At 32.4% G+C, this 142,509-nt stretch overlaps 14 protein-coding genes and 6 long non-coding RNA genes across 82 annotated transcripts in view; 8 read left to right on the top strand and 12 right to left on the bottom strand.

Annotated features, from left to right (window-relative positions):
- Positions 1 to 381: 381 nt before the first annotated feature.
- LOC146958101 (uncharacterized) lies at positions 382 to 5,523 on the bottom strand. The gene is made up of 2 exons (XR_015024996.1): positions 5,299 to 5,523; positions 382 to 4,031 (listed from the first exon to the last, which is right to left on the bottom strand). It is a non-coding gene; the product is annotated as an uncharacterized LOC146958101 (long non-coding RNA).
- Positions 5,524 to 6,459: 936 nt separating this feature from the next.
- On the top strand, positions 6,460 to 11,460 carry LOC146958100 (putative alkaline/neutral invertase D). Its single transcript, XM_085741288.1, has 5 exons — positions 6,460 to 6,766; positions 7,231 to 7,658; positions 8,872 to 9,303; positions 9,937 to 10,498; positions 10,850 to 11,460. The coding sequence occupies exons 2-5, from the start codon at positions 7,281 to 7,283 to the stop codon at positions 11,143 to 11,145; spliced, it is 1,668 nt and encodes a 555-aa protein (XP_085597414.1). The 5' UTR covers positions 6,460 to 6,766; positions 7,231 to 7,280; the 3' UTR covers positions 11,146 to 11,460.
- A 6,600-nt stretch (positions 11,461 to 18,060) lies between these two features.
- On the top strand, positions 18,061 to 20,685 carry LOC146958099 (putative alkaline/neutral invertase F). The gene is made up of 4 exons (XM_085741287.1): positions 18,061 to 18,524; positions 18,645 to 19,076; positions 19,392 to 19,953; positions 20,304 to 20,685. The coding sequence occupies exons 1-4, from the start codon at positions 18,153 to 18,155 to the stop codon at positions 20,597 to 20,599; spliced, it is 1,662 nt and encodes a 553-aa protein (XP_085597413.1). The 5' UTR covers positions 18,061 to 18,152; the 3' UTR covers positions 20,600 to 20,685.
- A 10,406-nt stretch (positions 20,686 to 31,091) lies between these two features.
- Positions 31,092 to 32,102, top strand: LOC146958098 (uncharacterized). Its single transcript, XM_085741285.1, has one exon. The coding sequence runs from the start codon at positions 31,335 to 31,337 to the stop codon at positions 31,746 to 31,748; it is 414 nt and encodes a 137-aa protein (XP_085597411.1). The 5' UTR covers positions 31,092 to 31,334; the 3' UTR covers positions 31,749 to 32,102.
- A 3,383-nt stretch (positions 32,103 to 35,485) lies between these two features.
- Positions 35,486 to 36,652, bottom strand: LOC146958097 (uncharacterized). Its single transcript, XR_015024995.1, has 2 exons — positions 35,835 to 36,652; positions 35,486 to 35,750 (listed from the first exon to the last, which is right to left on the bottom strand). It is a non-coding gene; the product is annotated as an uncharacterized LOC146958097 (long non-coding RNA).
- Positions 36,653 to 39,776: 3,124 nt separating this feature from the next.
- On the bottom strand, positions 39,777 to 46,051 carry LOC146958096 (protein ADP-ribosyltransferase PARP3-like). 50 transcript variants are annotated; one of them, XM_085741268.1, is made up of 15 exons: positions 45,944 to 46,051; positions 45,801 to 45,849; positions 45,410 to 45,442; positions 45,194 to 45,317; positions 44,832 to 44,952; positions 44,632 to 44,755; positions 44,417 to 44,485; positions 44,121 to 44,164; positions 43,763 to 43,865; positions 43,242 to 43,418; positions 41,570 to 42,595; positions 40,836 to 40,999; positions 40,298 to 40,611; positions 40,062 to 40,222; positions 39,777 to 39,983 (listed from the first exon to the last, which is right to left on the bottom strand). In XM_085741268.1, exons 13-15 carry the CDS (start codon positions 40,362 to 40,364, stop codon positions 39,954 to 39,956), a joined length of 258 nt encoding a protein of 85 aa, XP_085597394.1. In that variant the 5' UTR covers positions 40,365 to 40,611; positions 40,836 to 40,999; positions 41,570 to 42,595; positions 43,242 to 43,418; positions 43,763 to 43,865; positions 44,121 to 44,164; positions 44,417 to 44,485; positions 44,632 to 44,755; positions 44,832 to 44,952; positions 45,194 to 45,317; positions 45,410 to 45,442; positions 45,801 to 45,849; positions 45,944 to 46,051; the 3' UTR covers positions 39,777 to 39,953. The 50 variants fall into 50 exon arrangements, with proteins under 50 accessions (XP_085597394.1, XP_085597395.1, XP_085597392.1 ...); XM_085741269.1 differs by having other exon boundaries at positions 44,832 to 44,899; XM_085741266.1 differs by having other exon boundaries at positions 41,570 to 42,451; positions 43,242 to 43,409; positions 44,121 to 44,485.
- A 2,759-nt stretch (positions 46,052 to 48,810) lies between these two features.
- LOC146958095 (uncharacterized) lies at positions 48,811 to 49,456 on the bottom strand. The gene is made up of 2 exons (XR_015024994.1): positions 49,412 to 49,456; positions 48,811 to 49,206 (listed from the first exon to the last, which is right to left on the bottom strand). It is a non-coding gene; the product is annotated as an uncharacterized LOC146958095 (long non-coding RNA).
- Positions 49,457 to 52,913: 3,457 nt separating this feature from the next.
- Positions 52,914 to 55,851, bottom strand: LOC146958094 (uncharacterized). The gene is made up of 2 exons (XR_015024993.1): positions 54,705 to 55,851; positions 52,914 to 54,401 (listed from the first exon to the last, which is right to left on the bottom strand). It is a non-coding gene; the product is annotated as an uncharacterized LOC146958094 (long non-coding RNA).
- Positions 55,852 to 58,215: 2,364 nt separating this feature from the next.
- Positions 58,216 to 59,365, top strand: LOC146958093 (uncharacterized). The gene is made up of 2 exons (XR_015024992.1): positions 58,216 to 58,998; positions 59,106 to 59,365. It is a non-coding gene; the product is annotated as an uncharacterized LOC146958093 (long non-coding RNA).
- Positions 59,366 to 63,178: 3,813 nt separating this feature from the next.
- Positions 63,179 to 65,935, bottom strand: LOC146958092 (glutamyl-tRNA(Gln) amidotransferase subunit C, chloroplastic/mitochondrial-like). Its single transcript, XM_085741234.1, has 5 exons — positions 65,714 to 65,935; positions 65,583 to 65,623; positions 65,179 to 65,234; positions 63,609 to 63,657; positions 63,179 to 63,526 (listed from the first exon to the last, which is right to left on the bottom strand). The coding sequence occupies exons 1-5, from the start codon at positions 65,903 to 65,905 to the stop codon at positions 63,451 to 63,453; spliced, it is 414 nt and encodes a 137-aa protein (XP_085597360.1). The 5' UTR covers positions 65,906 to 65,935; the 3' UTR covers positions 63,179 to 63,450.
- Positions 65,936 to 66,085: 150 nt separating this feature from the next.
- Positions 66,086 to 72,784, top strand: LOC146958091 (golgi-to-ER traffic-like protein). The gene is made up of 12 exons (XM_085741233.1): positions 66,086 to 66,172; positions 66,418 to 66,497; positions 69,017 to 69,095; positions 69,473 to 69,554; positions 69,857 to 70,007; positions 70,448 to 70,538; positions 70,687 to 70,770; positions 71,006 to 71,052; positions 71,642 to 71,770; positions 72,041 to 72,125; positions 72,342 to 72,419; positions 72,559 to 72,784. Exons 1-12 carry the CDS (start codon positions 66,125 to 66,127, stop codon positions 72,574 to 72,576), a joined length of 972 nt encoding a protein of 323 aa, XP_085597359.1. The 5' UTR covers positions 66,086 to 66,124; the 3' UTR covers positions 72,577 to 72,784.
- A 632-nt stretch (positions 72,785 to 73,416) lies between these two features.
- LOC146958090 (uncharacterized) lies at positions 73,417 to 75,519 on the bottom strand. The gene is made up of 3 exons (XM_085741232.1): positions 75,088 to 75,519; positions 73,758 to 74,100; positions 73,417 to 73,598 (listed from the first exon to the last, which is right to left on the bottom strand). Exons 1-3 carry the CDS (start codon positions 75,234 to 75,236, stop codon positions 73,533 to 73,535), a joined length of 558 nt encoding a protein of 185 aa, XP_085597358.1. The 5' UTR covers positions 75,237 to 75,519; the 3' UTR covers positions 73,417 to 73,532.
- A 1,848-nt stretch (positions 75,520 to 77,367) lies between these two features.
- Positions 77,368 to 79,718, bottom strand: LOC146958089 (uncharacterized). Its single transcript, XM_085741231.1, has 4 exons — positions 79,627 to 79,718; positions 79,260 to 79,410; positions 77,784 to 78,126; positions 77,368 to 77,630 (listed from the first exon to the last, which is right to left on the bottom strand). The coding sequence occupies exons 2-4, from the start codon at positions 79,406 to 79,408 to the stop codon at positions 77,565 to 77,567; spliced, it is 558 nt and encodes a 185-aa protein (XP_085597357.1). The 5' UTR covers positions 79,409 to 79,410; positions 79,627 to 79,718; the 3' UTR covers positions 77,368 to 77,564.
- A 2,911-nt stretch (positions 79,719 to 82,629) lies between these two features.
- On the bottom strand, positions 82,630 to 84,517 carry LOC146958088 (uncharacterized). The gene is made up of 3 exons (XM_085741230.1): positions 84,342 to 84,517; positions 82,983 to 83,325; positions 82,630 to 82,816 (listed from the first exon to the last, which is right to left on the bottom strand). The coding sequence occupies exons 1-3, from the start codon at positions 84,479 to 84,481 to the stop codon at positions 82,751 to 82,753; spliced, it is 549 nt and encodes a 182-aa protein (XP_085597356.1). The 5' UTR covers positions 84,482 to 84,517; the 3' UTR covers positions 82,630 to 82,750.
- A 137-nt stretch (positions 84,518 to 84,654) lies between these two features.
- Positions 84,655 to 91,749, top strand: LOC146958087 (uncharacterized). 13 transcript variants are annotated; one of them, XM_085741224.1, is made up of 6 exons: positions 84,655 to 87,052; positions 87,388 to 87,549; positions 88,915 to 89,028; positions 89,350 to 89,422; positions 90,352 to 90,507; positions 91,245 to 91,749. In XM_085741224.1, the coding sequence occupies exon 1, from the start codon at positions 84,714 to 84,716 to the stop codon at positions 87,027 to 87,029; it is 2,316 nt and encodes a 771-aa protein (XP_085597350.1). In that variant the 5' UTR covers positions 84,655 to 84,713; the 3' UTR covers positions 87,030 to 87,052; positions 87,388 to 87,549; positions 88,915 to 89,028; positions 89,350 to 89,422; positions 90,352 to 90,507; positions 91,245 to 91,749. The 13 variants fall into 13 exon arrangements, with proteins under 13 accessions (XP_085597350.1, XP_085597345.1, XP_085597346.1 ...); XM_085741219.1 differs by having other exon boundaries at positions 88,915 to 89,137; XM_085741220.1 differs by having other exon boundaries at positions 87,653 to 89,137.
- A 25,939-nt stretch (positions 91,750 to 117,688) lies between these two features.
- LOC146958086 (LOB domain-containing protein 1-like) lies at positions 117,689 to 119,524 on the top strand. Its single transcript, XM_085741216.1, has 2 exons — positions 117,689 to 118,131; positions 118,999 to 119,524. The coding sequence occupies exons 1-2, from the start codon at positions 117,775 to 117,777 to the stop codon at positions 119,332 to 119,334; spliced, it is 693 nt and encodes a 230-aa protein (XP_085597342.1). The 5' UTR covers positions 117,689 to 117,774; the 3' UTR covers positions 119,335 to 119,524.
- Positions 119,525 to 126,133: 6,609 nt separating this feature from the next.
- ATPQ (ATP synthase D chain) lies at positions 126,134 to 129,707 on the top strand. Its single transcript, XM_085741215.1, has 5 exons — positions 126,134 to 126,382; positions 127,107 to 127,188; positions 129,034 to 129,098; positions 129,188 to 129,274; positions 129,354 to 129,707. The coding sequence occupies exons 1-5, from the start codon at positions 126,212 to 126,214 to the stop codon at positions 129,480 to 129,482; spliced, it is 534 nt and encodes a 177-aa protein (XP_085597341.1). The 5' UTR covers positions 126,134 to 126,211; the 3' UTR covers positions 129,483 to 129,707.
- A 2,140-nt stretch (positions 129,708 to 131,847) lies between these two features.
- On the bottom strand, positions 131,848 to 132,414 carry LOC146958084 (uncharacterized). Its single transcript, XR_015024990.1, has 2 exons — positions 132,283 to 132,414; positions 131,848 to 132,044 (listed from the first exon to the last, which is right to left on the bottom strand). It is a non-coding gene; the product is annotated as an uncharacterized LOC146958084 (long non-coding RNA).
- Positions 132,415 to 132,686: 272 nt separating this feature from the next.
- Positions 132,687 to 134,973, bottom strand: LOC146958083 (DEAD-box ATP-dependent RNA helicase 35). 2 transcript variants are annotated; one of them, XM_085741214.1, is made up of 2 exons: positions 134,872 to 134,973; positions 132,687 to 134,727 (listed from the first exon to the last, which is right to left on the bottom strand). In XM_085741214.1, the coding sequence occupies exon 2, from the start codon at positions 134,698 to 134,700 to the stop codon at positions 132,931 to 132,933; it is 1,770 nt and encodes a 589-aa protein (XP_085597340.1). In that variant the 5' UTR covers positions 134,701 to 134,727; positions 134,872 to 134,973; the 3' UTR covers positions 132,687 to 132,930. The 2 variants fall into 2 exon arrangements, with proteins under 2 accessions (XP_085597340.1, XP_085597339.1); XM_085741213.1 differs by having other exon boundaries at positions 132,687 to 134,711.
- Positions 134,974 to 137,283: 2,310 nt separating this feature from the next.
- Positions 137,284 to 142,509, bottom strand: part of SAMTL (mitochondrial substrate carrier family protein) — a 7,751-nt gene continuing 2,525 nt past the window's right edge. The window contains exons 2-7 of the mRNA XM_085741212.1: positions 141,102 to 141,519; positions 140,778 to 140,922; positions 140,549 to 140,664; positions 140,332 to 140,410; positions 138,554 to 138,787; positions 137,284 to 137,827 (exon numbers count right to left, since the gene is read on the bottom strand). Of these exons, the coding sequence (XP_085597338.1) occupies positions 137,504 to 137,827; positions 138,554 to 138,787; positions 140,332 to 140,410; positions 140,549 to 140,664; positions 140,778 to 140,922; positions 141,102 to 141,519 (1,316 nt within the window). The 3' untranslated portion in view covers positions 137,284 to 137,503. The remainder of the gene's footprint in view (positions 137,828 to 138,553; positions 138,788 to 140,331; positions 140,411 to 140,548; positions 140,665 to 140,777; positions 140,923 to 141,101; positions 141,520 to 142,509) is intronic.

Here is a 142,509-nt window from a genome sequence, read left to right as displayed (position 1 = left end):
TCATTGGGCATTTGGAGAGGGCTAACCCCTTGAGCGGGTTCGATACGACGGCTTCCCAAGTACTTGTTGCTTTTTCTATTTTTTTGGATAAAACTGGAGTGAATGATTTCTCAGCTGAACATCGATCATACTCCCGAATTCAATTCCAAAGATCCATATATTCCTGAATAACCGGATTAATGACTTAAAAACAATATATTAGAATTAATAAATTAACTATAATGAGAGTGAAATCTGACATCATTATATTTTTTTTAGGGAGTATCATTATAATTTTTTAAAAAACAATCACACCCATGTTTTTCAAAAAATAAAATAAAATAAAAATTTCATCTATTTTTATTTTAAAATCTTCACTCGCTATCCTGCAATGTAAATATGTATACTATTTTTATTTTTATTTCATTTTCAACATTGGCAAAAGTCATAATTGTGTTTTTTTTTTGAAGAAACAAAAATGGAATTTATATTCACAGAAACAGAGACTCCTCCTTGGCACAAGGCATACCAAAAAGGGCTCACAAAGTTACACAATATCTGTTACAATAAGAAGAAGAATAGTTAGCCGATACCCAGACATCATGTCAAGGGGTTCGACCACCACTGCTGACACCCAAAAACAAAAGAGGCATTATTAGCCCTCAACCATCAGTAGGAATGAAATTTAACCTTCTCCAATAGTACTAAAGAGGAACTATGAGAATTATTAAATAACCTATTATTACACTCATTCCAAACTAGCCAAATACAAAGAAACCAAATTAACTGCATAAAAGATCGACGCTCCCTCAAACCACCAAAGTAATTTGTAAAATGGACAAAATGATCAGGAATACTCTAATGGTCTACACCAGAAACGCCTATCCAAAATCGAACTTGCTGCCAAAGAGAACTAGATATACCACACTGTAAAAACAAATGTTGAGCTGTTTCAACCTGTCCACAACCCGCCAAGCAAGATGAGCTTGGGCCTGTAATGATTCCGCGGCCAAGAAGGTTGTCTTCTGTAGGCAACCTGTTACGAAGTAACCGCCACACTAAAATGGAGACCTTGATCGGGACCTTAGAGAGATAATTGTATAATTTTTGTTTTGAAAAAGTCGTAATTGTATAATTGTAGATATTTTTTTTAGATTTATTTATGATTCTTCGGTCATTAATGTATAATTTTGAACCTAATATTATTATATTTCCAAACAGTAAAAGGTTAAATAAACAAAAGTTTCTCATACCAAAATTTAAAACTTTTTAAATAAAATATAAATTTTGAAGCGCTTATAACTTAAAAATTCATGTTTAATTCAACTCTTGTAAAATAATTAAACTTTTGCAAGAGAGATTTCCATGATGTATTAACCATGAATTCAAAAAAAATATTTCAAAATTTAAAAGGATACACATCATCGTTTTACTTTAAAATATGCACCAAAAGTGGTACCATAAAATATTTGGGAGGACTAACACTTGATGCAATTTTTTAAAAGGACTAAAAATCGAAATTTTAAAATTGTTATGGACCACAAACTTATTTAACCCAACGATAAATAAATATTTTGGGTAAAGTTAAATAAATCGAGGGAGTCATTGATATTAGAGAATTCGTTAATGCATTAAATAATATACACATTCATAAAAAAAAAACATAACTTTTTTTTTGATAAAATAACTTTTGAAACATTATGTGTTTCATTGATTTATTTATTTTTGATTGAGTGTTTATTCATTTATATATGTTTTCTAACGATTAATATATTTCATACATACGACTAATTGAAAAGCCAACAAAAAAATTTTATTCCCCTTTTGGGTGATGTTTAGAGTGTTTTATTGTACAAAACTTTGTATATTAGTTTTAGAGACAATTTATGCATTGATATTTCAGTAATTTATTGGTAGCAAATACTTAAATGCACAACATGTGATACCTTAACTTAACCAGAAGCCAGCAAAGATTGTTTAACATTTTTCTTCTCTTGGGAGTATAGTTTATGGGAAAATATATGTTATAGTATATGTCTAAGCGACACATTCTGCGATCACCATCTTCATGCAATTTTTTTTTAGAAAAAAAAAATAGAATATATTACTAACAATAAAAACATTTCTTATAGTATAAGTTGTATTAAAAAAGAACACAAGAGTCGTGCAAAATATTGTATAAAGTTTTTACAACATATGTGAGGCTATACAATTAATCGAGCATGAATCCTTTGTTGAAGTTGGGTAACATCCACATCAATAAATATGTGAGTTGGAGCAGAGAAATATAATGAGGAATGAAAAAGTGAGATGATGAAAAGAGAGAAATAGAAGTGATGTAGTGCAACGAGAGATTGGCAGCAAGGATATAAATCCTAAAAAAGAGGATGACAAACTAAAAAACTGAAGTATATGTATTAAAGATAGGTCAATGTTAACTTGTGCTCTCAAAGGCACATGTTAAGGAACTTGTTATAGAAATATACATATCAAAAGTCATGCAGTCAACTTCTTAAAAGTTAAAATACTATATTTTCCAATGCAAAGTTGCTATTTTTGAATTCCTTAACATGTGTCCTTAGGGCACAAGTTAACATAACCCTCAAAGATATTAGACATATTAGGTTTGTAGTGTAGTGTAGCTTCTCTTCACATGTAGAGGTTGAGGTTCCATTATAAACTTAATCAATATTATTTAGGTTAAATAAGTTTTTACTTCTTATAAATATTTTGATTTTTGCTATTAATCTCTCTAAATAGTTTTAACAACTTTTGGTCTCCTAGTGTTTTCAACCATGATTTTTTTATACTTATTTTTAAGAGTTTAGTGGCTGAGACTCACATATTTTAAATACGAAAAAGTGAGGAGTTTAGGATTCGAACTCCGACCCCCTGCATATTATTATATTTTTGTCATTTAAACTACCAACTGAACTGTATAAATATCACTATACAACATTTTTTTTACTGGCAAGTTCTGGTTGTCAGACCTTTCAGAAGCAATGACAATTTTAAGTTTGAATTGTTTAGGCTTTAATAATCTGCATAGAGTTCCTATTTTGAAGACCAATTATTAGAGCTAGAAACTAGGAGTATAATTTTTTTTTTGGGACTTTAATTCATTTTGAGAAATGATGCGGTTAGAAGGACATTGAGTTTTTACCATAATTTTGTGGTGCATAGAGAAAGGAGAAGGGGTCCCCGTAAGCTTAACTTAGTTGGTAAGGACAATGCATAATATATGCAAAGGTCTGGAGGGTTCGAACCCCGGACACTAACAAAAAAGATTATTAAGTTTCGTCTTTAAAAATCAAAAAGAGAAAGGAGAAGGGGTGGAATGATCGAAGTTCTTGCAAAAAGAATAAAAACTGTCCTTGATAAATGCACCTCAGTGGATTATCGAAGTATATGTTGTCGATGGACGTTTGAATTTGGATAATGCAATGACCCCCAAAAAAATTATTCATTACATGAAGTTGAAAACATTAGGAAAATTAAGTGACATGAATATTGACTTGAGTACGACCTATGATCAAATTGATTGATGGTGAAGATTGGTTTTGATGCCACTTATATTGGTTGGATCATGCAATGTGTTGAACCAGTTAAGTATGATGTCTTGGTCAATAAGGAAGCAATTGGTTCTATCATACTTAGTAGACGACTTATACAAAGAGATATGATCTCCACTTACCCTTAGTTTCTACAACATTATCAAATACAAGCTCTTTATGTTGAAAGACCAAAGCATTTGAAGCTTTCCAGGGCCGGTCCTACAGATCAAGAGGCCTAAAGCAAAAAATTTAATGTGGCCTTCAAAAATATATTTTTAACAGAATATTTATATAAAATCAATTTTGTGGAGACCAAATTTTTAATTCCTAACCAAGAGTAATTGAGGCATTTTTGGTAACCAGTTAAGTTACGCAAATGTCTGTCTTTTATCTGTCATATAATATACTTAGAACCAAATTAATTTTTTAGAGGCTTTTTTTTCACCCAAAATTTTGAGGCCTAAAACCCTTGCTTGGCCCTGGAGCTTTCCAAACAACCTAAAAAATAAATCATATGATTGCATGCAACAAGTCACAAATTTAACTGATTTAATTCACAAATTAAGTTCAACGAAATAATTATCGAATTAAATATGAAACTTAGTTTGAACTAGCTCGATTCATTGCCAATTTGCCGGCTCTAAGTAAGATGTCAAATATTTTCAAATTACCTAAAAGAAAAACGTGTTTTTGAAAAAGAATAAACATCATTCGTTCATTTCCATCTCTTCATAAATTGAATCGATGTCATTTATGTTATTTTGAATGATGTGTCCATATAGACAAAAATGTGTTGATTGGCCCGTGGGATAGAAGTATGGAAGTCAATGAGGGAAAATGCTAGAGTGCTAGAAGGTAAATTTATTTGGTTTGTTTTTGTTTTGTTGACAGCAAATTTATTTGTTTTGTAATTCTACTTGATTTTTTTTTTTTTTTTTGAGGGTTTGTAATTCTACTTGAATATTAACCTATTCTTAATTCCCTCCTATAGTTCTGGATGTCAATGAAATAACGTGACTAATATCCTTGTGGCATGGGATATTATATTCTTGTTCATAAATCATACCACAAGATATTTAATGGAAAGCTTCACAATTTTATTTTTGATGATATTCTTCTCATCTTTTTTTTTTTTTGAGCAAGATATTCTTCTCATCTAACTCATATCCTCGTCAGCAATTTATTTCAGAAGATATCAACAAAAAAAATGTCTCATTAAAAATATTAGTAGATTAAACCATCAATTTGGTCTCTAAATTTCACTTTATCATCAATTTGATCACTAAACTAAAGAAATATGCTAACTAGTTCTTAAACAGGTGAAGAGAGTGATACATACGGATACGAAGTTTGGTTGAGTATACTCATTATTTAAATCAATGACATGTCATATTTTTGTATTAATTTATTTAATGATAAAATCAAATTCTAAATAACTTTTATCTACTACCTATTTTAATCAATCAAGATAGTACTTGAGGGAGACTGAGAAAATTGTGGTTCAACATCAGTTTTTTATTTTAATTATTTTTTTAAACCATTTTTATTTTTACTTTTGAAATAAATCTATGAATAGAAAACATTTGTTAAATATTGAATTTTATATCCTATAGGGGAGCATAAATCAACAAGTACTTTTTTTGACGTTAATCAACAAAAACTATTATCACCCTTCTCCAAAAAAAAAAAGAGACTATTATCACCAATTTGATAAAAACAACTATAACTATCAAATTCCTTTTAAAAAGAATATCAAATTCCATACCTCTTCTGACCCAATCCATTCCTAAGTTAATCTGAAATGGCAGCAGCACAATATTCCTATACCAATTCCCTTTTGAGTCAAAAAGATAAAATCCCTATTCCATTTTTTTTGACCAATATACATACCGATTCCTTATTTAAGCATTGCTTATCATGTTCAAATTTAGAAATACTATAAATAAATACGATTAATACGCAATAACCTTTCCCCCCATTAAAACACACCTTCAAAATAAATAAAATAAAATAAAATAAAAAGAAATAATAAAAAGGACAATGACATGCACCATTGTCATGATGCACACCCTAACACCTTATTAACAATTCTTCCTCAAAAGTCAATTTCTATCCTCAAATATTTATTCTAAAAGGTTCTTTCCTCGTTTCTTTTTATTTTTGCAAACACGATATTTGATTTAAAGATCAACCGATCCGGAGTACAAACCTTTCCTCATTTTGATCGGGTTTGAGTATGAGTTTAAGTTTTTTTCGATTTCAAAATACGGGTATGGAACGTGTAATGGAGATATAGATACCCACCTCGTACCCATACTTAAACCCGTCTCAAATGTAGAAAATCAATTTATTATCCCTTTTATATAAAGAGAACCTCAAACCCTAAATCATTTCACTCAAACAATTAAAGTTTACTTACCATAGTTCTCTTTTTTCTCCTTTCATATCTCACATTTTCGACTTCTCCCTTCTAACTACAGTCATCGATCTCCATCATCTCATTGATGGATAATGCATTACAGGATTGTGTTCGAGGCTGAAAATACTTTCTTTTTATTAAAAAAATCCAATGCGGTGATAGAGATGGTGCGAGTCCCGATAGGGATGAGAATGATATTCAATTTTTCATCCATGCTGAATATGGATATAGGGTAACAAGTCACCGAATATGGATAGAGTAACAAATAAATATAAGAGAGTATGATATAGAAATAAAGAAGGTAAAACACGTCCCCACACCGTCTGAGTGCGAACGGTTAGAGTTTTATATGTAGATGAAAAATACAAGTTGAAATGTAGCTATCAAGCGAGGCACATAGAAAAAGAATTGATTCGAAATCCACCCCCACCTACCCAATAAATTAATAGCCATTGAATATCCCATAAATAAATATAAATACACACGCTACCTGCACTCCTATTTCCTATATCCAATCCTATTTCGAATATCTCGGAGTAGTAGATAGAAACATTTATATACACCCAGACCAAAACGGCGTCGTATTGCCTACGTGGACTCCGCCGGTAACCATAACCGGCTATATCAAGTAAAAAAATTCTACCTTCGTCTTCGCCTATAAATATAACCTTCCCACCTCATTCTCATTTTTTCCCTTCCCCGACTATTTTCTCCCCCATTCTCTCTCCTTTTCCGGCGAATTCGCCGGCCAACCACCGTCGTTTTAGCCGGAGAGATCTCACTTCGCCGACGAACCGTTCCATTCCTCCTTCAGGTTCTCTCTCTCTCTCTCTCTCTCTCTCCTCCGCATCATTTACCTTCCCTCGTATTCTTAGATCTGTATATTATTCTTGATGAATTAGCGTTTATTCTTACATTGCAGATTCATATTTTCATTTTGTATGCATTTTTTTTTGTGATCTATTAGGATATTGTTTTGTATGGATCTTGATCTGTTTACTTATTTTCCTTTAATGCGCCATTTCGTTATTTTTGTTCGTTTTAAAAAGTTTGGTGATGAAATTGACATGAGTTAAAGATGATGATATTTGAGAGAAATTTTTGTTTCTATTTGTAGAGCTTAATCAATTATAAGGATTACATAATTGAGATGATTGCGACTCGTTATGATTTTGTTTTATTATATATTTGTTTTTTTTGCTATTTTGGATGTTTATATAATGTTTGTTTCAGATTTGGATTTGACGCTGGATTGAATTTTTTTTTTTTTGGATGTAGATAATATCTCTTTCTGATAAAGTAAATTGATTATCGGAGAATTGGAGAGAATGGATGGGCATATGGGAATTAGGAAAGTCGGCTCTCAGTGTTCGATGGCTGAGATGGATGATTTCGATCTCACTCGTTTGCTTGACAGGCCGAGGCTAAACATAGAGAGACAGAGATCATTTGATGAGAGGTCCCTTAGTGAATTGTCTGTTGGTTTTGCAAGGGCTGGGTTAGATAACTATGACAATTACTCGCCTGGAGGAAGATCTGGTTTTAACACCCCTGCTTCATCTGCTCGCAACTCGTTTGAGCCGCATCCAATGGTTGCCGATGCCTGGGAATCTCTCAGAAAATCTCTAGTCCATTTTAGAGGTGCACCTGTTGGCACAATTGCAGCTGTTGATCATCAAGCAGAGGAAGTTCTAAACTACGATCAGGTGAATTTCTTAATCAGTACTAAAATTCAATATTCTGATTTGGATATAATTTTACTCCATATACTTGGATATGAGTTATGATGTGTGTATGATGTACATTTATCTCTGCAAGTTTTCACTGGCCACATGAACCTGCAATATCACATATATCAAAGGTCTTGTGAAATTCTACAAGACATACAATCTGTGGTAACATGATTGAAATATGATAAGTACGCTCTGACATTCAACATAATCAGTTTAAAAATTTCAGGATCCGTTGACACCAGATGTCAAAGTTAACTTTGACACCAAATCTCATCTATTTATTTGTTTAATCAAAAGGCCTCTTTTTGTTCACTTAACCATTAATGTTGTTCTTTTTAGGAAAAGCATATAATTTACTGGCTTAACAGATTTCTTCCCGAAAATTGCTATCTATCTCTCTCTTTGCTCACTGACCACCTCCCCAGAATGATAGCTAAATATTTTTTTTTTTTTTTTTTTAATTTAAAGCCCAATGTGAAACCTATGTGTTACTCAAGTATCTATTTGTGTGCGTTACCAGATTGCTAGGAAAACAATACGAAACCTGGTGTCAATATAAAGGGTTAGTTCATATATTTATATGCCTGTTACCAGATTGATAGGTAAAAATAATAATAATTTAACTAACAAAAGAAAGAGACCATTTTTCTTGGAATATGTGAGTTGAGAGCACGTGCTGGATGAGAAACATGCTTAAATCCCCTTCATTCTTATGGATTGATAGAATTGAAGATTGTAGCTGGATGTTTAATCAGGAAAGTCTTTCCTTTAACAAACAACTTGGCCTCTTGACATTTATGGATTGATAGAAATGAAGATTGTAGCTGGATGTTTAATCAGGAAAGTCTTTCCTTTAACAAACAACTTGGCCTCTTGACATTTTAGAGATAACAATAAGAATTTTATTTTAATGCTAGTGAAAATTCTACCCTGCAAAGAACAAAACAGGCAATTGAAAACTCAAATATGATAAATAAACTCATCCATAACTGTTATAATGATTCATTAAAACATAAAATTATGATAGATTTTTTTTGCTTGTGAATAATTATTTGTTAATAGAAGAAACTCTGCAGTTGTTAGTTGTTGCCTCCACAAAGTACAGTGGACCAATTTTTTTACCTTTACACAGTCGTGGACATCGGAGAATGAGTATAACATTTGATGATAAATTTTTCTCTTTTAGGTTTTTGTTCGAGATTTTGTCCCAAGTGCTCTAGCCTTTTTGATGAATGGTGAACCGGAAATAGTAAAAAATTTCTTGTTAAAGACACTACATCTTCAGGGGTGGGAGAAAAGAGTAGATAGGTTTAAACTTGGGGAAGGTGTGATGCCAGCTAGTTTCAAAGTCCTTCATGATGCCGTTAGGAAAACAGATACTCTTATTGCAGATTTTGGCGAAAGTGCAATCGGAAGAGTTGCTCCTGTTGACTCTGGATTCTGGTGGATCATTTTGCTTCGTGCTTACACAAAATCTACAGGGGACTTAACTCTGTCTGAATCTGATAGTTGTCAAAAAGGAATGAAACTTATATTGACTTTATGCTTGTCAGAGGGGTTTGACACATTTCCAACTCTGCTTTGTGCTGATGGATGCTGCATGATTGATAGAAGAATGGTAAGGCATAATTTTCAATTGTTTCACAGTATGTAATATGTTCTTATTGCCAACATTATCTAGTTATTTGGATGGTGCTTGTTGCATTCTATTGTTTTTGAAAACATTTTCCAATTTATTGTTCAAGGTTATGCAAATGCAATTACTTTTGTAACTTGTTACTATTCTTACTCTTATTCAACTATGGGCCTGTTTGGATAAACAAATTGTTTGGAGCTTATAGCACAAGTGCTTATCATGTTTGGATAAGCTTGCTTAAGCTATTTTTATAGATTACAAATTCTATTTTATGCTATAAGTTGTTCTTATAGGCTATATTGGAGAAATAATGAAAATAAGTTGAAAAAAGCTTATGAAAACTGTCATAAGCTGTTTTTATAAATTCTCCTAAACAATCTCGTAAAGCTTATGCCAGTAGAGAAGCTCAAATAAGCCAATCCAAACAGGCCATATGTCAAATTCATCTAATGATGTGGCAACACATTATTGAGTGATACAAGAAATTTTTTCTATGCACATATAGTTTTAATCTCTTTAATATGTGGTTTCAATTCGAGGAACCGAAGTTCAACTCGTATTTCGGTGATTTTGAAGAACTTGAATACTATATTGATTGTTTCCTTCTCCTTGCAGGGTGTTTATGGATATCCTATTGAGATTCAAGCACTTTTCTTCATGGCATTGAGAAGTGCTTTGTCCATGCTCAAGCAAGATACTGCTGACGGAAAGGAGTGTGTAGAGCGTGTTGTGAAGCGTTTGCATGCACTAAGTTTTCACATGAGAAGCTACTTTTGGCTTGACTTCCAGCAACTAAATGACATTTATCGGTACAAGACTGAGGAGTACTCACATACTGCAGTAAATAAGTTTAATGTTATTCCGGATTCAATTCCAGAATGGGTGTTTGACTTTATGCCAACACGTGGTGGCTACTTCATTGGAAATGTCAGTCCGGCTCGAATGGATTTTCGATGGTTTGCTTTAGGAAACTGTGTTGCAATTCTTTCTTCTTTAGCAACTCCAGAGCAGTCAATGGCAATCATGGATCTTATTGAAGCTCGTTGGGATGAGTTGGTTGGAGAAATGCCGCTAAAAATTAGTTACCCTGCAATAGAAAGTCACGAGTGGCGAATTGTTACTGGTTGTGATCCTAAAAATACCAGATGGAGTTACCATAATGGAGGATCTTGGCCAGGTTTTCCCTTTCTCTCATCATGCTTAGTTATTCAAAGTTCATTTAACTTGGGGATTTCTCTGTATAGCTTTTTCGTCGCAGAACTTTAATATAGTTTATTGTGGGATATTATACTAAATACAGAGTCATTTTTGGTACAGCCAAACAGATTGATAATACTTACCATACCTCTGATTTTGATCCGAGTTCATGCCTTAACTTTTTCTTTTCCCCCTCATCCTTTCTATGGATAATCTGATTTATACAGTGGTTATTGGTTTATGTTTGATAGAAAAGATTTGCAACATATTTGGTACATAGTTTTGATGTCCTTCTCTAACTTTTCATTTTGTTTCATGCTCTCGGGTGCAGTGCTCCTATGGCTTGTAACAGCTGCTTGCATCAAGACAGGGCGACCACAAATAGCAAGACGTGCAATTGAACTTGCCGAGAGTCGTTTACTGAAGGATGGATGGCCTGAATATTACGATGGTAAACTTGGAAGATATGTTGGGAAACAGGCAAGAAAATACCAAACATGGTCTATTGCGGGTTATTTGGTGGCCAAGATGATGCTGGAGGACCCCTCACACTTGGGGATGATTTCCCTTGAAGAAGACAAGCAGATGAAACCAGTGATTAAAAGATCATCTTCTTGGACTTGCTGAAATATTGGTGATAGATAAATAGTACAAAAAAGAAAGAGAATAGAGAAAACTTAGAAGGTGAGATATTGTTGTTTCTCTCAATACACGGCACTATTCTTTGTGATTTCCTTCTTCGTAGGCCTGATTTGATTGGAAGTTTGGCTTGTGTAAAATAGCTGCTGCTGGCATCATGCTTTTTCCTAATAATCAAAGACATTTCAATTCAGTTCTTGTTTCATTAATTGCATGTTACTCTCCCATTTGTTGCTTGGGATTATAAGAAACTCTCCCATTTGTTGCTTGGGATTACAAGAAAAATAATGATTCTTCATTAAATTTAAAGTGTTTTCTGACAATTATCAATAAGGTTTCATGAAATAAAACTTTGGTTTTCTTTATATACATAATTTTGGTCTAACTTTCACATTGCAAGAAAAAAAAGGTAAAGTATGAAATTTGTTCGCAGTGTGTTACATTTGCTTCGAAAACAACTGTCCTTACATATTATCACCTATTTGTTAATCAAGACATTTAAACGTGATTTTGCTTATCTTCTGCAACTGAACATTCTTGCCGCTTATTCTAACCAAGAATTATGCACATTCACTCCCATAATTAAACTCGTGTAAACTTTCAAATGAACGTGGATAATGAATTTATCATGAAATTTAATCCTTCTGTTTCCATTAGAAATAGAAAGGATTGTTCAAAGATAAAATAAAATAGAAAAGGCAACAAATGATCACCCTTAGTCCCCTGCCGAAATAGAACTATTCAGTTGAACCCCATTAACGAACAGATTAACCGAACTGAAATGCCAATATCCACCTTCTCTACCTTTTCTGAAACAAGACAGGCTATACTTCTCTCCAAAACATCAAATGAAGGCACAACTTCAGGGGGTCAGAATAATCCTAGAGAAAATATTAGCATTACCAAAATTGGTAATGACAACAGCACTAGTGTTGGTTTCTCTGTAAAAGTGTGCAAGAGAGACATTTCAATCAGGAGCGCAAAGCAAGTGAAGCACATCACACAAGGATAGGCTGAAGGGAGACACTATCACAAAATACGGAGCTGACGAGCAAGTTTTAAGTCGTGATAAAGATCCCACAACTCAGCATGAACAACATAAAAGGTTTCAATATTGCAATGGAAACCTTTAATGAAATGATGTGATGATCTCTATTCTCTAATAAGACCACCACAAGCTGAAGAACAATCAAGAGAATTATGAGATCCATCAACATTCAACTTAAAATATGAAGTTCAATATGTTGCTTTCCAAAATAATTAGGCATAAACTTAAGGAGGTCATGACAAACAGAATTAACCATACCATTGACAAGAAATGCAAGATTTTAATGAAGCTCAACTTTACCTTAAAAAATTAAGCGAATTACGGTCCTTTCAAAGTCTCCAAATGGTTACTGCAAAATAAGTTGACCCGTGAATATTAGGAGGGCCAATATCATCAAAAGTGAGATTCCATTTAAGTCAATCATAAAGGCTCAAGCCAAAAAACAATTGTTCCCTATATCATGGTTGATAAAGCGGTCTCAATATTCACAAACATCTTTTCAATCATGAATGACATGCATAATCGATTCATCAAGGGTGTTGCAACGCATGCAAGTACCATCAAGGATCATGTGTTGACGCTTCCTCTCTTCAGTAGTAAGGAACCTTCCATGACACACTTTTTTTTTTTTTTATAAAGAATACAAAAATTTCTGAGGTCCATGCTAATTCCAAGCCAAAGAAAAATTAGAACCCTACATATTAGAAACATGAGACTCAATGGAGAGATGTAAGCTGATTTGACTGAAAAATCACCATTTTCATCAGCGACAACTCGTCGTCAGCGCCCATGCAGGATGAAGGCTTAATGCTGGCAATTGAACCACAAACATGTGAATGGATACATGATACAAGCTTGTGCCAATTTTAATTATCGATAAAGAAATAAGAAGAAACACAAAAGTTAAATTCCACCAATAGAGATAGTTGAGGTAACTATCCTTAAGGTGGCCATGACCATGCACCCACGGGTCAAGCCAAAATCTAGTAGTTTGACCACTATTGATAATACAGTAGCTATCGACCTCCATACGATGCTAAACTTTGGTTATACTTCTCCAAACACGAATGACACAATGGTGGTGCTCTACTAGAGGGAGTGTTTGTTCCTTTTAAGAGTACTTGACGCGGAAAAAATTCACCCCAAGTTTATCGCGATGGATAATCATAAACCATGCTAACTTCATCATATATGCTTGGTAAAGGGTATGAAGACAATGAAAACCAAGACCACCCTCATTCTTTGGCTTACTAATGTTTTCCCAGGAGATTAAGTGACATTTTCTCTTGTCATGAGCAGGGGCGGTGACACCCCCCAGCTAGCCTGGGCACTAGCCCAGGCTCAGCTGCTACTCTCTTTGTACCAAGTCCAGCCCAATAGCCCTTTTCCTACTTAAAAAAAAATAAAATTGGGCTAAATCTGAAAATTCTCACACGCAAAGAGATCTCGGAAAGGACATTTATTTATCTCCTAATTTTATTTAGCGCATTATTGACAGGTTCATCTCTCTTATTTTGAATGGTTAATTGTTCAAATTGATCATGCAAAATAAAAAACATATATTCTAGTATTGTAATTCGAGTTTTTTCTTATTTTTTATCCTATAATACACGCGTAGTATAAAAATGTGACATAGATGTTGAATTTTTTCATGATTTTTTCCATACATGTTTAGCACGTTAAAATATAGCTTTACACAAAAAATTAAATTTTTCGACCAGGGACAAATAAAATATGAATTTTTATTCCCCATAATTATGAATTTCTTAAACAATTTATAATTAATTTGTATCTCGTTTAAAAACTACAAAATTTCATCGTGAAGGTTCTTATCATCTTCTAGTCATGCCTGCAAAATTAGAAAACTAAATTTGACCTGTGAGTATACGCTTACTCGGAACAAAATTTCAATTTTGCACGTTTTGGTTGAAAAATCAAAATAAATTGAAACGACTTCGAAATGCTATGAAACTTTACAGATCCTTTTTATGTATTTTTATAGATGTCTCTGCAAATAATGAGCTCAAAATTTGATTTATAGGTCGAGATTTCCGTTGTTTTATTTTTTGAGTTTTTGACACTTTAAAAATTCATAATCAATTTGTCGTTTGTCGAAAATTTATAATATTTTGTGTAAAGTCATATTTTAACGTTCTTAACACGCCATATTTTACGATAAAAATTTTGCCCAGGCTCTATAATTTTCTTGGCTCCGCCACTGGTCATGAGTACCCATATAAAGTTTCTAAAAATGTGTTCTGCCTCATCACTAACTGAAACGTGAAATGCAAGTAGTTTGGACAATACAACCAGGGATACTTGTAAGAGAAGATTGAGCAAGAGTGACTCTTCCAACGAAGGAAAGAGAACTAGACTTCCAACTAGACAAATTAAAATACGCTATGTGAAGAAAATTGTATTAATAATTAAAATATTCTTGAAAAATTATATTCTTAGATTAATAACCGGTTTTGAATCCATGATCTCCAACTTCTTTTTCCTTAACTCAAATCACCTGAGCTTCCCTTCCCCATTATATATCTATTTGTGTGTGTGCAAAAAATGAAATAACAATGATTTTGCATTTGAAAAATATATTTTTTAAATATTTCAAACATATTTTGATTAACTTTAAAATTATATGTAAACATGAAAAAAAAATTTAATCATAACATATATATTTTTTTTTTGAAGGACTTAAACATAACATATCGTAGTTTTTTTTTGGGTTAATTATGTTTTTGATCCCTGCAAAATTGCGACCTTGTAAGTTTAGTCCTTACTTAATTTTAATAGCATTTTTAATCCCTACAAAAAATTTTCGCACTCAATATTAGTCCTTACTCAATCCAAATTTGTTTAATTTATGCTTAAACTCTTAAGTTTTTCAACAATTTTTTACAGGCGTGTTAAGAACGTTATTAAAAGGTCCTCCGAAAAAAATATCGCAAAAATTTGATTTCTACGTCCATATTTTTGTTACTTATATCTTAAACTTTTGTCGTTTTAAAAAATTTATATTTAATTTATTTCATGTTAAAAAAATTATAGATTTTAGTAAATGAATCTTTCATAGTGTTCAAAACTTGTATAAAAAGAATCGTTAAAAAATTTAAGAGTTTAAGGATAATTAAACAAAATTTATTTTAGCAGGGACTAAAATTATAAGTAAATTTTTTTTTGTAGGGATTAAAAAAGCTATTAAAATTAAGTAAGGACCAAACTTAGAAGGTCGCAATTTTATAGGGACCAAAAACATATTTAACCCTTTTTTTTTTGAAGAACATATCGTAGTATATTGAAATTATATTATATCCTTAAAAAAAATATATTAGATTAATAATTGAGTTATATTTCCCCTAAAAAATGAGTTATATTTATACATGATCTCTCCCTAAAAAAAATTAATTATAAATGATCTCTATTTCACGGCGTAAAATTGATTTGTAGAATGACGAAATTAATTGATGATATTTGACTATAGTGAATAATTTGTCATTTATAGATTTGGCCCAAATCCTACAATTTTGAAGACGAAATCAACGATGATTCACTCAAATAATATTGATTTGCTATATGTTTTTGATAGGATGGTTTGATTTTATTTTTTGACAAAATAGAAACTTTAGATCATGATATATAAATAATACGTGAGTAACAAGAAATAAGATAATTAAGGAGATGACCTTATCTGTTTCGATATATTAAAATACATTATATTATATAATTAAAAGACTATATTTTATGCTTAGGTATCTATTAGAAAAATTATATTGTCATTTTTACAAACTAAAATAAATTATAAAAAAGAGTAACGTACAAATACAAAAATTAAAAGAAAAAACATAAGAACAAGGGAAAAGGGGCAGAAAGATGCTGCTATCTTTTGCTAAAGAAAAAAAAACTAAACCTATTGTTGCTAAAATAATAATAAATCAACAAAAAAGAAAGATATTATATTTTTTTGGTAGTGATAAAAAAAAATTTGGTAGTGAAGGAAAGAGATTATATGGTAATGCCATTAAATTTTTTTGTCTTTCTTTTATTTCTTTTATTGTCTTCGATCTATATTCACTGCATTACGAAAACTCTATAAATATACCCCCACATTAACACAGAAAAATTGGTGAGAATTATACTATTTTCAAAGGATTAGTAACTCTCTACACTAGTAGAGTCCTAAGTCTTAGGTAAGTTTTTCTAATCTCTATATTGTTGCTTACACCTTTCATTACGTTTTTTTTTTTCTTGCTCTGATTTGCCTTCCATTTCCCTTATCTAGGACTATAGTGGTGTGTGTTAGATGCAATGTTTGTGTTTGTAGCCTTTTTACTGAATAACTCACGTTTCGATTATTCCTAATGTTCCCCTTCACTATTTTTAACTAGTTTCAATTATTTTGAGAGATATAAAGATGGCTTAGCGGCTAGGGTGAGAAAGTTAGAGAGTAGAGTAATAAGGGGTTCAAGGTTCAACCCCAACCCTAAGCAAAAACTAAACAATACATATTGAATTAGGTTCAATTTTTCTATTCACGTAAGAGCACTCTAATTTTAGGATTAATCGATCCTTGAACCAGATGTGAGTTTCTTAAAAAAAAAAATCACCACACCTTTTTTTTTCTCCATAAAATATGATACATTTTTTTACCAAACAAGATTAAATAATTAAAATAAAATTTTATTTTGGTCAAATGTCCATTATTTTTTTTAAAAAAAAATGTAGTTTTTAATAATAGCAATATGACGCATATAGTAATATCTAAAATTTATTTTAAAAAAATAATATCTGAAATGGCAAAAGCACAATATTCTTGATACCACTTCCTTGTTTGAGCATCGTATATCACGTTCAAATTTATAATTACTTTAAATATGATTAGAATCCTCTCAATAAACTTTTTTTTTCCTTTTTTTCCTTTCTTGTCAATTATATTATTTCCATATCCAATTTCGAATATCTCGGAGTACAAAGATATAGAGAGAGACACAAAATAAAACGGTTTCGTGTTGCCCACGTTACCGTGTCTTAACTGGTTTTGTCAAGTAAACCTATTTTCACTTTCTACTGTCCGGTTTCCTCTATAAATATAAGCTTTCTATCACTTGCTCACTTTTTCCCTTCCCCTACTCTCTTTGCATACTATTTTCCGTCGAAGCCGCCAACCAACCACCATTGTTTAAGTGGAGAGATCTCACTAGGCCTCACCGTTCACGTCGTCCTCCTTCAGGCTCTCTCTCTCTCTCTCTCTCTCTCTCTCTCTCTCTCTCTCTCTCTCTCTCTCTCTCTCTCTCTCTCTCTCTTATTGAAGCTGATAAAGTATCACACACAAATATACACATTTGTTTACACTTAATTTTAGAGAAGGTTTTTATAATATATTGAATGAATACACTTTATCTTATCGCCATAGGTTATTTATTTGTATACACATTGTTAGTTTCAATTTGAATCAACTAAAAAACTCACTAACCAATACCAACTAAAAGCGAAATTGATCTTTCTTTTGCTTACTTGATTACCAAGAAAGTGAAATTTGGTGTTTGCTTCTCTAGGGCCGGCCCAAGGGTTACGACTACTAAAGCTAGGTTCTACCAAGAAAAAATTATTTTTCATTAGGTTTAATAAGCAAAAAGACATTATATGTAGACAAGAAAGACAACATAGATTAAAACTTATTTTAGGTCTCACTTACTATTGACAATTATTGGGACGACATTGTGCTATTCCCTGAGCTATGAGATCATGATCTATTGTTACTTTCAGATAACTAAGTACTTTTTTTAGATGCTAGCATGGGAGAATGATCATGTATATGTTTTACGTTTCCAATGCCATCAATGTTTTTATTTTTTTTCATTGTGTTTTATTATAGATTTAGGTTTTTTGCTATTTTGGTTGTTTGTAAAATGTTTGTTTTTGATAAAGGAATTCGATTATTGGAGAAATGAACGGGCTTGTGGGAATGAGGAAAATCAAGTCTCAGTGTTCGATCTCTGGAATGAACGGGCACGTGGGAATTAGGAAAATCAGGTCTCAGTGTTTGCTCTCTGAGATGGATGCTTTTGATCTCTCTGGCTTGCTTGACAATCCAAGGCTAAACATAGAGAGACAGCGATCAGTTGATGACAGTTTACTTGGTGAACTGTCCATTGGAGCAAGATCATTTTCATCTGCTCAGAATTCATTTGAGCCTCAGCCAATGCTTGCCGATGCCTGGGAATCCCTCCGAAAGTCTCTAGTCTATTTCAATGGCAAACCTGTAGGCACACTTGCAGCCGTTGATCATCAATCAGAAGAAGTTCTAAATTATGATCAGGTGAGTGAATTCCTTAATCCGTACTAAAATTGTTTGCGATGGCTTCCACGCAGTGAATAATTGTTTCTGCGCACATCCAAGAATGAGTATGACATTTGATGATAAATTTTTGCTTTTTAGGTTTTTGTTCGCGATTTTGTCCCAAGTGCTCTAGCCTTTTTGATGAATGGTGAACCGGAAATAGTTAAGAACTTCTTACTGAAGACGCTGCGTCTTCAAGGGTGGGAAAAAAGAGTTGATCAATTTAAGCTTGGTGAAGGTGTTATGCCGGCTAGTTTCAAAGTCCTTCATGATGCTGTTAGGGAAACAGATACTCTTATCGCGGATTTTGGTGAAAGTGCAATTGGAAGAGTTGCTCCTGTTGACTCTGGATTTTGGTGGATCATTTTGCTTCGTGCTTACACAAAATCTACCGGGGATTTAACTCTGTCTGAATCTGATGATTGTCAAAAAGGAATGAAACTTATATTGACTCTATGTTTGTCAGAGGGGTTTGATACATTCCCAACTCTCCTTTGTGCTGATGGATGCTGCATGATTGATCGAAGAATGGTAAGGCATAATTTGCAGTTGTTTCTCAGTATGTAATATAATTCATACTGCTAACATTACCTTGCTATCTATTGTGTATAACAACATTTTCAAATTTAAGGTTCATGTTTATGTAAATGCAATTAATTTTGTTGTTACAAGTCTTGCTCTTATTCAACTATGTCAAATTCATGAAATCATAAGTCAACGCATTATTGAATGATACCCGAAATTTTTTCTATGCACATGATTTTAAACTCTTGAATATGTATTTGGGTGATTTTCAAGAACTTGCATTCTTAATTAATTGTTTCCTTTTTTTTCCTTTTCATGCAGGGTGTTTATGGATATCCTATAGAAATTCAAGCACTTTTCTTCATGGCATTGAGATGTGCTTTGTCAATGCTCAAACAAGATACTGCTGATGATAAGGAATATGTAGAGCTTGTTGTGAAGCGTTTGCATGCACTAAGTTTTCACATGAGAAGCTACTTTTGGCTTGACTTCCATCAACTAAATAACATTTATCGGTACAAGACTGAGGAGTACTCACATACTGCAGTAAATAAGTTTAATGTTAATCCGGATTCAATTCCAGATTGGCTGTTTGACTTTATGCCAAAATGCGGTGGCTACTTTATCGGAAATGTCAGTCCAGCTCGAATGGATTTTCGATGGTTTGCTTTAGGAAACTGTGTTGCAATTTTATCTTCTTTAGCAACTCCAGAGCAGTCAACAGCAATTATGGATCTTATTGAAGCTCGTTGGGATGAGTTGGTCGGAGAAATGCCGCTAAAAATTAGTTACCCTGCATACGAAGGTAAAGACTGGGAAATTAATACCGGGTTTGATAACAAAAATGTCACTTGGAGTTACCATAATGGAGGATCTTGGCCAGGTTTTCCCTTTCTCTCATCATGCTTAGTTATTCTTACTTTAAAGAAGTTCATTTAACTTGGGACATTGTCTGGATAGCTTCATCGTTGCAAAATTAAAACCAGCGATATTCGGTTCAGATTGATAATGCATGCCATACCTTTGATTTTGACCTGAGTTTAGGTCTTGTATTATCTTTATTTTGATGTTCGAAGAACGCAACTATTTTCTTCCAATGAATATTGATGTCAACTATGTTACCGGAGTCTTTTTTAACGCTTCCTTCGATATAGTATGATATAGAATAGAATTGTAAACATACATAGTTTTGATGTCAACTATTCTCATTTTGTTTCTTGCTCTTGAGTGCAGTGCTCATGTGGCTAGTAACAGCCGCTTGCATCAAGACAGGGCGTCCGCAAATAGCAAGACATGCAATTGAACTTGCTGAGAATCGTTTGATGGAGGATGGATGGCCTGAATATTATGATGGTAAGCATGGAAGATATGTTGGTAGAAAAGCAAGAAAATACCAAACATGGTCTATTGCAGGTTATCTGGTTTCCAAGATGATGCTGGAGGACCCCTCACACTTGGGGATGATTTCCCTTGAAGAAGACAAGCAGATGAAACCAGTGCATAAAAGATCATCTTCCTGGACTTGCTAAATTATTCTGGTGATAGGTGCAAGAAAGAAAGAGAATAGAGAAAAACTTAGAAGTTTGAAATTTTTACTAGTATTTCGCAATAAGTTTTTTTTTTTTTTTTATTAATAAGCGGTACTAATGGTCATTTTACTATTGCACAATGCGTTTCATTTTTACTATTACGCAATGTGTTTCACTTGCTTCCATATACGACGAAGTAACCTTTTTTGGCAGTAACTATTTCAAAAGATTTTAGTCATACTCTTGTGTTTAAAGTTTATTAAATTATCCTTTTACTCTTTCTAGGGCCTTTTATAAGGATGTCATGTCATTTTATCAAGTGCAACTAGGGTAACTTTTGTTCTACACAAGTAGCCAACCGTTCTTTACAGCTTTTGATAAAAAGAGTTAAGGTTTTTATAATTATAATGTATGGAATATTATGTTTTTCAAAAACTTTTTTATTTTAAAATATTTTAAGCAATGCTCTTTAACAACACCCTTGTTTTTATTGATTAGAAACATGATCAAAGTGGTAATAATTGCTCTGTATTTTTGCAAATGTATCTGTAATTTCATAACAAGTGTTTTTTTCTTGATATATTTGTTTCTTCTTCTATTAAGGTCCTCATGTTTCACGCCTTTTGAATGATATTGACTTGTGGATCACATGACCTATCTGCTCATATTTGACTAGTTCATCATTTGTTTATGTCTTCATTTTTGTATTGAATTTAATTGTATTTTATTTTGTAATTCTTACCATCATTTGTTGATTGTAAACCACTTAATTCGTCACAGACTCTGTAAGATGCTCTCAAATACATCATAAAATCATGAATATTTTAAAATTATCCATGACTCTGTAAAACATCGCTCATTTTCATCCTTTTGTATTGGCATTAAGTTGTACATTGTAGAGACCAAATTGACATTGACGGAAGGATGGACGACTTTAATCAATGGAGTTGACAGAAAGATGAGAGTGAGTAACATTTGACATAGTCTCGGACAAATTCAAAATATTCATAAATTTAGAGACACATTTGAGAACGTCTTAAAGAGTCAGACATGAATTTGGTGGTTTACTCTTCATTCATTCGCTAAAGTAGCATTGAAGGAGATTGTTTTGATTTAAATTTTAAATAAAGTTGTATTTATTAATTAATTTTCTCCCCTTATTAATGTTTCTTATGTCACTTGGGGAATGGATCCTCTGTAGTGACTGCAGAGTCCAGTGAAATCTCAACCTTTAAAAAAAAATTAATGCTTAAAAATATAAATGTTGAAAATTTAAAATTAGGAGAGATAAGACATTTAATGATATAGATTCTACATCGCAGAAAACTGGAGAAAAACACTGGAGAGAATCCTTTCCCGTCACTTGGCAAAGGATTAAAGTTAAAATGTTTTGTGAAAAGTGTTTAACTACCATGTTGGTGTGTTCGATAGTGTTTAACAACTCGTTTATAATATCAAGTTGTCTTAATTTTTTAGTCCCTACAAAAAAAAGTAGCATACTGTTGAAATTTTTTATAAGGACTAAAAAATGTGATTTTTTTTGGCTTAATAGCAGTTTTAGCCCCATAACTTTCCCAAAGTTGCGATTTTGGCCCCGTAAGGAAAAAAACTACAAAACAGCCCCTTAAGTTTTGCACTTGTGGCAGTTTTGGCCCCCAAGGCTAATTTTGACTCGGTCTACGCTGACGTGGCACCCTAAGTAAGATGCCATGTGTTATTTTTTTATTTTTTTTTACAAAAATTGGCCTTGGGGGCCAAAAATGCTACAGTTGCAAAACTTAGGGGGCAGTTTTGTAGTTTTTTTCTTCTTAGGGGGCAAAAATCGCAACTTCGTGAAAGTTAGGGGGCGAACACTACTATTAAGCCTTTTTTTTTTAGGAATTAAAAATGAAATTCTAGATATTTATAGCGACCATTTAGTTAATTAATCCTAAAATAATTCCACTTATGATTTATAATCAGTCATTAGAAATTAGTAGGGCTGACAATGAACTGAACCAACTCGATAATAGTTTGGAACTCGATTCGACAATTAACTCGTTGAACATGGTTCATGAACCAAATTAAGTTCGTTAAATAAATGAGCTGAACTTGATCTGTATAAAGTTCGACTCGGTTGGTTCATGAGTTGACTCGATTATATATATATATATATATATATATATATATGTGTGTGTGTGTGTGTGTGTGTGTGTGTGTGTGTGTATATATATATATGGGGAAGTAGTCACTTTAGTCCCTGAATGGGGAACGATTCGTCAATTTAGTCCCTGAATGCAGATAAATTGCAAAATAGTCCCTGAATGTAGACTTTGTTAGTCAATTTAGTCCCTGAATGCAGACTCCGTTAGTCAATTTAGTCCCTGAATGTAGACTTCGTTAGTCACTTTAGTCCCTGAAATTGACCATGCAGGGACTGTTTTGCATATTATCTGCATTCAGGGACTAAATTGACGAATCGTTCCCCATTCAGGGACTAAAGTGACTAATTTCCCATATATATATATATATATTGAAATTTTGTATATATTGAGTGGGTTATTATTCTGAATGAATGCTAAAATGTTGTAACATAGTACTCCCTTAGTTTAAGCTTATAAACTAACATCTTAGTCCCGCATCGGTTATTTCAAAACAATAGAGAGGAAAGTTAGCTATAAAATCGGTTCCTGTGTATGCTTAACAAAAGCAGTGAAGCAAAGCAAACAGTATAATGAATTTTTTGCGGCTTCCAACGTTTGAAAGTTCAAGATTTTGAGGCACATGGGTCATGTTAACTTGTGCCCTAAGGGCACAAGTTAAGGATCTAAAAAATGAATTAAAACATGTGTGTTGTATTGAAAAAATAAGTTTTTAACTTTCCAAAACATTGAATGCACAATCTTCAAAAATAAGTTTCTACATTTGGCTTCTAAACTTGTGCCTTAAGGGCACAAGTTAACATTTTCCATTAATATTTAATATTTGTCTTTTAAAAAGTTATAAAGGTCAAAAAAAATATTATAAAAGATTTGTCTTTTTAAAGAAGTTATTCGAGCTAACGAACCTAACGAGTCGAACCGAGTTGTTCATGAATTTTAAACGAGCCGAACTCGAGCCATAAAAAAGGTTCGTATCAAACTCGAGTCGAGTTTCGAGCCGAACCAATTCTTATCGAGTCGAGTCGAGCTCAGATGGGTTCGACTCGACTCGACTCATTTCCAGCCCTAGAAATTAGAATGTCATAAACGCCAACACTTATTGAAAAATCTTACAATAGCTTGACAATACATAAAAATCTTAAGGAGTAATTGTTTACAAACATCAAAATATACGAAACGGTAATTAACCGTCGTTCAATTTTTTTTAAGATGCCTAAAAGCAATTGCCAACATCTTATACTTGTGCACATTGTTTGGGCCATACCAACCTTGCACTTGTAATCTAGTCCACTTCTAAAGTGGATTGGAGAATCTTACAAATTTCTATGATAAATTGGTGTATGACAATTGCTGTTTAAGGTCCTAAAAGCGACCGAATGATAATTAATTACCATTTAGCATTGAACGGTAGTTAATTACCGTTGAGACACTTCTTAAACCGATAGAATAACCTTTTAACTTGATTTAATCAAATTAAAATATATGCAAACAACAATTAACTATCGTTTGACGTGTTTTAGATGTATGTGAGCAATTGCTCGATACCGCATTCTCCTTGGTGCATTGTGGCATGGAAAAGGGCCCGAACAGGCTCAAAAGTCAAAACATGAACCAACTTGCTATAGCCCAAACGTTTGTCGCCCACATGCTTCCATGTGATCAACTGGGAGTTACACACATTGATGCGCTTAAGATATCCGACAAATAAAAATCTCTAGTCATCGGACATAGAATAAATGAAACACTACTTTGTGAAAAAGTAAAAAAATCTTCAGTAAATAAGCTTCCATGTGTTGAGGTATTTTTTATCCACATTTTGAGAGTCAAATACATGTTATTGTTACACACAGAAGTTTCAAAAGTCAAAAGGATATTAACAAACTAAAATCTCAAAGTTTTGAAAATTTATTTTTTGGAAAAAACTTAGGTGCATTGCTTTAGATGTTTTTTGTATGATTCATAACTAAATTTCCATGATTTCATCATATTCATAATTTTCTTAAAGTTTGTTATAGAAAAAAAAAAGGTGTATTTTTAATTAAGAATATCATAGACTCATAGTCATAGTACCTATGGAAATGCACCTAAGAGTACCCACATCCATGCCACTCTACATGGTGGTATAAATGGGTCCCACATAATACTTTATATTATTTTACACTTCTCAATTATTTAAACCACTCAATTATATTTTTTAAATATCCATATCACTCATCTAAAACTCAAAATTGGGTTTCACTTAATCACACAATACACCTCAAATTTATAGTATAAAATCACTTTCTAATTTTATATTAATTTTTGCATCAAAAAACAAGAAAAGAAACTGTGGTAATACATTACCACCCAACTTGTTGGAAAACGTAATATTCTGGCACACTGTCTGACAAATTTTGCAAGACACGCTAAAAAGAGCACCGATGTTTATGCTCTAATCTACTAATTTTCTTATATTGACAATGTACGTATCATTTTCTCATATGATAACTAACTCTAAAGCATACTTCTAAGTTCTAACAAAATATTTGACTTCAACATCACATATAGTAGTTTTTTTTGTTGAAAAAATCACACACAGTAGACTAGTAGTTTTTGAAGGAATACAGTAGACTAGTAGTTAATATTTGATTTTAGAATGTGTCTTGGCTATAATGGGGTGAATGGTGCACCCTACACATGCAGTTTCAGAAACAGTTGCAAATATGAAAGTGGGAGCTTTAATTGAAGATGATGATGTTAGTGTGGGGCTAGAGGAACCACAATGTTGAATGATATGATATGCAAATGCTCTAATTATCCTACACCAAACTATTTGGAGTGGTGGACGAGGACAATAGAGTATGGAAGGCCTCTAAAAATGCTTAGTTCAGTCAAAATCACTTATTTGATGTGCATTGACAATGTGATAGATAATATTGTCAACTTGCATGTTGAAGGAAATTCTAATCTCAAATGAGGAAGGTTCCTCCACGTTTGAAACATTTTTTACGGAGGCTTTGTGTGGCAATGTTCTCCTAACTAGAATCGAATGAACGTAAAAAGGGTGGATTGTTCATCTAGATGTGTAGCTAATTTGTAACCAAAGTTATGAAAATAGATACACTACAAGAAACACACGCATTTTTTAGGGCAAAACCACTAGAAACACCAAAAAACTTAGGGAAACGCATGATTTTCGCAGGATTATTCAGGGGGTTCAAATTTCAAACTCTTTGAAAACAACTTATCGGAACTCATTTTTAAGGGATCCTGCTTCTTGAAATTTTTTCAGGACTTATCTTTGGGTAACTACGTGGGGGCAATATTAGGAAAATTATGTTAGCTCATATGTCGGTGTGTCAGTAGATTTGATAGTGTTAGCACATTTTTGAGAGAAATTTTCACAAGCAAACCCCTGGAAAACGTTAGTTGTAGAAAAGGCAGCATGTAACAAGAATAGTGTCAATGCGTTTTCGAGTGAACTTTCCAAGGAAATCCCTCAATTTTTTTTTTATTTATAAGAAAATTAAAATATATATTTTTTATTTCAAATAATTTTTTATTACAAAATATTTTTTCAAAAACATTAAATTGACGTTTAAACTATCCCTAAATTGATAAGTTCACCAAAATCTAGTGAGTTTACAAAAGTATTTCAAAAAAAAGACATTCTCCGTACTGAAAAAAATTCACCAAAAATACTAAAGAAAAAATCATTTAATATATATTCAACGAGACTAGAGATGTTGTAGTGAAAAAAACTCAAACTTGGATGAATATCAATTTTACACTACATGGGCAATCTTATTTCTTGTTTAAATCCCTCTCAAGTCATAATTTCACTTTATCGGATTAGAGTATCCCTAGTACTCTCATAAAAGAGGATACAAATTACATACCTTAGCATGCTACATGTATCAATTATTATTAGATGTTCCTCATTTGGCAGATAGCCTTTTCATAGATATGAGCTAGGGTAGTTAAATACTTTTTTTGGACAAGGGGGTAGTTAAATACTTGTATCATAAGTGTGTATGGAAAGACCCACTTATATAATTTCATTTAACAAAAACAATAATTTCATTTATCCTTAGCTAAAAAGAATAATCATAATATATACATTTATCTTATCTTTAAAACTTAAAGAGACACAAACTTGCTTTAAGGACAACCCTTTCCAAGTGCATTTGATATTTTTCCGACCCTTCACTTTGAAACTAAACAGGGAACTTCAATTAATTCTTCCTCTATTATTATTTTTTTATCCATTTTCTTCTTAGGTTGGGACAGGAGGGATCTTATCTGTTGTAAATAGGGCCGGTAAGATAGAGACATGAATATTTTTGAACCATGTGATATTATTTGGAGAATGCAAGTGACAAATATTTTGGTTAATGCATATGTTTGGGTGGAGGTATAGGGACATCCAATGAGATGTTGAGACATTACACTTACATACATACGTGTTCAGTCCACTAATGCTACCCAGGTAAATATCTAAACCCTAAAGAGTAACGATGGTGTCCCAACCTGAACGGTTATTAGTCACTTATTTTCTTACTCCCTCCGTTTTAAAATGAGTGTGTTTTGGGTGTTTACACACATATTAAAAAATGCAATGATTAAAAGAAAGAGAATGATTATTTTACCAAATTATCCTTATTAACTATTGGTTAGTTTTAAAAGTAATACTTTGGAAGTAGTGTGCAGAGTATTAATTGGAGGGTACAATTGAAAAGAAAAAGTTATTATTGCATTGGAAACTGAAAGTGACATTCATTTTGAAATTTTTTTTTTGACTAAAGCGACACTCATTTTAAAACGGAGGGAGTATTATATTAAGTTCTCTCAGAGAGAAATAATCATATTCGAGGGACATTAAATATAGGAACAATATCTTTTAACCAAAACTAGCTTGAATATTGTTCCAAGAATATTAACCAATTTCACTTTTCAATTCAATATTAATTACATTTTTTCAATTATAACTCCAATTAATACAACTTTCACCACTTCTAATTCAATATATTCTATTCCCTCCATCCCAGTATGGGAGCCCCCTTTGCATTTTTCACATTTCTTAAGAAAAGTTCTCAATGTAATTAATATGAAATGTCAGTATTGGTAGCATATATTTAAAGTCTTTTCAACCCATCACTCAGCTATATTTCCTCGTATGTCCGAAATTTTTTGAGGTTTGTTTCTGACCTAACCCTAATCCCGCCCTTTTTGGCGGGTCTGAATATTTTTTATATGAAAAAAAGGGTTTTTCAAGGATTCGAACCGGGTACCTCTTGGCTACACTTTACAACTCTCCCCACTAAGTCACTTCCTTTTTGATTGAAATATTGTTGCTTCCAAAATTGATATACCACAGTACTAAAACATTTTTTTAAAGACGCAAACGCCCTAGCGGTTCCTTTTGTGATAACAATTTCTTTTCATTTTTAATGGTTCCTTTATTGATGGCAGTATTTATTATTATTATTATTATTATTATTATTATTATTATTATTATTATTATTATTATTATTATTATTATTATTATTTTTGTTGTTGTTATTATTTTCTGTCGTTTACCATATAAAAGTTCCTTTTCATATTTCTTCTTATTTCAGTTACCACATAAAAGTTCATTTTCCTTTTCATTTTTATAGAATTAACGGCCCTTGCGGTTAGGATCAGTTTCTTGGTGTATGCTTACTACGTGTTACGATATTAAAGTTGCATTTTTAAAATTGTTGATAATTTGACTGATTCCGATGATAATTTTGTCAGCCTCTTTGTTTCTCATATATTATTACTTGAAGTTATTTATTCTGACTTTTTATTTGCAAAAATCACTACACTAGATTATAACATTACTTTGATTTCTCCCTCTGACTTTTCAAAAATGTTTACTATTTTCAATTTGTTTATTTTAGTTTTCTTTTAACATGAATGTAATCGAATATGAAGATTGAGAATAAATAAATTCAAGAACACAACCTGGTAATATTATTTGGTAAGAAAAGAAATTTAATAATTTAAATTAGTGTAATTTTTGCATTTTTTGTTGTTGTTTTTTGCAGTCGTTTCATAGGATAGTATTGAATGTACAATCAATATAATATTTATATACAAAACCCGTGCATCGCACGGGTTAGAGTCTAGTGTATATTAACGGGAGTACAAATGTATCAGCTCTAGTTCGATCTATTTTTGAGATCGTGCTCATATAAAATAACAATTATTTAAAATGCAAATTAATTAAATGAGAGATTAGTCACTTTAGTCACTGAATAGGAAAGGAGTCATACCTTTAGTCCTTGAATGCAGATAAATTGCAAAATAGTTCCTGAATGTAGAGTCTGTTAGTTAATTTAGTCCCTGAATGCAGGCTCTGTTAGTCAATTTAGTCCCTGATTGTAGACTCCGTTAGTCACTTTAGTCTTTGAAATTGACTACATAGTCTACATTTAAGGATTGTTTTGCAATTTCTCTGCATTCAGGGACTAAAGTGACTACTCATTTCCCATTGAGGGACTAAAGTGACTAATTTTCCTTAATTAAATTATGGAAAATGTTAACTAGTGCGTCAGGTCACTAATTAAGGACCTTAAATGACAAACTTTTATGAAAGTTATTGTAATCAATGCATTCAAAATTGAAAAGTTTGACAATAATTATTTAGTTGTTTTTTGGTGGTGTCTGGGGATCGAACCCCAGACCTTGCATATAATTATTTAGTTTAGAATGCTTAAAGAGTGCTCCGGAGGAGCTCGTTAACAAGACCCATAAATTAATAGTAGATATCGTAGATACATCATAACAAAAACATAAAAGAGTGTTTGGGAGACATTCGTTAACAAGACCCATAAATTAATAGTAGATATCATATATACATCATAACAAAAACATAAATTAGTTAAAATGACATCTCTATAATTTTCTCATTTTATACTTTAGATTCATTCATTTTTTATTTTGTCGACATACCATGCCAATTTTGGTCTTTGTTAATCACGGTCAGGGTTCGTTACTGGTGTGATCATGGATGTCTTTATCTGTTGTTCTATATCCTTTGGTCATGGATACGATAATTTGCCCAGAAAACTAGTCAAGACAAAGAACAATGATGATTTATTGGAGATTATTTATTGCCGACTTATCTACATTAAGCAACTGTCAATCGTTTCATTTTATTGAAATTAAAAAATGCAAAAGTTAACAGCATTTTCAATCAAAACCAATGAGAAACACAATGGTGGCGATCCAAAATCTACAGCTAAAAAATTAAGCTGAAATATCTGGCTGCTTTTTTTTCCCAAACATGACAACTTGTTTAGGCTTATCAACATCAATAGTACTAAACTAGAATGAAGTCGGTATGGTGGAATGGTCACGCTAGCAACTATCTTCCCATTTTCAACTGATATTTTCTCTCTCCCCTATCATTATGTAAGCACACTAATAATTCCAACAGAAGTTGTTCAAGTTTATAAAGAGTTAGTTTATCATGAGTTCAAATTTCACTGTCGATGTAAAATTTTGTTGCCGAAGGGTCTATCAATACTTATATTGATGCTCGGAGGTCTTCTATAATTTATAGATAATTTCTGATACTCAATTCACCCAAACTTTTACCAAAAAATAAAATGAAAAGCAGTACTCACGAGTGTAAGCTAGTAAAAAAAAATCTATTCAAACTTATATCTTTTACACTTAATTTCTAAATTAAAGATTAGTCAAGATAGAGATAAAAATAAGAGCTTTAATAGAAAATGAATAAATAACCAAAATAGAAGGTTAACTAAATTTTTTTCCGGCAAAAATTCACGATTTTTTTAAATTTAGCGTTTAATTGTGTAATATTTTGTTCATTTTAGCCTCATTTTTTCATAAAAATTGGATGTTTAAAGTCCTTATAGAGAGACTACAAACAAGTAGGTCTTTTTAAATGGAGAAAGCTAAACAAGAATAATTTTTTTTCCTCAAAAAAAAAATAATAATTTTTTTAGAGATAGTAAACTCTAAAATAAATAAATAATCTATAAAGAAAAACATTTAGATTTAACGTGTCACTACTTTTTCTCAAAAGCAAAAAGACACTGAATGTTATGAGGTGAAAAATTACATATTCGAATTCACTTCCCTATATTAAATATCTACGCAGCAATCAAGCAATTAGACTTGATTAATGAGCTACACTAAAAAATAAATTGCTTAGGATAATCTAAATTCGATTTATGTAAAGAATAATTTTTGACCATATTTTCTTTTTATTTCTTGATCGAACTCCAAATTATCACGGTCTCTTTCCTTTCTTTCTTTTGAGAACACGATGTTATAAAAAAAAAATAATAATAATCTATGCAAGGTTTTGCCATTCAAGATGATTTGAGCAGTTTACGTGTCACTTTATGACTTATATATATCTTGCTCGTTTATACCATCATGAGCATTCATTCATCCCATTATATTAGGCCTTTCATGCACTAGCTACCCAAACCTCACGAGAATCATAAATCCTCACTTTTTCTCTCCACAAACTATAATATCATTCTCAACAAAAAAAAAAAAAAAAACTAACTATCAAAATAATAGCAACAAAAACATATTTCACACAACACAAAATGCTACCTTACACTACTATCTTTCTTATCTTTCTCATCACATCCATGGCCGCAGCCAGCAGTGGCGGAAGAAAGCTAGACACGGCAAGCGGTGGTTCTCCGACAGGTGCAAGTGGTTCGGGCCACGGTCCAAATTGGGACTATAGCTGGGGATGGGGGTCTGCACCAGGAAGTGGATGGGGTTACGGTTCAGGTTCAGGACATTCTCCTTCTGGCTTTGGTAGAGGTTATGGCTATGGTTTTGGAACCGGGTCTGGGTCTGGATCCGGGTCTGGTTATGGATATGGTAGTGGTGGTGCTCATGGTGGTGGTTATGGAAGTGGTTCTGGCAATTCAGGCGGTGGTGGGCATGGTGGTGGTAGAACCAATAATCGGTCACCTTCGGAGTCTAAGGGTAAAACCAACCAACCATGAGTAATTAAATTAACTAGAACTATAGTTAGTTATGTGTTCTTCCACTTTATATATATAGTATGATATTAAAATAAATAAATGGTTGTACGCTTATTATTAAAAAACAGAAAGAATATATGATTGTATGATTTATATATATAAATGGTTTGGTCTGCATGTATGATGGGTAACAAAAACTATATAAATGGTTTGGTGTGTATGTATGGTGGCTAACAAAGAGCTAAGATAGCTAGCTATATATAAGCTTTGAAGTTTTTTTTTTTTTTTTACATAAATGGTTTAATTTGGTGTGCATGTATAAGCTTTGAAGTTGCTTGCTATATGATAATGAAGATCTTAAAATATTGACGTATAGTATGTATATTGCAAATTAAATGCCAAATACTCTCTCCTGGAGCTTCTGTCATTATTTTGCAAGTTTTGTGATAAGATTTTACTTTCTACACTAGTTGATAATGGGAATTAAATCATCATATTTTAAGCCTGGTATAATGACAACCGTGTTAAAACATGAATGTGGGGTCATTTTTGTAATTAAATGTAATATTTCAAAACAACGAACAATCATCTTAGTCCAATTTTACAAAAAAACCAGCTTAATACGGTGCGAAAAAGGGATTAAGAACCTCTTTAAGCCGGTTGTCACTACGACAACTTGCTTAAAACGTGTATGCAGTAGCAATTTTAAAATAGAGTAGTGCTATTTTTCGCGAGGTATATATCACGAACTTATCACAAAGAGTGTTTGTCCTTAGATTCTCATTTGACGGCATAAACAAGTGGTGGGATAGAGAATATGTATTCCGCTACAGTAACTCGTATATGGATATAACAACTTGTCATGACTCCGTGAGTAAAACGTTAGTGATAAGAAGCATTGCTCTTTAAAATAAGTTGAAAACATTATAGGTTTGGGACCTTTTGGCTAGATAACCTACTTAAAACATGGAGAATGATGAATGGTACGAACGGTGGCATACGAAAACTGACGAAAAGCATTGTTACGGAATCGCAATTACTCATATGTTCAACACTTTATATTATAATACCATTTTTACCCATGTTTTGTTTTTTTTTAATGGGTCGTTGAATTTCGTTGTTGACGTTGTCGTACTCTTTGGCATAGCTCTTAAAACATATCAAATCACGTAACTTGCGTTTCTATAATAAATTTCTCAACTCTCTATTGCGAAATAAATTCATTATGTTCGTCGTCCTCTTCTTCGTCTCTCGTCGTCGTCGTCTTCTTCTTTTCTCAAAGCACTCGTTCAAAACCTCTTCACAAACCATGGTTCATGCCAAAATAATGTGGTACTACTACTCTCTACCGTTTTAGTAACGTTACCAACAAACCATCTTCCTCCACTCACCTCGTCACCTCTGACAATACAAAAGAAATAGAATAAAGATTGGTAGACACCCTTAATGTGTACACCCCTTTGTATCACTCTTGAAAATTTTAGTTAACCAAATATGGGAGGAGATTGTCTCCTGTGAGATTTCCATCCAATGGAATCTCCTCCACTCATGTTATGTTTATTAAATGCAGGTCCAATTATCAGAAAAAGGTGAACGGTGTGGATCAGCACTGGACAGCCTGCAGTGGATTTCTCACTGGAGAGGATCCCTGCCCAACCAAATATATGGTCTGTCACATTTTTCAGTTGCATGACCACTATTTAGAAGCTGAAAAATATGGTCACGCAACTAAAATGCACGTAACCACTATTTTTCCACTTAGTTAACTGGAAAAATAGTGGTCACGCAATTAAAAAAATGTGGTCAAACAGACCATATATTTAGTTAACTAAAATTTTTCAGAGTGGTACAAAGCGGTGTACACATTAGGGTGTCTCCCTATCATTGCTTAAGGAAATATAACCACACCACCATTTACATGATCATATTTATTAGACAAAACTTGATGCCAAAATGCATCCTTCTCCCTCCTTAACCTCCAAAACCATAGTTGTCTTTGTTATGCCTTTCACATCTTGGTTTTTGTTGGTTATGACAAAGATTTATATATTTTGTCTTTTTCCATAAATTTTTTATTTTAGTTGTATTCCCTTGTGAGAAATTTTGCCTAGATGTTGTCTATTTTTGGTTTATCTATGAGCTTTTAAGAAAAAAAGAAGCAACGTTAGCTATCTTGGACGGTCATGCGTAAATAAAGCACCTTGACATTTTCCTATAATGTAGAAGACAAATTGATATGGCTCAAAATCAAAGCATCATTATTTTTCCAAAAAATCTTCTCATATAATGTTCGTGACTATCTTTTCAAAGACAATTAAGTTAGGTATTATATTGACAGTTATAAATATTATAATGCTATGGATAAATTTTAGCCATATAACTTTCCACTTACACGTTTCGTCAAAAAAGAAAAAAGAACTTTCCACTTAATCCCCCACTAAGTTATTGCCAACCAAATATATTACATTCACTAGATTGAGTAGATTCATGGTTCTCAGCATTATTATTACTATTGTTTTTGGAGAGGTTATGGTTCTCAGCATATACACGTGCATTTGCACACCGCCATCGAATTGATTATAGTTGTAAATATATAGAGCTAATTCTTACCCTATTTATTTTAATGATTTTTTTTTAATTTTATTTAAAGGATTTTTACCATGTAGTTGGTCAAGCTGAAGATGCATCATCATGTATATGCAATTATGCATGAGATTGTGGGAACTTATAAGCTACTTGTCATCTTTTGTTGGAGTGACGGTGAATCGCACCATTAGCTAGTGATGGTCCAAACCAAAACACTATAGCTTACACATGGCTAGCTTGAATTAATATCTAAATAATGGTACTAAATTACCTCTTATCCATGTTATCTACGAACAGCCATTTATGTTTCTTTGAAACTAAAGACTATAAGTTGTAGCATAGCTGGAAGTAGGGGTGGCAAAAAGGCAGCCCACCATGACAAATGTGTAGAGGGACTTGACTTAATTTAGATGAGCTAATCAGGACATGAAGTAAAATAAAGAGTAAGTGTGTGTATATTTTTGCTATGGTATAAAACAAAAATATATGGTAAAATAAGCTCCACCCAACACTTTCTTAACCTCTATCCCGATATATGTTTGAAGCAAACAATTACCAATGTTTTTGGGAGGGTTGGCGAGTGGCAACATGGTTCTTCTATAGTAGAAAAAGAATATGAGTTCGATTCATGGAGTTGCTTAGTAAGAGTCAGTCCAACTCCTTTCAAAATAATCGGATGCCGCACCGCACTACCGACTTAAGGATTAGTCCGAGTGTTGACTCAAAGTCAAAGGGCTATGTTGTGGGATACCTTGAAACATCTATTAGGAGGTCAATGGTACCAATCACGGTCGATTAGAAAGAGAAAAAAACGACAACGAATATTATTGAAACACAGCAAAATGCCCAAAAACAAGGAAAGCAAACACAAACAGAACAAAACACACAGACATATTACAAAGCAGAATTCAAATGACTGGCAAATAAAGAGCAAGATTGATGAGTGCCAAATGCTATGCGTAACTGATTAGAATTTAGAAGTCACCCATCCCAAAACTTGTGGGCATCAGAAAGGTTGAATTCGAGCAATGACACTGTCCATGAACATAATAAAAGGTATATTAAGAGACAAATCCTATCCTCTACAACCTGCATATGATATTTTCATGTCCTAATCCACATAAACAGCTTCAATACCGGGCATCTCCAATATCGACAAAACAAGCATAAAATTACCTTGAAGAAAGTCTCAGCAGAACTATTGAATTTTCGTGATAAATCTCGTATCCATATACACAGATACATTATCAAGCACGTTAAATAATTGTCAAATTATGATGATGAAAATTTCAAAATTTGTCCAAGTACAGAGTCCATGACCTGATTTCCATCTTGAAAATTCAAAATAAGAGATGGTTTCATTATTTCATATAAAGAACCAAGAAATTCAAGGTACAAGACAATAGTCCACATTTACGACTTCTTGGTTTGACATCCCTGTCAAGGATATACCAATATATCAGGCACCATTCGTCGGTTATTCAATATACCTGATTATCAAATAATGAATAAACAACTCACTGTTGATCAAATGTTTCTGGAGTATTGTCGCGCAAATTGTTTTCGTATCTGCAGATAACATGAAAAAGTTGGAAACAAAAAACATAAAGCAAAGCCAAACCAAGAAGCAACAATGTTTTCTACCATTCATTTAAAAAAATGTTTCATTGAATAAAAATAAGGTGCAGAGGCATATCAATTGAGAATCACTTAATTAGTATATTAAATGGTGGAATTGTTTTGTAAATGCATGATACTTTTAACCATGCATTTTCAGTTCACGAATGAAGGCTACACAATCAGACTAGGGCTATTAAAAAAAAACCAAAAATCTGAACTAAACTGCTAAACTGAACCGAATCAGCACTATAAAGAACTGAACCTTTTTGTACAGTTCTTGAACTAATCTGGAATTTTAAACAAAGTTCGCTAAACGAACTGCACTGGAAAGAACTATTTGCACCTAATAGTTCATGGACCGTATGGTGTTTGACAATTTGTGAACGAAACTCTCGGTTATCTCACAGGACAGAAATTAATTCATGGACCGTATGGTGTCTTGAACCACCTAAAGCTTATATCAATAAATAAAAACCCAAACCCAAAATATAATTTTCAGATTTTTTACTGCACTGCTCTTTATTTTTAGTTAGTGCAGTTTGTTTAGAATGAACGGTGCATGCAAGTTAATTATTTATAGTTTCATTTTTTAATAATGTAATAAGCTATACTTATGAGTACCTGTATATTGCATCTCTTAAAGCTTGGTTTTTTGTTTTCATCTCTAATGTGACGAGAAGAATCAAATCATAAGGTTGAAAGTCCCTGTCTACTTCTATTTTTGCTTAGAAATAGGAAGGAGGTAGTAAATGTTAGCAACATTGGTACTTATATTAGTTTTCAGGGATCAAACTCAGGACTTCCTCCTTTAAACTTCTTCAACGTCCCTCTATGTGAGACTCTAAAAATCAATTAATAAGCGAACTATCAATATATACAAATAGATACTAAACATTCCACTGCGAATGATTATCAATAGTTTGTAACATCTTCGTTGCAAAATATAGTATCTATCTTTTTTTGGCACAATCATTGCAAAATGGTATATGTATCTTGTAGAGGTGCATGGAATCAATCCGACTTATAACTTTTTAAGAAACTTGTTCTGGGTTCTCTACACTATTATCAAGTGGTTTCATCAACATCATGTCATAATTAAACAAAAACGGAAACTTCCAAACTGAATAGAGTTATCACTCGAATATTTCGGTTTGTAACTCGCGAACGCTTTGTTCATGAAAAAAAAAACATATATTTAGGGGTCTGTGAGCAACTAGGGTGTCACTATTTTTGTGTTAAAAAATGTAATAATCGAAAAACTTTTGGGTTACACTGTTGTTTAAAGGTGATTAATCTCCATCGAAAAACCTCTTTTTTAAATGCATAAAATGAGTTCTCTGCTCGCAATTGAATTTTCATCGAAAAAATCTGTTGGACACACAATGTGAGTTGTCCTCCTTCAATTAAATTTTTCTTCCACAAGAGAAAGGGATTGAACCCGGACACTTGGTTAAAGGATGCAAGATTACCTACCTCGGGGACCAACCCCATTATTGGCAAATATTTAACAATTTAATCTTTTAAATTTGCGAAATGGTAATTTATCCCTTAAATTAAAGAAAATCACTTCGTTTAGTTCTTTTTTTAAAATTTAACTAGTTGTCAACCCGTGCTTCGCACGGGGTGGATTGCTTTTTTTCGAATAATTTTGTTCGCAAACACATATTTGTTAATACGCTTAAAGGTGAACTGATTCCGAACATAGATATTACATGCAAATAATTATAAAATAACATGATCCATAACATATCAAATCATAGATAGGTCTATCATAAACGAAACCAAAACAGAAGTTATACAACATATATTCTAAAGTAGTTGTGTTTGATGGATTACAAAGTTAAATTTTCAAAACGGCCCCATCATCTTCAATTCCAAAAGTAACCAACCTTTCGTTCTTTACTGGTTACGGATGTGTCTGACATACATTTTGGTTGGTGGATCTTCCAATTCAAAGATCAACCTGTCACTCTCTTGTAAGTCGCGGTCTCTGACAAAGTTAGACCAATCACCACCCAAAGATTTCTCAGCATTCCCCCTGCCAGCAGTTGTTACCTTGCAATTATATGTCTTGTGTGTCTCTACATCCTCTAAAGTCACCCTTAGATACTTCCTCTTCAAGATTCTCTTGGATATTTGATTAGGAAAATGCTATATGAAATCAAAAATGAAACTGTAAACTGACATAGATCGCTTGAGCAGAAACTACTTCTTTAAGGCTGATGCTATGAGACGTTAATATATTACAGTTATAACACCATCTAAATCTAATGTAACAGAGGATATGTGGTATGTTATCTCTTTTCAATTGCTTTATTCATTTGCTACATTTGTCTGCATTTTTTGATAGTCAGCAAGTTTGCATAGCTTTATTTTTTGTAGTACTGGTTTCGAATACGGACCCACTCCATGATGAAAAAGAGCAATGAGGATGTGCCATGGAAATCTCATATTTATAGCAAGAATGATTTATTTCTATAATCAATATATTGTTGATTTCCAATATTATTCAAGAAAATTAGATTCCTTTTTATAGAAAATTGTTTTGCATAGTAGGAATTTTGGATTCTTCCATTGCATGTATATTGGTGAATAGTCTTTTTTAACAATAAAAATGCATGCATTGGATTGCCATGTCCTGCCACATTGAAAGAAAAGAAAGAATACTGAATTATGGAAAGAGACATGTGATTGTTAATCCAGCCACAACTCCTATGACTATTCACGTGATTTTTCTGCATAAAAAACCATTACACCATGTATCTTAATGATACATATATAGCCATTCATGTGAGTTTTTTTTTAACAAAGAAACCATCATATTGCCAACAACATAAATTTTGTGACCTTTTTTTTGCGTTCTTTCCTCTAGCACTTTTTACTTGCGTTAAAAAAAGGCAAAAAAGATATCAATGTTAAAACTTGGTTGTTTTGCAGAAATCAATTATACCCTTGCAAATTGGTAGCCATTTTCTTAGTTGTTGGTCGCTAAGAAAAACGTCAATAGTTGTAGAGAAGAAGCGACTCCCGTGCTGTTGAAATGGAGAATGGAATAGAAATTGGATCTTTTATTCCGTTTGTTTTTCTGTATAGTTAATGGATCAGATTATTGGGCTTTGAACAAATTCAGAACAGTTGGAACAAACTGTCTCAAACGTGACATGCTAGCATTTGTATTGGTGTAAATAACAAAACTATATATTAGGCATGAGTAGTTAATTTAAATTTTGCTTAAATGTCATTTTTGATTTTAAATATCAATATTAACTACTTTTTTTTTTTTTTTGACAAGAGGATCATCAGCTTGTAAAGCCTAAATAATAACCAGATTGATTCTTTAAAAAAATCTTAAATAATATACTCCATACCCCCACATCTACTGACTCTTCCAACCAAACCCCAATATATACTAAATAAAACAGTTGAACTAATCAAAAAGGAAGGTAGAAGCATGAATGAAGAGAGAGATTATTGTCGAACCTGAAACACATATAACCATCTCTCCTTACTTTATTGTCGAACTCTATATTATTATTATAAGAGCCTCTTTCTTTAGGAACAGAGTTAACATAATTTTGTTTGCACATAATTGCCCCTAAAAAAATGAACATATTATAACCTTTGACATCAATGAAGTGCTAGTTACAAACCCGTGCTTCACACGGGTTGAATAACGTATATTTTGTAAAAAAAATTGTTCTAAAGGAAAAATGAGCAAATTAAAGGAGATAGTTGCATTTTTCAAGAGATTGTTGTTGATTATAAATGTGAGAATTAAGTAAGCATATTGCACAAACATTAGAAATGTGCACCTTTCTAAAATATTTATCAAAGGAGCATATATTTTGTTCATGAGACCAGAAAAACAACATACTAATTAAGATGAAACTAATTGGAACCAATGAAGGAACCAATAATGTACAAATTACGATTACATATTAGCCAAAATTATAAAAGCACACTATATACCATTGTGTTATTTCTTTTGAACTACCTATCAAAATACTAAATCCAAAAACTTCATTGAACACCCTCCAAGGCTGCAGCAACCTAGGAAAATTAGGACAAATATTCAGTCTTTAAAAATAGTAGTTGAACCAATAAAATGTAGTGACTAATTAGGCTTACATGATCTGCAATCTCTTGATAATCTCTAAAAATGAACGGCCTTGTGGAGTGCATCAGAGTGAACCATCTCTGGCTAAAATCAGACCAAATAGCATCAGACTTGGGCCCAATCTCTTTCAGTGCTTTCACTTTCTCTATGAATTCCAACAGAACTTCCTCACCTGATAGACCTCAAGTGATGGTCATTCTAAATGACCTCAGATAAATAAGAAAAGGAAGTGTTTTTTATTACATACATATTTTCAAGTGAAGATTTGTAACCATTCCTATTGGAAGGTCTAGAGAGTCATAGCCCATCTCCATCAATCCATAAGTAAGGTAGTAGTGAAAATTCAGGTAAGGATGATTCAAAGTAGTTTGAGTTATTGTGCTTACTTATATATCTTCTCACTGCACATAACCTTCATAAAATTTGCAACCATATGCTCAAGTTTACAGTGTGTCGCTGCTATCCCCAGCAGCCGAAGACCTAACGCCCCATGAACTTACACACAGTATAATGCTGCCATGATTGGCAAAGGTATAGAAGCAAAAAATGCTCCAAATTTTCCTGGTTGAAAAGGAAAGGGTAATGCATCAGATATCACTAAAAGAATAACAACATTAAAAATAGGAAATTAACCTTTAGAAATGTCAAATCTGAATTTATGTAAAAAAAACGAACATAAAGTTACATAGATTAGAAAATATGCTAAAATTATGAAATGATGCAGAGCCTGTTAGCCTATCATACCAAATACAGAAAAGAAAATCATAAAACCAGCTGATAAGCACCTTGCATCTACTAATTATGTTTGTATTAATGACATATTGGCATTGCTTATCTGAAAAATTTGTGAGGTTGATCTGTTGAGATTTGATACTCCATCTTGTTAGCTTGATAAAATCCAATGATTCCTTAGCTACCTAATGTGTTACATTCCAAATTTTCTACAGAACTATGCAAAAGATTAGAGACCCCATAGACACACAAAAAAGTACAGCAATATTTTTATTTTTATGTTTTTATATGCAAAATACAACATTTTGTTGATGAATATTTTTATAGTAGATATACCTCTGCATATATTTTTCCATTTAAAGATGCTTAATTCTGAAATCTGAATTAAGAGTTAGTGATAACTTACTTAGTTATTAATGATGGCCTCAACTTACGATCACCTCACTTTTACTAAAAGGGTATTGGGTAAAAATAGGCCACAAATGACTACAAACAAAAGAAATATCCATGTTCTTATGCTTACAACCATTTGTACTAATGTTAAAAAAAACTTTTGTACTACATCACGTAAAAAAAAAAAAATCCATTTGTACTACATATAATTAAATGTACTTCAGAAAAAAATGTTAACTCATAAATAGAAATCTCAGTTATTTGGATATATTAATTTTTGTACTTGATTGCTTGAAATACCTTCATTAACAAACTTTTTCTTGGGTAACACTCATTGTAATGTTTCTTGTACATACATAGAATCTTATGAGAAAGAGATATGAGGTAAACGTACACCGATGCTGCACTTCCGGTTACAGAACCAAACATGCCTCGAGCGCAAGAAGCTTATCAAACCATTCCTTTGAATTGTTCGACTGCTCCCTTTCCTTCCGCTTCCTTGACTGTTTTTTTAAAACTTTCAGAATTTCTTTCCAGTCCTTCGTCGACATTCTTGCCACCCTTTTTTAAAAACCAATGGAATGTTTGGATGCCCCTACTTTTTTCTTCTTTTTTTGCAACAAATGCGGCTGTGATGAGCTTTCGGACACCGGTTTGATATGAGCAGAAGTAAAATAATCGTCGTTGTTAGGAATGACTGTATCACCTTCAGACTGAGGAATTTTAGCAAGATAATCTATGCTCCAAGGTCCTGATGTAGCAGACCGCTGCTGATGCATGAAACCAGTACCTTGCTGCGCCTTAACACACCTTTGCAAAGTGGGAAAATTGCTGTCATGACAGACCTGCTGTTCGCTACTTGCTGGCAGAAGCGTTTGTTGAGATTGAAGCAGCTTGGTGGCCACCACTTCAACCTTGTGCGCGTCCGACTGTGTTGTACCATCCTCCAAGTCCGTCGTCATCAGCTCTTCTTGAATAACAATGTCAGTACCGGACTCATTTGTTTGCTTCTGAACTACCTGTTGACTTCATTCTTTATTCAAATCACCTTGCTGCGCCTGAACAATGTCAGTACCTTGCTGCACCTTAACACACCTCTGTGAAGTGGGAAAATCGCTGTCATGACAGACCTGCTGTTCGCTACTTGCTGGGAGCAGCGTTTGAGCTTGGTGTTCTTTTATAGTGTGTTTAATTTTTTTTTTAAGCTTGATCAGGTCTTTCTCATATTGTGCAGCATCAACACTTGCACCAATGCCTTGACCACCCAACTCATTACCTATATAGCAGCATGCAAACAATAAGTTTCAAATGAAATAGAGTTGACATAACAAATAGCTTTTCTTGAGTTGTCTCCCCAAACTCCCATGAATCAATTTGGTGCCTCCCATGGAGTGCATTCAAGCCAAAAGTCACCATGGCCCTGCAAGTGATAAATTCAAAGTTCCAGCATAAAAGTGATTTTTCTTTAGTAGCATTGAATGTATGTCCACTTGCATATATTGTTATAAGAACAAATAAGCATTTTAGTCCTCGAAACTGTAAGGCCACGAAATTGTCACTCAAATTTCTGTAACATCAAATTAGTCCCTTATCAGTTCAGTCCTTCCATTAAAATATCTCTTTGGTAAATATCCATCAAAATCAATAAAAGACCTGCATATTGACTTTAATGGTCTCTTGCTGCATGAAGACAAACATAGAAGCGACTAAGTTGCCCGACATTGTTCAATTAGGCGACTAAGTTGTTGTTTTGCAAGTTAAATAAAATGACTAAATTGATCAACCTTTACAATTTCAAGAACTAAAGTGTTGATTTTCTCATTGTTATAATGTACGTCTAAATAGAAACATTCTTTCCATTTGGTTCCTACCTGGCTACAAAGCAATAGCATGTGGCCTTTTTACTTTTTAGCAAATAAATCCTATGACTTTGTCACAGACTTGCAATACTCTCCTACGTAAGAGAACCTAATGTAACTTTCCAAACTCTTACTTTGGCAAGAAGGAAATAGAGGACATAGTTGATGAAAAAGAACAACAATCTAATTAATATAATTCTCACTCACCCTGTATATTTGAAAAAATGATTCAGCTCATCCCACCTTCTCATGTGTAAGCATCCCTTTGAAAATCCAAACAATCCACCTTTCATTTTTTGAAATTGTTGGCAAGGGGACTTCAAACTTCCTACCTCATACAACACTTGGTCTTGCAATGAACGTCCAACTCTTATCCTGAAAGGCCTGAAAGCTATCAAGTAACCATTAAGTGTTGGCTAACAATTTAGTAAACTAAGAAAAACTATATTCTAAGAATTAGTATGTTATTGGGATATCACTATTTGAAAAGGTCTTTGAAATGTAATTTGTTCCGTTAAGCTCCAAATTTGCTTCTTAATCATTTGACTCTAAATTTGCTAAATAATTTGATGCATCTATTTACATTTAGTCCACCGCCCTATTCTCATGAAACCATGTGTTTTAAGAGGAAACTTTATCATAGACCAATGTCAAGTTTAACCTCATCAAACGTTAAGAATAGCTAAAAATATAAGATTTCACCAAAACAAAACTCAAACCAAACTCACCAAACTCCCTGAATCACCTCCTAAGCAATTCATATTTAACCATATAGTTGGAACAACAGAGTGGCAAAATGTAGCTCCACTGACCAAGAACTTGACAACCCTTCTAAATATGCACAAAGGAAGAAAAAATCAAATCTTAAAAACACAATTTTGAAGAGATAAAAAAAAAGTTCACATTGCATGTATTTTACACTTTTTTAAATTTAAAAAGGATCAGTACACCTGGTCTACGAATCTATTCTAACTATCAACAAATTCCGAGAGTTTTAGGAGGAATGGGGATTGTAATTCTTTCTACTTCTAGGGGCATAATAAACAAATGGTTTTCACATGAAAAAAATGAAACATTGGTACTGACCTGCACTTTTATATCATAGTTCCAATCTCACTGAACCATCAATCCTACAAACTTCAAAACCCTTATTCAGTAAAATATTAATCCATTATATTGGGAACTTTAGTCCACTAACTAAAACTTCAAATCTGATATCATGATATAGCGTAGTTCATCCAAATAAATTGCGCATTTGAACAAATATGACTGTGAGTGGTTTCAAAAGTTCCAAATCATGGTTCATCATCAAGATTAATTTAGTTTAATGAACCATGTAACATGCCTTTAAGAACAGAAACACATAACAAAAAATATGGAACCTGAAACACATAACGGTCCCTCCAACCTTTGTCAGACCTTCAATACTCTGCAAATTCACTCTTTCTACACTGCATACATAAGATCATTAAACTATGCCATTACTTTATGCATATGTGTGCTACAAAAAAATGGACTAATAATCAAATTGTTTTTGATACATTCATAAGAAATACATAAAAGAGTGATAGTAGAAATTCATAAGAGTGAAGCTAACCCCATGAATCATGATCACAGCAAGTAGAAAGGTAAAGACGGGAATAGAAGGCTGTAAGGCAGAGGCATAAGTTGGATTTGTATAGCCTAAACCATAAAGAAACAACAGTTGGCTGCCAAATATCCTGATCATAAATCAACAGAGAATGCAGTCAAATAGCAATTTACAAATCTGAGGTAAGTAACCATTGCTGCTAGTACCTCTTGCATAAGATGCAGCAGTACCAAATGAGTACCAAATGAGGCTCAAATCAATTCAAGTTAATATCCTGCAAAAACAACTTACCAAATGAGTACCAATCTGAATTTCTCCATAAGAAACCTGCAAAATTGTAAATAAAAAAAAACAGATATATACAATGTGATAAAAAAATATCAGCAATCAACATACTTATATAGGAAAGACAGAAACACAACAAATAAAAGGAAAAAAGCACCAAGACTGATTCAATTTCTCAAAGTGGACAACAATCATTCATTATAAGAACCAAAATCATTACTCAAAGTGGACTACATACTCCTATTTAGCATCAATAATTATCATATTAGAGAAGAGAATTCACCCGTTGCAGATTTCTTGACCATGCACAATGATGAATTTATTTGTTTTACTCCTTTGCTTCAATTGCTATCACCCAAAGGTTATGTAACAATGAAGTTTATCTGTCTCAGGTTTTTCATGTGATCCTGTTATGTATCAAAAGAATCTAATAGGGTGAGAAAACTCATCTTTCCCAAAGAAAGAAATATAAGGACCAAAATCACATGATTACACTTACACTAATGAATATCATCTCTGGCCCTTTTCATACCTACACAATCAAAATCACAAAATTAAATCAAAAATTTAACAATTCAATTGATCAATTATATCAACAACAACATTAATAACATAATTAACAATTTGATTAACAATAACATATGTTAAACCTAATATTTGTTGTGATGAACATATCTATCAGAATCAAAATTCCAACCCCAAACATATAAATCACATGCAAGTTCGAATTTTGATAATAACCCAGAAAATAATTCATCAAGAACATAAATTCAATAACAACTATCATCTCTAGCTCTCTTCATACCTACACAATCAAAATCACAAGATCAAATAAAAATCATCAATTAAATCAACAACATAAACATGCAACGAAATCAAACAACACAAACCTTAAAACAGCAAAGAACCGCACCAAAAGCTGCTATCTACTAAATAAACCTGAAGAAGAAGATGAAAACCAACATTAGAACAGAACCAAAGCACAAAAGAAGCAAGAAAACACAAACATGCAAGGCGATTAAGCAACACAGACCTTACAACCACAAAAAACCGGACCAGAAGCTTCTTTGGCGAAAAAAACGGAACCGGACAGAAGACATGAAGAAATAGGAGGAAGTAGTGGTGGGAATGAAATAGTGGGAAGGAGAATTATATCGGCCCATATATATAGGTGAACACCATGATTTACTAATTTACCAAACTGCCCCCACAGGGGTAAAATTGGAAAAAAAACGGACAAAGATTTTCCTAAATAGTTTAGTAGATATCACAACTTTAAAGATTTTATGTTTATCTTAAAAGTAACAAGAGACTATTAAAATTTTAAATTATTCTCACATCATATCGTTTCATAGATATTCAGGTTCGTTTGATGCGCAAGATATGATAGAGAAATGATAAGATAAATAGTTTGATAAGGATAAGATATAATGTGATAGAGACATGATAAGATATGATAGTGATATGATAAACGATGAAGAGTTTGTTATGGATAAGATATGATAGTGATATGATAAACATTTATCATATCTCATGTTTGGTTAGCACATAATAAAAAAAATGATATCATTATTTAATCATATCAAGTATTTGTTGTATGTTTGATATTGGCATGATATATTATCTTAAAGTGATTAAAATTATCCTTCTGAAACAAACCCATAAATTTTTTTTTTTAAAAAAAAAGTGTATATATATATATATATATATATATATATATATATATATATATAGGGGGCATATCAAGTGAGAATGAATTTGTTATGTGAGAATGGTAAGAATAAATTGTAGCCATCAGATTAGAAAGGAATGGCTGAGATTAAAAGTTGAGTTAAATGAGTTATTGTACCCAATTCCAAATTCATTCTCTTTCACGTGTTCTTCTCTCCCCTCAAATTCTTTCCCAAATCACACTTCTTCTTCCTCTAATTACAACACAAATCAATTCATTCCTCCATTCAACACAACCCAGAACTTGAATTACAACACAAATTTGTTTTCTCAATTATTTATGTTTTTTTTGTTGGAAAAGAAGAAATTAATAAATCTGGAAAAAAAAAAAGCAGCGATAATGGAGGAGGAAAATAAATGGGGGAGGGAAAAGCGGTGACATCCTCCTTGGTGGTTGGTTCTATTTCAGTCCTTTTGCTTAATTTACATACTGAATTCAAAATTTGCAAAACACAAATGAAAAATCTCAATTAATGAAATTGATTTTAATCTAACACAATGAAAGAGAGGGATATGGTTGATTTCAATTAACTAGAAAAAAGGGGTATAGCTGATTTCAATGAGAGAGAGAGAGAGAGAGAGAGAGAGAGAATGAGATGGAATTGGGAGAAGAACCAACACGGTGAGAGAGAGAAGAGAAGTGAAATTGGGGGAGGAAGACAAAGGCTCTGTTTGGTAAAAATAGCGGATAGCTGATAAGCTAGCTGATAGCTTTTAGCTTATAAGCTAGCTGATAGCTTTTAGCTGATAAGCTAGCTGATGACTGATGACTGATAAGCTAGTTGAAGTGTTTGGTAAAATTAGCGGTTTAAGTAGCTGATAAATGTAAAATGACATAAAAGGGTATTATTAATTCAAAATATAAAGTTTATATAACTTGATATTTAAATATTCATGAATTCTTAATTCAATTTTGTTTTTTAAAAAGTAAATAGACATTTTTACAAAAGACTTAAAACAATTTTATATGGTTTAAAACCTAATAATTGACGGTTACAATGAATTTTTTTTTGAGAGGACCTTCTTGAAATTTATTTTACTGAATTATTAAATACATTATCAATCAATAAGGGATAAATAGACATTTTTACAAAAGACTTAAAACAATTTTATATAGTTTAGAACAAGGGAAAAAAACAAGTGAGGTATATTATCATTTAAAAAAAAAAATAACACACAGGGGAGGTATATATATATACACACACACGTCCATCATTATATTAGAGTTGTTGAACTGCAATATTAATGTGCTAAACAAAAGCATTGTACGCCGTCCAGTAGCATTTTTTTTAAAGTATAATATATTATAAAGGGTAAATATGGGTTTTAATTAAAATAATAAGGGTAAAAATGGAACAAAAGATGATAAGCTATAAGCTATAAGCTCAAACGCTACTTGGAATAGCGTCTGAAAAATAGCTTATAAGCTCGTGGAAATTCGTGAAATAAGCTATAAGCTCATTGTAAAAAAAGTTACCAAACAGAGCTTATTTTGTCAAACGGACTTATAAGCTATCCGCTATAAGCTATAAGCTCTTTTTATGGTCTTACCAAACAGAGCCAAAGAGATGAAAGAACATGTGACCTTTTTTAATTTGGTGCTCTAATCTAAACAATACATTTTAATCTAATGGTTCAGATTCATTCTTACCATTCTCACATAACAAACTCATTCTCGCCCCCTATATATATATATATATATATATATATATATATATATATTTTAATATCCATCCACTATAAGACTTAAGGAAACTAAATACTATAAAAATACCATTACTAGCCCCTTCTAAAAAATTCCCACATATTCATTGTTTTAAGATTAAAAATGTTATTTTTTATTAAATATCTTTTTTTTCTTTTAACACTTTAATGCACACACTACTCTACTTTTATTATTACTATTCTTATTTTATAGGTCAAATACCTCCCTGGGTCCTTTAAGTTTCACGTTTGTTTCAGATAGGTCCTTTATGTTTCTAAGATTTCAGATAGGTCCTTTAAGTTTTGAGTTTGTTTCGGATAGATCTTTTAAGTTTATAAGGTTTCAGATAGGTCCTTTAAGTTTTGAGTTTGTTTCGAGTTTGGCTTAACGGACAGATCAACTTTGGCTTAACGGAGGTTGATAGAAAGGACCTATCTGAAAAATTAGCATAAGAGAAAAAAATATAAGAAAGAGAACCACTTCTTAATTAGCATAAGAGAAAAATTAACAGACATGCATATTTAATTAACTTTGAGTGAAAGTGATACAAGATCAGAAGGGTACTCTTCAGTCTTTACTATGACTCTCATCTCAATGAACATAACATAACATGACAATGAAATAGACAAGGGGTACCAGATTATTTATTTCAACATTACTAATTTTCTAGTTCCCCTTTTGGCACACTGAGGTCGTTAAGGACCTCATATAACATTTATCTCATCAGCTTGGTTCTCCTCCACAGCAACAGCCTTGTTGGGTTCCTCAGTTGATTTCTCAGAATCCACATGACCAACCACCACAATCTTCACGTCAAGCTTCTCATAACCCATTGCAACTTAAGTTCAAATTTACAGCACCTGCATGCCCAAATCAGAAAATTAAATTATGCACTCCAAACAAATTTGCACAATTTTTTTATTAGTTGTTAAAAATGATGTGTTATAAAACATCTAATAATTTTTTTATTTTTTTTTTGCACAATAGATACAAAACATCAAATAATTAAAAATAAATAGAAGTAACACAAAAATGATGTACTATAAGATTAGTAAGGGACATAACCTAATTTAAGTATGTAGACTTGTGAAGAAAAATGGAATAAGTGATGAGAAGAGGGAATGGGTTGAGGTTTATTTATAGTCCATCTCTCCAAATGTATTTACAAATATATCCTTCATTGTATTTCCTATTTCCCGTTGTACCCATATGATTTCATGTTTGGATGCTTTTTTCAACGATTTCAAAAAAATTTAGTTAAATAAAATATGTTTAGGTGAACTGAAGCAGACACTTTAACACACCGAGTTTTATTAACGTTAGATCTTTTGTTAAATGCTGCAAATTTTGAAAAGGATAAAGATGACATCACGATGATTGCACAAATAAATTTTGAAAAATGTGTATATAGATTAAACTTTAGGTTTGATTCATTCTCCCGAGTTCATACAAAGAAGATGCAATAAAGATAACTGTGGATATTCTTTAGGATACTTTGAAGATGTTGAATTGAATTGTACACTCACTTGAAACACATCGATCAATAATATTTTACGTAATAAATTTTCTCTGTTTCTTTCATGCATTAGAAAAAAGAAAACACGATTTAGAAACATTTTGGTAAAATTTGACTCCTAAAAGCATGAATTTTGGTTAGTTTGAGATCTTAGAGTTGTGTTTCTCTTAAGGTCTAAGATTTGATTCCTTCTGATGTCAATTTGATGGTCAAGTCCAAATGAAACACCCGCAAATAGACGGTGAAATTTATTATTTTAGATTAGTCGGTTTTTAGATCGGATACCGAATTTAAAAAAAAATGTTTAAAGTTCAAACATCTTAAAGAAAACGTGATGGAATGATAAATAAAAAAATATAACATCTAAAATATAATAAAAAAGTACTCCACTTGCTGCTTCAATTTCGCTACCTTTTAATAGTTAATTTTTTTTTTTTTGAAAGATTAGTGTTTGGTCAAGTAGCCTAGCGGCTAAAGAATTTCATCTTAAATGTGAATAAATGAGGCATTTGATGTTTAAATCCGATATATATTATGCATTATCTTTTATCAAATGAGCTAAGCTCACATGAACTTTAAAAAAATCTTTTAATAGTTAATTATGAGCATAAACAACTTGTCCTTTCCTCTAAAAAATAAACAATTTCTTTTAATGGAAAAAAAAAAAAAACTTGGTCCCATGTCGAATCATTCAGCCAACAATATTATTAAATAAAATTTTTTTAAAAAAAAAACAAGCGCTATGCTTGCCTCAATCCACGGAAATGGAAAAGATATTGATTCAAGAGCATAACCGATCCATCATACTCACCTAATTAAATTGATTATTTGATTCTGTAACTAATTTCTTAATTTCAGTTGGGTCCCATAACTCGTAAAACGTATGATTTGGTCCCCAAAAAATGTTTTCGTCAATCAAATTAGTCCAATCCGTTAATCTTTATCCCCAAATATATAAGATGGATAAATCTTATAATTGCGGATTTTCTTCGGGATATTTTGAAATTTTTTGAATTGAATTGTACCCTCACTTGAAACATATCGATCAATAATATTTCACGTAATAAATTTTCTCAGTTTCTTTCATGCATTAGAAAAAAGAATGCACGATTTAGAAACATTTTGGTAAAATTTGACTCTTGAAAGCATGAATTTTGGTTGGTTTTAGATCTTGGAGTTGTGTTTCTCTTAAGGTCTAAGATGTGATTCCCTCTGATGCTAATTTGATGGTCAAGTCCAGATGGAACACCCGCAAATAGACGGTGAAATTGGTTCTTTCGGATTAGTCGATTTTCGGATCAGATATCGATTTTTTAAAGTTCAAACATCTTAAAGAAAACGTGATGGAATCTATACTATATATAAAGAAAACAACCTCTTTCAGCATTTTCTGGCTGACTTTTTCTCTTTTCAAAAATACCCTCAATTTTCAATACAAATAACACATGTAACAAATAGATAAGAATAAATTTAAATATTAAAAAAATATAACAAACACGATATATATATATATATATATATATATATATATATATGTCTGATATTTTTTTTCCTTTTTCATTTAAAAAGTGTAACAAACTAAATGAGTATATTTATACTTAATTTTTTTATTATCCAAATTATACCCTTAAACAACTTTTTCTATAATAAAGATTGTTGTTGGTGTCATAAAAAAAAATTTAGATTTTTTTTGTTATATTGTTTGTGTTATTGAAATAGATAATGATGTTTAATTTGGTTTTTTATAACTTGAAAACAACAAACATTATTTTTTGTTTTAATCAAAGTCAAAATTTCACAAAAAAAACATAGTTCATAATTTTCAAATTTTAGCGCAGTAAAAAGAGCGGAAAGACGAGCACGCTAGTGATAACTAAAAAAGGGTCATACTAACTGACGCCTCTGAGCACTTGTTAAAGATACCAAAAAAAGAAGTTATTACTAAAAAATAATTTTTTTGATTTTTTATGGATTCATTATACAATTTTTTCAATGCAATAACTACTATATAATTTCATTTTTTAATATCCTTAACTAGTGTCCGGGGCACCGATTAACACTTTTCAATAAAAAAATATCAACTAAAATATAATAAAAAATTACTCCACTTGCTCCTTCAATTTCGCTACCTTTTTTTAATAATTTTTGTTAAGGGAGCTTTTCTTAATGCATCTTTTAATAGTTAATTTTTTTTTTAAAGAAACTTTTAATAGTTATTAACCATGAGTATCGCACAAGCAACTTGTCATTTCCTCTAAAAAATAAACAACTTTTTTTAATGGAAAAAAAAAAAAAAAACTTATCCTATTGGATACTTCCATGTTGCATTTGTTAAGTGGTCCCATGTCGAATCATTGATCCTGCAATATTATTAAATATATATATATTTATATATTTTTTTTCAATAAAAAACAGGCGCTACTCTTGCCTCAATCCACCGAAAAGGAAAAGATACCGGTTCAGCAGCATAACTGATTTTTTTTTTTTTTTGAGGAGTGGAGCATAACCGATCTATTGTACTTACCTAACTAAATTGATATCAATAAAAAACAGGCGTTGCACTTGCCTCAATCCACCGAAAAGGAAAAGATACCGGTTCAGGAGCATAACCGATTTTTTTTTTGAGGAATGGAGCATAACCGATCTATTGTACTCACCTAACTAAATTGATAATATCGTCAACTAACTAATTTGTTGATTTCATTTTGGTCCATAACTTGTAAAACGTTCGATTTGGTCCCTAACTTTGTCAATGTTGCGATTTTGGACGCCTATTAAAAAAAATGAAAATTTTGCCCCCTAAGTTTTAGCCCCTTTGCAAAAGTGACCTTTTGGCCAATTTTGACTTAGTCAATGCCTACGTGGCATGCCACATTAATTTTTAAAAATTTAAAAATCCATATAATCATTTTTTAAATTAAATAAATGAAAATGGAATTAAAAAATAAAATAAAATATTCAAAATTAAAAGGAAAGGAAAAAGGATGGGGCTTTACGATTCCAATCATAACCAGGAAAAATTTAATTCCAACCCTCATCTTCATCATCAAAGCCATGACAACAAGAGCAGAACCCTTTTTCTTACTCCTTTTAATAACAACATCTTCAAATCATCCTTCAAGAGCATAACCAGCTCCCGCTTTCTTCGCATGCATAGCACGAATCCTGACAATCTCATCATTCAACTTCTTCGCAATCTTATCCTCCTCTTCCCTCCCTCTCGCCGCAGAATCTGGAGAAAAAGCTTCACGCTCTCTCTTTTTAAGATCGAAAACCATTTTGCAGCGTTTTCCATCTCGCAATGATTCACGACGTTGATTTTCGTGCTTGACACAGAGAAGATAGTCGAATAATTTGCGAGCTTTTTCATCTTTGAGGATATCGTAGGAAGTTCGAAGTTGTTGGAAATTGGCGGCGGCGTTGGGGTCATCGGGGCGTTTGTCAGGGTGGAGTTCTAGGGCTTTGGATTTGTAAGCTTTGTTGATGTATTTTTGGGTTAGGTTCGAAAGTGTCTATGGCACCCAGAAATTATGAAGAAGATGATGAATAATTTGAATGGAATTATGGAGAAGTTTTCGTGTCAATGAAGATGAAGAAATGAATTGGGATTTGAGTTTTTTTTTTTTTTTAATTTCTTCTTTTTTTAGATTGTATGATGAATGTATGAAAATGATGATTTCATTTTTTTTTTAAATCTGAATTTTTTTTTTATGGTGATTGTATGAAGATATAGTGAAGAAGAAGATGAAGATATGAAGAAAATGGTGAGTTTTTTTTTTTAAAAAAAAACCTGGATAGAGGAGAGAAGAAAAAGAGAGAAAAAAAATAGAGTTATGCTTGAGGAGAGAGGAGATTATTTTATTTTTTTTTAGATTTTTCAATTTCCTTTTCTTTTTTCATTTTTTAAATTCAATATATACACGTGTGGCATTTTAATTTTTTAAAAAATTAATAATTACACATGTGGCATGCCGCATAAGCATTGACTAAGTCAAAAGGTCACTTTTGCAAAGGGGCTAAAACATAGGGGACAAAATTTTCATTTTTTTAATAGGGGGTCAAAATCGCAACATTGGTAAAGTTAGGGGGTCAAAACTGTAGTTTAGCCTAATTTTTTTAATCTTGACCGTTCGATAGTTTTTAGAAAAAAAAATAGGTTTTTTAATCTTGACCGTTCGATAGTTTTGAGAGAAAATAAGTCCTTAGAACATATAAGTCCATTGGTTCTAATAGTAGGCCTCGTTTGGATTGAGCTTATTTTGAGCTTATGAAAAAGAGCTTATGCAAATAAATAAGTTTTTATCTTAATTCATAAGTTCTCACTAACGAAAATTATACCTTCATAAACTGTTTGTTCATAAACTACATTAACAAGCTTTAAAATAATACATATAGGCATATTTATTTGCATAAGCTGTTTTGCATAAGCTCTAAAATAAGCTAATCTAAACAGGGCCAAAATCTAAAACATATTTTTTTCCTTTTCTTCTTCTGCTTCCCTTCTTCATGACCTTCATCATCTTCAACGACCTTCGTCATCTTCAACAACATCATCACACACATTCATTATATTTATTAATCTTCAAACACATAAACCTCAAAATTCAATTCAACCAAAATCTAATTCTTCAATCAACATTTAAATACATAAAAATTGATCAAAATTTATCAACATTCAAATCCATGAATCCATTAAATCCATATAATCAGCAACAAACAAACCCAAATGAAATTGATTAAATTCATGAATCAACAACAACAACCACCATGAACAACAATTTAGTAGTCACCAAAACAACAACCACAACAACAAATTAGCATTTAAATAAATAAAAAACGAACCTTTACAATATATATCAAACGAGATGGAATAACGCACAAAAGGGGAGTTTTTGGGTTTTAATTGAAATCATCAATAGAGTTTCTGCCTTTAGATTTTTACAAAGAGAAGTTAATTAGCAAGGTTTGAATATTGTGTTTATCTTTATGGGTTTTTTATGGGTCTACCTTCACACTATATATTTTTCTTGGGTTAACCGTGCTTTACCCCCGTAATATATGTCATTTTTGGGTTTACCCCCTGTAATTTTTTTTTTGTTTTCGTCTTTGTAATTTTTTTCTTCAGAATACCCCTCTAATAGGCCATTTTTAGAAGAATTTTTTTTTTTCAAAAATTTTGGTTTTTGAATGGTCTATTAGGGGGGTATTTTTTTTTACAAGACGAAAACAAAAAAATAAATTACAGGGAGTAAACCCGGAAATGACCTATATTTCAGGGGATAAAACACTATTAACCCTTTTTCTTTTACAATGCATTGTCAAGGGTGATTGCATTAACGATCTAGACGTATCTCAACCATGTCTATCTCTTCCGTGATACAACTAATCATATGGTTTTGAGAAATATTTAATGAGGTTTTACGGATAAAATAGAACCATATTCACTCACATCTTGTAGATTCCCACTGATGTCATCAACTACTGACTTGCGGTCTCTCTCGATGGTAAGTGGTAACACATGTGAAAATCTATTTTTTACAACCAAATAATAGCTTCCAAAAGACCAAACCTCTCAACCTCTTTGGGTGTCAAAGTTGTGCATTTGAACAAAGTTTTAACTTGAATAAATTCACCTTTGTTGCCTCACAAAACGTTTCAATTCTAGCCGCATCGACATTGTACTTTAACACTCCCATATCCTACGTATCCCACTAAACTGCAACATAACTTGTTTGACGCACGACTTCATTGCCGTTTCTCTATTTTACATGCAACCAACCCCTTGTAATGGTAGTGTCACGCCAATTTAATTGAAATTTAAATTGGTTTCTCGCTATTTTCCTTCACTTTTTCAACGAATAAAAGTTGTGTGAGGATAGAAATCCTCGACACAACTTAATATCATGGATGACACCTCTCACCTTCGCTATTTTTAAAAGCAAAGAAGGACCCTCAACACATAATATAAAGAAAGTAGGACGACAGCAAATCTTTTTGCTTGAGATCTTTCCAAAATGCGACATTTCTCATCGCTCTCGGTTCACCATTATTGAATGGTTCACTGTTTCCAATTTTTTATGAAATCTTATCTTCAATATAATATAATATGCTTAAAATAGCCCCAATCCACTCATCACAATGTAAGGGAGATAATTAAATCAAAGGTGGTGGTTCGACTTGACACCATTTAATTATTAAAAGTTAATGAGAGGAATTATTAAAAGGAAACCGCCAAATAAGTGTGGCTCGCTTTGGAATAAGTTATATATAGTATTTTTTTAAAGGAAGTTACAAATAATGGTTAAGTAATTCATTTAAGTTAATAGAACATGTGATTGTGTGTTATAATTTATAAAGGGAAATTAGTCACTTTTGTCCCTGAATATGAAAAGAGTCGTCACTTTAGTCCTTGAATGCAGATAAGTTGCAAAATAGTCCCTAAATGTAGACTCTGTTAGTCAATTTAGTCTCTGAATGCAGACTCCGTTAGTCAATTTAGTCCTAAATTGTAGACTCCGTTAGTCACTTTAGTCCCTGAAATTGACCAACAGGGTCTACATTCAGGGACTGTTTTGCAATTTCTCTGCATTCAGGGACTAAAGTGACTATTCATTTCCCATTCAGGGACTAAAGTGACTAATTCCCCATTTATAAATGATTAAGTTATAAATTTAAAATATTGTAATCAATTTTTTGATATCATCATTCTTTTAAAGGACTAAAGCAGCGCAAAAATAAGAGATACATATGCCCCACCAATATTAACAAAGGTGTCACTCATCATTCTAGTTATAGTCACTAAAATTGTGCGGATGAGGATTTTCTGTTGTAAATATTGTTGGATTTTTCCCTAATTAAGTTATTTATTTATTTAAATAAATAAGTGGTAATTACTCACTAAGTGCACATAGTGGTAATTATCCATTAATTAGAAAATGGTCTTTATTCTTTCCCTTAAATTTAGTAACTGTCCATTATGAGTGAGTGGAGGAGCAGTTTTGTTTTGCACGTTCAGTAACTTCTTGATGGCAGAAGTTATATAAAGGAGTGCACTTCATTTGTTTTGGTTCCCTAATCCTAACATCTCTATTCAGAAGACTTGCACCATCAAAGTGAGATTGTGGAAGGTTTAGAAGAGCCTCAACTTCTTCAAACAAGAGCAATGACTGGAGGTATGCCTTGATCCTTTAATTTACGTTTCCGCTGTTTAAGTACTTATTTCTTTTGTTCTTTAGGAAATAACTTACATGTGGTATCAGAGCAATTGAAAACCTTTGCCTTGCTTTTCGTGTTCTGATTTTGAGTTTTTTTTGCTTGAATATGATAATTTTCAATTTCATATTTTAGCTCTTTAGATACACCGAAACGTTGAGCTCATAAAGTAAAACATTTTTATTTTTGGTGTTAAAATGATTATGAAATCGAAATTTGTTAAAACTGGGTCTGCTATGTTTTCAATCGGGTCAACAGACCTTTCAAGAGGTTGAAGATGTATGCTTATAATTTTTAAATTCATTTTCCCGAACCGACTCAAGCACTTAGTATTACCAATTTTAGTGCCATATATTATTATCATAATTTATTGGCAGTTACGGTTTGCATTTCTGTTCTACTGCTGTTGCCATAGACTTTTTAATTGCTGCGACCAATTTGATTTGCATTGCTTGATTTTATTATTATAATAATAAAATGCTATGCAATTGAGTCATGGTTTATTTGTTTTAGCTTCATGATGCAGTTCAACATAAATATATTTGTATCACTATATGTTATATTTGGTACCTGCATTGTTGCGTGGTGGTAGTATCATATGCTTATTTCATGTGTGTTACGAATATGACACTTAGTGTTTGTATGTTGTATGATATTTATGCCTAATCATACAATTGTATACATTAAAATAAATTGCTTACGGTTTATGTAATTTATTTTAAGTTAAATGTCTAGATGATCTATATAATTTTAATTAATTAGGCAGTAGCCACAGCATCTTTAATTATGCAAAATTATATATTAAGTGTTTAAGAATATCATAGTTGTGACATTGATGGTAATTAATTATATTGAACATGGTAAATCTTATCCCACAGAAATTTTTGTTATGTTTTGTATAATTAATTAGGATGAAATATCAATTTATATTTTCTAACTTACCCTCAGGAATTAGAAAAAGGAACATAAATTGATAGTTTTGTCATTCGGTTATATGAATCTAATTGAATAAAATTTTAGCCCACAGGTAAATTTTATGTCACTAGGTTCATAGTTTGAAACATGATTTACGTTGGTAAAACATGATATTTGTTTAGTAGTCTCAATTTTAATTATAAGCATGTATGTTTAATTTTTGCAGCTATGCAGCCTATAAATTTTTCTGATTTTAAGTGTGAAATTCCCGAACTAAGGGGTGAAAACTATAAGGTGTGGAAGGAGAGAATTCTTCTTCACTTAGGGTGGATGGATATCGATTATGCTATTCAGAAAGACGAACCACCTACAGTTACTGAAACTAGCCTTCAGGAAGACGTGATCTTTATGAAATGTGGGAGTGGTCTAACCGTCTCAGTGTGATGTTCATAAAGACCAACATCTCTGCTAGTATCCGTGGTTGTGTCGATCAGCATGATAATGTCCAAGCATTGCTTAAAGCTATTGATGAACAATCAAAACATCAGATAAGGCACTTGCTAGCACCCTTATAATGAAGTTTACATCCATGAAGCTTATCACTGTGAAAGGTGTGCGTGAGCACATCATGCAAATGAGGGACTTAGCAGCACAACTAAAGACTCTTGAGGTTGATATGTCTGATTCTTTTTTTGCACTACATTCTGAACTCTCTTCCACCTGAATATGGACCTTTCAAGATATCTTATAACACACATAAGGACGAATGGTCAATTAATGAACTCCTGACCATGTGTGTTCAAGAAGAAGGAAGGTTGACTATGGAAAAAAAGTGAGAGTGTTTTTGTTGCAACTGAAAGAAAGAACATGAATCAAGCAAAACATAAGGGGAAAGGCAAAATACCACCTCAAGGTGGAATTAAGAAAGAATCCAAGTGTTTCTTTTGTAAAAAGAAGGGACACATGAAGAAGGATTGCCCTAAGTTTCAGAAATGGCTTGAAAACAAAGGTAAATCAATCTCACTTGTTTGTTATGAGTCTAATATGATTAATGTTATTTATAACACATGGTGGATTGATTCTGGTTCTACAATCCATGTTTCGAATACCTTGCAGGGTATGACAAGCCTAAGGAAACCACTTCCAAGTGAGCAAGGCATCTATTCAGGAAGCAAGATGCGTTCTCATGTGGAGGCTGTTGGAACATGCAATTTAGTTTTAAGTAGTGGCTTTGTTTTAAATTTGGAAAAGACTTTTTATGTTCCTAATTTTTCTAGAAATTTAATTTCCATTTCAAGACTTGTACCTTTGGGATACTCTTTCAATTTTTATGAAACATCTTTCAATTTGTTTTATAAATCTAATTTTGTTGGAAATGGTGTATTATCCGATGGTCTTTTCTCAATTAATTTGCAAAATAATGCCACTAATAATGTTATGCATGTTCACGCTGGAACTAAACGTTGTTTTATAAATGAGGAATCCTCTATTTTGTGGCACCGGAGATTAGGACATATCTCCATTCAGAGAATCAAAAGACTAGTGAATGATGGAGTACTTGGTACTTTAGATTTCACTGATTTTGAAACTTGTGTAAACTGCATTAAGGGAAAGCAGACTAACAAGTATAAGAAAGGTGCAAAGAGGAGTTCTGAAATATTAGAAATCATACATTCAGATATATGTTGTCCAGATATGGATATACCAGGTCCGAAATACTTTATCTCTTTCATTGATGATTACTCACGATATATGCATGTCTACTTGCTTCATAATAAGTACGAAGCATTGGATGCCTTTAAAGTTTTTAAGGCTGAAGTAGAAAAACAATGCGAAAAGCAAATTAAAATCGTGAGAACTGATAGAGGTGGAGAATATTATGGTAGATATACTGAGGATGGACAAGCCATGGGTCCATTTGCGAAGTTTCTTCAAGAAAATGGGATTGTTGCCCAATATACCATGCCTGGTTCTCCGGACCAGAATGGGGTGTCAGAAAGAAGAAACCGAACTTTAATGGACATGGTTAGGAGTATGCATAGCAACTCAAAACTTCCAAAGTCCTTGTGGACTGAAGCTCTTAAAACGGAAGTGTATATATTGAACCGTGTTCCAACCAAGGCTGTCCCAAAGACACCGTTTGAGTTATTTAAAGGTTGGAAACCGAGTTTGCGTCATATACGCGTTTGGGGATGCCCGTCTGAAGTAAGAGTTTACAATCCACAAGAAAAGAAACTAGACCCTATAACTATAAGTGGGTATTTCATTGGATATGCCGAAAATTCTAAAGGGTATAGGTTCTATTGTCCATCTCATAGCACTAGGATTGTGGAATCAAGAAATGCAAAGTTTCTTGAAAATGACTTGATTAGTGGGAGCAATCAATTTCAGGACACTGGTTCTGATAAAAGTCAAATTGATGCTGAACCGTCCACTTCAAGTGACAGATTGATTGTCATTCAGAGTGCCCCTCAAGATCAAATGGGTATTAGACAATCAATTGTTGAAGTTCCACAAGCGGCCGATAACAATCTAGTAAATAAAGATGTTCAAGAATTTCCAGAAATTGTTGAACAAATGGTTGAGCAACATGATCCTCCGGAAAATGTTGAACCAACATTAAGGAAATCTACTAGAGAGAGTCGAATTTATGGTATGATGTTATGATAGATGAGATGAATTCATTGGCATCTAATGGAGTCTGGGATCTTGTCGAGTTGCCTAATGGTTTGAAAGCCATTGGTTGTAAATGGGTCTTTAAGACAAAGAAAGACTCATTAGGCAACATTGAGAGATATAAAGCTAGACTCTTTGCCAAAGGATTCACTCAAAAGGAAGGAATAGAATACAAGGAGACTTTTTCCCCTGTATCTAAGAAGGATTCTCTTCGCATCATCTTAGCATTAGTTGCTTATTTTGACTTAGAACTACATCAAATGGATGTGAAAACTGCATTTTTGAATGGAGATCTAGAAGAAGAGGTTTACAAGAAACAACCAGAAGGATTTTCTTCTAGTGGTGATGAGCATTTGGTATGCAAGCTTAAGAAATCCATTTATGGACTCAAACAAGCTTCCCGTTAATGGTATTTAAAATTTCATGATGTCATCTCTTCTTTTGGATTTGTAGAGAACATTATGGATCAATGTATATACCAGAAGGTCAGTGGGAGTAAAATTTGTTTCCTTATTTTGTATGTGGATGATATTTTACTTTCTACCAATGATAAAGGTTTACTTTATGAGGTGAAGCAATTTCTCTCTAAGAGTTTTGATATGAAGGATATGGGTGACGCTTCTTATGTCATTGGCATTAAGATTCAAAGAGACAGAGTTCATAGAATTCTGGGCTTGTCACAAGAAGCTTATATCAATAAGGTCTTAGAGAGGTTTCGGATGAAACATTGTTCACCAAGTGTAGCACCTATTGTGAAGGGGTGATAGGTTCCATTTGGAACAATGCCCGAAGAACGACTTTGAAAGGGAACAAATGCTTAATATTCCATATGCTTCCGCTGTTGGAAGCCTAATGTATGCTCAGGTTTGCACACGGCCTGACATTGCATTTGCTATTGGAATGTTAGGCAGATATCAGAGTAATCAAGGTATGGAACACTGGAAAGCTGCAAAGAAAGTGATGAGGTACCTTAAAGGAACCAAAGACTACATGCTTATGTATAGGCGAACTGAAGATTTAGAGGTTAAAGGTTACTCTGATTCAGACTTTGCTGGTTGCGTTGATTCAAGAAAATCAACATCCGGTTACATTTTTATGTTAGCCGGCGGGGCTGTTTCTTGGAAAAGCGCAAAGCAAACCTTGATCGCCACTTCCACAATGGAAGCTGAGTTCGTATCTTGTTTTAAGGCTACATCACATGGTGTATGGATGAAGAGTTTCATTTCTGGGTTGAAAATTGTGGATTCAATTTCTAGACCACTAAAGATGTACTGTGACAATTCAGCTGCTGTTTTTATGGCTAAGAATAATAAAAGTGGAAGTCGAAGTAAGCATATCGACATTAAGTACTTAGCCATAAGAGAACGCGTTAAAGATCAAACAATTGTTATTGAGCATATTAGCACTGAATTGATGATTGCTGATCCGTTGACTAAAGGCATGCCGCCGTCAAAATTTAAGGATCATGTAGAAAGTATGGGACTTGGTTCCCATATCTGATTTTCGTTGTAAGAACGATTTTAGTTTATGAAACTCTATGTATGATATTTTCTCATATTTGATCTCTAAAGTGTATACATTTAATTTTGAGAAATATCAATTAAGTTTGGAACCAGAATAAACATAAATGATATGAGTTTATTCATTAAGTTATATGATTTGGTTAGAGACATAATACATTGTGATACATAGAAGATAATACTCAATTAAAGAGGACCTGTCGCTATGATCCGTGTGTTTTTGTTTCTTATTATTGTAAGTGAAAGAATATGTCGACCAAGTGGGAGAATGTTGGATTTTTCCCTAATTAAGTTATTTATTTATTTAACTAAATAAGTGGTAATTACCCACTAAGTGCACATAGTGGTAATTACCCATTAATCAGAAAATGGTCTTTATTCTTTCCCTTAAATTTAGTAACTGCCCATTATGAGTGAGTGGAGGAGCAGTTTTGTTTTGCACGTTCAGTAACTTCTTGATGGCAGAAGTTATATAAACTTCATTTGTTTTGGCTCCCTAAGCCTAACATCTCTATTCAGAAGACTTGCACCATCAAAGTGAGATTGTGGAAGGTTTAGAAGAGCCTCAACTTCTTCAAACAAGAGCAATGGCTGGAGGTATGCCTTGATCCTTTAATTTACGTTTCCGCTGTTTAAGTAGTTATTTCTTTTGTTCTTTATGAAATAACTTACAAATATTACACGCAGTTGCACGCTGTAGCTGTTCTGCACCGTCTGATATGAAGTGAACGGTCAACATCTGACATTGTGTGAGATTGTTGAAATCCGTGCTATGAATTGGAACCGTCATATCATGGATTGATGGCTGAGATTTGCTACTGCGGCAAACTGTGTGAATTTGCTACAACAGCAAATCCAGATCTCTAAAATTGAGATATGGATCAGCTGCTCGTGATTGATTACATATGATCAGACGCATTTCTATTGTCCAATCAAGTATGGATGATCAAGATTTTAAAAGGTTTTGTCAATTTTGACAAAACAAGCATAAAATTACCTTGAAGAAAGTCTCAGCAGGACTATTGAATTTTCGTGATAAATCTTGTATCCATATATACAAATACATTATCACGCACGTTAAATAATTGTCAAATTATGATGATGAAGATTTCAAAATTTGTTTAAGTACAGAGTCCATATGACCTGATTTCCATCATGAAAATTCAAAATAAGAGATGGTTTCATTTAAAGAACCAAGAAATTCAAGGTACAAGATAATAGTCTTCATGAGTTTCTTTTAGGCAAAATAACTCATCTAAGCAACTCTAGTCCACATTTAGGACTTTTGGAACTTTAATGTAAGGCTCCTCATAGTTTGGAATAGAAGCGAGGATGGTATCCCTGTCAAGGATAGCAATCTATCAGGCACCGTCAGTTGGCTACGCAATATGCCCAATTTACAAATAATGAATAAACAACTCACCGTTGATCAAATGTTTCAGGTGTATTGTCACGCAAATTGTTTTCAGTATCTGCAGATAACATGAAAAAAATTAGAAACTAAAAACTTAAAGCCAAGCCAACAAGCACCAATGTTTTCTACCACTCATTTAAAAAACGTTCATGGAATTAAAATCAGGTGCAGAGGCATGTCAGGAGAGAATCACTTAATATATTAAATAATGGAAATTTATTGTAAGGGCATGATACTCATCTACCCTATTCCTTTCTTCCCTTTGTTTATGATAAAATAAAGTGGAAAAATCGAGCACCCTAGAAAATTTGCTCCTTTGTAAAAAAAAAAAAAAAACGAAATCTCCACTGTATGAAATATAAAATATATTGAAACAAACTTGCACGACCAAGGTGAAGTATAGGAAAGCAACGAGAAGAAAGCAAATAATATGGAACATTTAATATTGATTTGCTATTTGTGTAAGACAGCAATAGCACTGACATTTCTCTGTGAATACAGAATAGATACAAACATGTGTTTTCAGTTCATGAATGAAGGCTACAGCCTACCAACTCATAACAAGGGCTGTTAAAAACCCAAAATCTGAACCGAACTGCTAAACTGAACCGACTTTGCACTAAAAAAAATTGAACCATTTTGTACAGTTCAGCACAAACTGAACTGGTATTTTAAACACAGTTCGCTAACCAAACTGCACCGGAAAGAACAATTTGCACCAAATAGTTCACGAATCGAGCAGTGTTTGACAATTTGTGAACTAAACTATCAGTTATCTCACAGGTCAGGAATTCATTCACTTTCACAAACTGTCTAAAGCTTATATCCTAGATAAAAAAATATTATATTGCAGAGTTACTGACATGCTACAAAGGCTGATTCTTGTCATTTGCAACTTTAAGAAACATCTGAAACCTAAATAAAAGCATCATAATTTATACGAACACTAAATCCTAAATCTGGAATGTCACAAACCTGCGGTGCTTCAGACATGGAAAAAAAATGAAAAACCCATAAACAACATAGTTTTCAGATTTTTAACTGCACTGTTCTTTAGTTTTAGTTATTTATTCAGAATGAATGAATCGTAAGCTACACCTACGTGTAAGAGTTAATAAACTATATATTGTATCTCTTGAAGACTGTTTTCTTATTTTCATCTTTCGTCTATTTTATTCACTTACCTATTTGTGTTTGTAATCTTAGTCACTATGAGAATCATAAGGTTGAAAGGTCTTGTCCATTTTTTATTTCAATGATGAAAAAGCTACAGAAATTGCTACATGCTAAACAAAAGGAAGTTTCAAGTTCTGACACAACTACGTTGAGTTAATAATATATAATTAGTTCAGTTCATACTTTTCTGGTTCAGTTTCGTTCGGTTTTCTACTTCTACCTGAACCAAACCATGAACAACTAACATACAATAAAATTTAACAACATAAGAAACCATCTCCATGAAAATATTTGTATTTCAAAAGTAAGGTTCGGTCACATGAAAATGTATGCAAACAAACATTAGAGAAACTCCAAAACAAGGATATGAAATGAGAAATTAGAATATTGGTTTTGAGAGCACCTGCTCTTATGGAGGGCTCAACGCTTTGGAGGTCAACACCCTGCAGCTGTCCAAACCTGACACACAAATCAATCTAAATTTGAAGTTTTGGTACCTTTAGAAACAAAATGTTAAGCCTCGTGAGCTGTCACATTTCGACAAGCAAAATGCAACACAATATCAAACATCGTACAAAATACACTTTCAATTTAGTTTGTTTTGCATTAATGAAACATCCATGCTAACAAACATTGGACCCAAACAACATGAATCCAGTGTTGGAATAAAAGGTGGGTGGAAGGGGTATTTTAACAAACAGGTGGTGGGCTAACACTGAGAATCCAGTGTTGTTCCTCAATTATCCTATCATAAAATTACTATAAAAATAGCCAAATAAAATAAAAAGAGTTTTTTATTTCACGTACCAGCCAATCACCTGCTGAATTTTAGGACCAAATTCTTCAACCTGGAATAACATGAATCACCATTACTATTAGAAATTTTAAAAAAGAATATTTCTAATTTGAAAAGGAAAAAAAAAAAAAATGGGAATAACCTCAGTTGGGGTAAGAGAGATATGAGCTGTTTTTGCCAAATGAGACACATTCGGAGGTTCAAGAGAGGAACAACAATTAGTTTTTTTTGAAGACAACCTACGAAACTGTAACAACTTGTGTTGGATTTTCGGATTCGACAATGATGATAACGATAATGGTGTTCCTCTGAGTAACAACACTTTGCCACTCATCTTCCTTTAATTCTACAAAACCCTTATCCCTCTCAATCTCAATCTCAAAACTCTATTAACACGTTGTTTTATCACCGGTTTTTTTAATTTCCAATTTAGTCCCTGAAGAAATTGAAAATTCTCACAGAAGTCCTTCTATAAATAAGATACTTTTCTTTTTTTCTTCTATTCTTTATTCTTCCCTCTTTTGCAAAATCCACGGAGAGAAATTTCATCACCATGGCGCGGCAGAGATCCAAAAGATTTGAACTTCCACCCGCTGATGAGGTACCCAAAATCTACAATCCATTAATTTTGTTTCTTCTTTATTCACATTCGTTAAAAAATTACTCTTTTTAATTAAAAATTTGATTTTTATTTATTTTTGATGTAGTGGTTTTTGGTTCATTGATTGAAAATTAATTTTGTGGGTTATGCTTTATGTGTTTTCATTATTGTTTTTGTTTCTGGGTTTTGTTATTGTTGTTGTTGTTATTGTTGAGGTTTTTGATTAAATATGGTGTGAATTGCAGAATGTTGAAAAATTGGAGAAAGTTGTGAAAGATGGAAATTGTTATGGAGCTCAACAGATGTATAAATCCATTAGTGCCAGGTTTGAACAATTTCTTGTTGTTACTTTTTACCAAGTTTATGTTATGTGTTTGGGAAATGTTAACCAGTGGGCACTGGTTAAGGAATCAAATGTAGAAAGTCTAGCATTGGAACTTGTGCTGTCAACTCATCGAAAGTTTAAAAAGTGTTATTTTTACTTTGAAATTTCCTCTTTTAGTTTCCTTAACCAGTGCCCTGGGGCACTGGTTAACAAGACCCTCTGTGTTTTTGTTCTCGAAAGAATGAGGGAGTGGTGGCATAGGATTTTTGGTGTAAGTGTGTTGAAGAAAGAATGTATTTCCTACCCTAGGGACTATGACCTCCTTTTATAGTGCTCCCTCCTAGAGCTTTTGGTGGGTGCCTTCATGTGGGCAGACATCCGGTGGGCCGTGATGTGCTCGCTCAGTAAGCACTTGGGCTCCTCTGGTCTATTGTAAAAACCTGATGCCTGTGCTTTGGGGAGATCCCACGATACTATGGGGGTTGGGTAGCTCAACTGCTTTGAGCTAAAGGTTAAAGGAGTTCGAGGTCGTGGGTTAAAACCCAGACGAAGGAGTAAATATTAATCGAACAACGAATTACTAACATATACCATTAAAAAAAGGGTCATGTTAACTTGTGCCGGGCACAAGTTAAGGAGCTTAAAATGGAAAGTCAAAGCAACTTTTATATTATAAATACAACTTTTAATGCATTGAATGCACAATTTCCAAGATTTTTTTTCTACATTTAGCCTTTTTAACTTATGCCCCAAGGGCACAAGTTAACATTTCCCTTAAAAAAAACAATCCCACAATACTGTACACAGCCCCCCAAGCGTCAAGGCCGAAGGGCAAAGGTGCTCTGATAGTCCATGGGTACTGACCCTACCGTACTGTACAGCTCTATTCTTCAACAGAAATTTTTATTATGTACTCTTCATTTTATCTTCAATGTGAAAGTTATAAAATTGTAAATAATTAAGTTTTCCATAGTTATTTCCTTTCATCTGCAAGTACATAGTTTATTAGATTAACTCAGGAAAAAAGTTACGAATTTGGGGTGGCAGATTAGTTAAATGTGAACAATAGTAGTTTGTATTGGTGGTCACTCAGAGTCAGAAGGACAAGTACAGAATCAATGCTAAAGATTTGATGTAGATAATAGATATACCCTAGATTTTTGTAATATTTATGTTCTTTTTTGAGCTGGACAGTGCAGTTTCATGTAGTGTAAACTTTTGGAAACTTTGGTGAATGCTGAGTTATAGGAGGTATTTCCTTATGGACAATGTTAGGACTTTGGAGTATTTTCTTATGAACCGGTTTAGAGTTTTTGGAGGCATGAAAAATGCAGGGTTCTTCACCGTTATACATCGTATGTTGTTATTTGGGGCAAATTCTAGGGTGCACAAGGTGTTTAGGTTGTGCACCAAGCTTCACTTTTTTAACTGTAGATTTATATTATTCCCACTACAGTTATGTTAGATCATCTATAGCATACCCCTTCGCTCCAAAACCCAGAAACCGTCGTGACCATCTACTACTGTCGCAGAACCAGAGCTACTACACCTCCAACCAAAGACCCACCATTCATCCAATCTGCTGCCATCACCCCTACCCCCTTTACGATTCACTGTCCACTTGTAATACTAACATCATCCCTTGATGATGATTGAAATGACACCCGCTACCGTATCTATATAACCTAGTTCGCTGGTAATATTCACAATTACCAAAATTGAGTTTGAACTATTTGCTTTGACTGCGCAGCAAAGAATTCAACACAGTCACATGCAAAACAAATGGTTATGCTCATTGAAATAAAAGTTATGCATGTTGCTGAGAAAGATATTGTTATGATGTTTTATAAGTAAAGCAAATAAAACAAAAACTAAGGAATAGTCAATAACCATGTAATTTTAGTTTCGAAACATCGTGTTTCTGTAATTCGTTTCTTATAAATCACACCAAGACCACAAGTCAAATTGTACCTCATAATTATAATTTATAAGCACCCTCCAAAGCATAATTTTGTTTCTGTGATGTATTAGAAGATGAAGGGCTTGATGTGGAGGTGGAGGAAGGAAACGGCGGAGAAAGAATAATGATGCAGAGATAAATTGAAACAGTGCCAAAGGGGAGAGAGGAAAGATATTACAATTCTTGATAGAACTCATAATTGAGAGAAAAGTATAGAAAAGTGAAATGGAAATAATTGTTTATGATTGAATTGTTGCATCAAGTAGTACATTAAGCGTATACAGTCAATTAAACCAACTAACTTGTAACTAATCTAACTAATATGTAACTAATTTACATCTCTAATAGGTATAGAGGGTATACCATTAATTTTGGTGGAGTTTTTTTTATCAAGGAGTTTAAAAAGGTCTTGCACAGTACAAGACCTATGCAATTTATGCACGGTAGAAAGAGCCGTTATTAGGTGCTTATAATTGGTTGATAACTGAATCAACTGATACATACTGATCAATTAAGTTGTAGAGAGTAGAAACTGATGTGCATACACGTTTTATTGCAGATATGTAACTGCTCAGAGGTACACTGAAGCATTAGATATCCTACATTCAGGAGCATGCATTCAATTGGCTCATGGGCAGGTTCTACTACTTTCTATTTTGTTGTCTTTTGAGATATACTTTAATCAACTTTATGATCTTTATTAGCCATGTAGGAGAAATTGTTAGTTTTTTCATTGTTGCCTTATGACTTGGATGGACAAAGCTATCTGGTACATTTTCTGGGACACCTGAAAGCATAGGTTGCTAAAAGTTACTTGCTTTTAGGAAAAATAAATGAATGAAAAAGTGATCAAGAGAGAAAGGAAAGGCACAAATGGAGGATCCTGAATCCTTTTGACATTTCTATCCAAATTTACATTTAGTTTTAATTTTTAACGTTATGATAAAAATATATGCAAATAGTTTTAACAATTGACAAACAACAAAGTTTAAGTTTTATCTTCTATTTATCTAAGGTTACCTGTGGAGCAGAGCTTGCTTTATTGTTTGTGGAGACATTAGTGAAAGGGAAAATTCCTTATGATGATGAAACTCTTGGTGCGTTCTTATCCTTTCTTTTACCCTTCAATTATTTATCAGTAGTTTATTTTTTGAGCCTGTGATGCAATGCAAGTTATTTTCTTTTTGTCCTATGGTCACTTTAGAACACTTGTATATTCTGTTCTAACTCCGTAATTTAATCCCATGAGATTTTTAATTTGGTGATTAACATGTATTTGCTTTTATTATATTTATTCTTCAGTAATTTTTTTTTTTTTTATAATCTTATTTGGAGTATATAATATTTGGTCACAAAACATTCGTTCTTGTTACTAATTACTAATAAATTTTAATGGCAGATCGTCTAAAAAAAATCTATGAAGGATTTCCTCGGGTTCCATTGCCACAACACCTTTGGGATGTTGATGACATGCAGCAGCTTTCAGAAAACCTTGGAAGTGCAAAAACACGTGTTGAGGGCTGCTCCTCATTCTTAAAAGCTGCTATCAAGTGAGACTTCTCAAAAATTAAAATATTATAGATTATTCTTTGCTTTTACTGCACCCTCGTTTGTTGAGTGTTGTATGGCTGTCAGACATAATTTTTATAAAATCATAAGGTTGTCTTGTTAAGCCGACCCTTAAAAAAATACAGAGTTCAGTTCATAAAAGCTATAGAAAGATCCTTTTGATATCTATAACACAGCATGTGTTCTAGCATAGAAGCTCCAAGCTTGTAGAAGTTCAATTTAGGCTTTGTAACTTTTGTTGGAATTACAGTGTGCTTTTGTATTTATGCTTCATAACACGAATTATGTAATGATACTTAATTAAATAAGTCTCTTTCAAGTGGTATGGAGCCTTTTACAAGTGAGTGGTATGCTTTTGTATTTATGTGCAATTATTTGTACCTCTTAGCAATATTTCTGGCTTTGCTGCTATTTTATCCAGGTGGTCTGCTGAATTTGGAACAAGTAGTAGTGGAGCTCCAGAACTGCACATTATGCTGGCTGAATACATATTTTCTGAAAGTCCTGAGGTGGTATGTTTCATAATATTGCTTCTAGGGAATCTTCCTTGTTGCTTCTCTTGAATTCATAATATGTATAGATTGAAAAGATTCACTTATATTCGAAACTATTACGACCTTTGTTTGTGTAAACGAATGACAATTTGCTTTTTACATGCAGGATATGAATAGAGTGACGTATCATTTTGTGAGAGGAAATGATACACAGAAGTTCGCTTCTACACTAGTGAACTTTTTGGGCAAGGTTAGCCCCCTAACTTTCTTATATTTGGTTCAACTTTACAAAATTCTGTTGAGGCATACCAAACAATTTTTGTCTTACTTTTTATGCTAAAACTTGGTTCAATGTGCATTATGTTTTGTACTTTATATAATACTATTCGTCAAACTAAATTCTGGAGTTAACTGGCATTATTCATTCTGTATTTGTGGCATGGTTTTTTTGGAAGGTTCGCTGATATGCTTTTCAAATATTGCAGTGTTATCCTGGTGAAGATGATTTGGCCATTGCTCGGGCTGTTTTAAGGTAAAATCGTACAAGTATTTGAGAACATAATTTTCACTTTGGGATTCCCTGATATTATACATATTGTCATTCTTGGATACCCAAGATAATTTATGCTTATGATACCTAAATAACCATTTATACTAGGATGAAATTTAAGTTTTTGCTTATTGCATTACAACTTTAGTTCATAGATACACTCAGCGCAAACTTTTTATGTTTCTGAATGCTTTTTCACTCGGCTTAAATTCATTTTCTATATTGCACTATGTGTTAGCATCAAAGTGTATTGTAAAAGTAAATGCTTCCTGTTCAGATCATGGAATGCAAGATTAGTATATTGTTTCTCGTAATATGAAAAACTTGAAAGAAATGATAGCTATCATCAGATCTGCTTTCTCGTAATATGGATGCATGCATTGTTCTGAACAACCCTTCACTAATTCCGTTTAGCGGGTATAAGGGCACTCATCATCTGTTTTCTGGGATGCTAATTTACTTGTTGAATTTAAAATCCTTGTGTTCTTTGGTTGATGTCTTTGACATTCAATTCCATGCATATGTCAACAAAGGTTTCAAACTGAGCAATTGCTCATTTCTTGCGTGATAGGTATTTATCTTTAGGTAATTTGAAGGATGCAAACATACTAGTGGACGAGATAAAGAAGCAAACTGAATCTACGGAGATTGAGTTTCCAAAGACAGACTTGATGCAGTTCATCAATTTTCTGTTGCAAACGTGAGTTGTCTATATTGTTCAATTGATAAATTGATTAATTTGTGTTCTAATCAATAGGAAAGAGACATTTTGCATGCTTTGAAGATTCTTGCTTGTTTGCTCCTTAATCTCATCTGTTACCAGATACAAGAACTTCCCTTCACTTCTGGTGTGAAGTGCTTTAATTATTTTAGAAATATATGGCTTTATTTCTTAGAGTGGGAGAAAATAAACAATAATTAAGCTCCTTAATTCAATACCTTTTTACTTTATATTTTTTCTTTGATGCAGGATGGAGAGAGATGCTTTTCCACTTTTTAATATGTTGAGAGCAAACTATAAACCAAGTATTGAGAGGGAACCTTCCTTCAATGAGGTCAGCTAACTTACTATCTCAAGTTGTATGCTTTATTTTCATCTTTGTTGTTGGTAGGTGACAACTATCAAATAAATCCACAAATATATGGTATATTTGTATGCTTCTATGAATTTTTTGACAATCTTGTGTTATTATCTTATGATTATTTTTCTATTGGCTTGAAAATTAGAATTCAACAGATGTTCTGTATTTGACATGTAAATTGTGATTTAGTTGCTAGACGAGATTGCGCAGAAGTTTTATGGCGTACAACGAAGGAACCCCATGGGGATGTTTGGAGATATATTCAAGGTAACACTAACTATTCATACTTTTCAATAAGTTTAATTTAGCAACATCTTTGCTCTTGCAAAAGCACATACTTTTGAATACGAAAAAAAAAGAAGAAAAAACTCGCAATTAAAGATTCTACGTTATTCTTATTATGCAGTTGATGGGGGCTGAGTAATGACATTCATGTTCGAGACTCTACTGATAGAACAACAACTTCTACAGAAGATTCCAATAATTATAGCACTTTTTTTTCATAGATAGAGCAAATTCATATCAACAAACAAAATCCTTGTGTAATTTATTGATAAGGTTTATTTTGATGAATACATTATGATTTGTAAATGCTGATTTCACAATTTTGATAAGTACTACCCGTTTCAAAAGTATTTGCTTATCAATCTGCTGTTTTAAGTGCACACTATTATGAATGAATGTTATAGGCAAAAAAGGTTCAGAATGTCATCAAATCATAATTTCAAGTACACAACTGTTGATATTCATGTATGTGTTGTGAGTAGAGATTCTCTCCATGAAAATCTTTTAAGAAATTGCCATCTTCATATTCCATTACTATGATTTTAGTTTATAAATGTCCAATTAATTCACCAATTTAGGAACTGTGTGTTTTCTTTTAGTATTCTTTATACACTCAAACTATAGTAACGAATATCTCTAAATGGGATGATTATTACTCGTGTTGTGTTTAGATAGATACCGATAGAGAGCATAAAAATTAAGAGTAGTAGATTGTTGTTTGCAAGACCTAGAGGTGAAAAGAACCAATGACTGCAATCAAACTAAATTATCAATATTAATGTTTTCATCAGTAGTCAATTACCTCATTTTGCTCTCAGTCATACACACCTCTAAGTTATCTGGTTCCTTTTAAATTAAGAATCCCATTCAAGATTTCGTTTTGAACACAAAAATAGAGATACTAAGTGATATGTTTAGCTCCTTTTTTTCCCTTGAAATGGTAACATGTTGTATGAAAACAGTAAATGGAAACTTTGACTAGTGAATCAAACCAAACACATGCTTAAATTTCCAGTAATTATGTATCTGACATTTATTTAATTGTACACAATGTTCAGAATCAATTGAAATGTTGGAAACTACATAAAGCTCAAATTACTCATCAATTGTAAAAGTCACTCCATTGTCATTCTTAAAGTTGTGTGTAGTAATATCATTCTCCTGTACACATAATAAAAAAGCATATATAAACCAAACGATTAAAAAAAATGACAAAATAAGATAAATACAATTCCCATGTCTTACTCTAAAGAGCATGTCAAATGAATTCAGGTGCAAGTAAGATGTAAGATTCCATTGAAAGGGGCCTGAAAAACTTACATTTGTATTGGCCAACTCTAGATTGTAGAAGTCCATCGTGCTAGACTTAAATAGAGGACCAGCATGCCATGTACCGCGGTGAAGCTTGACGAATTTGGGACCTGAAATCTTGAAAACTTGGACGTCCTCAACGGTGGGAGGAACATAAAAATGACCGCCGCACGACTTAACGACCGTTTTTCCTGAGTCATCTTTGATTTCATTTGAATCAACAACTGATGGCTTAGCCACTCCAAGATACCAAACATTACCACCAATGGACCCAAGGCACTGAGTCACATTTGCATGATGTGTGATTCTAGAAAACTTTAGTGGGAAATGTTCAAGATGCATAACATATAGCCTACAAAACACAAACTAATTTTAATAATATGTTGGAGGACTTGGAGCTCAATGTTAAACTGAATTTAAAAATTAAAAAAAAAAAAAAAACTAATATCAGTTAAATTGAGCTGATGGAATATGTATAGAAAACTGATTTTGAAGTGTCTTTTGCAAAGTTTCTTTCTTCGATGGATTCCAATATTCCTCCTAGCCTCTCAATTTTGCTATAAAGTAGTTTAGTGGTGGGTGAATGCCAAGATAATAGGGTAGTATATAACTTAGTTTATCCATACCATCAAAAGGAAACAAAAAAAAAAAAAGGTAACTTTGAGCTCTTCATCTCAAGATACAACCCAAACAGTGTAAACTTGGTACTCCCTATGTCCCATACTAATAATCGTCACATTTACAACAAGAATTGTCCAAAGATAAATGTTATCTTTAAATTTTAATGCAACTTTTTCTAATTGTATGCTCTAGTTAATTTTATTATGTGCATCATTCTCAAAGTCATTATATTTCACACGAATAAGGAAATATATACATGATAATGGTTAAATTCATAGAAATGAACTGATATGTTAAAAAGGATCTAAGACATACTACAAAACGGTATTTAAATATATCCAATAATATATAGTTTTGACGGTTTTTCAGTTTTTTAATCAATCTATAGTTTTATTTTGAATCAGTTTAAATTTGAACACCTCTAATAAATTTTACTAGTTCAATTTACGTGCATATTCTTCATTTTTTTCTAAGATATGCACATAGCATTAAATTTTAGTATCTGACTATTAATTTGAGATTATATTTTCAATAAATCAATTTGAAATAATCTTTACCTATGATTAAGATCGAACGGTTTAGATTAACAAGTGCATATAAGCAAGAGAGTCCAAATGATCAATCCAACCCAAAAATTAAAGTGAAAAAAATCTAAAAATTAACATATAGAATTTGGTAAGAATTTTCTTATTTTTGTAAGTTGGTGAAATATGAAAACCTGGGAATTCCTTGGGTGAGATCAAGTTGAGCATCATGGGGACCAAAACCCAGGCTGTCTGGTGAAGGCTCGACGAACTGACCGTAGTCTTTGAAGTTCGCCGGAGTTGCTTCGATCGCCTTAATTGTCACCACCTTCACGCTCTCCATTATTATTGTTATGCTATCGCAGTGGCTGGTTTCTTTTTCTTGGCATCTTTATATCATTACCATTAAAATATTTTTGTGGCATCTCATTCTTAAACAAATAATAAACCAGGGAAGTGGAACGTACTCTATTATTTTTGGGGAAGAAGCCAAGAAATATTTTAATGAAGCTCCATTTTCCAGCTTCGTTCCAATCTGTATACATTAATAAATGAAAGTTGGTTCATTCCTCGTAGCAAAGTTTGTGACCTAACTTATTTGTTAGATGATGTAAAAGTACTCTTGTTACTATTTTATGAGCTTGAAATCTGCTTTAATTATGGTAAGTCCTAGAACCCAATTAGGGGCAGACCCAGACATAAATTATTAGGGAAGTTAAAAAAGTTTTGACTAAGAATTAAATTATGCTAAATGCACTAAAAAGTTATACTAAAAACAGTGGTAACAACTAAATTTAAATTTACAAAGAAAATAGTATATATTTTATTTATTGAAAAATGAACGAAAATAACATCGTTAACGGTTTAAGAACATATCTTTTTATAAAAGTTATAAGATAGTCATTTAACTACTAATCATCCATCTTATTACATCTTTGACTCTTCACATATTTCATAGTTGAGAAAAACATGTTCAACGTTTGTAGTTTCTACCATGGGCGGATCCACCCTATGGCTTGGCTTGGTGTGACTATAGACGCACAAGATTTTTTCCAATTTTTTTTATATCTGAAGGATGTCTATAAGAATAAAAGGTTAAGGTTACAGATGGACCTGGGTTACTAAAACAAACCAAAATAAAACTACAAAATTGTTATTTTGTGTGAAATAGTACATAGTATTTAATTTCATACGACATATTTTTTTGAAACTATTATTTTAGCCACACAAAAAAAAATAGTCTTGGATTTGACCTTGGTTGCCACCTGCAAAACCAAAGCTAACTTCATAAGCTTGTACACCATATCAAATGTAGTGTACTTGTTTGTTTTCACAAGCTTTGCAAAAAGGTCTAAAAGTCCTTTCAACATTGAAGGCATTGTTATTCAAATCCACTAACCAAAAAATCAAACACAACATAAATGAAGAACACATAACACACGTCTCAAATACAACACAACCAAATATAGGGTTCGATTCAATGATGAAAAACATTATATGACATCATAAATGGGGAGCTTCCTTCTTGGTCGAGCAAGATGTGAATTGCAGTTGTAAAAACTTGAACTACATCATAAATTGATCGGTGTAAGGTAAATATATATCTATAAAAAAAAATGAAAAATGAGAAAAAGAGGATAAATACATTTGAATAGCTATCAAAATAATTGTTTTTAAATAGATCAAATGGATCCCTATTTATAGATGATGAAAATCCTACAGAAGAGAGGATGAACCAAATTTCAAAATGAAATTCAAATTCAAATAAACAAAAAAGAGAAGAGATTTTGAATGAATGAACCTAAAATTAATATTTGTTTATCAATCTTATGTTTGAAAGTACTCAATTTTGTTGAGAAAATTGAAAGTACTCAACTTTGATACCATAAAATCATTTAACAATCTTCTTTACACAAGTGTTGACATTCATGTATGTTGTGAGTAGAGATTCTCTCCATCGAATCTTTTGAAGAAATGGACATCTCCACATTCCATCACTATGATTTTAATTTATAAACGTCCAATTAATTCATCAATTTTGTATTTTTTTTAGTATTCTTCATACACCCAAAAACTATAGTAAACATCTCGAAATAAGATTTTTTTATTAAGAAAATAGGAGGATTCTTATTTGTGTTGCGTTTAGATGCTGATAGAGAGCATACAAGGTAAGCATAGATTTTTAGTCAAGTAGCCTAGTACTAGAATTTACGTAAATAAGTGACCCGCACCAGCATATATAATGTGATGTCCATGGAGACGTAATCAAAATAAATTATCAATATAAATTGTTTCATTAATAGTCAATTACCTCATTATGCTCTCAGCCATGCACCTCATTTTAAGTTATCCGGTTCCTTTTAAATTTTAAATTGAGAATCCCATTCAAGATTTCGTTTTTTTTAAGTTATCCGGTTCCTTTTAAATTTTAAATTGAGAATCCCATTCAAGATTTCGTTTTGAACACAGAAAAATGGAGATAATAAATTATATGCTTAGCTCTTTTTTTTCTTTGAAATGGTAACTCTGTCACATAAAAAAACAGTAAATGGAAACTTTACTAGTGGCCAAACACATGCTTAAATTTACAGTAGTTATGCATCTGTCATTTATTTAATGGTACACAATGTGCAAAATTAGTTGAAATGCTGGAAACTAGATGAAGCTCAAATTACTCATCAATTGAAAAAGTCACTCCATTGTGCTTCTTAAAGTTGTGTGTGGTAAAATCAATCACCTGTACACAGAATAAAAAAAACCATATATAAACCACAACAACATCCACAAAAACATAAAGAAAGACAAAAATAAGATATATTATGAAGAGGACTGCAAATGAATTCAGGTGTATAACACTCACTTGAAAGGGAAGGCGAAAGCGAAAACTTACATTTGTATTGCTCAATTCTAGATTGTAAAAGTCCATTGTATCAGACTTAAATAGAGGACCCGCATGCCATGTCCCACGATTAAGCTTCAGAAATTTAGAGCCTGAAACCTTGAAGACCTGGACATCCTCAATGGCAGGAGGCACATAAAAATGACCGTTGCGCGATTTCACGACTGTCTTGCCCGTGTCATCCTTGATTTCATTTGAATCAACAATGGATGGCTTAGCCACTCCAAGATACCAAACATTACCACCAATGGATCCAAGGCATTGAGTCACACTTGCATGATGTGTGATATTAGAAAACTTAAGTGGGCAATTCTCAAGATTCATAATAGATAACCTACAAAACACATTATTTCAATAAGTTAGGACATTTGTTGGAGGACTTGGAGTTCAATGTCAAACTGAATTGAAGAAATATAATACAAGTTAAATTGAGTTGATGGAATATGTATAGAAAAGAGATTCTATGTATCTTTTGCCAAGTTTCTTTCATCAATGGATTCCAATATTTCTAGCCTCTCAAATTTGATATACAGTGGTTTGCTGGGTGAATGCCAAGATAATTAATAGGGTACTAAATAACTAAAAATTTATGCATAGCATCAATAGGAAACAAAAAAAAAATATGGTAACTTTGTGCACTTAATCTGAAGATAATACAACCCAAACTGTGTAGAGTTAGTACTTCCTCTGTCCCAGTTTCAACTTTCGACCTAATTGTTTTCAATTGTACCCTCCAATGAAGCTCATATACTTGACACGATATCGATATTGGGATACGAATTTTTTTTCAAATTCTCGATACGATATGGGTATGATACGTTATTGAAAAATTAAATTTGAAATTAAATATATAAACATAAGTAAAATTGACAATGATAATAAATTAACATTGGCATTACTCAAAATGAGCAAACATTTTTGGAGTATGGATGTCGGATGCGCATCAGACACCGATTCTTCATTTTTGGAGGTGCGGGGCTTCACAGGTACCCTCTAATATTATGTGTGCATCACTCACAACAAGTCATTATATTCTAATCTGTATCTATGATAACGGTGAATACAAATACACCGATGTTTAACAAAGATAATATACTAATCTTGTATCTCCATTTATAGTCTTTTCTCAATTTGTATTAACCAAGCAAGTGTGGCAGTTATCGTGAGATGAAGGGGATTACAACCAACATCAAATAAAACAATAAATTCATCTCTGTGAATTTAACCAATCAAAGTTGATCAAAACTACTACTGAAAGTGGCATCGAAAATTTGACCAGAAATTCAAGCTTTACGCAACAATAATTAATGGTGATTGAGATTCTTTAGATCCATATTTGACATCTACAAAATTGTTGTTATTTGGGAGGTTTTCAATTCATTTTCCAAATAATAGTTTCAAGTTTCTTATGAGATATGCACATGACAAACATTAAAAGTTTGATAAGTTGGTGAAAAAATAGAAAACCTGGGAATTCCTTGGGTGAGGTCAAGTTGAGCATCGTTTGGACCAAACTCCTCGCCGTCCGGTGAAGCCTCAATGACCTGACCGTACTCCTTGAAGGTTGACGGAGTTGCTTCTATTGATTTCACTGTCACTACCTTTACGCTCTCCATTTTTTTTTTTTGGTTACAAAAAGTTTAGGTGGGTTCGGCTCCTGTCACCACCAGGGTCAGGGCACGCCTCCGGGCCCAAAGGGTATAGAGGTACTTACAGATCACCCACCAACACTGCCCTCACATCGGCAGAGGGAATCGAACACACAACCTTCTGCAAGGAAGTGACCCGTTCCTTACCAACTGAGCCAACGTGCGTTGGTTTACGCTCTCCATTTATGATCAGATTATTATTATTATTATTATTGTGCTATCACATTCACAGTGTGGTTTCGTTTTCCTTTGGCTTCTTTATATTATTATCCCCATTAAAATATTTTTTGCATTTCACTCTTAAACAAATAAATAATAATAAACTATCCTATCTTATTTCTTTTGAGAAATGATATCTTATCTACTATGAACAACTTTTGAAAAACTTTATTTCTCATAGTTTCATTATATTCTTACCATTTTTCTTCATATTTTTCTCTATTGTTTTGGATAAATAAAAAGAGAGAAAAAGAATGTCGTTCAAAGTTGTATAAAAATCATTATTCATTTATTTTCAGAAAAGAAGACAAGAAATATTTTAATGAAGCCATTTAGAGCTTCCACAACGAAGCATCTACATTTTTAGAACTTAAATAGATTCACATAACTTATTTATAATTTTTTTAATAATAATACTATACTTATTAAACACTCTTTGCTCAAAAATAAAAAATAAAAAAACTTATTAAACCCTCAATGTCTCTAACCCAACACCTCTAAAAACATCCACAATGATAATAAACTTAAGAATGATTAAATTAATCTCATTTATACATATCATTTATTTATAGTTTTTCAATGAAAATACTTGTTAACGACTAGTAGACTTAAAAAATTCTTAAACAGGTCGTACTAAAATGTATTTTAAAGTATACATTTAGGAAATTTTAAAAAAAAAAAAATTAAAGAGAGCAAGAATCACATGAATATGAGATGGTAAGACCAACTTTATGTATTTTCTTTCTTATTTTAATTGTGTAACCCGTAATTTTTGAAGATAGAGTTTTTGTATAGGTGATAATAACTAATAAGTATTTTTCTCCAATGAATGTGCTTAATAAGATGGAGCCCATATTAGGTATCAGCAAGAGAGAAGATATACAGAAGTTCTAAATAGGTACCACCAATAACTCTTTTTTTTTTAATGGTAAATATTGACGGGTCCTACTTAAGATGCGATGCTTGTCTAGACCTTACTCCAATTAGGTACTCAAAATTTTTGTTCCCTAATAGATGTATCTCCTAGGTACCAAGTCTTAAATGGAGAGATCTTTCCATTGAGGATGATCTTAGTAACTCCGTTCCAATTGTGGGGTTAGAGCATGCTCAACCAAATTGGGAGAAGTTTGTCTCTAGATCAAAATTCATTCACATTCTAGGTTGATTAGCTCAACTAGTTTGAATTAAGGAAACGAAGTTGAAGGTCTAGATTCAAACCCGAATGAAGGAGAAAAAGCCAATATATAAATTAATTACTAACTTCATTCAAACAAAAAGAGGCAATAGCATGACATTAACATTGCTTGGTACTTTGATACGAGACATGGCATAATACAAATTTAAAAAGATAATACACTAATTTCGTTTATATTGGAGGTTTGCTTGTATTTTGCTAGTAATTATGAGTTCAGCTGATAGGTAAGTATAGTTTGATCAAAAATCGTTCTATCGGAAATTGAACGTAGATTCTACCAAACGATTTGTTCTTATATGCAGTTGGTTAAACACTTGAATCAAATCGTCTAGTTTACTCAAAGAATGTAGCTCATTTGTTGATTGTATATCTTCCCTCTTGTTTTACTCATCCTTTTAGTTTTCCTTTTTTTTTTTATCTTCTTTGAATCTTAAAACCTAGTACTCTTGGTGCATTCTCAACCAAAAGAGAGTGCATTCTCAACAAAAAGAGATAAGTCATGGTTGGATCCTCTATGAATGTTTTGGACATTGATAAAAATCCATCTTAATAAAATGCTTTTAAAATTGTTTGTGTTTTGTTTTTTAGAATGCGTTTTAATAAATGCTTTTGAAATTGTTTGTGTTTTTTTTTAAGTGAACCATCAAATTCATCTTCGACTCTTCAGAACGTTCTAAAATATGTCTGATGTTATGAATATTTGAAATTGATTCTTGACTTTGTCGAATGTTACTCACTTTCATCTCTGACAACACTAGTTAATTAACGTCATTCATCCTTCCGCCAGTATCAATTTGTCCCAAGACCAGTATGATATATATAAACTATACCCAAGTGCAACATATTCTATACAAAAACGACCCAACATATTCAAAACAAAACTAGTAAAAATCAAAAGTCAAATTAACAGTAAAAATATCATATACAGAATAAAACACACATGACAGTTTGTATACTAGTAAAAATGACAACCTAGTGCCAAGTCCAGATAAAATACATGAGTGTTTGTGGCTCCTGTAAAATGTAAAACCATTCTGTTCGGACCCGAATGTTTAACTTCTCCCATCTAATCTAAAATCCAAGAAAAATGCTAATATGCACGACTAAAAAATCGTGCAAATCACACGAATCCATATAAGAGTGAGCTTGCCATTCAATTACTGTGCTTTTTAATTCTCATTTGCCCAACAATATTTATGACTATCTTTCCACCTCTCTAATGTCTTCCATTGACGATACTTACCAACCTCTATAGTGACTTTTGCTTGGTTTTTATACTTCATCTTCTTATTAACAGCTTTAACATCTTGTTTTATGATAAATACCAGCGGTCCAATTGTTTCTTTTGAGGGTTCAGTAGTTGTTGTGATCAAAAGAGTCTCAGGTTTTGACCTTTAAGATGCTTTGTTTTTGTTTACCTAGCAAATTGTAGGTTGTTTGACGCTTCGTGCTTGTTCGTGCATCAGGAGTGTTGTGCTATATAGCACCACTCAAATTCTAAACAATCACAACAACGTATGAAAAGCATATATCAATGACCACCAATAACAACTCTATTCAAGTTAGAATAGGGGTTGATTGTTTTGTTAGTATGAAACTACATTGAATATATACCCACCCTGTTCTGTCATAATGAAAGTTGTTCATGCAGCAGGCTAGGAAGGTAAAGTTCAATGTAGTATCTCGTGTAGTCCTCTTGTTTGGTACATAATGCAGCAAATTGCATTTGACCGAAACACTCTTGATGATTTGGATTCAATTATCTTTCATAAGATTGTAAGCATGATTTACTGATATTTGATCAATTATGCTTAAATCATGTATATAACATATGTCATTTAACGGACATAATGTGCAGAATCACTTGAAAGGCTTGGAACTACATAAAGCTCAAATTACTCAACAATCGAAAAAACCACTCCATTGTCCTTCTTAAAGTTGTGTGTGGTATGATCCACCACCTGAACACAATAAAAAACCATACATAAATCACAACAACATCCACTAAACCCTAAAAAAGACCAAAAAAATAAGATAAGCACAATTCCCATGTATTATTGTAAAGAGCATTGCAAATGAATTCAGGTGCATGTAACACTTTAGTGAAAGGGAGGGTGAAAATCTTACATTTGTATTGCTCAGTTCTAGATTGTAAAAGTCCATTGTATCAGACTTAAATAGAGGACCAGCATGCCATGTCCCACGGTTAAGCTTGAGAAATTTGGAACCTGAAACCTTGAAAACTTGGACATCCTCAATGGTAGGAGGTAGATAAAAATGACCACTGTGCGACTTCACGACCGTCTTGCCTGAATCATCTTTGATTTCATTTGAATCAACAATGGATGGCTTAGCCACTCCAAGATACCAAACATTACCACCAATGGACCCAAGGCACTGAGTCACACTTGCATGATGTGTGATATTAGAAAACTCAAGTGGACGATTTTCAAGATGCATAATGTAGAACCTAACAAACACAAATTAATTCCAATAAGTTAGGGTATAGGTTGGTGACTAGCAGGCTTGCAGCATAATGTCAATCTAAATTGAGGAAGCTAATAACTATCCCAGCTAAATTAAGCTGATGTAATATGTATAGTGAAACAGATTTTGAGCACTTTATGTCAAGATAAATACAGTTATACAGCCAAAACAGCGAGAAATTATGACAACCAAGATCAGATAAAACAATAAATCCATCTCTGTGAATTTAAACAACCAAAGTTGATTGCAATTAATATTGATAGTGGCATTGTAAATTTGACCACAGATTCAAGCTTTACACTTTACAATAATTTACGATGATTTTGTATTATGCCTTTGGATCAATATTTTGCATCAGTAATATTGTGATTAGTGACTACATAGATAATATAAGCTGTATTTTCACAAATCTTCATTCAAGCCTTTACGAAATATCTTAAGTTATGTTGGTTAATTACATTAAACACTGTCATTGGTCAAAGATTTTTTTTAAAAACTCAGCATCCAATCCAAGAATCGATTAATCCGAGAGAACCAATTCCACCGGCCACTTGCGGGGCCCCATTGCTCTGTGTGGACTTAGCCCACCAAAATTGCCACCAAGGGGAATCGAATCGAACTTGAGACCTTGAGAGGAGCACACTCCAAGATCTGAAGCCAACCCGAGATGGGTTTGGTCAAAGAATAGTTTGAATCGTGTTTTGCTACATGTTCTTGTTATGCATATGGCATTGGACTATTTAAAGTTATTTTGATTAAAAAAGGGATCAACTACTGAACCAAATAGCAGATAAAAAACTGAGTGCTTCCAGGAGCACCTTGACAAAGAATCACTTAAATTAAATGACAGCTTTATGGCGATAGGGACTATTCTAAAAATATTTGAAAAGAAATTTTGTTGGTATTAATTAAATTCAAAATGAATGGAGATCAGTGAGACTATTTGGACCAAAATTTTCATTTGAATTGAGGAATTAACAAGAAGTGAAGAATGAAAACCTGGGAATTCCTTGGCTAAGGTCAAGCTGAGCATCGTTTGGACCAAACCCCTCACCGTCCGATGAAGCCTCAATGACCTGACCGTACTCTTTGAAGGTCGCCGGAGTTGCTTCAATTGCCTTCACCTTCACACTCTCCATTCCCTTCCCGATCAGATTACGTGGTGCAGCTTCAACAAAACAAAAATCTCTTTCTGCCACGTATATAAAGTGCTGTTGTTTTTGGTCAAGGTAGTAAATTTCTAACTAGAGTTGGACATTTTCGTAATTTTCAATTTATGTCTTAAAAAAAAAAAATCAGAATCCTTCTCTTCAAGCAAACTTCAAATCAAACAAAAACCCCAAAACCTAAAACAGAGAACAAAGCAGAAAGATGATGAACACTAACACCGTCGCCGGCGGCAGTGGTGGTGGTGGCGGAGACGGCAGAGGAAAAGAACAACAACTGATACAAACAATAACCACAATACTAACCAAAACTAAAAACGAAAACCCACAGAATCTTCAACAATTCATCCCACACTTAACACTTCCAATCATAATCTCAATCCTTTCATACAAACCTCTTCATTCTCAACCAAAAACCCTACTTTCCTTCTTCAAATGGTTCCAATCCAACGCACATTCCTCTCTCCTTCATTCCCCTAAACCCCTTCTTACTCTCCTCCCTCCTCTCCTCTCTCGTCGCAAATTCTCCGACGCTAAATCCCTTCTCCTCAATTTCATCTCCTCTGATCACCCTCATCATTCTCTTCATGCTCACCTCCTTCGTGCCGATCACTCCGTCCCTAAACCCTTACTTGACACTTCCCTTGCTGCTTATGTCATCTCTAAACACCATGAGCTTGGTTATCAGATTTTTAACAAAATGAAACGCCTTTGTTTTCGACCGAATTTGCTTACTTGTAATACTCTTCTTAATGCTCTTGTCAGGTCTAATTCCTCTCATTCTTTGGTTTTGTCAAGAGAGGTTTTTCAAGATGCTGTTAAGCTTGGTGTTCAACCTAATGTTAATACTTTTAATATTTTGATTCATGGTTATTGTTCTGATAATAATGTCGAAGAAGCGCTTCGGTTGATTAATCAAATGGGGGAATATGGTTGTTGTCCTGATAATGTTACTTATAATACTGTTTTAACTGCTTTGTGTAAGAGAAGTCAGTTGAGTCAAGTTAGGGATTTGTTGCTTCAAATGAAGAATAGTGGTCTTGTTCCTAATAGGAATACTTATAATATTTTGGTTCATGGGTATTGTAAGCTGAAATGGTTGAAAGAAGCTGCTGAGGTTATTGAGTTGATGACTAGGAGTGGTATGTTGCCGGATGTTTGGACTTATAATACTATGGTGAGGGGTTTTTGTGATGAGGGTAAGATTGATGAGGCGGTTAGGTTTAGAGATGAGATGGAGAGATTGAAACTGGTTCCGGATGTTGTTACTTATAATACTTTGATAGATGGGTGTTTTGAGCATCGGGGTAGTGATGCGGCGTTTAAGTTGATGGAGGAAATGAAGGCGAGGGGAGTTAAGGAGAATGCTGTGACACATAATATAATGGTTAAGTGGTTCTGTAAGGAAGGTAAGATTGATGAGGCGAGCAATGTAATGGTGAAGATGGTGGAAAGTGGGTTTTCTCCGGATTGTTTTACTTATAACACGATGATTAATGGTTATTGTAAATCTGGAAAGATGGCAGAGGCTTATAAGATGATGGATGAAATGGGAAGGAAAGGATTGAAACCAGATACTTTTACTCTTAACACCTTACTGCACATTATGTGCTTGGAGAAGAAGCTAGACGATGCTTACACCTTGACTGTGAAGGCTAGGAAGCGAGGTTATATTCTTGATGAGGTAACGTATGGAACTCTAATCATGGGGTATTTCAAGCATGAACAAGCAGATAGGGCGTTGAAGCTTTGGGAGGAGATGAAGGAGAAGGGAATTGTTGCCACTATTATCACTTATAACACTATAATCAGGGGGTTGTGTCTGTCTGGGAAAACCGATCAAGCTGTAGACAAATTAAACGAGCTTTTAGAGAAGGGTTTGGTCCCCGATGAATCTACTAGTAACATAATTATTCATGGCTATTGCTGGGAGGGAGCGGTAGAGAAAGCATTCCAGTTCCATAACAAAATGGTAGAGCACTCCTTGAAACCAGATATTTTCACATGTAATATTCTTCTTCGAGGTCTTTGCAGAGAGGGAATGCTGGAGAAAGGTCTAACACTATTTAACACATGGATCTCTAAAGGGAAGCCCATGGACACAGTTACCTACAACATAATAATATCCTCTTTTTGCAAAGAAGGAAAACTTGAGGATGCTTTTGACCTTATGACTGAAATGGAGGGGAAAAATTTGGAGCCTGACCGGTATACCTATAATGCTATTGTGACTGGGCTTACCAAAGCTGGTAGAACTGAGGAAGCAGAGAAACTGGCGTTGAAATTTGCAGAGAAAGGGCAACAGGTGAAAACTCAAGACATCTCTCCGGAGCTTGGTACAAGTGATATGATGTACTCAGAGCAAATAAGTAGTTTGTGTACTCAGGGAAAGTACAAGGATGCAATGAAATTGTTTCAACAGGCAGAGCAGAAAGGAGTTAGTTTAAATAAATATACGTATATCAAGTTAATGGATGGACTTTTGAAGAGGCGGAAAAGCATATCAAAGGCTGTTAGATAAGAATGACACGATAAACTGTCTAGGTATGTATTTTGGCATTTGGATTTATGTTGTCCGTAATGCTGTATCATGATGTAAAGACAATGATGTCATGCAAGTTTTTTCGTTTTCCAACATATGTATATTCTATTTGTCCCATTTAAATAAGCACCTGTTTTGTGAGTGTAAAGAGGTGCTTATATAAAGGGACGGAGAGAGTAGTTAGTGTTTTTCAACTATGGTGACTATTTAGCATTTTGACTTCATATGTATTTTATAACCGAACTTTTAAATCATACATTTATACTGCACGTATAGCAGAACTGCACTAATATCTTTAAATAACCGAACTTTTAAAACCGATTTGCAAATTGAGCAGGGGTAATTACAAGTCATAACGTTTCACTACCCGGAATTCCATTCCAATACAATATGATGAATACTTGAACCCTAACTGCTCGCTGGCAGTTTATTAGTCTCATCTCAACACTTGATGCAGCAGTAACTGTTCAAATATTAGTTTCACTACCCTGAATGCGAGGTGAGGGTTTGTCATATATTTTTTTTGTTATTTAATTTTTAAGAGGTATTAGAATTCACGCATAGTCACAAAATTCAGTCAAAAGCCCCCCTGCAAAATGCAGATTGGGACGTCCGTACCTGTTCGTTTGCCTGCGACAATTTTTAGCATCTGTTTTCGGCATAGAGCGGATGTTTTTGTTGGTGGTGGGTATGTTTCTTCTACGATTAGAAGGGGTAATGGTAGTGTTCTCAAGATAAGGACAATAGGCTGTTTTCCAAGAGCAAGGTGTATTTATTAGAAGGGTCGTGGTAGTTTGCTCGTGGCTCTTAGGATTGTTAAAGTTGCTTTATATGCTGTTGTATAAATTTTGAGTTACATTTTCCTGGTTGTTGTTTTAGGTTTGTTTAAGTTGTTGTCTAAGTGTGCTCATGGTTTTGACTTTTGAGTTACATTTTAAGCTGCTTTTCAGTTACATCTATCGTTAGTTTGTGTGCACGCTATATAACATTTTCCTGGTGATCCATTGTCTAAATTTTGAGTAAATTTTGTTCTATAGCCAAAACAAAAAAGATCTTAATAATTTAAGCACGTATTCCTTAATTATCCCTTCTTCCAACCTCTATCAATGTGGATTTTATAACTTTTCCTTGTGAAAAATGTGGCAATGCCATCTCCAACCTTAATCATCATTTTCTGTCAAACTTTCATGTAATTTTGCTAGATAGTGCAACAAGTACACAACTTAGTAGAAGATAATTAATTCCATTTAACATTCTTATGTATTTCGATTTGTAGCAACTTACAGTAGTTTAGTAACTTCGAGGCAAATTTAACCATGTAACTGAAAAGTAATAAGGTTGCTTGTTGTTAATAGATATAGTATTTCACTCTGGTTTATTTTCTATTTTCTATGACCCTTTTGTGGTTTTTAATTTAAATATTATGGTTGTATAATATATTGTGTTCGATTCCTTTGCGTCAAATTGCTCTTTGTGGAGGTCCATATTCTATCATATCTCACATATCAAAGTATTACATTTATTGAATTCTTTTGCTTTTATTGAAATTAAATTTGTGTGACAATAGAAGGGTGGATGAAGAGATGTATAAAATGAAAAACAGAGAGAAAGAAACAGTAATGTAAGGATGCGACAAAAAACAAAGAAACAGTAAAGTAATGTAAGGACGAGGCAGGGTGTGGTGAATTTGATAAGTAAAAAGTACACCAGTCATGCTGATGTTCCTTTTAGAGGAGCATTCAAGTGAGGATCTCAGTCTGTGCACAGCGAGAAAATGAGAGATGAATCAAGATAACTGATTGTGGTTGTATGAGTTATCATTACCTTAATATCATTAACATTTTTTTTGTTGTTTTCTAAACAGAATTAATCAGATACTACACTTAACTTGGACAAACGGCACTTTACTCTGTTCACTTAGTGAAGTACCACTAGCTGTTGTGAGAGATTGTATTTGTTTCCGCTTCTCGACAGTGTGGTAATAGCCTCTGATTAAGAGCTGTTTGTGTTGTGCATTTATTCTATTATTTGGAGGAGGATGCAAAATTCAGCTTTTGAATCTGAACACTTCACTAAAGTCTAAAACTGTATGCTTTATTTGCATTTCCTCTTCTATTTTAGTGATTTATATATTGCATTACGAGTTATATGAGTGATACATACTTATTATCTTTTATGTTACATTTGCATTTTCTCTTCTATTGTAGTGATTTATATATTGCATTACGAGTTATGAGTGATACATACTTATTATCTTTTAAGTTACATGTTGACTAGAAATAACTTTTAATATGTTTAGGCTTGACAACTACTTCCTTGCTGCCCTTCATGGTCAGCGCCATCATTCAATTCTTTTAAAGTAATCCAACGAGGTATACTCATAGCTTAATTTTTTTTAATGTATATGAAATTAGACGTGTATGTTCAGTCCTATGCTATATAGGTTATATGTTCAATTATAATGTTTTCCATTCAAGTTAAAAAAAGTCTTCGTGAATGAGACAAGGTCATGCCATTTATATTATATGTGATTTGCGGTATATATAGTTTTCTAAATGTCTCCTATCTTAGCTTTTGTTACGTTTGAAAAACTAGTTTTTATAGTGTTTTGGGTTCGAGCCTGAAGGGGTATTAAGGTGTCTATATAAGTTCAGTCTTTATTCTTGTTGCTGAATATGAGGTATTAATGATTGTTAGAATACTCTTTTCTTCATTTTGCAAGACTTCATTAATACTTTTAAGTTATAATAGAAATTCATGACATACTCTTTTTCGTTTTGTTAACGTTGTACTTACTTGACTTAAAGAAATGGACAGTAGTATGGATATTTTTAAGGGTTAAATACGTTTTTAGTTCCTATAAAATTATAAGCTTTTAAGTTTAATTCCTAAATTTTTTTTATTCACTTTTAGTTCCTATTTGTTTTTTATAGGGACTATTTTGGAGGACCAAAAGTATTCATTTTTGTAAAAAGTTTTCAAAATAGGGTTCTTACAAACTACAATATTATGGAGGACAAAAATTATCATTAAAATTTTATAGGGACTAAACTTGAAAACTCATGATTTTGTAGGGACTGAAAACATATTTAACCCTACTTTTAATTATTTTAAGAAAACGTAAAAAGAAAAGAAGAGGTGGCAGAGCTTGAGGAAACAACTTACATTATTATTAATGTTGTTACTATGTTATTAGTTGTAATGGTTTGGCATCATGACAAATATTTTGTTAAGAAAACCTTGGCTTTGTTTTTTTCTTTTTTGTTTTGATTGTTGGTTTTTTTTTTTTTTTTTTTTTCAGGTTTGCTTACTTCTTCTGAGAATGTAAAGTCTTCACCTTTGTTTATTATTCATTTTTCTCTTCATTCCCAAAGGGACCAAAGTTCATTATGTACTTCTCATAATAAAACGGTCATTTTGAAAAGCTCTTGTTCTGCTAGAGCTGCTTCTGTTGAAGGTAAATTTTGTTATTCCTTTTCTGTCTGTGCATAAAATGGGATATGCTTATTACTCAGATTGACTACTAAGTAATGATTGGATATTTGTTACTTTGTATTGTGTTGATAGGAATCTTTAATAGAAAATATATGACCTTTTGAAGATGAAAACTTTGCTGTTTTGTGGTTAAAAGTGGAAACCTGAAGAAATGCTATTTATAACTATGTGTATGAGGGTTAAGACTTTAGCTGTGGCATGAAAAATCTGAAAATGGACATCAATAGGATTGTTGTTTGGTTTAGGAGGTACCTAAGAATTGAGGACAATCATGCGTTAGTGTTTAAAACTTTGGATTTTCTGAAGTTGAAAAAAGCAAGTAGGTTTTTAGTGTCAACAATTAATATGAGGTTGTTTAGGACTTAATGTCATAGGGGATAACCCTCTTGAGTGTTTGATTTGTCATCTATAGATTAAAGGGTGGCCTAATGCACAAGGATCCCACCATTGTGTCTCTTATATATTTGTCTTCTGTAGATGCTACACAAGTGAGGAAAAATGGTTAATTCTTTTAGTATCAGAACACTTGTATTTTGGAATTACTTGAATTGTTTTGGAATGCATTGTATTTTGTTTGCATCTCTTTTTTGTTGTGTACCTTTGGATTCTTTTTGCTGTATAAAAAGTGCTTGTTGTGCTTGTTCATCTACCACTATTCATTAATTTTCCTTACGTTTTTAGTTTTGATGTCACTAGAAGAAGTCAAGCAATTTTGATCGAAGGTCATTTCAAATTGGGATGACCCTGTAGATATATGTGCTAAAGAGAGCAAGTGGAATTAAAGCAGAACATGCATTGGATGCGGACAATGTCTTGGGCAAAGAAGAAAATCTAAAGGAAGGTTACAATGTGCATATTATGTAGAGGAACCAAGTTCTGCAACAAAGAAAGAAAAAGAAAAATTCAATTTGCTCGTGTGTGTGAAATTTAATGTGCATTAGATCCCAGTATTACTGGCCCTGTGTATTCATGTGTGTGAAATTCTGATGTGATTTTATTGATGTTATGATGATTTGTTTAACCACATATTTTTAGAGGATTCTATACATTTGCATAGAGTATATCAGTAACTACTTTGTAGGACTTCCCACACTTCAGTCATATGTTAAAATAACTTTTATGAAGGTTTGTGGCAAAAAACTATATAATATGGTGTGTGATATTGCGTCGTTTGTTTTCCCTTCGAGACGCTATTGATGATCAATCGTCTGTGTTTCTATTTTGTGTGCATTATGTTTTATGATAACAATTTGAATCATCTTTATATTTTCTCCAAATCCAATTAACTCAGTAATATCATTTTCCCACTCAAATGAGAGCAATTTAAGATAATTGAGTCTCTAATACCATTGTCTGGCTCTAAATGAAGGTAATTTTTAAATCTCATGTGCATTAATAAAATTGACACAGTTGTCACCTAGCTATTGGTAAGGGGGTTGAGATACTTTAGATGTGGGGGGGGGGGGGGGGGGGGGGGGGGGGGGGGGGGGTGCAGAATAGCGCAAGCGATCATGATGACTGAGCTAAAATTTAAGATGGGTTAGCAACAGATCCATCAATGGTAAATGGGGTCAAAAGAACACCAAAAATGAAAATTGACAAATAAATTTAGACTATTACTTTTTCCTCCTATGTCATTCTCGTGCGTCCCGTGCTTTTTTCAAAAATGTCCCTGTGCAATTTGGATTTTAAAATCTGAATTGGCGAAAAACTCATTTTTTTCACCCTACACACCCTATTTCAAGGAGGAAAAAAAACAGTTACGATTATATATCCGAACTGTATCAGCACAAATTTTGAACATGTTTGTAACATGGGTAATCATTTTAAGGACAATGTTAATCTTCCTAACTCTCATGGATAGTCATTTTAGGTCATTTTTAGTTGTTCTTAGTCATTTTAACTCTCATGAATCGCACACTTAATTCATTGTGAATAGATAGCTATTCAGTTGACCTATCCAATGTTTACTTAGGCTTTGTTTGGGAGTTTGGAGGGGAAGGAAAGGCTTTGGGGGGAGAGAAATATAGGAGAAAATTGATAAATCTTTCACATTTTTTGAAAGAGTATTTTTTTAGAGAGTGATAAATTAATTCTTGTGATTAATATATTTTTAATTTTCCTGATTTTATGGGCAAGGACAAGTTTCGGAGCAATCTGATCAAGTAGCTGAAAATCAGATTTTTTACTAAGAACGACTAACAATGACCTAAAATGACTATCCATGAGAATTAGGAAGATCAACATTGTTCTTAAAATGACTATTCATTTTACAAACATGTTCAAAATTTGTGTTGATACAGTTCGGATTATATAATCATAACTGTTTTTTTCCTTGAAAAAGGGTGTTTAGGGGGTGTTCGGATTCTATAATCCGAAAAATTCAAGCAACACGCCCTATTTTTGAGGTTTTCGGATTATAAAATCCGAATTGGTGAAAAACTCATTGTTTTCATCCCATAACAAAGAAAAAACTCAATTCGGATTTTAAAATCCGAAAATCTCAAGGGCATTTTTGAAAGAATAAAAATAGGGTGCGCGAGAAACGGATAGAGTGAAAAAAGTAATAGTCTTAAATTTATATAATGCGAGGGTAATAACATCGTGAAAATAAAGAATAATCTATACTCATATAATGGGAAACCAAGTTTTGGTGACACACATATAGAAAAAGTTGATGGCAAGTTTTTTTTTTTTACCATATTATATGATATTATTGGTACGAAGTTTTCACCGTCGTTTAACAATAACTAATCTTTGTCGGAAAACTAATGAGACATACAAGTTAGGTTCTCTCCTTCCAACCAAGAGCCGAGAAGTGAATCCCTGGCCATTTGTTTAAGGAGTTTATGTCCCTTGTCACTTAGACCAACCCATTGTTGGTTGATGCCAAGTTTAGTGCAACATTATTATTTTTAATTTACCTTCCTTTTATTTACAATTTAATCTTTTTTTATCTGTTGAAAAACCAAAATTTTCTTGAGTAATCACAGCAGACAATCACACTAACATGTCTGTCAATGCGCTAGTAGTAGTAAAAAGAAATTGTATGTTCTTTTCAATGGTTGGTAAAAAAAAAATAAAAATTGCTTTTCACAATGGTTGAATTCAGCTGTCGATGGAACTGGTCAACTAGGTTTTGTACCTTCAAAACATTTATGTCCGTTAGAATTTTAGATTCCATGAGACACAACTTACCAAATAAGTGCTTTATGAAGTAAATAATACTAGTAGACAATCATTCTTCTCTTGTTAAAAAGTTGCTTGTCTTTTGTGAAATGGAACTATAATAGATGGGAAAAATGGTAGCTAAGACGTGATATTGTTACATGTATGATGAAAGAATAAAGTGCTCATATTTGCAGGCGTTTGACCTTAATTGTAAACAAAAATAAATGACATTTTATTTGTTTCACACATTCACATTTCGATAATTAAGTACAAAATGTAGAAAATACACACACAATACCTAAGATTATATATGAAACATTTGAAAGAGAACATGCTAAAAAGAGAACATGCTAAAATCATTTGAAAATTAATGATTATTTAATTGTTATTTTTTCTACTTTTTCTTTTTTATGTGTGTGTGACCAAATAAAGGGTTTAAATCTTTGTGTCCACCCAAGAGTTTCTCTACCCAATAATCATTCATGAATATTATATTTTTTAAAAAAACAGATTGGTTATGATTTGATTTCCCGGCCAAGTTATGTCATTTGCTACATGAACCTTTTATGCTTTTTCGATTCCTCATAATCCGAAATTTTTCCTTATTTATGCCGAGGACAGTACACTGCATTTGGAAATTGGAATCTTAACTTTCTTACCCTTTACTTCCTCCGTCCCGGAATATCTGAGTCAGTTTGGTTTTTCATACAGATTAAGAAAAATGTATAAATAAAGGGGAAAGTGGAATATATTGAATTGGGAACGATGAAAGTAGTATTAATTAGAGTTATATTGTATTGAGAATGATGAAAGTTGTATTGAAAATTGAAATGACTCAATTATTTTGGGACATTTTTTTTTAGTAAATGGGTCAGATATTCCGGGACGGAGGGAGTATATATTTATAGCTAAGGGTTTTCATTTGATGTGACAAAAAATATTAGTAAGGGCATCTCCATAATAGAAGCTAAAGTTCATTGGCATCCAAAAGATAGGCTTTGTTTAAATTTTTAATTCTTTGTCTTGAATCTTGATGATTTTCATTACAGAGAAAAGGTGAATTGGTTTGGTTCCTTGATGATGTTTGGTATGCTTTAATGGGAAAAGTGGTTAATATTTATGTACAATGCCTCTTTTGGAACCTCAAATTACTATTTTTTGATTCCTTTAGTATATTATTTTTGGACCCAGAAATCTAACACAGATCTTGAATCAATTTGATTCCCGAAGCAATCACAAACCCAGAATATTGGGCTTTCTAGCTAGTAAATTTTAACAAACTTTAACCCCTTTTTTAAACCTTCAATGATTTAGGTTCACTTCCTTTGCAAGAAATAAAAAAAAGGTACTTGATGAAATGTCGGCAATCATTTGCAAACTTGTGGTTGGAATAACACATCTGTCTCTCTTTCTCATCTATAGTTTATGATCAGATAAACCTTGAGACACCTTTGTGTATATATGTACCTTACTATCCTTTTTGCAAGTGTGTACAACATCTAGGGCATGAACACTAAAGTGTGAGGAAAAATATAAGAGGAATGATATTTTGACATCCAATTTCCAACAACTTTTAATGACAACATTTTTCCTCTCTTTTTATTGAACAATAACAATAGAGAGAGAAAAAGGAAGAGAGAGAATAAAAGTACAATGAGAGTATGAGAGAGATGGTTGTCACAAAAGTTGTTAAAAAATGGATGTTCAAATATCATTTCTCAAAATATAATTCATAAACTCCATGCTTCAAATTATCTTTAAGAAATTAGCCTAAAGTTTAATCCTATGGGCAGAGCTATAAAGTTTAATCTTTTAAACCGAGTAGAACTGCAGTGAGCGATAAAACTCTTCTTCAAAAGTTTTAACATCAGTTTAACCAACGATGATGCAATGCATGCCTTAACATCAGTTTAACCAACGACGATGCAATGCATCACTTATAACATTTTTATCCAAAATTTTAAGACATTATGTATAAGTCTATCACTTATATGCTATTCAACATCTACTTTTCACCTAAAATTTTAAGACATGTAAGTGAGACTCTTACACTTGATATACCAATAATCTTCTCCTCAAATGTGAATTCATCCATTTGTCAGGATATACTCCGCCTCAAGCAAAAACTTTTTCATCCACGTACACTTATACAACATTGCCACTTCCACATGCATTTACACCTCATGGACCAATTCCATTCCATTGATTAAGCCTAAAAAAATATAATAATATGAACTTGAATTGTTTGATTATTACTTGCAAAATGACTTTGTATTAGATTCTGCAGTCTGTCCCACTGCAAAGCTTTATTACCATGATATTTTGATCTTATCATTTTTAATGTAGACAGGGAGAGATTGTCAATCAGAACAATGTGCACTATCTCAACCTAGAGAATCTAGAGTTTGTCAAACTAGGGACACCAACCTTTATATTGTTTAATTAATTAGTTACCAAATTACTCCACTTGAAACCCTTTTTCACAAAGGTTATAAATAATTTTAAAGGGTGCATTAGTGTCTAAATATGCTCTAACATTAAGGCCTACCTTTCACCCCATATCCAATTTCAATTCCTTTGTTTGCAAAACAGCACTAATAATATTCTCTAAACATTTAGTTTGAATTAATTAATTTTATTATTAATATTCATTTTGAGGTACAATGTCTTATTGTTTTGACCTGGTGCTGAAAACATGAAAAGGCCAATCATTTTTCTACTTTAGACAAGATGCATCTTTTTATCAAGAGTTTTACATTAATCATAGTTGAGACCACAGAAGTCATGAAATCACCATCAAGATATATAATTATGGAAGAAAAAATACAAAAAATGATAATGATTAATCATTTTAGTAGAAATAATGGAGGAAAAAAAATGTGATTTTAATCACTGCATGTTATTTATAAAGCTGCCATGCAGTGGTCACAAGCTAAACTATAATTTAACTATCCTTTTGTATTGTCCTGTTATGTGCTTATCACTTATCCTACGTTGTCCTTTTTTCTGTAAAAGAGTGATAAAGATAGAAGTGGTGCTTGGATTTTTGGAGAAACATGCAATATGCCAACATGTGACAGAAAAGAAGAATCTAGTATGAAAACAGAAAGAGATAATGGCAACATGAAATGTCATCCTCACTTGAACCAACTTTGGTAGTTGATCGGTTGAAATGGGGCAGGAAAGGACTATGTGATGTATATATAAGTGCTATCCAACCATATTCTGACTGACATGCTACATAGTTGCAAGCATTTTCACTTAATAGAAGAAATAATGAATTTCTTTATAATATAGAAAAGTTGTGAAATAGAAAGTAAGTCATTTAATTTAGGAGAATCTATATTAGTTGCATTGCATGTATTTGTTTTGTAATGATCACTTCTATTAATTTCAGTGGAAAATTTGTGCTTTGTTTGAAAAATTTGCAGTCGCATACATTTATTTTTTTTGTTTATGATTATTTGCTATCATGTATGAGAATGAGACTTTAAAATAATTCGCTTAAATATAAAGGAGTTGGACCGTCAATGATAAATGAGACAGTCCAACACATTTATAAACTTAAGCGATCGCGAGGGTTTGAACTCCATTTTGGATATCTTTTAGGTCCAAAAGTAGGGATTTGGATTTTGCAGAGTATCTATGACATATTTATTCATCTTTATCGTCTTGGAAAATCAACGATGGGAATATTTAGCGATAATCATCTAAACTGGAATGTGAGCATATTAATCTCAAAATAGACGGCCTAGATCAATTAATTCTTTAACTTACTATTTTTTTTTTTTTTGCTGCATTGAATTCAGGTTGTGAATTAAGGGGCTTTACAAACATAAACGTTGTTTTGAGAAATGTTCGAAACATTCTCTTTCTAACATTTACTTTTTTATTAGGTGAAACTCATGTGAGTTTTCCAACTTTATGTGAGATCTATTTCTAAAATGTGAGACTCACGTAAGTTTTGTCCAATAAAAAAATGAGTGTCAGACAGAATGTTAGAAATCCTCATGTTATTTTTAGAGATCACATGTAAAAAACATGCACCATTCTCACAATGATGGGCAACCTTCATTGTTTGGATCGACAATTCATAACATTTATTATTTATGTTAGTAGTATTTTCTTAGTTTGAACCTCGTTCTTTTTATTCCTTTAAAATTTATAGTTCAAAATAGTTGAGTTGCCCAACCCTATTATGAGCCAAAATAATGAAAGTTGTGTATGTTGCTAATAGTAAATAAGTTTTTGCAAGCACTCTTACTGTCTTACCATAAATAAATAAACAATAATGTTTTATCTAATTGCTCAATCTGTTTTAAATTTTTGAAATTTAAAGAGCTACGCCCAATGGAAAATTTTGTCTGAACATCATTTGATTAATTATTTCATGATCAGGCATACAAAGATCTCTAATGAATAACTTTTCCTCTGATTTGGGCCCTGTATCTAGACTAATTTGATTCAAATTTACTCCAAACTTTACAGCCTTATATCCTTTATTAATTCAAAAATCTTTGATTTGTTCTTAGGGATTTTGTTTTGTTTTTGTCTCAAAAGAATCTAACGATGAAATTCATACACATTAAACGCTGAAAAATCGAGAATTGCATGTTTGAGTACGCGTCCCAGCATATCAAATATCTCTATCGTATTTTATCATCTTAGTTGTACATACAGACCTAGTCACTATGGTTTATAGAAGTTTGTACTATTCTTCATATTTAGAAACATGAGCACTAACTAATTAAAGTGTACCTATCAGTGAAAAGATGAATAACAGTGTGATTATTGTAAACAAGTCAAGAAACAAGACCAACTAAGCAACAACGTGTGTGGACCTTTTTTCTCCTAAACCCACAAATATTGGAATCCAGTATTTTTGCAACACTAATGTTAGTCCAATGGACGTTTTTCTTCAATTCAATAGACAAATGGAATCATATGACATTGTTTCTTCTGAAGGTGACTACATCAGTTATTGTTCCACCAATAGTTGAACAACACTTAAGGATCATTAGCTGCTTATTTTAGTTGTTAATTAATTAAATACGCGTATGATCTTGCTGAATTAATAAATATATGTTGAATTTGGTTCATTTTCAGCAATGATGTTAAGGAATTTATGTTGGTTTGTCTTAATATAATCTTAAGTCATTCTGCATGGTACACATGATGTTGAAATGCTACATTTAGTGTTACTGATTTCTTTATTATAATCATATTTTGCTTAAAAGCTCACTTTTTCTAGAACTCTTTTGTCATGTTTTCTATTTTCTTAATCCTAATTTAGGTATTGCTGTAGAAGATATAGCATGTAGTGTATGACATTTGGGGCATATAATTTTCTAACTAGATAGGCTTGACCGGTTAGAAAGCTAGGCCAGGAGTTTATTTATTTTTCCTACTAACAACGTAGTTTGTTGTCCGATTGTCTTCTATTTTTATATAAATTATAATTAAAATTTTAAGTTTTAACATAGAAAAATTACATTATATGTTATGTATTACATTGATATGGATTCGGATGGTGAAAAAGTGCTTAAAAGAAGGCCTGTTATTTTGATTTATGCCTCTAAAATTTACTACTAATGCCTATAAAAAAAGACAGGGTAGTGTTAACGTGCCCTAAAAAATGGAATTAAATCGTAAATTATGTCTTGAAAAAAATAAGATTTTAAATATCTAGAATATTGAATGCACAATTTCTTGAGCTTTCATATTAAATATACACTAGAAAGCTAACAAGTTAACTTGAGCGATTTCTTGAGCTTTCCTCAAGACACAAGTTAAGACACAAGTTTTTTCTCAAGACACAAGTTATCTAGATTTCTAAATAACCAAAAAGTTATTTAAAATATTCTAAATACCTAACTTGTACAAAATATTTCTATTTTTGGTTTCTTAACTTGTGTCTTGAGAGCACAAGTTAACATTTCCCAAATTATTATAATATGAAAGCTTAAATTACAATTTTCAATCTTGTAGATTGACTTGTCTTTTATTTTCCGGTTTTAGTTTTGGGGTCTGCAATCGAATTGAAGGTATAAAAAATATTTTAAAGTATAATCTAGATAACGTATTTTTTTTTTTTAGAGAATCTAGATAACGTATTTAAAAATTTGATTCGTAGGGAAAAAATTCCTCATAAAACAAACTAAGCTTCCATGGTAGACTGAGAATCATTGACGATTTTTCAAAGTTACATTAATTAGTCCATTTATGTTGCCATAAGGTCAGCAGTAGTGATGCTTAAAGCATATATAAGGATCAATATAGTGTGAAAGCAATCGAGTTTTCCTCCGTAAATTAATTATAGTATCTTTTAAAAAACTTTCATTTAGAAAATGTTTTACAAATTATAATCAAAATCAAAATTCTATATAAATTATCCTACATAAATTTGTGTCGAGAAGAACCAAACCTGAGAACACACTTTCGATCGATAAAATAAAGTTGTAAGCTTAACTTCATTTATACTTTTTCTTAGTCGAACAATATTATTCCCTAGTGATGAGAAATAGTAAAAAAGTTTTCATATAGTATCAATAATAGAATTTATCAAACAAACTATTTGATTGAAAGTTTCATAAACTAAAATAATATATTACCATCTTTTTTAGCATTTATATTTATCTTTTCTTTTGCAATATTTTAGTTGACTCTTTTAGATGCTAAAAAAAAAGTGCAACCAAAATAACGTTATAGAAAAAATGTTTAAAGTAGGAAAGAAGAGTTGATGATTATTGAAGAAAAAATAATAATTATGATGACTAAAATAGTTCCACTTGTTTTTGAAAATAAAATAATTTTTAATGAAACTTAGGTAGTGTTTGTCTAACAGGAGACAGCTTCTTGTCCAGGTATTAGAAATTGATTAAAATTAATCAATATAGTAATGACGTTGGTTAGATTGGTGAATAGGACCCATTTAAATGTACTCAACTACTCAACTTTCTCACTTTTCATTTCTAATTATTTGAACTTTAGAAAGGGATTAAGGTCCATATGAGGATAACCTCCTCATTCACTTGTTTAATTCATTCTTTTGCCCATCATAATGCCATAGTTCTGCTTCTGGAAGCTGCAACTTGAGACCCTGCCACTCAGAACAGACAGACAACTTCAGCAGTTACTAGTTAAATATTGAAATCTCATTAAAATACCTTCATTACCCTAAATAAGATGGAACGTGGATTAGTATAATTCTTTTAACTTTTTCGAATAATTTCAGTGTAGATTCTTTTATTAACATTTATGAATTGTATTATATTTGTATAAACATTTTTTAGACAACGTTTATGACAATCTTTTATTCCTACTTTTTTGGAATAAAAACAGTAGAGAGAGAAAGAGAGAGTAAGAACATAAGGTGAGTATGAGAAAGATTTATTTTAAAAGTTGTCCAAAAATAATTGTATAAATATAATCTCTCTTATAAAAATCAATGTTTTAAAGCCGGAGCAATTTGACCAATTGAACTGAGAATTGGTCAGATTTTGGTTGGATTATACTAAAATATATCATTTGCTTCAACCATGGTTAGACGGATTGAACCATGATCAAGAAGTCTTATAGATTCGATCTTCGACCCTATTTGTAAAATATTGAATAAAAGACATGTTGATATGAAGTTAAGAGTTTGATTGAGTTTATCACAACATTCCTTTAATCAACTTGAAATAATCATATTTGAGGTGTGTTGAACAAAAAAAGTGTGTATCTCACACAATCGAGATTGAGCTTTGATTCGTCACATTGTGAGAGTCTATAGTTCGTTCAACTAGACTCAACTCCGTCGGTTCTAATTACACCTTGTTAATTAAATATTTGTGTACCTATTTTGAGAAATATATTATTGAAAATTTATTTAAAGTAAAAATGGCAATCGCCAGAAAAAGTAGAATTGTAGTAGTAATTAAAAACAACCGGCCACTCATTGAATCAAATTAAACATCCATATCACCATCACTTTAAAGAAATCAATATCGACCCCTCAAAAAAAGAAAATCATCATCGATTTGTATGTTAATAGATCCTTATTTAAACACGAGTTGAAAGTTTGATGGCCCAGTAGTAGCAGTAGTTTATATGGAGATTGGAGAGTAGAAACTACGTTTGGGGATGGACCAAATTAAATTATAAAGTATTGTAGTTAGAAAGACTTGCCATGAAGCATAAAAACAAAAATGAGTGTGGAATAACAAGATAAATACTCGCTAATTTCCAACTATCCTCACTACAAAACAAACCCGTGTTACACATTTATGTATTTTCCAACTTATGGGGAGAAAAAAAAGTAAAATACGGTGTGGAAATCATAGAAAATTATTATTTTCTATATCAAATGTCACATTCCTTGGACTTTTTCCGTATAATTGGAGTTATGAGTGACTTTGACGAGTTTTTTATTTAAATAATTATTACAAAATTTATTTACTTTTACTTCATTTTATTTAAAATATATATTAAAAAAAATTATTTTCATAGTGAGCATATTCTAAATTTTCTTGGGCTCTACTCCACACAAAAATTGGCAATGTGGTTGTTTAAGTTTGATATTTTTTTCGCATTGATATTTCTTTTTATTTTGGTCTTTTAAGTCTCAAAATGTGTACGGCTTTATAACTTTTTTTTGTTAAAAAAAGATCTGTTTAATTTGTTAAGAAAAGGTCTATGTTATATGTCGGTGGTTATGGCGCGTTAGGAATAACTTGTGTATGGCAAACGAGGTTGTTTCTCCCTTATCTACTAGAATGTGTACGAACAACTATGCTAATCTTCTGGTTAAGTGTTTCTTCAAGCAGCATCCAGTTCCACTCGTGCGTGTGATAAAGTGGAACGATAAGGGTGGTAATGGCATGATTTTGAATATTGATGGCAGTAGCCTTAGCAATCCTGGTGTCTCCGGTTTTGGGGGTTTGCTTAGGAATGAGGATGGTGCTGAAAACATAGGCTTCTCTAACATCCTCCATGCGGAGTTATTGGCAGTTTATCACGGGTTACGCATGGCCTGGGAGCAGGGGGCGGACCCATACGTGGTGGTTTGGTGTGGCTAAATTATGAATGAAACTCTGAAAATACTATATATATTAATAAATTGTAAAAATGACATAAAAAGAACACCCTATTTTCTGACGATGATTATTAAATAATAAGAATATATTTAATAAAGAGGATGTTACTAAAATCGACATTTCATCACATAATAACATAAAATTTCTTTTAAATAATAATTTCAACAGCGGGAAAACAATTCACTAATTGCATTAACAAAATTATTCATGTTAATCAACAACATAAAGGGAAATAACAATAGTTCCAAGATTCAACTCAAAGTCAATTAACAAAAAAGACAACGTCAACCCCAACCCTGGTGTTACAAGCATCAGAGCTCATAGCGACTACATGTTTAGACATCTAAATAAATAAAGGAAGGGAACGGAAAGCCCATCCATCTCCACCTTAAGAATCGTCCTGCACCTAGTCTTCCTCAACCTGAGTGTCTGTACCCCATAAGTACAGTCACCATGAAAACACAACAACAAGAAAGGGGTGACATCACATATTATTAGGAAAAACACGCACAATCATTAAAGTAAGGATAATGATAATATTCCGTTGTTGTATAAATATCAATCAATCTTTTACTCTCAATAGATCACATATTTCAACATCACACACTATTTCACAATTTAGCATCAAGTACAAGTGTCATCATTTAAATGCATATGGACCCATCCTATGACCTATATGAATGTGGTACTACACCTACTCATCATTTTTGCCAGAGTTGTGTTACTGGACTTTAATCATCATCATCATCCCATCATCTTTACATCTTCTTTTTCCTAGGCTCAACCCTAAATGCATGATGGAGACAGACTCAACAAGTAATACACGTCTTCACATCATCAACAATTCACATATTAATGCAAGACTCTCCTATTATGCACAACGTCAAGATAACATATCATCATCATTTCTCATCATCATCATAGATAAACATCATAATTATAATATGGACATCATCATTCTGATCATCAATATAATGTAAACATCATCATTATCATCACTAGATTTTACACGTCTTCATTCACATCATAAATATATAATATACAACGTCATTAGCAACATCATTATACATAACCTCTTCATTTTCCATTGTCTCCTGTCTTATTCTACTACTCACGTCTCTTTTTAACTCGTCTTTCGCTCTCTTAAACTTTTCTTTGTAATGATTCCATCATGGATTTAAGGAACTACATCTTATGACACCTAATTAGACTCCCATCATTTAATTTTATTGGTTTGGGACCTTATTATACATCTTAGGAAGGGTGCACGGTCGTGCGCCCCCTAAAACGCAAAAACAACAAAACTAGGCAGTGAGATCATGCACGGTCGTGCGCCTTTATGGCATGCCCGTGCACCCCCTACTGATAGTGAAAATCGTAATTTCGCTGCGATTTCACTTTGGGGAACCTTCCTCGCTCTGTTGTCAACCTAAAACTCGACAATTTCATCCCCAATTAACATCCTATGGATACCCTATCATTCAAGCACTAAATCCCCATTACCCTACTGTATTATCCACTCTTTCAAAGCCAAATTCTCACATTAAAAACCCCACACCAATTTCATTCATTCCCAATGTCTCATGATCACCTATTCTTACGTTCTTCACCATTCTCTCAGCATAAATTACAACATCACGACAACATCAACTTAAGAATTGAACAACCCCCGTCAAAAATAAAATACCCTAAAGTGTAGAGATTCTCCCCCTTACCTCGAATCCTTCAAAAATCTCTAGTTTGGCTTGACCTTGTTGCAACTAGGGTTTCTCTCTTCCTCTGCTCTTCTCTTCTTTCTTTCCTACGTTCAACAATACTGACTTTCCTAACTTCTATGGTTCTATTTATATTTTGGGACAGTCACTCGTCGATAACTTTTTTTTCCTCAGCCCACTATCCTTTTACTCCCTCCCTCCCCACTTATTTAAAACTTATTTTCTACACCCCGGCTCTATATTATTTCATTTTATTCCAACTCTCAAAACATTTTCCATTCATCATCGTAATTCTATTTTCTCGACAACACTATAACACTCAGGCAATATAGCGATATCATAATAATAATTAGTACTAAACCTATTAAACCTCACTGGATTAATTTTAATAGAAAAATTATAATAGAAAAGTAAGGGTGCTACAAAAAGCACTATAGCAAAATGGCTTAGGTAGTTTTGTCTAACCCAAATGGCTCAGGTTCTATTCCCTTCTTACCCACTTTTTATCATTTAATCATTTAAAAAAGAATGTTTATAAGAGTTAAAAAAAAAGTTTTAAAGCAGAGGCACTGGGGAGTTGAACCCAGGACGCTGACGCTCCTTTCATTATTAATTAATTTAATATTATATTATTATTAAAATTATTAAAATTAAAGGCTTATCTACCACTAGACCGTGCATAAAAATGTGATAGGCTAGTAACATATATCATATATAATTAGTTGTTTTTGTCTAGTGTATAAAAAAAGGTAATATTCCGGTGTGGCTATAGCCACACTCAGCTATACGGTAGGTCCGCCCCTGCCTGGGAGTTTGGTATTTCAGAGAAGTGGTATTATTCTGACTCAAAGACCGCAATCAAGTTGATATCTGAATTCGTCAATACTTGACATCACTACGCAGCGATTATTTATAATATTAAGGAGCTCATTTCCAAGGACTGATATGTTCACATGCATCACACTCTTCGGGAAGGGAATGTCTGCCCTGACTATCTTGCTAAGCTTGAAGCTGGTAGCCACAAGACCTATCATTCTATTCGAGGCCCTCTAGCCGGAATTAGCCTACTCCTGCTAAGTGATGCTAGTAGGATTTTTTTTTCTAGATAGTTTTTTCTATTCTCCTTTTTTGTTTCTTTTCATCTATTGTACCCAAAAAAAAAACATATGGAAACCTCAAATATTTTGAATTAGAATCTTCACATAACAAAGCAATAAGAGCTCTAAGAATAAAAAAAGAGAAACCAAAAACAAATTCTATGATTATTTCATAGCAAAGGACTCGAGATTATGGTTTTTTTTTCTTCTGGGTTTAAAGAAGATGAGGCTGTTGGGTTTTATGTCTTTTTGAGATTTTTACATTTTTTAATAAAAACCAAATAATAAACAAATTTTGTTGTTTTGGACATGTTACATCAATCCTGTTATATACATGTGAGCATCTAATAATTACGTTTGAGTTTTTTTTTTTTTTACATAGTTAAACATAATTTAAAACAATGACTAAATAATGCATATTTTGATACTTAAACGACAAATTTTCTAAATAAAATCTTAAAGAACTGGCTTTGCCCACAAAAATTAAAGCATCTCTTCCCCAGAACCACAACCACAAGTATATGAGCCACTAGGAGGCACGAATCATTTCCATTGCAATTCCACGTAAACTAGTAGTTGGGGATGGTGATGGTTAAAGAATATTAAATAAGCATCCTATGTGTTTTTTATGTTTTGGTGATATATCATACTCCTGCGTGCTTTTCTTTTAACTCGAAGAGATTGGTATTCATTTTTATCATGTAAAGGAAATTCAGATAGATTGATGTGTTCTTGAATTAAAGAAATGCCTTTATTTTCATAGTAGTATAACGTAGAGAATTAGGAATACTCTCTTTTAATAATAAAAATGAATGTTAAAGAGTGTTGAAAATATAATGTTTCTAGTACTCCTTGTAATATGGGATGGTGATTGGAAGATTGAAATATATTCTAGTGATTATTAGTTAGAGGAGCTCCACTTCTATAATGTATATGTTTTTAGAAAATTTGTATTGAAACTAACTCAATTTTAAAATATTATTTATAAAGTGATGACTATTCGTCAATTATGAACACATTTTTAAATCATACTAGATTTAATGCGGGTCATATGAACACACTGTCTTACATACGTCTATAGGATTCAACATTTTGAATGTGACCCAAAGTTATCTTATGATGAGCGGTTCAACGGATATTGAATAAACTTTGATATTATTTTAGGATTTTTTTATCAGACTTAACTCAACTCTTACAAAATTGATTTATAATATAAAAAAATTCACTATGTAAAAGCACATTTTCATATTGTATCACATCCATTGGGGGACTTCTCATATGCAATACACAAATTGTACATGTACATGAATATCAACTATCAATACAAAAAAGATTACAACATGGTTGTCAGACTCGCAGGTCAGCTCATAGACTTCTAGGAGCTTACGAGTCTAGGATGCCAAAATGAGTTGACGCACACTTGTATTCATTTTCATTGTAGACTCAGTCAAACTCGGATAAACTCGCAAGTCTGATGCGAGTTCACGAGTTCAATATAATTTTTGAAGAAAAAACAAAACATGTTGGATCTCGTCGTTTCACTCAAAATTAAAAACCCTAAAAGTAAGTTAGAAGACATTGTCTTGTCCTTTTCGTTTAGAAGCTAGAAAACTCAAATAAAAACATACATTTCTCTGTCTCGTGTTCGTACTACATGTTTCTTGTTCTTTCTGGTTCGCTTTACACATTTCTTGTCGTTTGGCGTTTCCACTAGCACGTCTCTCTCGTGTTCGCACACACATGTCTGTAACATTTGTTCGTCTCCTGAAGAATCACATTTGTTCCTCTAGTTTGTGTTCCTTTTCATTTTGTGCTACATTCTATTTTATTTTTGAACTAAATGTTCTTTGTGTTGGAGATCTTCAAACTCGAGAAAGATTTGACCTGAACCAAAGTTAAAATTAATTTTTTTTCATGAAATTTCTCTATGTCAAATTTTATTGTAGAACTAAACGTTCTCAATAGGGGCGCAACTATGAATATATATGGGGTAGCTTTGATTAACCAAAAAAATATTTTCGCAAAAATTAGTAGAAATAAGATAATCAAGAGATTACTACTTTTTTAATGATTTATTTCGTCTGACAATTTTGGTATCTTTAGAAACTATAAAGAATATTTTGTGAGCGATAAAAATTATAAAGACAACACTCAAAAATAAAATAGACCTTAAGTTTTTGTTTTCAAATCACTTGATTTTTTTTTACTTATAAATTAAATTTACTATATTAATTTTAAAATTATATTTTACTTTATATATTTGACTACCTCATAAAAAGTTGAGTAGCTCCCATTGGTGGTTCTCAAGAAAGAAAACAATATTATCCCAACAGGGTGAAAAAGATCCTTTGAATATAGGATGCCTCAGCTTAGGTATTTTTGGCAAGAGGCATGTTTGACTTTTTCGAGGATTAGGCTTGACTAGAATTGCTTAACTTCTCATATGGCACTAACAGCATGTTACACGTCCCAAATTCTTTTTGCACAATTTTTAAGTAAAAAAAGCACATGTTCTAAATCAACACATGGCAATTATGCATGAAAGAGATTTCTTTCAATTCAAATGTGTCTATTTGTAGAACATCGTCCCTATAATAATAGTGACTACTATATATCTGCATCTGAATAGTGCGGCATGCAAAGTTGGGAACGGATTCTTTGCATATTAAGAATTTGCATACCATATATATGAAGGGAACAAAATTAACTGTTAATGCATCAGGTTTTTGAATTAAGTCTATTACTGTTAATTGTGGTAAGTGTAGACCAAACCGGTCATTTTGAACTATATGAATATATATTAACCATGATTGAAAGCTACCTAAAGATTTTCCAATATTACAGTCTAGTTTATGGGTTGGGGGAGATGAACCAGCATACATGAACGTATATCAAACACATTATGTACGTTTTTTATTGACTTTGAATTAATGAACAGTGCCTATTCTCACAGCAAACCATGAACAAGCTATTATGCTAGAAATATATAAGTCTTATACATATACATATATATATATATATATATATATATATATATATATATATATGTCACATTAATACGGTTGGATTAGTTTATGAGCAGTGATATATCTCTAGAAAAATAACATCAAGAATTCTTCAAGAATAAAGAGCAGCCAATCACAATGCACTATTTGCCACAATTCAAGGAGGTATGGCTGAAAAATAGGAAGTGAACAAATAAATCATGCAATTAAAACTTGCCACATGTGTCTTGAAAAATTCTTGATGCTATTTTTCTAGATAAATAACATTTTCCTTAGTTTATATGTTTTCTTAATTGACTTTGAAATTGATGTTCTACAATTTATTATCATAACCGAAGAATCGAGAGTTTTTTGAATATTTCCTTTATCTAAAACAGGACTAAAGTCTAGAATCAATTAGGAAATAAATGTCACATTGGAGTGATTTTATTTTATTAATTATAGATTTGAGGGGGCAAATTGTTTTAAAAGTTTTACATAGTAATCAAAAGGGAAAAAAAATGTTTGGTGCAAATGCATAGAAGAGGGGACATATTACATCTATTTGTGGACAGGTAAATTGTTGAAAATCAAATGTGTCTTATAAGTTCGTTCATTGCGTATGCCTTAAGGTATTATGTTCTTGTATGCATGGCTGTTTCGTAGCTAGCTGTTGGAAAATTGCGAATGTTTATGGATCACACGCAATTACACATGCCATTGCATGCATTCTTTGCAAATATCGTTAACATATATTTGCACATGGTATGCATTTGAATTAAGATGCCACAAAATATGGCAAATATAGAAATATTAGGGGTAATGCTTTGAATATTGTTTTTTTCTAATAATAATTTAATATTGTTACTGTTATCTGTAAGGAGAGAAAAAAAATAAGGTTACCACGATAGTGTTCATGGAGTTTGACTCAATATGTCTCATCATCCAATCATTCAATGTATATCATATTTTCATATTAATTTATGTTAAAATAAATTTAGATATTAAACAAATTTAGCCTATGAAATAAACAAACTCCAAGAATTTACCTAAAAATTAACCAAAGCAAAATAACATACGTTTTGCTAAACTTTAATTTAGATATCTTTGGTACAATTGTTAAACTTTAATTTAATCAGACTGTATATCAATTATGCATATTAATTAAAACTTTTGTACTTGATTTTATTTCAAAAAATACATACATCATATTATCATATTTTTTTAAAGAATTCTCCTTGAATAATGTTTACGAACAGAATAACTATTAAATTATACCTTTACCACTTGAGATTTTTTATTTTTTATTTTTTATTTGTGGTGTCCAAGGTTCGAACCTCAGACCTTGATATATTATGCATTGTTCTTACCAACTGAGCTAAGTTCACGGGGATTGAGATCATTGAATTTAAAACTATACTTCAAGACCATCTTTAAAAAAAACATTGTTATGTACTCTTCATAATATTATTATTTTTTAATCTCACGATCTAGGTACAAATATTATAAGCCAGGTAAAATTACAAGTCCTTGGTCCCCTTTGCTGATGTAGCATATGTCTCTGTCTTTTAGCTTAATTTTTCCTTGTTATCTCCTTGCCCTATGTTTTGGCATCTAACGTACAAGAGGAAGAAGAAAGATAATCTCATCAATTCAAGTTTTACATGGTTTCAATATTTCATGATTTTAAAGACTTTGAGGATCCAGCTCTTTATGTTTGTCGATCATATACAAGTTATCTGTCTGTGGATGGAATCCACATGCACACTTTTAGAGATTTGATTAACGGAAATATGAAAAGATAACCAGCCAAATACATTTTTTTTAGGGAAAAACCAACCAAATACATATAATCCGAATTGTAAAAAAAGTTAAATATCTTTTTCGTCTCTATAAATAGTCTTAACATTTTGTTTTAGTCATCCTAAAATTTTTCTTTGACTTTTAGTCCTTCAAAAGTTTTCATTAAGCCTTTTTAGCCACTAATTTTCAGTCAACTCATGTATATCATTCAAAATTTTGAATCATTTTCTGCAGAATTTTTTTTTCTTTTCAGATTTTAAGAATGTTTATAATATTATAAGAATTTCTTTAAAAAATTAGAATTTTTTAACAAAACATAAGTTAAATATGAATTTTATATTTTTAGCGTTTAAAAATTCATATTTAATTTATGTTTGTATGAAAAAATTAATTTTTTTTAGAGATATTCTTATAATATTCTAAACATTTCTGCAAAAACCCTTTCAAAAATTTAAAAGGTACACATGACCTGACTTAGAGTAGGGACCAAAAGTATGGACGAAAATCTTTTGAAGGACTAAAAGTAAAAAAAAATTAGTGGGATTCAAACGAAAAGTTAAAATATTTACAAGGACCAATAATATATTTAACACAAAAAAAAATCACATAATCTTTAAAATCGAAGGACATTTTCAACTATGAGTGTGCCATGATTTCGTTTCATTCATATCTGTCTTAATGTCTCGAAATCTTTTATTTTCTAACTTATGCCTTGTTTGTAACACTGAAAGTGAAGATATGTTGCATGCCTTGTTCCTTTCTCGTCGAACAAAGGATGTGTGCTCATTCTACCTCCATTAGTTAATGGCCCCTTTTGATCATGATAGCTTACACACATGGTTGAAAGACATCAATTCTAATTTTTGTTTGATTAGTCCCATTATTCTTTGGAAGATTTTCTCACAACATATATAATTTTAAAAATATCAAGCATTCAGGATATGGGGCTCAAGTATTCTCCCTTTTGTATTATGTTCTTAAAGTTTTTACTTCACCTGATCCCCGTCGTATCAATCGCATGTACGTGTCGTCTTTTGGATTCGACCTAACTTTGGTTTAGTGATTCTTAACATAGATGACAACATGTTCATTGAATCTATCTTGGATGGTTTTAGCAGTCTTATATGTCATCATTCATGGTCTTTTCTACATGGATTTCTCGGTAACATTAGTAGACCTTGTATTTTGCATGTTGAAATCCTAGGTTTGAAGTTGTGTTGGGATTTTGGCAACAAGCAAGTGTTTTGTCTCTCAAACTTAAGTATTGTGGTTGACCTCGTTCAGAAGGGTTTCAATGTGTTTCCTAAATATGGAAATTTGATATGGGCTATTAAGCAGTTTCTGCTTTGAGATATGGTGGTTTATTTGCAACACGTTTTTTGTGAGGGTAATGATGCAGCTGACTTTCTAACTAAAAAGAGTGTTATGCGTGATACGAGCCAGGATATGGGTTGCAATGAAGTGGGATTTGAGATTGAGTCCAATGAATTAGGGAGGCCTGAAAGGATCATACTACACCTAAGAAGTGGAACGACTATGCCATTTAGTAGTGAATCGTTGGTTTTAGAAGATTCATGACTCACTAGTTTGTTAGGAAGGATCTAGAATAACTTTGTCTATATAATTTCTTGTATTTTCTTTATTACAATCATCAATGAAATTAGTCAATTCTCTTCTTTACCTCTAAATTTTAGGGGTGTGATCCCTACTCAAATTGGGTCGTAACAATGAGTGACGGTGATTTTGTTATCTTCCATGAATCCCCCTGACATGACATATATTCTCTTAATGGATGTCATGTACGTTGAGTTTGTTCGACTCTAGTTAAGGATTCTTCTTTGTTTTTTTTTATTATTATCCCTTTTATTAAAAAAAAAAAAAAAACTATGAGCGTGCCATGTAACAAAATAATGTTGCATAAATATGGATAGAATCTTTTCTTTTTGACCAAATTGTAGAAAGACTTTTGGAGTTAAATTCAAAGAACGTGTTAAATTTTGTGATCAAATCATGCTAGCTAAGCAAAATTGATCGTTTTTTTTTTAAACAAAACCACAAGATGACAAAATTGAGCATTATTCTTGTAATTTTCGGTCAAAAATAGCAAGCAAAATTAAACTTAAATTAAAAACATTCAAATTGGATCTTTAAATTAAAATTCTCGTTTTTTCTAATAAAATCTAAACTAAAATGCTGTTTTTATAAGGCAGCCAAATATTAATTAACAAAAAAAAAATACTAGAAAAAAAAGAGAAACACATGATAACTTATGGCGTGTTTGCTTTCAGTTTTCCATGTTTTATTTTCACTTCAACTAATAAACATACGATAATATTTGATCTTATATTTTTCTCACTGTTTTCTTTTAACAATTCTTTAAAATATACGAGTAATTATCATTTTCAAAAATCTTGAAAATATCAAAACACCATTTTCATTTTCATTGTTTCGGAAGATGTATTATTGGGCCCGTATGTTTTAGATTTAAAAAAAAATAGATTTTTCTTTGTATTTTTAAATATGGATTTTTTTAGAAATTTACTCAAAAATGGTAGAATTATTTTAAACTCATTTAACATAAGTTAAAAATGAGATTTTGGCATTCACTAGTTTAAATATTCATTGTTAGAGATTTTACATAGTAAAAATCACATATTTTTTCAAAGTGACATCTTTTAAAAATGATTTTTATCAAAAGCTATTTGAAATAGTTTTTTTTTTTTTAGATTTTCTCAAAATTTTAGTATCCAAAAAAAAATTATAACAAAATGATAAAATACTTAGAATTACATTTTAAGATAAACTATTCAAACAGATTTTTCATTTGAAACTTTCCTTAAAAAAAATTTTGTTTAAAAAATTGTAGCAAAAAAATATTACACTATAAAAATCTATTTAAAAAAAAAAAAAACTAAAACAAACGGACCCATTATAGCTTTATCTTTTTGATCTTCTCTCTATCACAGTTGCTCGCAACATGAGTTTTTCATATCTTAATTAACAATTTAAAATGAACATAAATTTTAAAAAACAAAAAATTAAGAAATTTTAATAACTAAAGAGATTGTTACATACCCAATCGAATTGTTTGTTGGTTAAAGCTGTCTTTCAGTCTTCATATATCCAGCTCGAAGCTAGCTTTTTTCATTAATAAATACTAAATCATGTGATTGAATTCAAGCAATTAATAATTTCATTTAAGGGCAATTGATTGAAGGTATGTGAGTTCAAACTCTAAATAGAACAATGCTTGATTAAATTTCAATTATCTCCTGCCAAATTTCGAATTATCAGAATTTTTTTCCCAAGTAACCAAATGGTTTAGACCAATCTAGCTAGCATCATGAGAAATACACATGAGAAATTGAATAAAATGAACTTGATTCAAAATTTCTACGTTCTACGTCGATCTATAATACTCCCCCCGTCCTTATTATAAGAAACAATTAACTTTTTTGGTTCATTGGGTAAGTGATGTATCTAGTCTATATTTTCAATAAAATACATTAATTATTCTATGAACCTAAAAAGTCAACTTTTTCTTATAATAAGGACCGGAGGGAGTATCTTATTTTAAAATGTAGTCATGGTTTTTGAATAATTCATGTCCAAAATCAAAATTGTATGCTAGTCTATTCATGGGAATCACGCTAACTCAAATTATACACACAAACATGTGCGAATATACGATAGACCAGGAAAAGCAATTTGAACAAAATCAACTTTGATCCTAAACATTTTGTCTCTATTATTGAAATGAGAAATATGGGACAACTACTAGAGAAAAGAAAGAAACCATTGGGCACTTCTAATTTACATGCAAATACCAATTTTTAGCAGAGTCTGATTGTACGTATGGATATGAAATAGCTGCAAGTCATCATCATCATATCGAGAATATTTCAATCTTTGATTACCTTATTTTGTCAGTTCAGGTGTCACTATAAACGTTACTATTACTTACATTCTTTACCATTTCATAATTATTACCGTCATTATTTTACGCCGGTAATGTGATTATTGTGGAACTAAACATAATGATAACATCCAACTATAAATGATTACGTATACATGTTTCATCTTGATATAGAAAAATCACGTTTGCAATGCAAAGAAAAATAATAAACTTTTACAGCATTTTGTACCAAAGAAGAATTTAAAGGCTACCAAATTTACGTTAAAATGCTATAGTTTTTCTTTAGCTATATATACAAACTAATTAACATGATCTCTCTACTAGTAAAATTATGTTATACTAATAACTTAGTCTATGCCACACTCTTTCCAAAATATACTCTTATTTATTAAAGTGTGACATGAAACACATATATGACGCATCGTGTTGTTCTGTCATCATCCAACGTTTTTTCTGCCAATTTTTTTTTGTTACAATTTTTTTCTTCCGATTTAATCACGTAAACTCTTATAAGTTGTCCAAACTTCATTTAATCACTAATTAACCTATCCTTAATGACAACCCAAACTCAAATAAAAAGCTATTATAAAAGTGACTTTTTATTTGAGTCCAACTATTCATAATTTTACTACTAGTATTATTTTTTTGACAATGTTCATAATTTCACTATGATCGATTAATTCTTAGTTCATATATTCGCGTCAAAAGAAAACAACGGGTATAGTTATATGCAAGTCTCGTTTCATACACTAATTTCTCGTTGCATGTTTTATTTATTCTTTGGTAAAATTATTATTAAATAGTCATCCTCCTAATAAAACAATTATGTTGAAAGAATAATGAACTAAAATACACAGAATAGTCGTATTGTTTTCTCCCAGTTTTCAATTTTCACACACCAGACCAAAACAAAAACACTCGGTAAATTCGTTGACCACTGCTTGACTGTGCGATGTGTCATGATTAATCTATTGAATAAAATTAAATATTTTTACAGCAATATAAACACATGGAGTATTTCATAGTTGTGTTATTTGAACAACCAAGTTTAATAACAACTTTTGGAAAGAAAATGAGATATTGACACAAAAGTCAAAGCAATAGAGAAAAAAAGTATAAAGTATAAACATAATTTGAATATGAAAGAGAAAATTGTCACAAAAATTGTAAAAAAAATGGTTGTACAAATATCATTTATCTATTTTCATCTATATTATATATAAAGAAAACAAACTCTTTCGCCTGTTTTGGCAGGTTTTAACTCTTTTCAGAAATGTCATTAATTTTCAATATAAATAACACGTGCAACAAATAGATAAAAATAAATTTGAATATTAAAAAAATATAACAAACACGATATGAATATATATATATATATATATATATATACATATATATATATATATATATATATATATGTATGTGTGTTTGTTTGTGTGTGTGCGCGCGCGCGCGTGCGTGTTTAGTTTTTTTCTTTATCATTTAAAAAGTGTAACAAACTAAATGAGTATATTATTATTTATACTTACTTTTTCATTATCCCAAGTATACCCTTAGACAACTTTTTCTATAATAAAGATTGTTGTTGGTGTCATTAAAAAAAAAATATTTGATTATATTTTTTGTTATATTGTTGGTGTCATTGAAATAGATAATCATGGTTAGTTTGGTTTGTTATAACTTGAAAGTAACAAACAATTATATTTTTAGTTTTAATTAAAACCAAAATTTCATAAAAAAAACAACATTCATAATTTTTAAACGTTAACCCAATAAAAAGAGCGGAAAGACGGGCACGTCCGTCTTTTCGGTAGTAATCAATAAATATCTAAATAAGGATAGCAATACACTCCCTAACAAACACTTTTTAATAAAAGAGGATGTGTTAAAAGTGTATGTTAGATAGTATGTTGTTAACACTTCTCTAACTTTTTTTTTTGTGCATGAAGTATTCTCCCATTTGAGGTCCAATTATTTAAAGGGTTTATATCTCTTACCAAGTGATTGAGTTTGTTGGATTATTGGACTCTAATTAAGTATGAATCGTTCGAAAGAAGTCAAATTTGAATCTTAATTATAACAATATTTAGTTTTGAGTCTTGTTAACCGGTGCTCTTAGGACACTGATTAAGTCACTAAAAGTAGAAAGAAAAGATAAAATTTGCATTGAAAAGAACATTTTTTTCAATTTTCAAAAAGTATAACACACAATTTTCAAGGCAATATTTCTTTTATAATTCATTAATAAGTGCCATCACTTGTTAGAATTTAGATCCTTTCCATTTTCTACGATAAATGGCAAAGTCCATTACTATGGTTTTGTTGTATAAATATTAAATTAATGTCACATATTATAAAAATGTGTGCATTAATATCATGTATTTACACCAAAATTATAGTAATGAACATTGTCAAAAGATTAAATTAGTAGATTATCAATAAGTCGGCCCTAATTTTTTAGTGAGAGAAACTTCACCTTCTCTCTGAGTTTTCTTCCTCTTTCACTCATCGAGAAGAGTGATTTTAGGTCAATTTTTGACCAAGAATCACCCATCTGCATCTTTTTTTCCCTTTCTTTCAATCTAAATAAGTGATTTCCTCATACATCAAGTTTTTTCTTTCGTATTTTTTTCGTGATTTCGTCTTCTTAGTGCGATGTTGTGTTGTTCGTCGTTTTGTGCGGTGTTGTTTGGTTTCGCATCTTTTGTTGTGCGATGTTCGTTTGGTTCATATTGAAATATCAGCTTCAGACAATCACAAATTCAATCAATGATTTGGGCGTCAACGTTGCAGATTCAGAAGCATGAGTATTCCGATGATTTATATTTTATCATATTATTTGTAGGCATTTTGTCATTGTATGCTATTAACTTGGGTGTTGTGAGTTTGTTCGCAGATTCACCCTTTAAGTTTTTAGTGATATTGATCATGTTATTGTCTCTGATGTATTCTATCAACTTAAATGAACGAATATCGTTTTGTTTTTATAAAAAAAAAAAAGTAATGGACATTGTCATTTATCGTAGGAAATGGAGAGGATATTCCCTTTATTTATTTCTAATCTAAATTGAATTTTAGATTATGTAAGTTCATTTTCTAAAATTCTAGGAGTAAGACCAAAAGAACATACACTCCAATTTGTACTAGAATTTCTAAGCACATACCTAAGTGTTCTAATTATCTATAGCAAGTGTGTCACCGTGTTTAAATTTAAATAAACAAAACTTTTTTTTTGTATCTAATCATGATATTTTATACGGCTTTATCAAAATACATCGTCATCATTGCTTCCATAATACGTTGAGATGAAGTCACCAACTCTGACCCAACATGCTTCCCTTTTGGTCTATATATATAGCCAAACTCATCCTTTAGTTTCCATACCATGTTACAAAGCAAGAGAAAAAGTATCCATTGAATTAATAATATTAACCTCTCTGTTTTCCTCTGTTTCTCACATAACACAATGGAACACAAAATGAAAACCACTACTTCTCCTCCTCATCTACCAATCCCAATTCATGTTCCCATTCACACCATGCTATCAAACTCTACTACACCATCTTCATCTTCTTCACCTCCTTTACAATCTCCCACACCTTTCCCTTCACCAGCTTCTCAATATTCTCCTCCCTCGGCCGCTCCTCAACCACCATCTCCTCCACCACCAATTATTGTTAGCCCTTGTGCTGCCTGCAAGATTCTCCGTCGCAGGTGTGTTGAAAAGTGTGTGTTAGCTCCGTATTTTCCTCCAACTGATCCACTCAAGTTCACCATTGCTCATAGAGTCTTTGGAGCTAGCAACATCATTAAGTTCTTGCAGGTAACATACATTCATAATTCACCAACAAGAAAAAATCATCATGTTACAAACCAATTTGCACATTACTAAAATATTTTTTTTCAACATATTGGACATTTATATGTATGATCTTAAAACAAATTGGTGCGATTCTATTGTTGTTGCCTTGTTTGTGACTATGACCAGTTCATTCACACCTTCGAGGCATGACATTCTCTTGAAAAACAACAAAAAATTAGTTGAATTGTCTCATAACAGTTTTAGGGGAACAAAATCATGGGTTTTGGTCAAAAAGTGGATGGAAAAGATAACAAAAGGAGCATACCTAATTGATGGGCATGCATGATGTGTTGTTTTCTAACTTCCTAACACATCAAAGCTATGCATAATTCTCTCTTCTTTACATTCTACATCAACCAACCACTAACTTTTTATCTTTTACATGAAAAAAATAAAAGCTATGGACAAGTCAAAATAACATTTTGCATATTGCTTGTTTATCTTAATTTCTTTCTCTCTTTAGTCCCCCTGGCCATAGTGTAACCACTATATCTTATCACAAGTCAAAAATAATTAGGTGCCCACATTTTGGAATCTTTTCATTATGTCTAACGATTATGGTCAATGGGGCATGAAGTACCAAGTTTCCAAAGTGAAAAACTTGAGTGCATATCTTTAGTCTTCGTATTCTTCCTAACTTATAGTACATTTTATTTATAGTTATAATAAATTTAGAGAAAATCTTGGTAGTTATAATAAGTGAAAAATAGTACGAAAAGTACCTAAACAAATGCACATAAGTTTTGTCCATTTTCAAATCATGGCTTAATTTGTAATTAAGAGTTTTAGTTAGTAAATAACAAAAATAAAATTCCATTAATTTTTCAGGAACTACCTGAACCTCAGAGAGCAGATGCAGTAAGCAGCATGGTTTATGAAGCAAATGCTAGGATAAGGGACCCAGTTTATGGGTGTGCAGGTGCAATATGTCAACTTCAAAAACAAGTTAGTGAGTTACAAACACAGCTAGCCAAAGCACAAGCTGAGCTAGTGAACATGCATTGCCAACAAGCAAATTTAGTGGCACTAATTTGCATGGAAATGAGTACTCAGTCATCACCAGACCATGACATGATGATTAATCAGCCCCAACCTCATGTTGATATGAGTTGCTTTTTAGAGGACAACAATTTTGGGTCTGCTTGGGAGCCTCTTTGGACATGAAATTAATTTATATGAATAATTTATCATTATTATGTATGTTAGTTAATTTATATGAATTATATGTACTAATTAATTAGAATATTATTAGTCTTTCTTTCCATAGTAACTGTAAAACTTAATTTCCAAACTCCAAGTGGAGGAAGACTAGAGCTAATGAAAATCAAACTGAGGGAATATTTCAATAAAGTCATATTAATTAGTTTTTTTTTCCTATAATAAAAAGTCATATTAATTAGTTATATGGTAGATACGGGTCATGGTGTGTTTGATACTTCATTAGTCATTTCATGAGCCAAACCTTTTGACAATGGAAAAAAAATAAAAAGAAGAAAAACACAATTGATGGCGGTCTTCTCTAAACTAATGATTATAGAGAGAAAAGGGTTATAGAAGAAGAAAATTAGTACAAGAGATGGCTGTTTTAGTTTTAGTCAGCATAGTCTTGAAACAGGTCTTTTACTGTTTGGGACCACCTAATTTTTCTATTTCCTTTCACTTTTTTTTGTTAATTTGGAAAATAAAGTTTTAAAGCCTTTCTTTTTCTTGTCAAACCGTCGACAATGTGAAAATTGCTTCATATTTTGACAAAAGGGAGTTTCATTATCATCTAATAACATCACAAAACTACAAATTTAGCTTTCTGCCTGCAATAACATAGCATTGCTAAGCCCCTTTCACCTTTATTCTTGAATAAATGAAAAGTTTACATGAATTGGGTTGGAGTTAGATAGCAACGACACCGTCGCACCGAAGACATTAGAGCATTCATAATGGAGAATTTCAATTTTCTTCTTACTCATTTATAATTTTTTAATAATATTATTTAATAAGAAGTGTCATGAACAATTTTTTTAACATTATTTTTAACACTCACTCTCTTAATTTTTCAATCAATTGGAGGAACCATGATGTATAAAAAATGTGAGTTGTTTAAGAGTTGTATAATTTTCTTATTATTGGAAGAAAAAAATGGGTATGAGTTCCATAAGTATGATGTGTAATTGAGAGATCATTTCTTAACATTTTTTGGTGAAATTTACGTATTAGAAAAATGAATATTAGAGTGTGTTGAAAAGAGAGTGTTGTTTGACATTTTTTATTTCATACAATTCAAATAGCACAATACAATTATCACACATACAAAGATATATATCAAATTTCATCAGTATTTTCTTTAATTGTTTTTAACCTTGGATATTTCATATTATATTACAATAACTATAGGGAAATTTTCCAAAAAAAATTACAAATCAAGGATATAATTAATATTAAAATTTGAAAGTGGTAATTTATAGCAAAGGTTCTATACTTATCATTTGGTCCTTGCAGATTTGGAATTGGAAGTTGCCTCTGCCCTGCTTATTGTATCATATTAGCTCACCATATTATAATGAATTAATAGTGAGGATATGATAACTTATTATATGTTGATTTTATTATGAGCATCAAATGGAATTTTAAGTGTTATTCATGAGTTGGCTTATCCCAAGCTATACTAATTTTACATGCAGTGACACTGACCAATAAAATATATTGAGTGAGAAGTGAGAACAGTTCTATAGATTCGGGGGACTTAGAAAAATGATTAGGTAGATGGAACATTTCCATCATTTGGTTAAGTACTAATTAAAACGCGTTTTGTTTTAATCTATTTATTTGCAACTTTAACCTTTTGTAATTCTTGTCGTTGCCCAAAAAAACGCGTTGCAAACTCTTGCTACGTCGTCGTTTAAATCACCTTATAATGTCATCTCACGTGCAAGTTGCAACCCTCATTTATGCATGCCACTTGAGGTGAAAAAAGCTAGGAAAAGAAACACAAACCAAGAGGGTTTAATGCTTTATCTCTTTGTCTACAACTTACGCTAAAAAGGAAGAGTAGAGTATATTGTTTCGAGTTTTGACATTCATGTGCTCTGTTGAGGGCACTCCCATGTCTCATAATATACAATCCATCAAACAATTGTGACATTGAAATTTTATGCCCATTGCCAAATCCCCAACCAGGTTTTCATCATATATTTTGCTATATATAATTACTTGTGATTTAACGAGCTAAGTGTTTTAAATATATTTTTAGTTCAATCAGTAATTAATTTTGTTGTCATATTTGAGGTGTTCGCTCAATAGTAAAAGTTTAGCATTTTAACCTCTATGTACTAAGTTTGAATCTCTCTTTTTGTATAAACTGACGGATATAAAATGGTTATTAGTATCTAGTTTTTTTTTTTTTGGTTCGTTTCGAGTTTTGACATTCATGTGCTCTGTTGAGGGCACTCCCATGTCTCATAATATACAATCCATCAAACAATTGTGACATTGAAATTTTATGCCCATTGCCAAATCCCCAACCAGGTTTTCATCATATATTTTGCTATATATAATTACTTGTGATTTAACGAGCTAAGTGTTTTAAATATATTTTTAGTTCAATCAGTAATTAATTTTGTTGTCATATTTGAGGTGTTCGCTCAATAGTAAAAGTTTAGCATTTTAACCTCTATGTACTAAGTTTGAATCTCTCTTTTTGTATAAACTGACGGATATAAAATGGTTATTAGTATCTAGTTTTTTTTTTTTTGGTTCAATAGCCTAGTGGCTAGATCACACACTTTTAAAGTGTGGAGAAGTGGGGAATCCGGGGTTCGAACCCCGGCCCCTGCAAACATTGTCTCTGGTAGCTACCAACTGAGCTACACTTACGGGACAATATCTAGTTTTAATCAAGTTTCATGTGAATCAAATTTTTTTTTTACAGTGAATGAAATAAACTTCTCCAAAGTTGTATGTAAAATAGTCATTATTATCTCGCTTTAATCAAGTTATATATATAAAGCTTACGAACGTTGAGTCTCATGGATTCACCTGAAAAACGTTACGATACTTATAATATGTTTACTAAAATACTGATATATTATCCATCAACAAGATCCTTAGTTAATTCCTTCAAAAAAAAAAAAAAAGATCCTTAGTTGTGGAATTCAAACCATGTCATTATGGGATACGAGTTAAATTCTTACCAACGCAGTCAACGTTACTCGTTAAACTTTAAATTAACGTCAACATTACTCGCTAAAGCATTCATATGTATATGTACACTATAATTAATCTAGCAACATATTATTTAACACTTTTTTTTCTTTTAAAAGAATACATTCTCATTGCTTGATTAAATTTACATGGGTCTCACAAAATTTATATGAGATCCAAATAATTTTATGTGGAACATGTATGATTTTTTATCAATCAAAGAGAATGTGTATAAAAGTGTTTGTTAGAGGTAAGGGTGTTCAAATCCAAACCGATCCAAAATAAAACCGCAAACCGATCCAAAAAAACCGAAAACCGCAAAAAACCGAATATTTTTGGATGTGTTTGGATGTTGTTTTGGAAAAACCGCTATGATCGGATCGGATTTCGGATTGCTTTTTCAAAACCGAACCGAACCAAACCGAACCGCAAAAGTAAATTTTTATACTTATTTATTATTTTATTAGTATTATATAATGCATTAATATATTTATTATTGGTATTTAATCTTATATATTGCATTAATTTAATCTATATTATTACTACTTCTTCTATTTCAAATATAATCAATCATTTTTCATTTTGTAATGTTAACTTCTTTTAATAAATTTATGTCATATTTTGTATCAAACCTATTATTTTACGATGTATGAGTATTAATATTAATAAAAAAAATTACATGTTGCACTTTGGATATCCAAAAACCGATCCAAATTAAACCGCATATATTTGGATCGGATCGGTTCAGATTTTTTTAACATAATCATCCAAACCGAACCGAACCGCACGTGATTTTTATTTTGGATCGGTTGATTTTTTTACCTCAAAACCGATCCAGACCGAACCGCGAACACCCCTAGTTAGAGGGTGTGCTATTAGCGCCTTCCTCTATTTCAATTTTCCTCAAATACTAAGATATTGTTCATAGTTTAATGAACGATAAAGCATGTATTTAATCTTATCTTTCAAAATGCCAGCTTTGGTCATTCACGTCAATTCTATAATTTTTCTTCTACGCTTCTCGACATTGTGAGCGACTTTGTGTCTTGGTAAATAACTCCTCAGTTTCGTATAAAGGTTGTGCTTGGTATTTTGTGATGGAATTCAAAGTCAGGGCACAAATGACTTGAATTTGTATTAAGTGAATCAATGAACCGAGTCTTAATTTAAACCATATAGTCACTAAACACATGTTCATTGGTGACATTAGCTAAACAAATTAATGTGAATATAGCAAATGGATAGAATCAGAAATTTCTTCATATACTAGTATTTCCACACGATTGTAATACTAATCAATGTATGTATGTATATACATGATTCAGTGAATGATGAACTATCAATTAGCAGCCCTCATGCATGACCGAGTACTAGGCTTGTTTGATTTTTAATTCTCTCTAACTTAAGATAAGATTATGGAGCTTTTGTGTGAAACCCTTGAATTTAGTAGAAGGGATTAGTGCATTTAATGCTTTTACCTTTCGAAAAGGACTATAATGATTACTATCGGTAGAAGTAAAATAAAGATGCAGCCCTAAAGTAGCATATATTGTGTGTGTGTAAGCATTGTTGGTTATATCTCCACTATGTGTTAGTGTCACTATCCATCCCGTCAAATAAGTACGACTAGTAACGGTTGTTTGAGTTTAGACGTACATCTTACATAAGGAGTCAAGAGCATGCATTCTATATTATTCAACCGTCTAGTCTTGATTATATCGTGAGTGGAAATCATCAAATATGAAAGCACTGCCAGTACCAAATGTAAGTCGTGCTGAGGGAAAGTATGAAGAAATGTCCTAGTCCCTAACTCAAGGCATTGTGCAAGATACATTCTCACTGCCCTAAACTGAAATAGCCCCTATTGATCGTTGAGATCATAAGAATAGTTGACCGACTGGCCTGTAGACTGTAGGAAGAAAACCAGAGTGTGTTAAAACGTACTCTTATGTATTTAGTTTTTTTCTTCTTAAACTCAGGTTGAATCCCACCCTCCACTTGCGGAATGAACTTTGAAGGTTTCAAACTAAACATGTTAGACCAATTCAAATGTGCTACGTACTCTACAATAATACGTTTTTTTTTTATCTAAAATCTTTGTAGAATACTTTGCATCATTGACATGACTTATTAATTTTTGTTGGACCGACACATGACTAATTAATATCATGAATTTCACCAAGTTTTTAATTTCCGTAAGTTATTTCAAAAAAAAAAAAAAATCCTTAAGTTAAGGACCTTAACGAAAAATAGTACTCAATTGAACATTCTACCTCTCATCTCTCGACTCCATGAATTTTACATCAATTGTTTTTTCGATGAGTAGGAACTGATTTATTTTTCTTTTCTACGGTAGGAACTGAATTATGCATCTATTATAACACACACACAAATTATTTGTGCTACACTCGGATGATACATTTTCCACCAAACCACTAATCAAACTCGTAACTTTTTGGAGGATGGATAACTCATTTGTTTGAGGTAAGAGGTTAAAAAAGTTAAATGTTCATGATTTTAAATACTAACAAAGCGAACAAAATACTAGCATAACAATTAACATATTGACATTTGTCATTGAAAAAAATAAGGAAAAATGTATTATCTATGTCTTTATTTATAGTGTTTTTTGGAAAGAAAAAACTTATCTCTAAATGTAAGTCTCACTTAAAAAAAAAAAAAAAAAGGATGCAGTCAAGGATTAAGGGACCATGTTGAAAATATAATTTATTAAAGAAAACATAAATTTTCAAATGCATAACATATACAAGAAAATTAATAAATTATAGGATACATTCAATGTTAAAATATATCAAAAACATAAGAAATTTTAAGGATAAATCCATGAGAAAGAAGGGTATCTTAAGACTTTCCATAGAATGACTAGCAATGAAAGGTTTTTGAATAGAAGAGAAAGAAAATATGATACAGCAAAATACAAACATGGAAGGGTAAATCCATGATGAAACATAAATGATAATAATTTTGAAACATGAATATTTCAAATGATTGTCTTATTTTGATATTGGATTCAAAGAGGATCCAAATCATTTTTTTATAGCTTAAAGTATGACCTCATCCCCTAAATAGACTTCTAAAGAAATATTAGTCTTATTAATTAAAAACATGTCTTTGAGCTTCATCTAGAGTAGGATGTAAACCTCTATGAATCGGTCTTGCTATTTTCACTCTGATTGATGTTGGTAAACTCCTTTTATTACCTTATTTAATTTAGGTGTAAACACCACGTTTTTACTTTGTAAATATAATTTCAGAACCTAGTAAAAAAAATATAATTTCAGAAATAAAAAACAATTTTAAAATCAAATATTCGATTATATAAATAAAAAAGCATATATTTTTTTGAAGGAAAAAAAGCATATATTTAAAACTTTTTGAATGCATAATCCATATATTCAACACATTAAATAAAGGAGAAAATTAATTAAAATTCCACGAACATTGTTGTTTCCACTTCAGATTTTGCTTAAAAACACATGGAAATTACACATTTAACTTCAATGTTAATTAACTACGGTTTGAGAACAAAGAAAATGAATGAAACCGAACAGTAGTTAGCTATCATTGGAGTTAAACGTGTCATTCCCATGCGTTTTCAAGCAAAATCTGAGGTGGAAACAACAATTTTCAAATTCCATTTTCCATGCCTCAGCCCAATAATAAAATCTTATGGTCCGGCCCATAAAGAACCCGGCCCAGTTACCACGTGACATTGGTATCTCTTCTCTGGTAACCATAGTGTCAAGGTGCGAAGGCGAAATTCAGAGCATAAGCAGAAGCAAGAATCATAATCGCGTTTTGAGAAAAGAGAAAAGCGAAAGCGAAAATGAGCGGAACAGTGAAAAAAGTTACAGATGTTGCATTCAAAGCCGGGAAGAAGATCGATTGGGACGGGATGGCTAAGCTTCTCGTCACCGATGAAGCTCGTCGTGAATTTTTCAATCTTCGTCGCGCTTTCGACGAAGTTAACACTCAACTCGAAACAAAGTTCAGCCAGGTAGATAAATTCCTTCACAGATCTCTCTAATTTCATTCTCGTTATTGTATTTAAGATTCAGATTTACCTTCATTTTGTTCTTAGATGCTAGATCGATTGACTTTTAGGTTAAAATTGTAAAACTGATTATAGATTTGAATTAGTTTAAGTCGTATTACGTTTCTCTTCATCATCAATTTTGAATTGGTTGATGATAATCATGTTTTAGTGCATTTTCGGTTTTTTTTTTTTTTTTTATCAATTTATTGAGATGTTTGAATGCATTAAGCTAATTTCAAGACGCGCATTATGAGTGACTGCATCTTGTACCTTTGTAATGATGTTGGGGAAATGGTTCAAGAAATTATTTTTCGTGTTTTTGATGCTAAAAAAATTAATGTTTCTGTTGTGTAACATTTAGTTGTACACCTTTTCATCATGTTTTGAATACGAGTTTTCCTATACAAATAGATTATGTATTCAGTTACGAGGCTTAGAGGCTACTTGAATATATCTTGTGTTCGAAATGCTATACAAAATATTTTCATACTTTGAAATACCAACACTTCTGTTTGAAGGCTTGTCCGATGTCCGACACTTGTTAGTGTGTCTGACTGCTAACATACATGTAATTACATCCAATTATGTAGTTATCAAATTATTACCGGTGTTGATGTGTCAGGTGTCTGTGTATATCATTTTATGCTTCATAGCTCTTATGTATATCATTTCTTATTAATCGCAGGAGCCTGAGCCCATAGACTGGGAATATTATAGAAAAGGAATTGGCACTCGTTTGGTGGATATGTACAAGCAGCATTATGAGAGTATGTTTTTGAACTCTATTCTGAATGCCCCTTATATTAGTATTTTTTTATTTGTCAATGGTATTCATTTGTGATAGTTAGAGCATGACTTGTTTGATGGCAATTACATGATAGAATTGATTCTTGTCATGCACTTTCTCTTCTTTAGGGGTAAAGTGGTAGAAGGATATTGATAAATTCAACTGGATCCGATTCTTGTATTCAATGGTACCATATTCTTTTCATAGGGAAGAATATTATATAATTCACAAAAGCCATCCTCGGAAATTAGGGTTGTTCATATAACCAAAAAAAACTGAACTGTCCGGAGAACCCAACTGCCCCGATCCTTAAAAAAACTGAACTGTTTGCATTTTGTGCGAACTGAACTGCTGGATAAAAATATGATCAGTGAACTGTACCATTCTTCAAAAGTAGTTCAGTGAACTTATATAAACCAAACTGTTGTCAGCTCTCTCTCTCTCTCTCTGTCATGCTTACAGCTCAACTAAACTTTTTACACAATGCTGACGATTTAGAAAAATTCCCTTAGCACAATTGACATCTCATACAATAAAAATGAGAAATTAATATAGGTAGACATGATGATGACGAAAAGCAGTTTTACAAACAGTTGGCTAATAGAAAATTGTTTACTTTCCAATATTTGTTGTCAAGTTATTTATTAAAATTATTTTTTTTATTGGTATAAGAGTAGAAATAGTATAAATCCAAAATACAAATATTTACAGTAATTTTTTATATATATATATATATATATATATATATATATATATATTGAAAATTAATCTTTCAATTTTATGAAAACATATTTTTTTAATCTGTATTTAATGGAAGAAAAAAATATAAGCATTTATTAGTATTTTTATTTTTGTAAGAATAATTGATCAATTCTTTTTATTAGTGCGTTTAGTGAGCAACTATTTTTATTATGTGTAAGTGTACAGTGTGTACACACAAGTCAAAAGCAACTCTACCAGCTATCAAGATTATCTTTTTGGTTGTCAAAAATAAACCAATATCTTTTTGTCTCATTCGCAAAACGTGATGATGGGGTGGAAGGAACTGTAGCGTGCTGCTATGTATATTTTTAAAACCCATTAGTTGCAGTTTTGCTTAGCCAGCCAGTTCAGTTATATAATTATGAACCATAGTTTACTGGACCAAAGTACAAGTTCGGATCCGTTCAAGCTATTAAGTATCAGTTCAGTTCAGTTTTATAGTTGTTTTTTTCAGGTCAGTTAGGTTCAGTGCAGTTTATATTTAGAACCCAACCCCGAACACCCCTATCTGAAATTGATAGACATTCTTTCGTTGTGTCTGGTAATTGATGTTGTTGCACTGTAATCTATAGCCTAATGCATGTTAAAATTTAACGCCAAAATTTACATTAGAATATATGAAACTGTGGATTGTGGAACTGTTCAGTTGTTATTCAATTATTTCTCAAATTGAAAAGGAAGTACATAAGAAAAGAAACTGGTCATGCCCATGACAACGTTTCCTATAACTTTGTCTCATTCAATATATTGTTATTTGACCTATTCACATGGGAATAAACCTGGAAATTGTATATGGTATCATGTTTGCTCGCTGATATATTCCAGTGTTCATCCTTGCATTTATTAATCGTGCATTGAATTGATTTAAGGAAAATATGATTGTTTCTTTATTGAAATTTATGCTCGAAATCATCACGTGTGTATCAGTTATTGCCTAAATATTTATGGATGTAGTCATGTAGAGCATACATAGTGAGAGAGATGAGGAGTTGATATTGACCATTCCGCCATTCAAATTTTACATACCATTAATTCAACTTTTGATGTTATGCTTCTTCTGTAGGCATTGAGATCCCCAAGTTTGTTGACACAGTAACTCCTCAATATAAGCCTAAATTTGATGCACTGGTAAGAACTTTTGTTACATATTTAGTCCAACTTTTCTCTATCAATCAAGTTACATTTTATTAAGTGATATATGTGTTTTCTTGCTGAAGTTGGTTGAGCTTAAGGAAGCAGAGGAGAAATCTCTGAAAGAATCTGAACGTTTGGAAAAGGAAATTGCTAATGTACAGTCGCTGAAGGTAATAGAAATCACCACATGGTTTCTCAGTTTTATGTAATATTGGATATTCTCTTACATACCATTGTTTGTTTTCACAGAAAAGGATTTCTACCATGACAGCAGATGAGTACTTTGCCGAGCATCCTGAGCTGAAGAAGCAATTTGATGAGGAGATTAGGAACGATAACTGGGGCTATTCACACTACAAAACTGAGCAAAACGCCTGAAGTTGATGTTTTCCTTGCTGGTTTAATAAATAATAACTACATTATTTTTTTGTAACTTGGTTTTTCTCCAGTTTAAAAGGTTCTCCACATTTCTGCAGTTGTCAAAATTTTATGGTGTTGCTGCTATCATTTAGAAACTGTTGTCTTATGGTTTCAGTCAAGACACCCAATTTCAGGAAAATGTTTTTGTGGCGGTGTTAATAAATTGTTGTGTTTGTCTGGTAAGTATACATTTGTTCTGATTCTGGCAATGGTAAGCCTAATAATAAAAACACTAAAAATAATAGTTAAAAAACTATCAAAGGTCACACAAGGCCCCTTTGTATGTGTTTGCATACTCACATTAAACTGGTCTAAGATGGTTTTAGGACTATAACATGCAGTGATATGTCATCTACTCAGACCAATTGACTCTCCTCTTCTATTCCTTCTGTTCTTTGTAAAGGTGGATCCTTTTTGTACATGGTTTTCCCTCTGCCCTTCTGTTCTTTGTAAAGGTGGATCCTTTTTGTACATGGTTTTCCCTCTGCTCCTACAATAGTATTATCCTAGTTTCTAACTACCTTCTCTCGTTGAAATAGCATCCTCCTTTTGCTTTGAGACTCCATGGTCCTAGTCTTTCTTCACCGGTGTGGTTTCTCTGCAGGCTTATTGCCTAGTGTTTATTTCTTGCTGGCGGTTTGGACATTTGGATTCTATCCTATCCTATCTTTTTGATTCCTTGTTCTTTTATTTACTATTTCTCCCTCTCTTTTACTTCCTAATGGACCAGCTGAGGTTATTCCCTGCATCACTGGAATCTGCAATATGAACAACTCTGCAGAGCAATGTCTGAATCACTAGGAATATAATCAAGACGAGACATTAATTGTTTGCTGAAGATGATGTTAAAGATATTTAAAAATAGCTTGTAGGGAAAATTTTGACAGACAAGCCTATCCACAAAAGATCACTACATAATAATTTCTCTAACATTTGGTCTAAAAGACTTCAAAATTGAAAAGGTTCAAAGACTTTTGGAATTGAAAAAGTTGACGTAAGTTCTTTCATTTCTTTAGGATTGAAAAGGTTCAAAGACTTCTGGAATTGAAAAAGTTGAAGTAAGTTCTTTCATTTCTTTAGGATGAAAATGATGATATTATTATTTTAAATTGAAATCCTTGAACTTTTATAGAAAATGACCCAAACTGTGTTGATTTTCAAAATAGCCTCATTTGACCAATTATGGGGTCTATCATCCCGTAGAAGAGCTAATCAAATGGGAAGGAAGATAGGTGCTTTGCTTGACTCATTTCAACTATTTTATCCCATTGTCTGCAAAATTGATTACCTTTCTGTAACTATTTAAGTCTTTTTATGTGTAAAAAAAAAATTCGGTATATGTCACAAACCGTTCTACTTCAGTATTTGTAGCCATTTTAAAACTGTGAAAATATACCACCAAATAAAAAGCAATTCCAAATACAGTACATAACGTGATTTTGCCTACATAAACAATGTCATCAACATCATTATGACAACATAAAGAAATGAAAATCACAAAATGGATGTATAACTATTAACCATAATAACTACTGTCTAAAAAGTAAAAAGATAATAGAAAATATTAAAAAAAATTAAATATATAAACAACAAAATGTAAACTAACTATTGTCTAAAATGTAAAAGATAATAGAAATATTAAAAAATTTATGACATTCCCCATTAGGCTTTACAAGACACAAGCTGAGTGAATCACAAGCCTAATCTGCAGAGCAACCAATGACCACCCTAAAGGAGTAGCTTATGCCGGGAAAGAATTTGCAGAAAAATTACCACGCCTCCGAAAATCAAACTTCTAAGGGACAAACTCTAGCAGCTGCCCACTACGTCACACCAGCTGTGCAGCAACATTCAGGCTGCAATATGCATAACAGACTGAAAAACTAACTCCACCACAGACAAACCAGCACAACCACCTCAGCTAAACAGGAACCTCACAAACTGACCCCAGCCTCGCCAAACCCCTGCACGCCAAAACTGAGACCACGCGGCCACAAACCTTTCCTACAACCTGCACTTTGACAGCACCACAACACTGGAACAATTATTAAAAAAACAGAAGCAAAATCTCTATCCCGACAGCACTCTCATTCCCCTCCTATCCTCCTTCCCACATCCTGCAATAGGAGAACTAACCAAAACCAACGAAAAATGAAAACTACCAAATGCCTGACATAAACCAACCCATCACTTCCAAACCAATAGCTTGTTCACCATGAACTGTCTAATGTAACTAAAGTACCTTTTGCTCGAGTTTTTTATATTTGACGATCAACATGAGTGTTTTACTTGTAAAAGAAAAATAAATATCAACTAATTCATATAGTCATCAAGACTACTCAATCAATCAATGAATCGCATAAACAGAAAAAAGCTTTATAAGTTACCAAAATTTCTATTACATTTATCTTGAAAATGGTGGAAACTAAACTGCTCAACCATGCAAAACCAGCACAGATCCATTAATACAGCATCTTCCATTCTCTTTTGCATTAAATGTACGGCCAAGTCAGCACTATACTACAAAATAGTATACATATCAAAAACATGCAAGAGCAAAAAACAAAATCTCAAACATACAAGCCATGCATAGTCACAATATTAAAGAGGAAGAGTTATGTCTCAGCATTAACTTTGTTTCTAGGCCAGAGCTGAAGGCCCATGACTGGAAAGTGGAAATGATTGGAAACAAAGATAAAAATGTAGGTAAATATCTTAATATCAAGATTAGAACAATCTAAAAGACAAGTTCATTTACCTGGAAGCTTTAAATCATAACAATAACCATGAACTCAACAAAAATCTTCCTTTGCCTCAAACACTGAAATGTACAAGGACGCAATGCTTGAAGGCACTAATAAAAAACAATCTTTTCGTCACACTTTAAAACAACACTCACGTCAACGAAATGTATATCCAAAAGTTATACCAGACAACGTAAACAATGTCATTCCACATGATTTCATTGCACGCCAACAATCCAAACATACCCTGAAGGTATACCCTTAGGTTACAGAATTTTTTTGGATTTGTAACGTTGCTACGTGGCAACATATCTGATAACAATATTAACATTCGCGACAAAAAACGAGAGCAGAAGGCATCGGGTACAGACAAATCACCCGACTACGCTGAATCAACCAGATGAAAATCAATCTGCAGTTCAGTCCAAACATTCTATTATTATCAAAAGCACCAGTACAGGTATTCAGTATGGTACAAAATTTAAATGTTGCAGATAGTACATGGGCCAGTAGTATTCTAAGAAAATCTGGTACATATCCTAAACACTAGTGCAAATATTAGGGAGGAATGTAATTAGATTTCACGGCATACAATTTTAAAATCTGCAGATATAAGCCAGAAGCATTAAAAGACAAATTAGTAAACAAGGGACCAACAGCTTTCAAATTTCCCCTCGGTAACCTCCAGATCCAAAATAATCCTTTCTATTATTTGCAATGGCCACACTCTTCTGATGTTCTAATTTAGGACAATCACGGATACGATGACCAAGCCCGCCACAATATGCACAGCCCTTGACACCACTTATGCCTGTGATTTCTTCATTATCTTCCATTGGATCAACCAGCTCAGCCAAAACAGGGGGGATCCTCTGTTTAGCTTCTTGCAAAAGGTGTTTCAAATCAAGCAATGTTGTCTCACTTTGGTTCTTGTTTATAAATGTTGTTGCTATACCAGTTTTGCCACATCTTCCGGTACGTCCAATCCTATGGACATAATTTTCAATTTCAGCTGGCATATCATAGTTGATGACATGTTGAATATCAGGAAAATCTAAACCTTTGGATGCAACATCAGTTGCAACCAACACATCTTTCTTTCCAGCCTTAAATGATGAAATGGCATACTCTCTCTCTTCCTGATCCTTGCCTCCATGAATAGCCACGGCTTCCACTCCTTTCAAGAGAAGATACTCATGAATGTCATCAACATCAGCCTTATTCTCACAAAATATAAGAACAGGGGGTGGAGTTTTCTGAAGGCACTCAAGGAGGTAAACTATTTTCGCCTCTTGCTTGACATACTCTACCTCCTGAATAACATCAAGATTTGCCGCCCCTGCACGTCCCACGTTGACAATAATAGGTTTTACCAAAGCACTTCTAGCAAAGTTCTGAATTTTGGTTGGCATAGTAGCAGAAAATAGGAGAGTTTGCCTTTGAGCTTTGAAGTGATCAAAAACTTCTCTTATATCATCTTCAAATCCCAAATCGACCAATCGATCAGCCTCATCTAATGTTAAATACCTACAGTTATCAAGATTCATTTTCTTCTTGGCCAACATATCCTTCAACCTCCCAGGAGTAGCAACAACTATATGAACACCCTTCTTGACAATCTCAAGCTGCGATCTCATATCGATTCCACCGATACAAAGCAAAGGCCTGAGCTCCGGATATCCAGCTTCCTTCAAAGGTAACAAAAATTCTTCAATGACTTCATAAGTTTGCCTAGCCAATTCCCTTGACGGACAAATAATCAGACCAAACGGACCTTCCCCAGGAACAATCGGCATCATAATCTCCTCCTGCATTGCCATCATAATCATCGGAAGCACAAAAACCAAAGTTTTACCAGAACCCGTAAAAGCAATTCCAATCATATCCCTCCCAGATAAAATAACTGGAAGACCCTGCACCTGAATAGGCGTTGGCTGCACAATCCCCTTGGTTTTCAACATCTTCAAAATCGGATCCGGAAACCTCATATCCTTAAAATTCTTAATCGGGGGCGGAATCTCTTCGCCATTAACAATTATATGCCACTGTTTCTGAATCAAATCACAATCCTTCTTCGACATCCTTCTTATATGCAAAGGAGGCTTCCACCCAGTAGGCAAAGGCTCAGTATAAGTAATCCCTTTGGCTAATTCACGAACCGACATAAGGGTTTTCTTATCCGACAAATTCTCAATCATCTCCTTCTCTTGTTGAACAATCTGTTCTGTGACACTGATCTCAGGCTGATCTTTCTTCAATTGTGATGCCTTAACAAGTAGACTTGGCTTAGTTTCAACGACTTTTAGTTTCTCGGAATCATCTTCTTCGATTGCAGCGGTTGCTTTCCCTTTGCGTTGTAGAATCTTCTGAGCTTCCATGGCACGACGCTTGGCCACAGGGATATACTCCTCATAATCATCTTCTTCTTCCATTATTGCTACCACTGAATTCAATAAAAACTGTTTTTATTTATTTATCTTCTTTGCAATTAAAAGAAAAAACTAAAGCAAAATAAAAAAATCAAATCCTCTGCAAATTGAAAATAGGGTAAATCGAATAGAATGAACCGAAAATACAAGGAAGAAACGAAGATGGATAAATACCTGAATTGAAGAGCAAAGAAGATGGAGTAGACGACGCTAGGGTTCGCGAGAGTGAGTTGTAGGGTTTTGGATTCTGCAAGTAGCGACGCGAAACTTTTCTATATTTTCTACTTCATCACTTCTTTTTTCCTTTTATCAATAGACAAGGGGTTAATAGTAAATTTAGGGTCCGTTTGTTTTGGATTTTTTTGAAAAAAAATCTATTTTTTTAACTAAAAAATCACTTTTTTTGTTTTTGTAGTGTTTGTTTTAGATTTTGAAAAAATCCATTTTGTTAAAAAAATCATTTTTAGGCTCAAAATGAAAATCTATTCCAAGTAGCTTTTCCAAAATCTATTTTTTTCTAAATACAAGGAGCTCAAGTGTAAGGGTTTCAAATCTTCAAAAAATGATTTTTAGGATAGTAAACAAACACAAATAGAATAGATTTTTTTAAAAATCTCTACAAAAAAAATCTCTAGATTCTTTTACCTCAAAATCTATTTTTTTTAAAGCTGAAACAAACGCACCCTTAGTACTCCCTCCGTTCCTTTTTAACTGTCACTTTTAGAGAAAATTTTTGTTCCTATTTAACTGTCACTTTCAAAGTTCAATGCAACATTAAATGTTGTTTTACCAATATTACCATTATATATTTATTGCGGAGAGAGAAACATATGAAATGAAATATTAAATTAATAAGGTCATCATAGTAAAAGCAAAAACAATTGTATCAAAAGTAGTAACATTTATTGATTGTCTTGGTTTGTGTAAGATGTGAAAAAGTGACAATTAAAAAGGAACGGAGGTAGTAATGTGTAACGAGTAGAAAAATAATCGATTATTGTTTCGAAATTGTCCCTTATATTGTATAATGCTAATATGTTATTCAAAATAGGCTATTTTAACATTATGGACTATTTTGACTAAAGAAGTGCACAATCAAAAACTATTTTGAAATTTCGATATATTAACAGACTATTGTAACTACTTGTTACAAATTTAAAAACAAAAATGACGATTACTCCATCAAATAATTGATAAATTTTACAACTATTATTTCATAGATAAAAGTCGAAATACAAACATAGTAACAATAAATCAATATCATAGACACTCTTTATTTTTCTACACTTATTCAACGTCTAGTTATTTATTTTTCTCTCTTTTTCTATCACGTTATCAAATTATTACATCTATCATATTAGTACTTTTTTTCGTTTTAAAAGTTTACACAATATTTTCCAATCTATACATATAATAGCGGAAAGATTTCGCTCATTTTATTGCGCTAACGCGTGTAAATCATGAATAGTTATATGAAATGTTGAATTTGGTTAAAATTATAAGTATAGATATGTATGACTTTTAAATTTTTTTAACAAACCCAACAAATCATGTTTATCTTTTTCAATGACACCAATGATATCGCAAATATAATATAAATTTTTATTTATTTTTAATAAAATCAACAATATAACATTATCATAAGAAAAATTATTTAAATGTATAATCTAAAAATAGCTTCAAATGGCTTTTAAGAGTGGCTTCTCAAAAAATAGATTTTTTTTTAAAGAAGAGGGAAAATATGGGTCAAAAAATTGAACTAATTTTGTAACAAAAAATATCTTTTATATAGTTGTATCCAAACAAACTAAATTATTATTTTTTTAAAAATGATTTTTATTATGATAAACAAACAAAATATATTCTGATTTTTCATAAAATCACTTTCATTTTAATTCATAACAAACGGAACCTTTAATAAGGTTTTCTAAAATTCACCTTTTTGTATAACTGGTTTACAAGCAACGCTGATTGGAGTAGTAAAGAGCATCCTGGTCTTACAACTTGTTGCTTTACAATTTCAGTTCTTGGTTGAATGACAACTATTGCAATAACTTCCAAAAAGAAATGGCAAAATTTATGGCTTGAATGCGATTCTCAACTTGCCATTTTCACTTTGAAAGATGATAGTTTTGTTGGCTGCTTAAAAACATATGGTTGTAGATTTTTGACAAGGAGCATGGCTTTTGTTGTCTCCCACATTTTTCATAAAAGGGAAATCAAGTGCATATAAACCTGTTTTATTTTATGGCCATTCAAATCCTGGTTTTACTTTGGTAGGATCCCATCTCAATCTCAGTTTCATTTTAGACGAGTGTTTCTATAACATCATTTGTCCTCCTAGTAAGTAGTAATAGATTTGAGTGACTCTTATTTCACGGATTTGATTCGGCCTCCCATGTTCATTATTTTGTTTCTTTTTAATAGTACATTTTTGGTGAGCTGCATATGATTGTCAATGGTCGATTGTAAATGGCATTGTGCTCTAAGAAAAAAAAGAACTAAGCAGACTACAAACAACCTCAAAATGGAATGACAATTAAATGAACCAAGAAACAAATGATGAAAGCTGAAAGATACAGAAGATTAACAAAATCTGTACATCATATGAAGAAAATAAATTGAACCTTTTTAGTTAGCAAAGCAGAACATGAATATTTTTCTTTCAAAAGAGAAAACCTGCTGCTACAAATGGCAGACTCCAAAAGTATAAAATGAACAAAAGGAAACAAAATGTGTATTTCAGAGCAAGCATCAATGGCCTCACTAATAGAAACCCAAAAATTCCAAGAGACTGTGTGACACATTAGTCTAAATTTCCGGTCTTAGCCTCATCATTTTTATTCATGGCTTTCCTTGCTAACTCATAACCTGCAAAGTTCATGGCACCAAGAGGAGCAATCCAAAAGAACCTAGGAACTGCTCCTTTGAATAAGCCAAGGGGTCCCTCATGACGGAGTATAGAGAAGGCTACTATGGTCATTGACACAGATCGACCCTGTGCGGTCATCATTCTAGTTTTCATGACGTCAAACGGCGTCGTAACAACAGCAGCCAAGCCACCGGATAAAGCTCCAACTGCAATTGTTTCCCAGGCCTCGAGTTCCCGCCCTAATAGTTTTTGGACACCCTGTAACATTCATGACAATACACCATTTCGTCGTTAAAATATAGATATTGATATTTCTTCGTGGCACAATCCAAGAATACTATCATCATTTCTAAGAGGAAGTATGCAATGAACATTTTAGAGAATGATGAATGTTCAGCCTGTTGAAACTTCTATGAATAACCTTGCTAACTAAAAGTTTATCTTTTAATTGGCTTATCTGTTAGCATAAACACTTATGAGACTGTTTGTGACATGTCTATAAATTGTTTTGAGCTTATGTTCATAACCTCTCCATGATAGCTTATGAATATAGCTTATATGAAAATAGTTTGACTCTGACATCATTTTACCTCTTGTTACAGAAATAGCTTATACACTATGAAGCACAGACACTCCTCAGATTAGGTGTGTCCCGGTGTCAGACACACGTCGGTGTCGGACACCGACTCAAATAATTATCGGTGTCGGCGTGTCCATGTTTGTGTCGTGTCCGGTGTCTGTACCCGTGCTTCATAGTTTATGCATGAACATTTATACGTTACAGACATAGCTTATACATGAGCATTTATATGATCAGCAGTTATGCTATAAGCATCTAATTAAGTTGTTTATCAAGGTACAGCCTTTACTTAGATGAATACACACATTCGTTGAGTTTCAAATAATTTATAATGCATAAATCTCAGAAAATTCCATTGACAAACCCAAAACCAAGAAGCACATCAGAACATGGAATTTACGCACCTTTTTTGATTCAGCATAAAGCCCCATGCCAGCAACATAAAATGGAACCTCTCGACAAAGAGTGGCTCCGGTTCCACGAAAAAAGCCCTTAAGACCATCTTGCTGCCAAGTACCCACCAAAGCCTCACCCACATTGTTGAAAAGACCAGCCTGCAATCTCTGCTTTAACACCTCGCAGGGAATTCTCACAGCTGTTCCCAAAAACGTGCTACAGAATGATGCTATAGATTGTACCTACAGAAATGATAATCTATGAGGCTAAAAGGTTTTAAAAAAGAATAATACAGATCATACCCTTTCAAACAATATAATGAACCTATTGTCAACCACAGAAGTTGTATCGAGTGAGAGGATATTTTTACGAGAAAGGAGCAAATCTTGACTATACAATCATACATGGATGATCACACTTAAAAGTTACTTAACAGCACTGGATCCATTACGAGAGAAGAGTATAGGACTTCATGTTTTTAACCTTCCTTTGAAATAATATTCAATGGTTAATATTTTACTCCCTCACTTAACAAAAAATAATTACCCTCTTATTTGATATAAGAGCATCATTCGCATTTTGTATACTCTTTTTTTACAGCTAAAAGGTCGCCAAAAGTGCATAAAATTTTTATATTAATAAAATGTAAATTTATATCTGAAATTTGAAAAATGATAATCTAAGGGTATAAACACCTCAATTGAAAGCATTTGCAACATTTTCATAAGGAATTTTTAAACTTGTTCACTCATGTTATGAATAATATATAATATATACATCACTCTTCATTATAATTATCCTTAATAACAATGGCACATGTTAGCAAAACTCATCATTCGCATTTTGTATACTCTTTTTTTACAGCTAAAAGGCCGCTAAAAGTGCATAAAAATTTTATATTAATAAAATGTAAATTTATATCTGAAATTTGAAAAATGATAATCTAAGGGTATAAACACCTCAATTGAAAGCATTTGCAACATTTTCATAAGGAATTTTTAAACTTGTTCACTCATGTTATGAATAATATATAATATATACATCACTCTTCATTATAATTATCCTTAATAACAATGGCACATGTTAGCAAAACCCTTCTAGAAAAGACAAGGAGCTAAGCGATTCAGTTTAAGTGAATTAGTCCCAACATTTCTCTTGTAAGTGGAAAAGTAGGTAACTACAAAGCTTGACATGAGCTGAACAGCTCAGGAAACTTTACTGCCGTAGTTTGGCTATATCGTCAACCACTTTCCTTGATAACGCAGCAACTTTAACCAATACTACCTAATAACTATATAAGAGAGATGACTTTTTAAGTGTTTAACACAGTTCAAATAGGTGCCAAAACTCATTAACCACAAATTTGAACGTGGTTAACCATAATTTTCAGGTGTTCTACTACATGAAGAGTCGAACACCTCAAAATTGTAGTTAATCACATTCAATTTTGTGGTTGCTGAAAGTTTTGTTGATGGTTGATGGATGCCTGGTATATTTATTAATCATCTACTTAACATAATCAACTGCCTATTTGAATTGTGCTAACAACATAAAATGTTGTCGTGAAAGTTGCCAAAAGTTGATAACTCAAATAACACAACAGTAGCCGTTATATAATGCAGAAAACCAGAAAGTATTGAACAAAAGGAAGGCACTGGGGAAATGAGGCAACTCAATTTATGTTCTCTGCATTCCAAACAATGCGCAAGCAAAAAGAAAGTGAATCAAAAGCATAATCAACAGTAGCCCAAAATATACGTAATAGAAAATAGGATGAAGAAATTACCTGGAGTTCATGTAAGTTTGGAGCAACATTTATCAACACCAATTTACTTGCTTCAAATATCCCAGTTCGCAGGCCATGGCTACATTTTCAAAAGCTACCATGAGATTGAAAGGAAAATGACTATTCAATGATTGAGAAGGTTAAAGCACAAATGAAGCTTATATTCTCAAGATAAAGGAAGGTAGCAGAAAAAATGAAGAAAGATTTAATAACAAACCTTGAAAACTGTCCAAGAATTGCAGGGATTGAACCCCTGTATAAACCACGCGTCCCAATCTCTGGCAGCTTAGCAATTATTTCAGGGAAGGACATGGTTGATGCTTGTACTCGAGTCTAACGTAATACAGCAAATAAGACGACGATGAGGAAGCCAAAAGTCATGGAATTGTGTGCACTAAGCAGACAAAATCATGAAATAAGTAACTACAGAAATCATTAAGTTCTACCTTGATTGAATCAACTGGATGCAGTAATGCACATGACAGGGCACAAGAAAGGCCACCGGCCAATGCAGATCTTAGAACACTTCCAGCAGGCATTTCGACGGATGGTGGAACAGCAACTACAGTTGCAGCTTCAAACCAAATACTCCTGAATGCATAATCATAACAAGGACAGTCATCAATACAGTAGATGAATCTTAACCATTGATGATGGTGGAAGTTGAGCCGATAGGTAAGTAAGTACTGACAGTAACACATATTCATAATCTAATCATGTTGCAAAAAGGTAAAGAAAGAAAATCAATCAAATGAAAATAGTCCTCTTACCTAGGATCCTCTTGAAGACGATCCGAGGGAAGCAGAAGCATGAAATTGCGGAAATGTCCATATGAAATAGATTCTTCTGTGTCTGCATTTAGAAATCGCATCATAGCAACAGCATTGTCTTCATTTGCAGGCAGTCCTGAATTCTTTAGTGACTCCAATATTTCACTTTTCTTCAATGTCCCTGACTTGGTTAAACACAGAGAAGTGTATGCACGAAGAATTGTAGGCTCCTTTTGTTCCATGAATGATAAGAATTGTTTCCAACCAAAAGACCTAGAAAACAAGTGACTTCTAGTACGGCTCATGAATTCTTTAGCATACCTTCGTGGAAGCTTTCTCCTTCTCATTGCAATTTCGAGATCTTCTAAAGTTACTTGGCCATCACCATCTCTATCCAGCTCTTCAAAGAATCTCCTCCCTTTTTGATGATAATGAAAATGAAAAACAAGCGTTAATATGTCATTCCAGAGTTCGGTGACCTCAAAAAAGAATCATCTTTGTTTCTTGTGTTTATTTTCTTTATTTATTTTGATCTCGTTTATGTTTTTCCATAAGACTGAGCCGTCTTTTATGAATATTTTAAATGATACAAAATCAATATCTATTCGTATAAAGATTAATCATTTGCACTAACAGATAGTAAAGTAACGAACAAGCAAAATTGTTCTCTTTGGACACTAACTTACCCATTGCTGACACATCTGCATATTATCAGCTTATAAAAATGAAAGGCTCATGAGTGACATGCCATTATTTAGAGTAATGATCATAGATATTGAAATATGATATGTAAAAAGATGCAAAAAGAAGACACCAGAACTCTTGAGTCCTACATGGACATAATCGAAATACATGTATGTATGTACTTCAAAAACATAGAAAAATGTGTAGAACTATATTTTAAGTTGAGACTATGTGCACAAGACCATAGTTGCTGTAAATGTGATTAGTCACACCCAAATAAATTTGACCACTAAAGAACTAATACAAATTATTTTCATAACTAGTTACTGTTGCATGTTACAATTTATAACTCCATCCCTCAACTTCAATATGTACTCGTATGATGGTAGTACATGAGAAGCCATTAAGGTATCATATCTAATAACAAAATTACTTCTTTGGAACCTGGTTTTAAATTTTGATATTTTAGAAGCGATAATGATTTTTCTCTTCTTTGTATCCTTCAGAAAGAAATACTAATAATTTGCTGCCAAAAGATTTGGAAAAAACCACTTTATCTTCTGTCTTCCTATACAGTTAACTTTTAAGATGTAACCATAGTAATGAAAAAGAGAAATATACTATTACTTCTCTCACCCCTCAAGTATCCTACTTAATTTTAAGCTGCAGATCAATTGTCCAAGAATGAGTAACTATTTTCTATTTGCTACTAGACCTTTTAAAA

This window comes from Medicago sativa, chromosome 1 (assembly GCF_051527215.1).
Source record: "Medicago sativa cultivar Bolivia chromosome 1, Bolivia_mono, whole genome shotgun sequence".
In the NCBI taxonomy this organism is placed as follows: domain Eukaryota; kingdom Viridiplantae; phylum Streptophyta; class Magnoliopsida; order Fabales; family Fabaceae; genus Medicago; species Medicago sativa.
This window is presented reverse-complemented; position numbering and strand designations above follow the sequence as displayed.

Bases quoted from the DNA above. Each gene is read 5' to 3' on its own strand.
- LOC146958096 (XM_085741271.1), bottom strand. From the start codon at position 40,364: ATGGAGATGGGCTATGACTCTCTAGACCTTCCAATAGGAATGGTTACA. The intron at 40,223-40,297 runs GTATGTAATAAA...GAGGTCTATCAG, and splicing joins AAATCTTCACTTGAAAATAT to GTGAGGAAGTTCTGTTGGAA. The intron at 39,984-40,061 runs GTAAGCCTAATT...TAATTTTCCTAG, and splicing joins ATCAAGAGATTGCAGATCAT to GTTGCTGCAGCCTTGGAGGG.
- LOC146958087 (XM_085741229.1), top strand. From the start codon at position 84,714: ATGATGAACACTAACACCGTCGCCGGCGGCAGTGGTGGTGGTGGCGGA.
- LOC146958100 (XM_085741288.1), top strand. From the start codon at position 7,281: ATGGATGGGCATATGGGAATTAGGAAAGTCGGCTCTCAGTGTTCGATG. The intron at 7,659-8,871 runs GTGAATTTCTTA...TTTCTCTTTTAG, and splicing joins AAGTTCTAAACTACGATCAG to GTTTTTGTTCGAGATTTTGT. The intron at 9,304-9,936 runs GTAAGGCATAAT...TTCTCCTTGCAG, and splicing joins GCATGATTGATAGAAGAATG to GGTGTTTATGGATATCCTAT.
- LOC146958090 (XM_085741232.1), bottom strand. From the start codon at position 75,236: ATGGAGAGCGTGAAGGTGGTGACAATTAAGGCGATCGAAGCAACTCCG. The intron at 74,101-75,087 runs GTTTTCATATTT...TGTGTTTTGTAG, and splicing joins CTCACCCAAGGAATTCCCAG to GCTATATGTTATGCATCTTG. The intron at 73,599-73,757 runs GTAAGTTTTTCA...TTATGTGTACAG, and splicing joins TAGAGTTGGCCAATACAAAT to GAGAATGATATTACTACACA.
- LOC146958098 (XM_085741285.1), top strand. From the start codon at position 31,335: ATGCTACCTTACACTACTATCTTTCTTATCTTTCTCATCACATCCATG.
- LOC146958092 (XM_085741234.1), bottom strand. From the start codon at position 65,905: ATGAGTGGCAAAGTGTTGTTACTCAGAGGAACACCATTATCGTTATCA. The intron at 65,624-65,713 runs GTTATTCCCATT...ATGTTATTCCAG, and splicing joins TCTCTCTTACCCCAACTGAG to GTTGAAGAATTTGGTCCTAA. The intron at 65,235-65,582 runs GTACGTGAAATA...TTTGTGTGTCAG, and splicing joins ATTCAGCAGGTGATTGGCTG to GTTTGGACAGCTGCAGGGTG.
- LOC146958083 (XM_085741214.1), bottom strand. From the start codon at position 134,700: ATGGAAGAAGAAGATGATTATGAGGAGTATATCCCTGTGGCCAAGCGT.
- LOC146958086 (XM_085741216.1), top strand. From the start codon at position 117,775: ATGGAACACAAAATGAAAACCACTACTTCTCCTCCTCATCTACCAATC. The intron at 118,132-118,998 runs GTAACATACATT...TTAATTTTTCAG, and splicing joins ACATCATTAAGTTCTTGCAG to GAACTACCTGAACCTCAGAG.
- LOC146958099 (XM_085741287.1), top strand. From the start codon at position 18,153: ATGAACGGGCTTGTGGGAATGAGGAAAATCAAGTCTCAGTGTTCGATC. The intron at 18,525-18,644 runs GTGAGTGAATTC...TTTGCTTTTTAG, and splicing joins AAGTTCTAAATTATGATCAG to GTTTTTGTTCGCGATTTTGT. The intron at 19,077-19,391 runs GTAAGGCATAAT...CTTTTCATGCAG, and splicing joins GCATGATTGATCGAAGAATG to GGTGTTTATGGATATCCTAT.
- LOC146958091 (XM_085741233.1), top strand. From the start codon at position 66,125: ATGGCGCGGCAGAGATCCAAAAGATTTGAACTTCCACCCGCTGATGAG. The intron at 70,539-70,686 runs GTATGTTTCATA...TTTTACATGCAG, and splicing joins TTTCTGAAAGTCCTGAGGTG to GATATGAATAGAGTGACGTA. The intron at 71,771-72,040 runs GTGAGTTGTCTA...TCTTTGATGCAG, and splicing joins ATCAATTTTCTGTTGCAAAC to GATGGAGAGAGATGCTTTTC.
- LOC146958088 (XM_085741230.1), bottom strand. From the start codon at position 84,481: ATGGAGAGTGTGAAGGTGAAGGCAATTGAAGCAACTCCGGCGACCTTC. The intron at 83,326-84,341 runs GTTTTCATTCTT...TGTGTTTGTTAG, and splicing joins CTTAGCCAAGGAATTCCCAG to GTTCTACATTATGCATCTTG. The intron at 82,817-82,982 runs GTAAGATTTTCA...TATTGTGTTCAG, and splicing joins TAGAACTGAGCAATACAAAT to GTGGTGGATCATACCACACA.
- LOC146958089 (XM_085741231.1), bottom strand. From the start codon at position 79,408: ATGGAGAGCGTAAAGGTAGTGACAGTGAAATCAATAGAAGCAACTCCG. The intron at 78,127-79,259 runs GTTTTCTATTTT...TGTGTTTTGTAG, and splicing joins CTCACCCAAGGAATTCCCAG to GTTATCTATTATGAATCTTG. The intron at 77,631-77,783 runs GTAAGTTTTCGC...TTCTGTGTACAG, and splicing joins TAGAATTGAGCAATACAAAT to GTGATTGATTTTACCACACA.
- ATPQ (XM_085741215.1), top strand. From the start codon at position 126,212: ATGAGCGGAACAGTGAAAAAAGTTACAGATGTTGCATTCAAAGCCGGG. The intron at 126,383-127,106 runs GTAGATAAATTC...TATTAATCGCAG, and splicing joins TCGAAACAAAGTTCAGCCAG to GAGCCTGAGCCCATAGACTG. The intron at 129,099-129,187 runs GTAAGAACTTTT...TTCTTGCTGAAG, and splicing joins AGCCTAAATTTGATGCACTG to TTGGTTGAGCTTAAGGAAGC.